Below are 138,552 nucleotides of genomic sequence, written 5' to 3'. Positions count from 1 at the left end.
CGGGGCACGCCTGCACCCTCCACTCGCACTCACGGCCCCAGCGGCGGGGCCGTGCGCCCGCAGACGCCCTAGAAGGAGGGCCGGGGTCCCCGTCAGGGGAGGGCACCCCCTGGAAGCCAGGGACGAGCGGCGACCGCGGCCTCTTCCAAAACGGCAGGCACACAGGCCTGCGCGGCAAAAAGCCCCCGGCAAGGCAGCACCACTCAAAGGGGAAGGGTCCGCACCTGGCCCAGCAGCTCTTGATGAGCCCCAGGCCCCGCCCCTGGCCGGAGCCTGACCCCGCCCACCCGATTCTGGCTGCGCACAGGTGCACTTCCTAGGGACGCCGCTAGGGGGCGCAGGTGAGGGGGTTCGGGGACCCTCAGCCCCCAACGGGCTAGGGCCACCCTTGCACCCATGGGGGTACCGGATTGTCCTCCCCCATGGGGGAACGGGGCCCCCTTGCCCTTCGCGAAAGCCCCAACCTTCCTCCCGGGGGGAAGCCTGCACCTCCTCTCGCACTCACAGCCCCAGCGGCGGGGCCGTGCGCCCGCAGACGCCCTAGACGGAGGGCCGGGGTCCCCGTCAGGGGAGGGCACCCCCTGGAAGCCAGGGACGAGCGGCGACCGCGGCCTCTTCCAAAACCGCAGGCACACAGGCCTGCGCGGCAAAAAGCCCCCGGCAAGGCAGCACCACTCAAAGGGGAAGGGTCCGCACCTGGCCCAGCAGCTCTTGATGAGCCCCAGGCCCCGCCCCTGGCCGGAGCCTGACCCCGCCCACCCGACTCTGGCTGCGCACAGGTGCACTTCCTAGGGCCGCCGCTAGGGGGCGCTGGTGAGGGGGTTCGGGGACCCTCAGCCCCCAACGGGCTGCGGCCACCCCTGCACCCATGGGGGTACGGGTTGTCCTCCGCCATGGGGGAACGGGGCCCCCTTCCCCTTCGCGGAAGCCCCAACCTTCCTCCCGGGACACGCCTGCACCCTCCCCTCGCACTCACGGCCCCAGCGGCGGGGCCGTGCGCCCGCAGACGCCCTAGACGGAGGGCCGGGGTCCCCGTCAGGGGAGGGCACCCCCTGGAAGCCAGGGACGAGCGGCGACCGCGGCCTCTTCCAAAACGGCAGGCACACGGGCCTGCGCGGCAAAAAGTCCCCAGCAAGGCAGCACCACTCAAAGGAGAAGGGTCCGCACCTGGCCCAGCAGCTCTTGATGAGCCCCAGGCCCCGCCCCTGGCCGGAGCCAGACCCCGCCCACCCGATTCTGGCTGCGCACAGGTGCACTTCCTAGGGACGCCGCTAGGGGGCGCTGGTGAGGGGGTTCGGGGACCCTCAGCCCCCAACGGGCTAGGGCCACCCTTGCACCCATGGGGGTACCGGATTGTCCTCCCCCATGGGGGAACGGGGCCCCCTTGCCCTTCGCGAAAGCCCCAACCTTCCTCCCGGGGCATGCCTGCACCCTCCCCTCGCACTCACAGCCCCAGCGGCGGGGCCGTGCGCCCGCAGACGCCCTAGACGGAGGGCCGGGGTCCCCGTCAGGGGAGGGCACCCCCTGGAAGCCAGGGACGAGCGGCGACCGCGGCCTCTTCCAAAACGGCAGGCACACAGGCCTGCGCGGCAAAAAGCCCCCGGCAAGGCAGCACCACTCAAAGGGGAAGGGTCCGCACCTGGCCCAGCAGCTCTTGATTAGCCCCAGGCCCCGCCCATGGCCGGAGCCTGACCCCGCCCACCCGACTCTGGCTGCGCACAGGTGCACTTCCAAGGGCCGCCGCTAGGGGGCGCTGGTGAGGGGGTTCGGGGACACTCAGCCCCCACCGGGCTGGGGCCACCCCTGCACCCATGGGGGTACGGGATTGTCTCCGCCATGTGGGGAACGGGGCCCTCTTCCCCTTCGCGGAAGCCCCAACCTTCCTCCCGGGGCACGCCTGCACCCTCCCCTCGCACTCACGGCCCCAGCGGCGGGGCCGTGCGCCCGCAGACGCCCTAGACGGAGGGCCGGGGTCCCCGTCAGGGGAGGGCACCCCCTGGAAGCCAGGGACGAGCGGCGACCGCGGCCTCGTCCAAAACGGCAGGCACACAGGCCTGCGCGGCAAAAAGCCCCCGGCAAGGCAGCACCACTCAAAGGGGAAGGGTCCGCACCTGGCCCAGCAGCTCTTGATGAGCCCCAGGCCCCGCCCCTGGCCGGAGCCTGACCCCGCCCACCCGACTCTGGCTGCGCACAGGTGCACTTCCTAGGGCCGCCGCTAGGGGGCGCTGGTGAGGGGGTTCGGGGACCCTCAGCCCCCAACGGGCTGGGGCCACCCCTGCACCCATGGGGGTACCGGATTGTCCTCCCCCATGGGTGAACGGGGCCCCCTTGCCCTTCGCGGAAGCCCCAAACTTCCTCCCGGGGCACGCCTGCACCCTCCCCTCGCACTCACGGCCCCAGCGGCGAGGCCGTGCGCCCGCAGACGCCCTAGACGGAGGGCCGGCGTCCCCGTCAGGGGAGGGCACCCCCTGGAAGCCAGGGACGAGCGGCGACCGCGGCCTCTTCCAAAACCGCAGGCACACAGGCCTGCGCGGCAAAAAGCCCCCGGCAAGGCAGCACCACTCAAAGGGGAAGGGTCCGCACCTGGCCCAGCAGCTCTTGATGAGCCCCAGGCCCCGCCCCTGGCCGGAGCCTGACCCCGCCCACCCGACTCTGGCTGCGCACAGGTGCACTTCCTAGGGCCGCCGCTAGGGGGCGCTGGTGAGGGGGTTCGGGGACCCTCAGCCCCCAACGGGCTGCGGCCACCCCTGCACCCATGGGGGTACGGGTTGTCCTCCGCCATGGGGGAACGGGGCCCCCTTCCCCTTCGCGGAAGCCCCAACCTTCCTCCCGGGACACGCCTGCACCCTCCCCTCGCACTCACGGCCCCAGCGGCGGGGCCCTGCGCCCGCAGACGCCCTAGACGGAGGGCCGGGGTCCCCGTCAGGGGAGGGCACCCCCTGGAAGCCAGGGACGAGCGGCGACCGCGGCCTCTTCCAAAACGGCAGGCACACAGGCCTGCGCGGCAAAAAGTCCCCAGCAAGGCAGCACCACTCAAAGGAGAAGGGTCCGCACCTGGCCCAGCAGCTCTTGATGAGCCCCAGGCCCCGCCCCTGGCCGGAGCCAGACCCCGCCCACCCGATTCTGGCTGCGCACAGGTGCACTTCCTAGGGACGCCGCTAGGGGGCGCTGGTGAGGGGGTTCGGGGACCCTCAGCCCCCAACGGGCTGGGGCCACCCCTGCACCCATGGGGGTACCGGATTGTCCTCCCCCATGGGTGAACGGGGCCCCCTTGCCCTTCGCGGAAGCCCCAAACTTCCTCCCGGGGCACGCCTGCACCCTCCCCTCGCACTCACGGCCCCAGCGGCGAGGCCGTGCGCCCGCAGACGCCCTAGACGGAGGGCCGGCGTCCCCGTCAGGGGAGGGCACCCCCTGGAAGCCAGGGACGAGCGGCGACCGCGGCCTCTTCCAAAACGGCAGGCACACAGGCCTGCGCGGCAAAAAGCCCCCGGCAAGGCAGCACCACTCAAAGGGGAAGGGTCCGCACCTGGCCCAGCAGCTCTTGATGAGCCCCAGGCCCCGCCCATGGCCGGAGCCTGACCCCGCCCACCCGACTCTGGCTGCGCACAGGAGCACTTCCAAGGGCCGCCGCTAGGGGGCGCTGGTGAGGGGGTTCGGGGACACTCAGCCCCCACCGGGCTGGGGCCACCCCTGCACCCATGGGGGTACGGGATTGTCTCCGCCATGTGGGGAACGGGGCCCTCTTCCCCTTCGCGGAAGCCCCAACCTTCCTCCCGGGGCACGCCTGCACCCTCCCCTCGCACTCACGGCCCCAGCGGCGGGGCCGTGCGCCCGCAGACGCCCTAGACGGAGGGCCGGGGTCCCCGTCAGGGGAGGGCACCCCCTGGAAGCCAGGGACTAGCGGCGACCGCGGCCTCTTCCAAAACGGCAGGCACACAGGCCTGCGCGGCAAAAAGCCCCGGGCAAGGCAGCACCACTCAAAGGGGAAGGGTCCGCACCTGGCCCAGCAGCTCTTGATGAGCCCCAGGCCCCGCCCCTGGCCGGAGCCTGACCCCGCCCACCCGACTCTGGCTGCGCACAGGTGCACTTCCTAGGGCCGCCGCTAGGGGGCGCTGGTGAGGGGGTTCGGGGACCCTCAGCCCCCAACGGGCTACGGCCACCCCTGCACCCATGGGGGTACGGGTTGTCCTCCGCCATGGGGGAACGGGGCCCCCTTCCCCTTCGCGGAAGCCCCAACCTTCCTCCCGGGGCACGCCTGCACCCTACCCTCGCACTCACGGCCCCAGCGGCGAGGCCGTGCGCCCGCAGACGCCCTAGACGGAGGGCCGGGGTCCCCGTCTGGGGAGGGCAACCCCTGGAAGCCAGGGACGAGCGGCGACCGCGGCCTCTTCCAAAACGGCAGGCACACAGGCCTGCGCGGCAAAAAGCCCCCGGCAAGGCAGCACCACTCAAAGGAGAAGGGTCCGCACCTGGCCCAGCAGCTCTTGATGAGCCCCAGGCCCCGCCCCTGGCCGGAGCCTGACCCCGCCCACCCGATACTGGCTGCGCACAGGTGCACTTCCTAGGGACGCCTCTAGGGGGCGCTGGTGAGGGGGTTCGGGGACCCTCAGCCCCCAACGGGCTAGGGCCACCCTTGCACCCATGGGGGTACCGGATTGTCCTCCCCCATGGGGGAACGGGGCCACCTTGCCCTTCGCGGAAGCCCCAACCTTCCTCCCGGGGGAAGCCTGCACCTCCTCTCGCACTCACAGCCCCAGCGGCGGGGCCGTGCGCCCGCAGACGCCCTAGACGGAGGGCCGGGGTCCCCGTCAGGGGAGGGCACACCCTGGAAGCCAGGGACGAGCGGCGACCGCGGCCTCTTCCAAAACGGCAGGCACACAGGCCTGCGCGGCAAAAAGCCCCCGGCAAGGCAGCACCACTCAAAGGGGAAGGGTCCGCACCTGGCCCAGCAGCTCTTGATTAGCCCCAGGCCCCGCCCATGGCCGGAGCCTGACCCCGCCCACCCGACTCTGGCTGCGCACAGGTGCACTTCCAAGGGCCGCCGCTAGGGGGCGCTGGTGAGGGGGTTCGGGGACACTCAGCCCCCACCGGGCTGGGGCCACCCCTGCACCCATGGGGGTACGGGATTGTCTCCGCCATGTGGGGAACGGGGCCCTCTTCCCCTTCGCGGAAGCCCCAACCTTCCTCCCGGGGCACGCCTGCACCCTCCCCTCGCACTCACGACCCCAGCGGCGGGGCCGTGCGCCCGCAGACGCCCTAGACGAAGGGCCGGGGTCCCCGTCACGGGAGGGCACCCCCTGGAAGCCAGGGAAGAGCGGCGACCGCGGCCTCTTCCAAAACGGCAGGCACACAGGCCTGCGCGGCAAAAAGCCCCCGGCAAGGCAGCACCACTCAAAGGGGAAGGGTCCGCACCTGGCCCAGCAGCTCTTGATGAGCCCCAGGCCCCGCCCCTGGCCGGAACCTGACCCCGCCCACCCGATTCTGGCTGCGGACAGGTGCACTTCCTAGGGCCGCCGCTAGGGGGCGCTGGTGAGGGGGTTCGGGGACCCTCAGCCCCCAACGGGCTAGGGCCACCCTTGCACCCATGGGGGTACCGGATTGTCCTCCCCCATGGGGGAACGGGGCCCCCTTGCCCTTCGCGAAAGCCCCAACCTTCCTACCGGGGTAAGCCTGCACCTCCTCTCGCACTCACAGCCCCAGCGGCGGGGCCTTGCGCCCGCAGACGCCCTAGACGGAGGGCCGGGGTCCCCGTCAGGGGAGGGCAGCCCCTGGAAGCCAGGGACGAGCGGCGACCGCGGCCTCTTCCAAAACGGCAGGCACACAGGCCTGCGCGGCAAAAAGCCCCCGGCAAGGCAGCACCACTCAAACGGGAAGGGTCCGCACCTGGCCCAGCAGCTCTTGATGAGCCCCAGGCCCCGCCCCTGGCCGGAGCCTGACCCCGCCCACCCGATTCTGGCTGCGCACAGGTGCACTTCCTAGGGACGCCTCTAGGGGGCGCTGGTGAGGGGGTTCTGGGACCCTCAGCCCCCAACGGGCTAGGGCCACCCTTGCACCCATGGGGGTACCGGATTGTCCTCCCCCATGGGGGAACGGGGCCACCTTGCCCTTCGCGGAAGCCCCAACCTTACTCCCGGGGGAAGACTGCACCTCCACTCGCACTCACGGCCCCAGCGGCGGGGCCGTGCGACCGCAGACGCCCTAGACGGAGGGCCGGGGTCCCCGTCAGGGGAGGGCACCCCCTGGAAGCCAGGGACGAGCGGCGACCGCGGCCTCTTCCAAAACGGCAGGCACACAGGCCTGCGCGGCAAAAAGCCCCCGGCAAGGCAGCACCACTCAAAGGGGAAGGGTCCGCACCTGGCCCAGCAGCTCTTGATGAGCCCCAGGCCCCGCCCCTGGCCGGAGCCTGACCCCGCCCACCCGACTCTGGCTGCGCACAGGTGCACTTCCTACGGCCGCCGCTAGGGGGCGCTGGTGAGGGGGTTCGGGGACCCTCAGCCCCCACCGGGCTGGGGCCACCCTGCACCCATGGGGGTACCGGATTGTCCTCCCCCATGGGGGAACGGTCCCCCTTGCCCTTCGCGGAAGCCCCAAACTTCCTCCCGGGGCACGCCTGCACCCTCCCCTCGCACTCACGGCCCCAGCGGCGAGGCCGTGCGCCCGCAGACGCCCTAGACGGAGGGCCGGGGTCCCCGTCAGGGGAGGGCACCCCCTGGAAGCCAGGGACGAGCGGCGACCGCGGCCTCTTCCAAAACGGCAGGCACACAGGCCTGCGCGGCAAAAAGCCCCCGACAAAGTAGCACCACTCAAAGGGGAAGGGTCCGCACCTGGCCCAGCAGCTCTTGATGAGCCCCAGGCCCCGCCCATGGCCGGAGCCTGACCCCGCCCACCCGACTCTGGCTGCGCACAGGTGCACTTCCAAGGGCCGCCGCTAGGGGGCGCTGGTGAGGGGGTTCGGGGACACTCAGCCCCCACCGGGCTGGGGCCACCCCTGCACCCATGGGTGTACGGGATTGTCTCCGCCATGTGGGGAACGGGGCCCTCTTCCCCTTCGCGGAAGCCCCAACCTTCCTCCCGGGGCACGCCTGCACCCTCCCCTCGCACTCACAGCCCTAGCGGCGGGGTCGTGCGCCGCAGACGCCCTAGACGGAGGGCCGGGGTCCCCGTCAGGGGAGGGCACCCCCTGGAAGCCAGGGACGAGCGGCGACCGCGGCCTCTTCCAAAACGGCAGGCACACAGGCCTGCGCGGCAAAAAGCCCCCGGCAAGGCAGCAACACTCAAAGGGGAAGGGTCCGCACCTGGCCCAGCAGCTCTTGATGAGCCCCAGGCCCCGCCCCTGGCCGGAGCCTGACCCCGCCCACCCGATTCTGGCTGCGCACAGGTGCAATTCCTAGGGCCGCCGCTAGGGGGCGCTGGTGAGGGGGTTCGGGGACCCTCAGCCCCCAACGGGCTAGGGCCACCCTTGCACCCATGGGGGTACCGGATTGTCCTCCCCCATGGGGGAACGGGGCCACCTTGCCCTTCGCGGAAGCCCCAACCTTCCTCCCGGGGGAAGCCTGCACCTCCTCTCGCACTCACAGCCCCAGCGGCGGGGCCGTGCGCCCGCAGACGCCCTAGACGGAGGGCCGGGGTCCCCGTCAGGGGAGGGCACACCCTGGAAGCCAGGGACGAGCGGCGACCGCGGCCTCTTCCAAAACGGCAGGCACACAGGCCTGCGCGGCAAAAAGCCCCGGGCAAGGCAGCACCACTCAAAGGGGAAGGGTCCGCACCTGGCCCAGCAGCTCTTGATGAGCCCCAGGCCCCGCCCCTGGCCGGAGCCTGACCCCGCCCACCCGACTCTGGCTGCGCACAGGTGCACTTCCTAGGGCCGCCGCTAGGGGGCGCTGGTGAGGGGGTTCGGGGACCCTCAGCCCCCAACGGGCTCCGGCCACCCCTGCACCCATGGGGGTACGGGTTGTCCTCCGCCATGGGGGAACGGGGCCCCATTCCCCTTCGCGGAAGCCCCAACCTTCCTCCCGGGGCACGCCTGCACCCTCCCCTCGCACTCACGGCCCCAGCGGCGAGGCCGTGCGCCCGCAGACGCCCTAGACGGAGGGCCGGGGTCCCCGTCTGGGGAGGGCAACCCCTGGAAGCCAGGGACGAGCGGCGACCGCGGCCTCTTCCAAAACGGCAGGCACACAGGCCTGCGCGGCAAAAAGCCCCCGGCAAGGCAGCACCACTCAAAGGGGAAGGGTCCGCACCTGGCCCAGCAGCTCTTGATGAGCCCCAGGCCCCGCCCCTGGCCGGAGCCTGACCCCGCCCACCCGATTCTGGCTGCGCACAGGTGCACTTCCTAGGGACGCCTCTAGGGGGCGCTGGTGAGGGGGTTCGGGGACCCTCAGCCCCCAACGGGCTAGGGCCACCCTTGCACCCATGGGGGTAGGGGATTGTCTCCACCATGTGGGGAACGGGGCCCCCTTCCCCTACGCGGAAGCCCAAACTTCCTCCCGGGGCACGCCTGCACCCTCCCCTCGCACTCACAGCCCAGCGGCGGGGCCGTGCGCCCGCAGACGCCCAAGACGGAGGGCCGGGGTCCCCGTCAGGGGAGGGCACCCCCTGGAAGCCAGGGACGAGCGGCGACCGCGGCCTCTTCCAAAACGGCAGGCACACAGGCCTGCGCGGCAAAAAGCCCCCGGCAAGGCAGCACCACTCAAAGGGGAAGGGTCCGCACCTGGCCCAGTAGCTCTTGATGAGCCCCAGGCCCCGCCCCTGGCCGGAGCCTGACCCCGCCCACCCGACTCTGGCTGCGCACAGGTGCACTTCCTAGGGCCGCCGTTAGGGGGCGCTGGTGAGGGGGTTCGGGGACACTCAGCCCCCACCGGGCTGGGGCCACCCCTGCACCCATGGGGGTAAGGGATTGTCTCCGCCATGTGGGGAACGGGGCCCTCTTCCCCTTCGCGGAAGCCCCAACCTTCCTCCCGGGGCACGCCTGCACCCTCCACTCGCACTCACGGCCCCAGCGGCGGGGCCGTGCGCCCGCAGACGCCCTAGAAGGAGGGCCGGGGTCCCCGTCAGGGGAGGGCACCCCCTGGAAGCCAGGGACGAGCGGCGACCGCGGCCTCTTCCAAAACGGCAGGCACACAGGCCTGCGCGGCAAAAAGCCCCCGGCAAGGCAGGACCACTCAAAGGGGAAGGGTCCGCACCTGGCCCAGCAGCTCTTGATGAGCCCCAGGCCCCGCCCCTGGCCGGAGCCTGACCCCGCCCACCCGATTCTGGCTGCGCACAGGTGCACTTCCTAGGGACGCCGCTAGGGGGCGCTGGTGAGGGGGTTCGGGGACCCTCAGCCCCCAACGGGCTAGGGCCACCCTTGCACCCATGGGGGTACCGGATTGTCCTCCCCCATGGGGGAACGGGGCCCCCTTGCCCTTCGCGAAAGCCCCAACCTTCCTCCCGGGGGGAAGCCTGCACCTCCTCTCGCACTCACAGCCCCAGCGGCGGGGCCGTGCGCCCGCAGACGCCCTAGACGGAGGGCCGGGGTCCCCGTCAGGGGAGGGCACCCCCTGGAAGCCAGGGACGAGCGGCGACCGCGGCCTCTTCCAAAACCGCAGGCACACAGGCCTGCGCGGCAAAAAGCCCCCGGCAAGGCAGCACCACTCAAAGGGGAAGGGTCCGCCCCTGGCCCAGCAGCTCTTGATGAGCCCCAGGCCCCGCCCCTGGCCGGAGCCTGTCCCCGCCCACCCGACTCTGGCTGCGCACAGGTGCACTTCCTAGGGCCGCCGCTAGGGGGCGCTGGTGAGGGGGTTCTGGAACCCTCAGCCCCCAACGGGCTGCGGCCACCCCTGCACCCATGGGGGTACGGGTTGTCCTCCGCCATGGGGGAACGGGGCCCCCTTCCCCTTCGCGGAAGCCCCAACCTTCCTCCCGGGACACGCCTGCACCCTCCCCTCGCACTCACGGCCCCAGCGGCGGGGCCGTGCGCCCGCAGACGCCCTAGACGGAGGGCCGGGGTCCCCGTCAGGGGAGGGCACCCCCTGGAAGCCAGGGACGAGCGGCGACCGCGGCCTCTTCCAAAACGGCAGGCACACAGGCCTGCGCGGCAAAAAGTCCCCGGCAAGGCAGCACCACTCAAAGGAGAAGGGTCCGCACCTGGCCCAGCAGCTCTTGATGAGCCCCAGGCCCCGCCCCTGGCCGGAGCCAGACCCCGCCCACCCGATTCTGGCTGCGCACAGGTGCACTTCCTAGGGACGCCGCTAGGGGGCGCTGGTGAGGGGGTTCGGGGACCCTCAGCCCCCAACGGGCTAGGGCCACCCTTGCACCCATGGGGGTACCGTATTGTCCTCCCCCATGGGGGAACGGGGCCCCCTTGCCCTTCGCGAAAGCCCCAACCTTCCTCCCGGGGAACGCCTGCACCCTCCCCTCGCACTCACAGCCCCAGCGGCGGGGCCGTGCGCCCGCAGACGCCCTAGACGGAGGGCCGGGGTCCCCGTCAGGGGAGGGCACCCCCTGGAAGCCAGGGACGAGCGGCGACCGCGGCCTCTTCCAAAACGGCAGGCACACAGGCCTGCGCGGCAAAAAGCCCCCGGCAAGGCAGCACCACTCAAAGGGGAAGGGTCCGCACCTGGCCCAGCAGCTCTTGATGAGCCCCAGGCCCCGCCCCTGGCCGGAACCTGACCCCGCCCACCCGATTCTGGCTGCGGACAGGTGCACTTCCTAGGGCCGCCGCTAGGGGGCGCTGGTGAGGGGGTTCGGGGACCCTCAGCCCCCAACGGGCTAGGGCCACCCTTGCACCCATGGGGGTACCGGATTGTCCTCCCCCATGGGGGAACGGGGCCCCCTTGCCCTTCGCGAAAGCCCCAACCTTCCTACCGGGGTAAGCCTGCACCTCCTCTCGCACTCACAGCCCCAGCGGCGGGGCCTTGCGCCCGCAGACGCCCTAGACGGAGGGCCGGGGTCCCCGTCAGGGGAGGGCAGCCCCTGGAAGCCAGGGACGAGCGGCGACCGCGGCCTCTTCCAAAACGGCAGGCACACAGGCCTGCGCGGCAAAAAGCCCCCGGCAAGGCAGCACCACTCAAACGGGAAGGGTCCGCACCTGGCCCAGCAGCTCTTGATGAGCCCCAGGCCCCGCCCCTGGCCGGAGCCTGACCCCGCCCACCCGATTCTGGCTGCGCACAGTTGCACTTCCTAGGGACGCCTCTAGGGGGCGCTGGTGAGGGGGTTCTGGGACCCTCAGCCCCCAACGGGCTAGGGCCACCCTTGCACCCATGGGGGTACCGGATTGTCCTCCCCCATGGGGGAACGGGGCCACCTTGCCCTTCGCGGAAGCCCCAACCTTACTCCCGGGGGAAGACTGCACCTCCACTCGCACTCACGGCCCCAGCGGCGGGGCCGTGCGACCGCAGACGCCCTAGACGGAGGGCCGGGGTCCCCGTCAGGGGAGGGCACCCCCTGGAAGCCAGGGACGAGCGGCGACCGCGGCCTCTTCCAAAACGGCAGGCACACAGGCCTGCGCGGCAAAAAGCCCCCGGCAAGGCAGCACCACTCAAAGGGGAAGGGTCCGCACCTGGCCCAGCAGCTCTTGATGAGCCCCAGGCCCCGCCCCTGGCCGGAGCCTGACCCCGCCCACCCGACTCTGGCTGCGCACAGGTGCACTTCCTACGGCCGCCGCTAGGGGGCGCTGGTGAGGGGGTTCGGGGACCCTCAGCCCCCACCGGGCTGGGGCCACCCTGCACCCATGGGGGTACCGGATTGTCCTCCCCCATGGGGGAACGGTCCCCCTTGCCCTTCGCGGAAGCCCCAAACTTCCTCCCGGGGCACGCCTGCACCCTCCCCTCGCACTCACGGCCCCAGCGGCGAGGCCGTGCGCCCGCAGACGCCCTAGACGGAGGGCCGGGGTCCCCGTCAGGGGAGGGCACCCCCTGGAAGCCAGGGACGAGCGGCGACCGCGGCCTCTTCCAAAACGGCAGGCACACAGGCCTGCGCGGCAAAAAGCCCCCGACAAAGTAGCACCACTCAAAGGGGAAGGGTCCGCACCTGGCCCAGCAGCTCTTGATGAGCCCCAGGCCCCGCCCATGGCCGGAGCCTGACCCCGCCCACCCGACTCTGGCTGCGCACAGGTGCACTTCCAAGGGCCGCCGCTAGGGGGCGCTGGTGAGGGGGTTCGGGGACACTCAGCCCCCACCGGGCTGGGGCCACCCCTGCACCCATGGGTGTACGGGATTGTCTCCGCCATGTGGGGAACGGGGCCCTCTTCCCCTTCGCGGAAGCCCCAACCTTACTGCCGGGGCACGCCTGCACCCTCCCCTCGCACTCACGGTCCCAGAGTCGGGGCCGTGCGCCCGCAGACGCCCTAGACGGAGGGCCGGGGTCCCCGTCAGGGGAGGGCACCCCCTGGAAGCCAGGGACGAGCGGCGACCGCGGCCTCTTCCAAAACGGCAGGCACACAGGCCTGCGCGGCAAAAAGCCCCCGGCAAGGCAGCAACACTCAAAGGGGAAGGGTCCGCACCTGGCCCAGCAGCTCTTGATGAGCCCCAGGCCCCGCCCCTGGCCGGAGCCTCACCCCGCCCACCCGATTCTGGCTGCGCACAGGTGCACTTCCTAGGGACGCCGCTAGGGGGCGCTGGTGAGGGGGTTCGGGGACCCTCAGCCCCCAACGGGCTAGGGCCACCCTTGCACCCATGGGGGTACCGGATTGTCCTCCCCCATGGGGGAACGGGGCCCCCTTGCCCTTCGCGAAAGCCCCAACCTTCCTCCCGGGGCACGCCTGCACCCTCCCCTCGCACTCACAGCCCTAGCGGCGGGGTCGTGCGCCGCAGACGCCCTAGACGGAGGGCCGGGGTCCCCGTCAGGGGAGGGCACCCCCTGGAAGCCAGGGACGAGCGGCGACCGCGGCCTCTTCCAAAACCGCAGGCACACAGGCCTGCGCGGCAAAAAGCCCCCGGCAAGGCAGCACCACTCAAAGGGGAAGGGTCCGCACCTGGCCCAGCAGCTCTTGATGAGCCCCAGGCCCCGCCCCTGGCCGGAGCCTGACCCCGCCCACCCGACTCTGGCTGCGCACAGGTGCACTTCCTAGGGCCGCCGCTAGGGGGCGCCGGTGAGGGGGTTCGGGGACCCTCAGCCCCCAACGGGCTGCGGCCACCCCTGCACCCATGGGGGTACGGGTTGTCCTCCGCCATGGGGGAACGGGGCCCCCTTCCCCTTCGCGGAAGACCCAACCTTCCTCCCGGGGCACGCCTGCACCCTCCCCTCGCACTCACGGCCCCAGCGGCGGGGCCGTGCGCCCGCAGACGCCCTAGACGGAGGGCCGGGGTCCCCGTCAGGGGAGGGCACCCCCTGGAAGCCAGGGACGAGCGGCGACCGCGGCCTCTTCAAAAACGGCAGGCACACAGGCCTGCGCGGCAAAAAGCCCCCGGCAAGGCAGCACCACTCAAAGGGGAAGGGTCCGCACCTGGCCCAGCAGCTCTTGATGAGCCCCAGGCCCCGCCCCTGGCCGGAGCCTGACCCCGCCCACCCGATTCTGGCTGCGCACAGGTGCACTTCCTAGGGCCGCCGCTAGGGGGCGCTGGTGAGGGGGTTCGGGGACCCTCAGCCCCCAACGGGCTAGGGCCACCCTTGCACCCATGGGGGTACCGGATTATCCTCCCCCATGGGGGAACGGGGCCCCCTTGCCCTTCGCGAAAGCCCCAACCTTCCTCCCGGGGGAAGCCTGCACCTCCTCTCGCACTCACAGCCCCAGTGGCGGGGCCGTGCGCCCGCAGACGCCCTAGACGGAGGGCCGGGGTCCCCGTCAGGGGAGGGCACCCCCTGGAAGCCAGGGACGAGCGGCGACCGCGGCCTCTTCCAAAACGGCAGGCACACAGGCCTGCGCGGCAAAAAGCTCCCGGCAAGGCAGCACCACTCAAAGGGGAAGGGTCCGCACCTGGCCCAGCAGCTCTTGATGAGCCCCAGGCCCCGCCCCTGGCCGGAGCCTGACCCCGCCCACCCGATTCTGGCTGCGCACAGGTGCACTTCCTAGGGACGCCGCTAGGGGGCGCTGGTGAGGGGGTTCGGGGTCCCTCAGCCCCAACGGGCTAGGGCCACCCTTGCACCCATGGGGGTTAGGGATTGTCCTCCCCCATGGGGGAACGAGGCCCCCTTGCCCTTCGCGGAAGCCCCAACCTTCCTCCCGGGGGAAGCCTGCACCTCCTCTCGCACTCACGGCCCCAGCGGCGGGGCCGTGCGCCCGCAGACGCCCTAGACGGAGGGCCGGGGTCCCCGTCAGGGGAGGGCACCCCCTGGAAGCCAGGGACGAGCTGCGACCACGGCCTCTTCCAAAACGGCAGGCACACAGGCCTGCGCGGCAAAAAGCCCCCGGCAAGGCAGCACCACTCAAAGGGGAAGGGTCCGCACCTGGCCCAGCAGCTCTTGATGAGCCCCAGGCCCCGCCCCTAGCCGGAGCCTGACCCCGCCCGCCCGACTCTGGCTGCGCACAGGTGCACTTCCTAGGGCCGCCGCTAGGGGGCGCTGGTGAGGGGGTTCGGGGACCCTCAGCCCCCAACGGGCTAGGGCCACCCTTGCACCCATGGGGGTACGGGATTGTCTCCACCATGTGGGGAACGGGGCCCCCTTCCCCTACGCGGAAGCCCCAACCTTCCTCCCGGGGCACGCCTGCACCCTCCCCTCGCACTCACAGCCCCAGCGGCGGGGCCGTGCGCCCGCAGACGCCCTAGACGGACGGCCGGGGTCCCCGTCAGGGGAGGGCACCCCCTGGAAGCCAGGGACGAGCGGCGACCGCGGCCTCTTCCAAAACGGCAGGCACACAGGCCTGCGCGGCAAAAAGCCCCCGGCAAGGCAGCACCACTCAAAGGGGAAGGGTCCGCACCTGGCCCAGCAGCTCTTGATGAGCCCCAGGCCCCGCCCCTTGCCGGAGCCTGACCCGCCCACCCGACTCTGGCTGCGCACAGGTGCACTTCCAAGGGCCGCCGCTAGGGGGCGCTGGTGAGGGGGTTCGGGGACCCTCAGCCCCCAACGGGCTGCGTCCACCCCTGCACCCATGGGGATACGGGTTGTCCTCCGCCATGGGGGAACGGGGCCCCCTTCCCCGTCGCGGAAGCCCCAACCTTCCTCCCGGGGCACGCCTGCACGCTCCCCTCGCACTCAAGGCCCCAGCGGCGGGGCCGTGCGCCCGCAGACGCCCTAGACGGATGGCCGGTGTCCCAATCAGGGGAGGGCACCCCCTGGAAGCCAGGGACGAGCGGCGACCGCGGCCTCTTCCAAAACGGCAGGCACACAGGCCTGCGCGGCAAAAAGCCCCCGGCAAGGCAGCACCACTCAAAGGGGAAGGGTCCGCACCTGGCCCAGCAGCTCTTGATGAGCCCCAGGCCCCGCCCCTGGCCGGAGCCTGACCCCGCCCACCCGATTCTGGCTGCGCACAGGTGCACTTCCTAGGGACGCCGCTAGGGGGCGCTGGTGAGGGGGTTCGGGGACCCTCAGCCCCCAACGGGCTAGGGCCACCCTTGCACCCATGGGGGTACCGGATTGTCCTCCCCCATGGGGGAACGGGGCCCCCTTGCCCTTCGCGAAAGCCCCAACCTTCCTCCCGGGGCACGCCTGCACCCTCCCCTCGCACTCACAGCCCCAGCGGCGGGGCCGTGCGCCCGCAGACGCCCTAGACGGAGGGCCGGGGTCCCCGTCAGGGGAGGGCACCCCCTGGAAGCCAGGGACGAGCGGCGACCTCGGCCTCTTCCAAAACGGCAGGCACACAGGCCTGCGCGGCAAAAAGCCCCCGGCAAGGCAGCACCACTCAAAGGGGAAGGGTCCGCACCTGGCCCAGCAGCTCTTGATGAGCCCCAGGCCCCACCCATGGCCGGAGCCTGACCCCGCCCACCCGACTCTGGCTGCGCACAGGTGCACTTCCAAGGGCCGCCGCTAGGGGGCGCTGGTGAGGGGGTTCGGGGACACTCAGCCCCCACCGGGCTGGGGCCACCCCTGCACCCATGGGGGTACGGGATTGTCTCCGCCATGTGGGGAACGGGGCCCTCTTCCCCTTCGCGGAAGCCCCAACCTTCCTCCCGGGGCACGCCTGCACCCTCCACTCGCACTCACGGCCCCAACGGCTGGGCCGTCCGCCCGCAGACGCCCTAGAAGGAGGGCCGGGGACCCCGTCAGGGGAGGGCACCCCCTGGAAGCCAGGGACGAGCGGCGACCGCGGCCTCTTCCAAAACGGCAGGCACACAGGCCTGCGCGGCAAAAAGCCCCCGGCAAGGCAGCACCACTCAAAGGGGAAGGGTCCGCACCTGGCCCAGCAGCTCTTGATGAGCCCCAGGCCCCGCCCCTGGCCGGAGCCTGACCCCGCCCACCCGATTCTGGCTGCGCACAGGTGCACTTCCTAGGGACGCCGCTAGGGGGCGCTGGTGAGGGGGTTCGGGGACCCTCAGCCCCCAACGGGCTAGGGCCACCCTTGCACCCATGGGGGTACCGGATTGTCCTCCTCCATGGGGGAACGGGGCCCCCTTGCCCTTCGCGAAAGCCCCAACCTTCCTCCCGGGGGAAGCCTGCACCTCCTCTCGCACTCACAGCCCCAGCGGCGGGGCCGTGCGCCCGCAGACGCCCTAGACGGAGGGCCGGGGTCCCCGTCAGGGGAGGGCACCCCCTGGAAGCCAGGGACGAGCGGCGACCGCGGCCTCTTCCAAAACCGCAGGCACACAGGCCTGCGCGGCAAAAAGCCCCCGGCAAGGCAGCACCACTCAAAGGAGAAGGGTCCGCACCTGGCCCAGCAGCTCTTGATGAGCCCCAGGCCCCGCCCCTGGCCGGAGCCTGACCCCGCCCACCCGACTCTGGCTGCGCACAGGTGCACTTCCTAGGGCCGCCGCTAGGGGGCGCTGGTGAGGGGGTTCGGGGACCCTCAGCCCCCAACGGGCTGCGGCCACCCCTGCACCCATGGGGGTACGGGTTGTCCTCCGCCATGGGGGAACGGGGCCCCCTTCCCCTTCGCGGAAGCCCCAACCTTCCTCCCGGGGCACGCCTGCACCCTCCCCTCGCACTCACGGCCCCAGCGGCGGGGCCGTGCGCCCGCAGACGCCCTAGACGGAGGGCCGGGGTCCCCGTCAGGGGAGGGCACCCCCTGGAAGCCAGGGACGAGCGGCGACCGCGGCCTCTTCCAAAACGGCAGGCACACAGGCCTGCGCGGCAAAAAGCCCCCGGCAAGGCAGCACCACTCAAAGGAGAAGGGTCCGCACCTGGCCCAGCAGCTCTTGATGAGCCCCAGGCCCCGCCCCTGGCCGGAGCCTGACCCCGCCCACCCGATTCTGGCTGCGCACAGGTGCACTTCCTAGGGACGCCTCTAGGGGGCGCTGGTGAGGGGGTTCGGGGACCCTCAGACCCCAACGGGCTAGGGCCACCCTTGCACCCATGGGGGTACCGGATTGTCCTCCCCCATGGGGGAACGGGGCCCCCTTGCCCTTCGCGAAAGCCCCAACCTTCCTCCCGGGGCACGCCTGCACCCTCCCCTCGCACTCACAGCGCCAGCGGCGGGGCCGTGCGCCCGCAGACGCCCTAGACGGAGGGCCGGGGTCCCCGTCAGGGGAGGGCACCCCCTGGAAGCCAGGGACGAGCGGCGACCGCGGCCTCTTCCAAAACCGCAGGCACACAGGCCTGCGCGGCAAAAAGCCCCCGGCAAGGCAGCACCACTCAAAGGGGAAGGGTCCGCACCTGGCCCAGCAGCTCTTGATGAGCCCCAGGCCCCGCCCCTGGCCGGAGCCTGACCCTGCCCACCCGACTCTGGCTGCGCACAGGTGCACTTCCTAGGGCCGCCGCTAGGGGGCGCTGGTGAGGGGGTTCGGGGACCCTCAGCCCCCAACGGGCTGCGGCCACCCCTGCACCCATGGGGGTACCGGATTGTCCTCCCCCATTGGTGAACGGGGCCCCCTTGCCCTTCGAGGAAGCCCCAAACTTCCTCCCGGGGCACGCCTGCACCCTCCCCTCGCACTCACGGCCCCAGCGGCGAGGCCGTGCGCCCGCAGACGCCCTAGACGGAGGGCCGGCGTCCCCGTCAGGGGAGGGCACCCCCTGGAAGCCAGGGACGAGCGGCAACCGCGGCCTATTCCAAAACGGCAGGCACACAGGCCTGCGCGGCAAAAAGCCCCCGGCAAGGCAGCACCACTCAAAGGGGAAGGGTCCGCACCTGGCCCAGCAGCTCTTGATGAGCCCCAGGCCCCGCCCATGGCCGGAGCCTGACCCCGCCCACCCGACTCTGGCTGCGCACAGGAGCACTTCCAAGGGCCGCCGCTAGGGGGCGCTGGTGAGGGGGTTCGGGGACACTCAGCCCCCACCGGGCTGGGGCCACCCCTGCACCCATGGGGGTACGGGATTGTCTCCGCCATGTGGGGAACGGGGCCCTCTTCCCCTTCGCGGAAGCCCCAACCTTCCTCCCGGGGCACGCCTGCACCCTCCCCTCGCACTCACGGCCCCAGCGGCGGGGCCGTGCGCCCGCAGACGCCCTAGACGGAGGGCCGGGGTCCCCGTCAGGGGAGGGCACCCCCTGGAAGCCAGGGACGAGCGGCGACCGCGGCCTCTTCCAAAACGGCAGGCACACAGGCCTGCGCGGCAAAAAGCCCCCGGCAAGGCAGCACCACTCAAAGGGGAAGGGTCCGCACCTGGCCCAGCAGCTCTTGATGAGCCCCAGGCCCCGCCCCTGGCCGGAGCCTGACCCCGCCCACCCGACTCTGGCTGCGCACAGGTGCACTTCCTAGGGCCGCCGCTAGGGGGCGCTGGTGAGGGGGTTCGGGGACACTCAGCCCCCACCGGGCTGGGGCCACCCCTGCACCCATGGGGGTACGGGATTGTCTCCGCCATGTGGGGAACGGGGCCCTCTTCCCCTTCGCGGAAGCCCCAACCTTCCTCCCGGGGCACGCCTGCACCCTCCCCTCGCACTCACGGCCCCAGCGGCGGGGCCGTGCGCCCGCAGACGCCCTAGACGAAGGGCCGGGGTCCCCGTCAGGGGAGGGCACCCCCTGGAAGCCAGGGAAGAGCGGCGACCGCGGCCTCTTCCAAAACGGCAGGCACACAGGCCTGCGCGGCAAAAAGCCCCCGGCAAGGCAGCACCACTCAAAGGGGAAGGGTCCGCACCTGGCCCAGCAGCTCTTGATGAGCCCCAGGCCCCGCCCCTGGCCGGAGCGTGACCCCGCCCACCCGATTCTGGCTGCGGACAGGTGCACTTCCTAGGGCCGCCGCTAGGGGGCGCTGGTGAGGGGGTTCGGGGACCCTCAGCCCCCAACGGGCTAGGGCCACCCTTGCACCCATGGGGGTACCGGATTGTCCTCCCCCATGGGGGAACGGGGCCCCCTTGCCCTTCGCGAAAGCCCCAACCTTCCTCCCGGGGTAAGCCTGCACCTCCTCTCGCACTCACAGCCCCAGCGGCGGGGCCTTGCGCCCGCAGACGCCCTAGACGGAGGGCCGGGGTCCCCGTCAGGGGAGGGCAGCCCCTGGAAGCCAGGGACGAGCGGCGACCGCGGCCTCTTCCAAAACGGCAGGCACACAGGCCTGCGCGGCAAAAAGCCCCCGGCAAGGCAGCACCACTCAAAGGGGAAGGGTCCGCACCTGGCCCAGCAGCTCTTGATGAGCCCCAGGCCCCGCCCCTGGCCGGAGCCTGACCCCGCCCACCCGATTCTGGCTGCGCACAGGTGCACTTCCTAGGGACGCCTCTAGGGGGCGCTGGTGAGGGTGTTAGGGGACCCTCAGCCCCCAACGGGCTAGGGCCACCCTTGCACCCATGGGGGTACCGGATTGTCCTCGCCCATGGGGGAACGGGGCCACCTTGCCCTTCGCGGAAGCCCCAACCTTCCTCCCGGGGGAAGACTGCACCTCCTCTCGCACTCACGGCCCCAGCGGCGGGGCCGTGCGCCCGCAGACGCCCTAGACGGAGGGCCGGGGTCCCCGTCAGGGGAGGGCACCCCCTGGAAGCCAGGGACGAGCGGCGACCGCGGCCTCTTCCAAAACGGCAGGCACACAGGCCTGCGCGGCAAAAAGCCCCCGGCAAGGCAGCACCACTCAAAGGAGAAGGGTCCGCACCTGGCCCAGCAGCTCTTGATGAGCCCCAGGCCCCGGCCCTGGCCGGAGCCTGACCCCGCCCACCCGATTCTGGCTGCGCACAGGTGCACTTCCTAGGGACGCCGCTAGGGGGCGCTGGTGAGGGGGTTCGGGGACCCTCAGCCCCCAACGGGCTAGGGCCACCCTTGCACCCATGGGGGTACCGGATTGTCCTCCCCCATGGGGGAACGGGGCCCCCTTGCCCTTCGCGAAAGCCCCAACCTTCCTCCCGGGGCACGCCTGCACCCTCCCCTCGCACTCACAGCCCCAGCGGCGGGGCCGTGCGCCCGCAGACGCCCTAGACGGAGGGCCGGGGTCCCCGTCAGGGGAGGGCACCCCCTGGAAGCCAGGGACGAGCGGCGACCGCGGCCTCTTCCAAAACGGCAGGCACACAGGCCTGCGCGGCAAAAAGCCCCCGGCAAGGCAGCACCACTCAAAGGGGAAGGGTCCGCACCTGGCCCAGCAGCTCTTGATGAGCCCCAGGCCCCGCCCCTGGCCGGAGCCTGACCCCGCCCACCCGACTCTGGCTGCGCACAGGTGCACTTCCTAGGGCCGCCGCTAGGGGGCGCTGGTGAGGGGGTTCGGGGACCCTCAGCCCCCACCGGGCTGGGGCCACCCCTGCACCCATGGGGGTACCGGATTGTCCTCCCCCATGGGGGAACGGTCCCACTTGCCCTTCGCGGAAGCCCAAAACTTCCTCCCGGGGCACGCCTGCACCCTCCCCTCGCACTCACGGCCCCAGCGGCGAGGCCGTGCGCCCGCAGATGCCCTAGACGGAGGGCCGGGGTCCCCGTCAGGGGAGGGCACCCCCTGGAAGCCAGGGACGAGCGGCGACCGCGGCCTCTTCCAAAACGGCAGGCACACAGGCCTGCGCGGCAAAAAGCCCCCGACAAAGTAGCACCACTCAAAGGGGAAGGGTCCGCACCTGGCCCAGCAGCTCTTGATGAGCCCCAGGCCCCGCCCATGGCCGGAGCCTGACCCCGCCCACCCGACTCTGGCTGCGCACAGGTGCACTTCCAAGGGCCGCCGCTAGGGGGCGCTGGTGAGGGGGTTTGGGGACACTCAGCCCCCACCGGGCTGGGGCCACCCCTGCACCCATGGGGGTACGGGATTGTCTCCGCCATGTGGGGAACGGGGCCCCCTTGCCCTTCGCGAAAGCCCCAACCTTCCTCCCGGGGCACGCCTGCACCCTCCCCTCGCACTCACAGCCCTAGCGGCGGGGTCGTGCGCCGCAGACGCCCTAGACGGAGGGCCGGGGTCCCCGTCAGGGGAGGGCACCCCCTGGAAGCCAGGGACGAGCGGCGACCGCGGCCTCTTCCAAAACGGCAGGCACACAGGCCTGCGCGGCAAAAAGCCCCCGGCAAGGCAGCACCACTCAAAGGGGAAGGGTCCGCACCTGGCCCAGCAGCTCTTGATGAGCCCCAGGCCCCGCCCCTGGCCGGAGCCTGACCCCGCCCACCCGATTCTGGCTGCGCACAGGTGCACTTCCTAGGGCCGCCGCTAGGGGGCGCTGGTGAGGGGGTTCGGGGACCCTCAGCCCCCAACGTGCTAGGGCCACCCTTGCACCCATGGGGGTACCGGATTGTCCTCCCCCATGGGGGAACGGGGCCCCCTAGCCCTTCGCGAAAGCCCCAACCTTCCTCCCGGGGGAAGCCTGCACCTCCTCTCGCACTCACAGCCCCAGCGGCGGGGCCGTGCGCCCGCAGACGCCCTAGACGGAGGGCCGGGGTCCCCGTCAGGGGAGGGCACCCCCTGGAAGCCAGGGACGAGCGGCGACCGCGGCCTCTTCCAAAACGGCAGGCACACAGGCCTGCGCGGCAAAAAGCCCCCGGCAAGGCAGCACCACTCAAAGGGGAAGGGTCCGCACCTGGCCCAGCAGCTCTTGATGAGCCCCTGGCCCCGCCCCTGGCCGGAGCCTGACCCCGCCCACCCGATTCTGGCTGCGCACAGGTGTACTTCCTAGGGACGCATCTAGGGGGCGCTGGTGAGGGGGTTCGGGGACCCTCAGCCCCCAACGGGCTAGGGCCACCCTTGCACCCATGGGGGTACCGGATTGTCCTCCCCCATGGGGGAACGGGGCCACCTTGCCCTTCGCGGAAGCCCCAACCTTCCTCCCGGGGCACGCCTGCACCTCCTCTCGCACTCACAGCCCCAGCGGCGGGGCCGTGCGCCCGCAGACGCCCTAGACGGAGGGCCGGGGTCCCCGTCAGGGGAGGGCACCCCCTGGAAGCCAGGGACGAGCGGCGACCGCGGCCTCTTCCAAAACGGCAGGCACACAGGCCTGCGCGGCAAAAAGCCCCGGGCAAGGCAGCACCACTCAAAGGGGAAGGGTCCGCACCTGGCCCAGCAGCTCTTGATGAGCCCCAGGCCCCGCCCCTGGCCGGAGCCTGACCCCGCCCACCCGACTCTGGCTGCGCACAGGTGCACTTCCTAGGGCCGCCGCTAGGGTGCGCTGGTGAGGGGGTTCGGGGACCCTCAGCCCCCAACGGGCTGGGGCCACCCCTGCACCCATGGGGGTACCAGATTGTCCTCCCCCATGGGGGAACGGGGCCCCCTTGCCCTTCGCGGAAGCCCCAAACTTCCTCCCGGGGCACGCCTGCACCCTCCCCTCGCACTCATGGCCCCAGCGGCGAGGCCGTGCGCCCGCAGATGCCCTAGACGGAGGGCCGGGGTCCCCGTCAGGGGAGGGCACCCCCTGGAAGCCAGGGACGAGCGGCGACTGCGGCCTCTTCCAAAACGGCAGGCACACAGGCCTGCGCGGCAAAAAGCCCCCGGCAAGGCAGCACCACTCAAAGGGGAAGGGTCCGCACCTGGCCCAGCAGCTCTTGATGAGCCCCAGGCCCCGCCCCTGGCCGGAGCCTGACCCCGCCCACCCGATTCTGGCTGCGCACAGGTACACTTCCTAGGGACGCCGCTAGGGGGCGCTGGTGAGGGGGTTCGGGGACCCTCAGCCCACAACGGGCTAGGGCCACCCTTGCACCCATGGGGGTACCGGATTGTCCTCCCCCATGGGGGAACGGGGCCCCCTTGTCCTTCGCGAAAGCCCCAACCTTCCTCCCGGGGGAAGCCTGCACCTCCTCTCGCACTCACAGCCCCAGCGGCGGGGCCGTGCGCCCGCAGACGCCCTTAGACGGAGGGCCGGGGTCCCCGTCAGGGGAGGGCACCCCCTGGAAGCCAGGGACGAGCGGCGACCGCGGCCTCTTCAAAACCGCAGGCACACAGGCCTGCGCGGCAAAAAGCCCCCGGCAAGGCAGCACCACTCAAAGGGGAAGGGTCCGCACCTGGCCCAGCAGCTCTTGATGAGCCCCAGGCCCCGCCCATGGCCGGAGCCTGACCCCGCCCACCCGACTCTGGCTGCGCACAGTTGCACTTCCTAGTGCCGCCGCTAGGGGGCGCTGGTGAGGGGGTTCGGGGACCCTCAGCCCCCAACGGGCTGCGGCCACCCCTGCACCCATGGGGGTACCGGATTGTCCTCCCCCATGGGGTAACGGGGCCCCCTTGCCCTTCGCGGAAGCCCCAAACTTCCTCCCGGGGCACGCCTGCACCCTCCCCTCGCACTCATGGCCCCAGCGGCGAGGCCGTGCGCCCGCAGACGCCCTAGACGGAGGGCCGGTGTCCCCGTCAGGGGAGGGCACCCCCTGGAAGCCAGGGACGAGCGGCGACTGCGGCCTCTTCCAAAACGGCAGGCACACAGGCCTGCGCGGCAAAAAGCCCCCGGCAAGGCAGCACCACTCAAAGGGGAAGGGTCCGCACCTGGCCCAGCAGCTCTTGATGAGCCCCAGGCCCCGCCCCTGGACGGAGCCTGACCCCGCCCACCCGATTCTGGCTGCGCACAGGTGCACTTCCTAGGGCCGCCGCTAGGGGGCGCTGGTGAGGGGGTTCGGGGACCCTCAGCCCCCAACGGGCTAGGGCCACCCTTGCACCCATGGGGGTACCGGATTGTCCTCCCCCATGGGGGAACGGGGCCCCCTTGTCCTTCGCGAAAGCCCCAACCTTACTCCCGGGGGAAGCCTGCACCTCCTCTCGCACTCACAGCCCCAGCGGCGGGGCCGTGCGCCCGCAGACGCCCTAGACGGAGGGCCGGGGTCCCCGTCAGGGGAGGGCACCCCCTGGAAGCCAGGGACGAGCGGCGACCGCGGCCTGTTCCAAAACGGCAGGCACACAAGCCTGCGCGGCAAAAAGCCCCCGGCAAGGCAGCACCACTCAAAGGGGAAGGGTCCGCACCTGGCCCAGCAGCTCTTGATGAGCCCCAGGCCCCGCCCCTGGCCGGAGCCTGACCCCGCCCACCCGATTCTGGCTGCGCACAGGTGCACTTCCCAGGGACGCCGCTAGGGGGCACTGGTGAGGGGGTTCGGGGACCCTCAGCCCCCAACGGGCTAGGGCCACCCTTGCACCCATGGGGGTTAGGGATTGTCCTCCCCCATGGGGGAACGGGGCCCCCTTGCCCTTCGCGGAAGCCCCAACCTTCCTCCCGGGGGAAGCCTGCACCTCCTCTCGCACTCACGGCCCCAGCGGCGGGGCCGTGCGCCCGCAGACGCCCTAGACGGAGGGCCGGGGTCCCCGTCAGGGGAGGGCACCCCCTGGAAGCCAGGGACGAGCGGCGACCACGGCCTCTTCCAAAACGGCAGTCACACAGGCCTGCGCGGCAAAAAGCCCCCGGCAAGGCAGCACCACTCAAAGGGGAAGGGTCCGCACCTGGCCCAGCAGCTCTTGATGAGCCCCAGGCCCCGCCCCTGGCTGGAGCCTGACCCCGCCCACCCGACTCTGGCTGCGCACAGGTGCACTTCCTAGGGCCGCCGCTAGGGGGCGCTGGTGAGGGGGTTCGGGGACCCTCAGCCCCCAACGGGCTAGGGCCACCCTTGCACCCATGGGGGTACGGGATTGTCTCCACCATGTGGGGAACGGGGCCCCCTTCCCCTACGCGGAAGCCCCAACCTTCCTCCCGGGGCACGCCTGCACCCTCCCCTCGCACTCACAGCCCCAGCGGCGGGGCCGTGCGCCCGCAGACGCCCTAGACGGAGGGCCGGGGTCCCCGTCAGGGGAGGGCACCCCCTGGAAGCCAGGGACGAGCGGCGACCGCGGCCTCTTCCAAAACCGCAGGCACACAGGCCTGCGCGGCAAAAAGCCCCCGGCAAGGCAGCACCACTCAAAGGGGAAGGGTCCGCACCTGGCCCAGCAGCTCTTTATGAGCCCCAGGCCCCGCCCCTGGCCGGAGCCTGACCAGCCCACCCGACTCTGGCTGCGCACAGGTGCACTTCCTAGGGCCGCCGCTAGGGGGCGCTGGTGAGGGGGTTCGGGGACCCTCAGCCCCCAACGGGCTGCGGCCACCCCTGCACCCATGGGGGTACGGGTTGTCCTCCGCCATGGGGGAACGGGGCCCCCTTCCCCTTCGCGGAAGCCCCAACCTTCCTCCCGGGGCACGCCTGCACGCTCCCCTCGCACTCACGGCCCCAGCGGCGGGGCCGTGCGCCCGCAGACGCCCTAGACGGAGGGCCGGGGTCCCCGTCAGGGGAGGGCACCCCCTGGAAGCCAGGGACGAGCGGCGACCGCGGCCTCTTCCAAAACGGCAGGCACCAGGCCTGCGCGGCAAGAAGCCCCCGGCAAGGCAGCACCACTCAAACGGGAAGGGTCCGCACCTGGCCCAGCAGCTCTTGATGAGCCCCAGGCCCCGCCCCTGGCCGGAGCCTGACCCCGCCCACCCGATTCTGGCTGCGCACAGGTGCACTTCCTAGGGACGCCGCTAGGGGGCGCTGGTGAGGGGGTTCGGGGACCCTCAGCCCCCAACGGGCTAGGGCCACCCTTGCACCCATGGGGGTACCGGATTGTCCTCCCCCATGGGGGAACGGGGCCCCCTTGCCCTTCGCGAAAGCCCCAACCTTCCTCCCGGGGCACGCCTGCACCCTCCCCTCGCACTCACAGCCCCAGGGGCGGGGACGTGCGCCCGCAGACGCCCTAGACGGAGGGCCGGGGTCCCCGTCAGGGGAGGGCAACCCCTGGAAGCCAGGGACGAGCGGCGACCGCGGCCTCTTCCAAAACGGCAGGCACACAGGCCTGCGCGGCAAAAAGCCCCCGGCAAGGCAGCACCACTCAAAGGGGAAGGGTCCGCACCTGGCCCAGCAGCTCTTGATGAGCCCCAGGCCCCGCCCATGGCCGGAGCCTGACCCCGCCCACCCGACTCTGGCTGCGCACAGGTGCACTTCCAAGGGCCGCCGCTAGGGGGCGCTGGTGAGGGGGTTCGGGGACACTCAGCCCCCACCGGGCTGGGGCCACCCCTGCACCCATGGGGGTAAGGGATTGTCTCCGCCATGTGGGGAACGGGGCCCTCTTCCCCTTCGCGGAAGCCCCAACCTTCCTCCCGGGGCACGCCTGCACCCTCCACTCGCACTCACGGCCCCAGCGGCGGGGCCGTGCGCCCGCAGACGCCCTAGAAGGAGGGCCGGGGTCCCCGTCAGGGGAGGGCACCCCCTGGAAGCCAGGGACGAGCGGCGACCGCGGCCTCTTCCAAAACGGCAGGCACACAGGCCTGCGCGGCAAAAAGCCCCCGGCAAGGCAGCACCACTCAAAGGGGAAGGGTCCGCACCTGGCCCAGCAGCTCTTGATGAGCCCCAGGCCCCGCCCCTGGCCGGAGCCTGACCCCGCCCACCCGATTCTGGCTGCGCACAGGTGCACTTCCTAGGGACGCCGCTAGGGGGCGCAGGTGAGGGGGTTCGGGGACCCTCAGCCCCCAACGGGCTAGGGCCACCCTTGCACCCATGGGGGTACCGGATTGTCCTCCCCCATGGGGGAACGGGGCCCCCTTGCCCTTCGCGAAAGCCCCAACCTTCCTCCCGGGGGGAAGCCTGCACCTCCTCTCGCACTCACAGCCCCAGCGGCGGGGCCGTGCGCCCGCAGACGCCCTAGACGGAGGGCCGGGGTCCCCGTCAGGGGAGGGCACCCCCTGGAAGCCAGGGACGAGCGGCGACCGCGGCCTCTTCCAAAACCGCAGGCACACAGGCCTGCGCGGCAAAAAGCCCCCGGCAAGGCAGCACCACTCAAAGGGGAAGGGTCCGCACCTGGCCCAGCAGCTCTTGATGAGCCCCAGGCCCCGCCCCTGGCCGGAGCCTGACCCCGCCCACCCGACTCTGGCTGCGCACAGGTGCACTTCCTAGGGCCGCCGCTAGTGGGCGCTGGTGAGGGGGTTCGGGGACCCTCAGCCCCCAACGGGCTGCGGCCACCCCTGCACCCATGGGGGTACGGGTTGTCCTCCGCCATGGGGGAACGGGGCCCCCTTCCCCTTCGCGGAAGCCCCAACCTTCCTCCCGGGACACGCCTGCACCCTCCCCTCGCACTCACGGCCCCAGCGGCGGGGCCGTGCGCCCGCAGACGCCCTAGACGGAGGGCCGGGGTCCCCGTCAGGGGAGGGCACCCCCTGGAAGCCAGGGACGAGCGGCGACCGCGGCCTCTTCCAAAACGGCAGGCACACAGGCCTGCGCGGCAAAAAGTCCCCAGCAAGGCAGCACCACTCAAAGGAGAAGGGTCCGCACCTGGCCCAGCAGCTCTTGATGAGCCCCAGGCCCCGCCCCTGGCCGGAGCCAGACCCCGCCCACCCGATTCTGGCTGCGCACAGGTGCACTTCCTAGGGACGCCGCTAGGGGGCGCTGGTGAGGGGGTTCGGGGACCCTCAGCCCCCAACGGGCTAGGGCCACCCTTGCACCCATGGGGGTACCGGATTGTCCTCCCCCATGGGGGAACGGGGCCCCCTTGCCCTTCGCGAAAGCCCCAACCTTCCTCCCGGGGCATGCCTGCACCCTCCCCTCGCACTCACAGCCCCAGCGGCGGGGCCGTGCGCCCGCAGACGCCCTAGACGGAGGGCCGGGGTCCCCGTCAGGGGAGGGCACCCCCTGGAAGCCAGGGACGAGCGGCGACCGCGGCCTCTTCCAAAACGGCAGGCACACAGGCCTGCGCGGCAAAAAGCCCCCGGCAAGGCAGCACCACTCAAAGGGGAAGGGTCCGCACCTGGCCCAGCAGCTCTTGATTAGCCCCAGGCCCCGCCCATGGCCGGAGCCTGACCCCGCCCACCCGACTCTGGCTGCGCACAGGTGCACTTCCAAGGGCCGCCGCTAGGGGGCGCTGGTGAGGGGGTTCGGGGACACTCAGCCCCCACCGGGCTGGGGCCACCCCTGCACCCATGGGGGTACGGGATTGTCTCCGCCATGTGGGGAACGGGGCCCTCTTCCCCTTCGCGGAAGCCCCAACCTTCCTCCCGGGGCACGCCTGCACCCTCCCCTCGCACTCACGGCCCCAGCGGCGGGGCCGTGCGCCCGCAGACGCCCTAGACGGAGGGCCGGGGTCCCCGTCAGGGGAGGGCACCCCCTGGAAGCCAGGGACGAGCGGCGACCGCGGCCTCGTCCAAAACGGCAGGCACACAGGCCTGCGCGGCAAAAAGCCCCCGGCAAGGCAGCACCACTCAAAGGGGAAGGGTCCGCACCTGGCCCAGCAGCTCTTGATGAGCCCCAGGCCCCGCCCCTGGCCGGAGCCTGACCCCGCCCACCCGACTCTGGCTGCGCACAGGTGCACTTCCTAGGGCCGCCGCTAGGGGGCGCTGGTGAGGGGGTTCGGGGACCCTCAGCCCCCAACGGGCTGGGGCTACCCCTGCACCCATGGGGGTACCGGATTGTCCTCCCCCATGGGTGAACGGGGCCCCCTTGCCCTTCGCGGAAGCCCCAAACTTCCTCCCGGGGCACGCCTGCACCCTCCCCTCGCACTCACGGCCCCAGCGGCGAGGCCGTGCGCCCGCAGACGCCCTAGACGGAGGGCCGGCGTCCCCGTCAGGGGAGGGCACCCCCTGGAAGCCAGGGACGAGCGGCGACCGCGGCCTCTTCCAAAACCGCAGGCACACAGGCCTGCGCGGCAAAAAGCCCCCGGCAAGGCAGCACCACTCAAAGGGGAAGGGTCCGCACCTGGCCCAGCAGCTCTTGATGAGCCCCAGGCCCCGCCCCTGGCCGGAGCCTGACCCCGCCCACCCGACTCTGGCTGCGCACAGGTGCACTTCCTAGGGCCGCCGCTAGGGGGCGCTGGTGAGGGGGTTCGGGGACCCTCAGCCCCCAACGGGCTGCGGCCACCCCTGCACCCATGGGGGTACGGGTTGTCCTCCGCCATGGGGGAACGGGGCCCCCTTCCCCTTCGCGGAAGCCCCAACCTTCCTCCCGGGACACGCCTGCACCCTCCCCTCGCACTCACGGCCCCAGCGGCGGGGCCCTGCGCCCGCAGACGCCCTAGACGGAGGGCCGGGGTCCCCGTCAGGGGAGGGCACCCCCTGGAAGCCAGGGACGAGCGGCGACCGCGGCCTCTTCCAAAACGGCAGGCACACAGGCCTGCGCGGCAAAAAGTCCCCAGCAAGGCAGCACCACTCAAAGGAGAAGGGTCCGCACCTGGCCCAGCAGCTCTTGATGAGCCCCAGGCCCCGCCCCTGGCCGGAGCCAGACCCCGCCCACCCGATTCTGGCTGCGCACAGGTGCACTTCCTAGGGACGCCGCTAGGGGGCGCTGGTGAGGGGGTTCGGGGACCCTCAGCCCCCAACGGGCTGGGGCCACCCCTGCACCCATGGGGGTACCGGATTGTCCTCCCCCATGGGTGAACGGGGCCCCCTTGCCCTTCGCGGAAGCCCCAAACTTCCTCCCGGGGCACGCCTGCACCCTCCCCTCGCACTCACGGCCCCAGCGGCGAGGCCGTGCGCCCGCAGACGCCCTAGACGGAGGGCCGGCGTCCCCGTCAGGGGAGGGCACCCCCTGGAAGCCAGGGACGAGCGGCGACCGCGGCCTCTTCCAAAACGGCAGGCACACAGGCCTGCGCGGCAAAAAGCCCCCGGCAAGGCAGCACCACTCAAAGGGGAAGGGTCCGCACCTGGCCCAGCAGCTCTTGATGAGCCCCAGGCCCCGCCCATGGCCGGAGCCTGACCCCGCCCACCCGACTCTGGCTGCGCACAGGAGCACTTCCAAGGGCCGCCGCTAGGGGGCGCTGGTGAGGGGGTTCGGGGACACTCAGCCCCCACCGGGCTGGGGCCACCCCTGCACCCATGGGGGTACGCGATTGTCTCCGCCATGTGGGGAACGGGGCCCTCTTCCCCTTCGCGGAAGCCCCAACCTTCCTCCCGGGGCACGCCTGCACCCTCCCCTCGCACTCACGGCCCCAGCGGCGGGGCCGTGCGCCCGCAGACGCCCTAGACGGAGGGCCGGGGTCCCCGTCAGGGGAGGGCACCCCCTGGAAGCCAGGGACTAGCGGCGACCGCGGCCTCTTCCAAAACGGCAGGCACACAGGCCTGCGCGGCAAAAAGCCCCGGGCAAGGCAGCACCACTCAAAGGGGAAGGGTCCGCACCTGGCCCAGCAGCTCTTGATGAGCCCCAGGCCCCGCCCCTGGCCGGAGCCTGACCCCGCCCACCCGACTCTGGCTGCGCACAGGTGCACTTCCTAGGGCCGCCGCTAGGGGGCGCTGGTGAGGGGGTTCGGGGACCCTCAGCCCCCAACGGGCTGCGGCCACCCCTGCACCCATGGGGGTACGGGTTGTCCTCCGCCATGGGGGAACGGGGCCCCCTTCCCCTTCGCGGAAGCCCCAACCTTCCTCCCGGGGCACGCCTGCACCCTACCCTCGCACTCACGGCCCCAGCGGCGAGGCCGTGCGCCCGCAGACGCCCTAGACGGAGGGCCGGGGTCCCCGTCTGGGGAGGGCAACCCCTGGAAGCCAGGGACGAGCGGCGACCGCGGCCTCTTCCAAAACGGCAGGCACACAGGCCTGCGCGGCAAAAAGCCCCCGGCAAGGCAGCACCACTCAAAGGAGAAGGGTCCGCACCTGGCCCAGCAGCTCTTGATGAGCCCCAGGCCCCGCCCCTGGCCGGAGCCTGACCCCGCCCACCCGATACTGGCTGCGCACAGGTGCACTTCCTAGGGACGCCTCTAGGGGGCGCTGGTGAGGGGGTTCGGGGACCCTCAGCCCCCAACGGGCTAGGGCCACCCTTGCACCCATGGGGGTACCGGATTGTCCTCCCCCATGGGGGAACGGGGCCACCTTGCCCTTCGCGGAAGCCCCAACCTTCCTCCCGGGGGAAGCCTGCACCTCCTCTCGCACTCACAGCCCCAGCGGCGGGGCCGTGCGCCCGCAGACGCCCTAGACGGAGGGCCGGGGTCCCCGTCAGGGGAGGGCACACCCTGGAAGCCAGGGACGAGCGGCGACCGCGGCCTCTTCCAAAACGGCAGGCACACAGGCCTGCGCGGCAAAAAGCCCCGGGCAAGGCAGCACCACTCAAAGGGGAAGGGTCCGCACCTGGCCCAGCAGCTCTTGATGAGCCCCAGGCCCCGCCCCTGGCCGGAGCCTGACCCCGCCCACCCGACTCTGGCTGCGCACAGGTGCACTTCCTAGGGCCGCCGCTAGGGGGCGCTGGTGAGGGGGTTCGGGGACCCTCAGCCCCCAACGGGCTGCGGCCACCCCTGCACCCATGGGGGTACGGGTTGTCCTCCGCCATGGGGGAACGGGGCCCCATTCCCCTTCGCGGAAGCCCCAACCTTCCTCCCGGGGCACGCCTGCACCCTCCCCTCGCACTCACGGCCCCAGCGGCGAGGCCGTGCGCCCGCAGACGCCCTAGACGGAGGGCCGGGGTCCCCGTCTGGGGAGGGCAACCCCTGGAAGCCAGGGACGAGCGGCGACCGCGGCCTCTTCCAAAACGGCAGGCACACAGGCCTGCGCGGCAAAAAGCCCCCGGCAAGGCAGCACCACTCAAAGGGGAAGGGTCCGCACCTGGCCCAGCAGCTCTTGATGAGCCCCAGGCCCCGCCCCTGGCCGGAGCCTGACCCCGCCCACCCGATTCTGGCTGCGCACAGGTGCACTTCCTAGGGACGCCTCTAGGGGGCGCTGGTGAGGGGGTTCGGGGACCCTCAGCCCCCAACGGGCTAGGGCCACCCTTGCACCCATGGGGGTAGGGGATTGTCTCCACCATGTGGGGAACGGGGCCCCCTTCCCCTACGCGGAAGCCCAAACTTCCTCCCGGGGCACGCCTGCACCCTCCCCTCGCACTCACAGCCCAGCGGCGGGGCCGTGCGCCCGCAGACGCCCAAGACGGAGGGCCGGGGTCCCCGTCAGGGGAGGGCACCCCCTGGAAGCCAGGGACGAGCGGCGACCGCGGCCTCTTCCAAAACGGCAGGCACACAGGCCTGCGCGGCAAAAAGCCCCCGGCAAGGCAGCACCACTCAAAGGGGAAGGGTCCGCACCTGGCCCAGCAGCTCTTGATGAGCCCCAGGCCCCGCCCCTGGCCGGAGCCTGACCCCGCCCACCCGACTCTGGCTGCGCACAGGTGCACTTCCTAGGGCCGCCGTTAGGGGGCGCTGGTGAGGGGGTTCGGGGACACTCAGCCCCCACCGGGCTGGGGCCACCCCTGCACCCATGGGGGTAAGGGATTGTCTCCGCCATGTGGGGAACGGGGCCCTCTTACCCTTCGCGGAAGCCCCAACCTTCCTCCCGGGGCACGCCTGCACCCTCCACTCGCACTCACGGCCCCAGCGGCGGGGCCGTGCGCCCGCAGACGCCCTAGAAGGAGGGCCGGGGTCCCCGTCAGGGGAGGGCACCCCCTGGAAGCCAGGGACGAGCGGCGACCGCGGCCTCTTCCAAAACGGCAGGCACACAGGCCTGCGCGGCAAAAAGCCCCCGGCAAGGCAGGACCACTCAAAGGGGAAGGGTCCGCACCTGGCCCAGCAGCTCTTGATGAGCCCCAGGCCCCGCCCCTGGCCGGAGCCTGACCCCGCCCACCCGACTCTGGCTGCGCACAGGTGCACTTCCTAGGGCCGCCGCTAGGGGGCGCTGGTGAGGGGGTTCGGGGACCCTCAGCCCCCAACGGGCTGCGGCCACCCCTGCACCCATGGGGGTACGGGTTGTCCTCCGCCATGGGGGAACGGGGCCCCCTTCCCCTTCGCGGAAGCCCCAACCTTCCTCCCGGGACACGCCTGCACCCTCCCCTCGCACTCACGGCCCCAGCGGCGGGGCCGTGCGCCCGCAGACGCCCTAGACGGAGGGCCGGGGTCCCCGTCAGGGGAGGGCACCCCCTGGAAGCCAGGGACGAGCGGCGACCGCGGCCTCTTCCAAAACGGCAGGCACACAGGCCTGCGCGGCAAAAAGTCCCCGGCAAGGCAGCACCACTCAAAGGAGAAGGGTCCGCACCTGGCCCAGCAGCTCTTGATGAGCCCCAGGCCCCGCCCCTGGCCGGAGCCAGACCCCGCCCACCCGATTCTGGCTGCGCACAGGTGCACTTCCTAGGGACGCCGCTAGGGGGCGCTGGTGAGGGGGTTCGGGGACCCTCAGCCCCCAACGGGCTAGGGCCACCCTTGCACCCATGGGGGTACCGTATTGTCCTCCCCCATGGGGGAACGGGGCCCCCTTGCCCTTCGCGAAAGCCCCAACCTTCCTCCCGGGGCACGCCTGCACCCTCCCCTCGCACTCACAGCCCCAGCGGCGGGGCCGTGCGCCCGCAGACGCCCTAGACGGAGGGCCGGGGTCCCCGTCAGGGGAGGGCACCCCCTGGAAGCCAGGGACGAGCGGCGACCGCGGCCTCTTCCAAAACGGCAGGCACACAGGCCTGCGCGGCAAAAAGCCCCCGGCAAGGCAGCACCACTCAAAGGGGAAGGGTCCGCACCTGGCCCAGCAGCTCTTGATTAGCCCCAGGCCCCGCCCATGGCCGGAGCCTGACCCCGCCCACCCGACTCTGGCTGCGCACAGGTGCACTTCCAAGGGCCGCCGCTAGGGGGCGCTGGTGAGGGGGTTCGGGGACACTCAGCCCCCACCGGGCTGGGGCCACCCCTGCACCCATGGGGGTACGGGATTGTCTCCGCCATGTGGGGAACGGGGCCCTCTTCCCCTTCGCGGAAGCCCCAACCTTCCTCCCGGGGCACGCCTGCACCCTCCCCTCGCACTCACGACCCCAGCGGCGGGGCCGTGCGCCCGCAGACGCCCTAGACGAAGGGCCGGGGTCCCCGTCACGGGAGGGCACCCCCTGGAAGCCAGGGAAGAGCGGCGACCGCGGCCTCTTCCAAAACGGCAGGCACACAGGCCTGCGCGGCAAAAAGCCCCCGGCAAGGCAGCACCACTCAAAGGGGAAGGGTCCGCACCTGGCCCAGCAGCTCTTGATGAGCCCCAGGCCCCTCCCCTGGCCGGAACCTGACCCCGCCCACCCGATTCTGGCTGCGGACAGGTGCACTTCCTAGGGCCGCCGCTAGGGGGCGCTGGTGAGGGGGTTCGGGGACCCTCAGCCCCCAACGGGCTAGGGCCACCCTTGCACCCATGGGGGTACCGGATTGTCCTCCCCCATGGTGGAACGGGACCCCCTTGCCCTTCGCGAAAGCCCCAACCTTCCTACCGGGGTAAGCCTGCACCTCCTCTCGCACTCACAGCCCCAGCGGCGGGGCCTTGCGCCCGCAGACGCCCTAGACGGAGGGCCGGGGTCCCCGTCAGGGGAGGGCAGCCCCTGGAAGCCAGGGACGAGCGGCGACCGCGGCCTCTTCCAAAACGGCAGGCACACAGGCCTGCGCGGCAAAAAGCCCCCGGCAAGGCAGCACCACTCAAACGGGAAGGGTCCGCACCTGGCCCAGCAGCTCTTGATGAGCCCCAGGCCCCGCCCCTGGCCGGAGCCTGACCCCGCCCACCCGATTCTGGCTGCGCACAGGTGCACTTCCTAGGGACGCCTCTAGGGGGCGCTGGTGAGGGGGTTCTGGGACCCTCAGCCCCCAACGGGCTAGGGCCACCCTTGCACCCATGGGGGTACCGGATTGTCCTCCCCCATGGGGGAACGGGGCCACCTTGCCCTTCGCGGAAGCCCCAACCTTACTCCCGGGGGAAGACTGCACCTCCACTCGCACTCACGGCCCCAGCGGCGGGGCCGTGCGACCGCAGACGCCCTAGACGGAGGGCCGGGGTCCCCGTCAGGGGAGGGCACCCCCTGGAAGCCAGGGACGAGCGGCGACCGCGGCCTCTTCCAAAACGGCAGGCACACAGGCCTGCGCGGCAAAAAGCCCCCGGCAAGGCAGCACCACTCAAAGGGGAAGGGTCCGCACCTGGCCCAGCAGCTCTTGATGAGCCCCAGGCCCCGCCCCTGGCCGGAGCCTGACCCCGCCCACCCGACTCTGGCTGCGCACAGGTGCACTTCCTACGGCCGCCGCTAGGGGGCGCTGGTGAGGGGGTTCGGGGACCCTCAGCCCCCACCGGGCTGGGGCCACCCTGCACCCATGGGGGTACCGGATTGTCCTCCCCCATGGGGGAACGGTCCCCCTTGCCCTTCGCGGAAGCCCCAAACTTCCTCCCGGGGCACGCCTGCACCCTCCCCTCGCACTCACGGCCCCAGCGGCGAGGCCGTGCGCCCGCAGACGCCCTAGACGGAGGGCCGGGGTCCCCGTCAGGGGAGGGCACCCCCTGGAAGCCAGGGACGAGCGGCGACCGCGGCCTCTTCCAAAACGGCAGGCACACAGGCCTGCGCGGCAAAAAGCCCCCGACAAAGTAGCACCACTCAAAGGGGAAGGGTCCGCACCTGGCCCAGCAGCTCTTGATGAGCCCCAGGCCCCGCCCATGGCCGGAGCCTGACCCCGCCCACCCGACTCTGGCTGCGCACAGGTGCACTTCCAAGGGCCGCCGCTAGGGGGCGCTGGTGAGGGGGTTCGGGGACACTCAGCCCCCACCGGGCTGGGGCCACCCCTGCACCCATGGGTGTACGGGATTGTCTCCGCCATGTGGGGAACGGGGCCCTCTTCCCCTTCGCGGAAGCCCCAACCTTACTGCCGGGGCACGCCTGCACCCTCCCCTCGCACTCACGGTCCCAGAGTCGGGGCCGTGCGCCCGCAGACGCCCTAGACGGAGGGCCGGGGTCCCCGTCAGGGGAGGGCACCCCCTGGAAGCCAGGGACGAGCGGCGACCGCGGCCTCTTCCAAAACGGCAGGCACACAGGCCTGCGCGGCAAAAAGCCCCCGGCAAGGCAGCACCACTCAAAGGGGAAGGGTCCGCACCTGGCCCAGCAGCTCTTGATGAGCCCCAGGCCCCGCCCCTGGCCGGAGCCTCACCCCGCCCACCCGATTCTGGCTGCGCACAGGTGCACTTCCTAGGGACGCCGCTAGGGGGCGCTGGTGAGGGGGTTCGGGGACCCTCAGCCCCCAACGGGCTAGGGCCACCCTTGCACCCATGGGGGTACCGGATTGTCCTCCCCCATGGGGGAACGGGGCCCCCTTGCCCTTCGCGAAAGCCCCAACCTTCCTCCCGGGGCACGCCTGCACCCTCCCCTCGCACTCACAGCCCTAGCGGCGGGGTCGTGCGCCGCAGACGCCCTAGACGGAGGGCCGGGGTCCCCGTCAGGGGAGGGCACCCCCTGGAAGCCAGGGACGAGCGGCGACCGCGGCCTCTTCCAAAACGGCAGGCACACAGGCCTGCGCGGCAAAAAGCCCCCGGCAAGGCAGCAACACTCAAAGGGGAAGGGTCCGCACCTGGCCCAGCAGCTCTTGATGAGCCCCAGGCCCCGCCCCTGGCCGGAGCCTGACCCCGCCCACCCGATTCTGGCTGCGCACAGGTGCACTTCCTCGGGCCGCCGCTAGGGGGCGCTGGTGAGGGGGTTCGGGGACCCTCAGCCCCCAACGGGCTGCGGCCACCCCTGCACCCATGGGGGTACGGGTTGTCCTCCGCCATGGGGGAACGGGGCCCCCTTCCCCTTCGCGGAAGCCCCAACCTTCCTCCCGGGACACGCCTGCACCCTCCCCTCGCACTCACGGCCCCAGCGGCGGGGCCCTGCGCCCGCAGACGCCCTAGACGGAGGGCCGGGGTCCCCGTCAGGGGAGGGCACCCCCTGGAAGCCAGGGACGAGCGGCGACCGCGGCCTCTTCCAAAACGGCAGGCACACAGGCCTGCGCGGCAAAAAGTCCCCAGCAAGGCAGCACCACTCAAAGGAGAAGGGTCCGCACCTGGCCCAGCAGCTCTTGATGAGCCCCAGGCCCCGCCCCTGGCCGGAGCCAGACCCCGCCCACCCGATTCTGGCTGCGCACAGGTGCACTTCCTAGGGACGCCGCTAGGGGGCGCTGGTGAGGGGGTTCGGGGACCCTCAGCCCCCAACGGGCTAGGGCCACCCCTGCACCCATGGGGGTACCGGATTGTCCTCCCCCATGGGTGAACGGGGCCCCCTTGCCCTTCGCGGAAGCCCCAAACTTCCTCCCGGGGCACGCCTGCACCCTCCCCTCGCACTCACGGCCCCAGCGGCGAGGCCGTGCGCCCGCAGACGCCCTAGACGGAGGGCCGGCGTCCCCGTCAGGGGAGGGCACCCCCTGGAAGCCAGGGACGAGCGGCGACCGCGGCCTCTTCCAAAACGGCAGGCACACAGGCCTGCGCGGCAAAAAGCCCCCGGCAAGGCAGCACCACTCAAAGGGGAAGGGTCCGCACCTGGCCCAGCAGCTCTTGATGAGCCCCAGGCCCCGCCCATGGCCGGAGCCTGACCCCGCCCACCCGACTCTGGCTGCGCACAGGAGCACTTCCAAGGGCCGCCGCTAGGGGGCGCTGGTGAGGGGGTTCGGGGACACTCAGCCCCCACCGGGCTGGGGCCACCCCTGCACCCATGGGGGTACGCGATTGTCTCCGCCATGTGGGGAACGGGGCCCTCTTCCCCTTCGCGGAAGCCCCAACCTTCCTCCCGGGGCACGCCTGCACCCTCCCCTCGCACTCACGGCCCCAGCGGCGGGGCCGTGCGCCCGCAGACGCCCTAGACGGAGGGCCGGGGTCCCCGTCAGGGGAGGGCACCCCCTGGAAGCCAGGGACTAGCGGCGACCGCGGCCTCTTCCAAAACGGCAGGCACACAGGCCTGCGCGGCAAAAAGCCCCGGGCAAGGCAGCACCACTCAAAGGGGAAGGGTCCGCACCTGGCCCAGCAGCTCTTGATGAGCCCCAGGCCCCGCCCCTGGCCGGAGCCTGACCCCGCCCACCCGAATCTGGCTGCGCACAGGTGCACTTCCTAGGGCCGCCGCTAGGGGGCGCTGGTGAGGGGGTTCGGGGACCCTCAGCCCCCAACGGGCTGCGGCCACCCCTGCACCCATGGGGGTACGGGTTGTCCTCCGCCATGGGGGAACGGGGCCCCCTTCCCCTTCGCGGAAGCCCCAACCTTCCTCCCGGGGCACGCCTGCACCCTACCCTCGCACTCACGGCCCCAGCGGCGAGGCCGTGCGCCCGCAGACGCCCTAGACGGAGGGCCGGGGTCCCCGTCTGGGGAGGGCAACCCCTGGAAGCCAGGGACGAGCGGCGACCGCGGCCTCTTCCAAAACGGCAGGCACACAGGCCTGCGCGGCAAAAAGCCCCCGGCAAGGCAGCACCACTCAAAGGAGAAGGGTCCGCACCTGGCCCAGCAGCTCTTGATGAGCCCCAGGCCCCGCCCCTGGCCGGAGCCTGACCCCGCCCACCCGATACTGGCTGCGCACAGGTGCACTTCCTAGGGACGCCTCTAGGGGGCGCTGGTGAGGGGGTTCGGGGACCCTCAGCCCCCAACGGGCTAGGGCCACCCTTGCACCCATGGGGGTACCGGATTGTCCTCCCCCATGGGGGAACGGGGCCACCTTGCCCTTCGCGGAAGCCCCAACCTTCCTCCCGGGGGAAGCCTGCACCTCCTCTCGCACTCACAGCCCCAGCGGCGGGGCCGTGCGCCCGCAGACGCCCTAGACGGAGGGCCGGGGTCCCCGTCAGGGGAGGGCACACCCTGGAAGCCAGGGACGAGCGGCGACCGCGGCCTCTTCCAAAACGGCAGGCACACAGGCCTGCGCGGCAAAAAGCCCCGGGCAAGGCAGCACCACTCAAAGGGGAAGGGTCCGCACCTGGCCCAGCAGCTCTTGATGAGCCCCAGGCCCCGCCCCTGGCCGGAGCCTGACCCCGCCCACCCGACTCTGGCTGCGCACAGGTGCACTTCCTAGGGCCGCCGCTAGGGGGCGCTGGTGAGGGGGTTCGGGGACCCTCAGCCCCCAACGGGCTGCGGCCACCCCTGCACCCATGGGGGTACGGGTTGTCCTCCGCCATGGGGGAACGGGGCCCCATTCCCCTTCGCGGAAGCCCCAACCTTCCTCCCGGGGCACGCCTGCACCCTCCCCTCGCACTCACGGCCCCAGCGGCGAGGCCGTGCGCCCGCAGACGCCCTAGACGGAGGGCCGGGGTCCCCGTCTGGGGAGGGCAACCCCTGGAAGCCAGGGACGAGCGGCGACCGCGGCCTCTTCCAAAACGGCAGGCACACAGGCCTGCGCGGCAAAAAGCCCCCGGCAAGGCAGCACCACTCAAAGGGGAAGGGTCCGCACCTGGCCCAGCAGCTCTTGATGAGCCCCAGGCCCCGCCCCTGGCCGGAGCCTGACCCCGCCCACCCGATTCTGGCTGCGCACAGGTGCACTTCCTAGGGACGCCTCTAGGGGGCGCTGGTGAGGGGGTTCGGGGACCCTCAGCCCCCAACGGGCTAGGGCCACCCTTGCACCCATGGGGGTAGGGGATTGTCTCCACCATGTGGGGAACGGGGCCCCCTTCCCCTACGCGGAAGCCCAAACTTCCTCCCGGGGCACGCCTGCACCCTCCCCTCGCACTCACAGCCCAGCGGCGGGGCCGTGCGCCCGCAGACGCCCAAGACGGAGGGCCGGGGTCCCCGTCAGGGGAGGGCACCCCCTGGAAGCCAGGGACGAGCGGCGACCGCGGCCTCTTCCAAAACGGCAGGCACACAGGCCTGCGCGGCAAAAAGCCCCCGGCAAGGCAGCACCACTCAAAGGGGAAGGGTCCGCACCTGGCCCAGCAGCTCTTGATGAGCCCCAGGCCCCGCCCCTGGCCGGAGCCTGACCCCGCCCACCCGACTCTGGCTGCGCACAGGTGCACTTCCTAGGGCCGCCGTTAGGGGGCGCTGGTGAGGGGGTTCGGGGACACTCAGCCCCCACCGGGCTGGGGCCACCCCTGCACCCATGGGGGTAAGGGATTGTCTCCGCCATGTGGGGAACGGGGCCCTCTTACCCTTCGCGGAAGCCCCAACCTTCCTCCCGGGGCACGCCTGCACCCTCCACTCGCACTCACGGCCCCAGCGGCGGGGCCGTGCGCCCGCAGACGCCCTAGAAGGAGGGCCGGGGTCCCCGTCAGGGGAGGGCACCCCCTGGAAGCCAGGGACGAGCGGCGACCGCGGCCTCTTCCAAAACGGCAGGCACACAGGCCTGCGCGGCAAAAAGCCCCCGGCAAGGCAGGACCACTCAAAGGGGAAGGGTCCGCACCTGGCCCAGCAGCTCTTGATGAGCCCCAGGCCCCGCCCCTGGCCGGAGCCTGACCCCGCCCACCCGACTCTGGCTGCGCACAGGTGCACTTCCTAGGGCCGCCGCTAGGGGGCGCTGGTGAGGGGGTTCGGGGACCCTCAGCCCCCAACGGGCTGCGGCCACCCCTGCACCCATGGGGGTACGGGTTGTCCTCCGCCATGGGGGAACGGGGCCCCCTTCCCCTTCGCGGAAGCCCCAACCTTCCTCCCGGGACACGCCTGCACCCTCCCCTCGCACTCACGGCCCCAGCGGCGGGGCCGTGCGCCCGCAGACGCCCTAGACGGAGGGCCGGGGTCCCCGTCAGGGGAGGGCACCCCCTGGAAGCCAGGGACGAGCGGCGACCGCGGCCTCTTCCAAAACGGCAGGCACACAGGCCTGCGCGGCAAAAAGTCCCCGGCAAGGCAGCACCACTCAAAGGAGAAGGGTCCGCACCTGGCCCAGCAGCTCTTGATGAGCCCCAGGCCCCGCCCCTGGCCGGAGCCAGACCCCGCCCACCCGATTCTGGCTGCGCACAGGTGCACTTCCTAGGGACGCCGCTAGGGGGCGCTGGTGAGGGGGTTCGGGGACCCTCAGCCCCCAACGGGCTAGGGCCACCCTTGCACCCATGGGGGTACCGTATTGTCCTCCCCCATGGGGGAACGGGGCCCCCTTGCCCTTCGCGAAAGCCCCAACCTTCCTCCCGGGGCACGCCTGCACCCTCCCCTCGCACTCACAGCCCCAGCGGCGGGGCCGTGCGCCCGCAGACGCCCTAGACGGAGGGCCGGGGTCCCCGTCAGGGGAGGGCACCCCCTGGAAGCCAGGGACGAGCGGCGACCGCGGCCTCTTCCAAAACGGCAGGCACACAGGCCTGCGCGGCAAAAAGCCCCCGGCAAGGCAGCACCACTCAAAGGGGAAGGGTCCGCACCTGGCCCAGCAGCTCTTGATTAGCCCCAGGCCCCGCCCATGGCCGGAGCCTGACCCCGCCCACCCGACTCTGGCTGCGCACAGGTGCACTTCCAAGGGCCGCCGCTAGGGGGCGCTGGTGAGGGGGTTCGGGGACACTCAGCCCCCACCGGGCTGGGGCCACCCCTGCACCCATGGGGGTACGGGATTGTCTCCGCCATGTGGGGAACGGGGCCCTCTTCCCCTTCGCGGAAGCCCCAACCTTCCTCCCGGGGCACGCCTGCACCCTCCCCTCGCACTCACGACCCCAGCGGCGGGGCCGTGCGCCCGCAGACGCCCTAGACGAAGGGCCGGGGTCCCCGTCACGGGAGGGCACCCCCTGGAAGCCAGGGAAGAGCGGCGACCGCGGCCTCTTCCAAAACGGCAGGCACACAGGCCTGCGCGGCAAAAAGCCCCCGGCAAGGCAGCACCACTCAAAGGGGAAGGGTCCGCACCTGGCCCAGCAGCTCTTGATGAGCCCCAGGCCCCTCCCCTGGCCGGAACCTGACCCCGCCCACCCGATTCTGGCTGCGGACAGGTGCACTTCCTAGGGCCGCCGCTAGGGGGCGCTGGTGAGGGGGTTCGGGGACCCTCAGCCCCCAACGGGCTAGGGCCACCCTTGCACCCATGGGGGTACCGGATTGTCCTCCCCCATGGTGGAACGGGACCCCCTTGCCCTTCGCGAAAGCCCCAACCTTCCTACCGGGGTAAGCCTGCACCTCCTCTCGCACTCACAGCCCCAGCGGCGGGGCCTTGCGCCCGCAGACGCCCTAGACGGAGGGCCGGGGTCCCCGTCAGGGGAGGGCAGCCCCTGGAAGCCAGGGACGAGCGGCGACCGCGGCCTCTTCCAAAACGGCAGGCACACAGGCCTGCGCGGCAAAAAGCCCCCGGCAAGGCAGCACCACTCAAACGGGAAGGGTCCGCACCTGGCCCAGCAGCTCTTGATGAGCCCCAGGCCCCGTCCCTGGCCGGAGCCTGACCCCGCCCACCCGATTCTGGCTGCGCACAGGTGCACTTCCTAGGGACGCCTCTAGGGGGCGCTGGTGAGGGGATTCTGGGACCCTCAGCCCCCAACGGGCTAGGGCCACCCTTGCACCCATGGGGGTACCGGATTGTCCTCCCCCATGGGGGAACGGGGCCACCTTGCCCTTCGCGGAAGCCCCAACCTTACTCCCGGGGGAAGACTGCACCTCCACTCGCACTCACGGCCCCAGCGGCGGGGCCGTGCGACCGCAGACGCCCTAGACGGAGGGCCGGGGTCCCCGTCAGGGGAGGGCACCCCCTGGAAGCCAGGGACGAGCGGCGACCGCGGCCTCTTCCAAAACGGCAGGCACACAGGCCTGCGCGGCAAAAAGCCCCCGGCAAGGCAGCACCACTCAAAGGGGAAGGGTCCGCACCTGGCCCAGCAGCTCTTGATGAGCCCCAGGCCCCGCCCCTGGCCGGAGCCTGACCCCGCCCACCCGACTCTGGCTGCGCACAGGTGCACTTCCTACGGCCGCCGCTAGGGGGCGCTGGTGAGGGGGTTCGGGGACCCTCAGCCCCCACCGGGCTGGGGCCACCCTGCACCCATGGGGGTACCGGATTGTCCTCCCCCATGGGGGAACGGTCCCCCTTGCCCTTCGCGGAAGCCCCAAACTTCCTCCCGGGGCACGCCTGCACCCTCCCCTCGCACTCACGGCCCCAGCGGCGAGGCCGTGCGCCCGCAGACGCCCTAGACGGAGGGCCGGGGTCCCCGTCAGGGGAGGGCACCCCCTGGAAGCCAGGGACGAGCGGCGACCGCGGCCTCTTCCAAAACGGCAGGCACACAGGCCTGCGCGGCAAAAAGCCCCCGGCAAGGCAGCACCACTCAAAGGGGAAGGGTCCGCACCTGGCCCAGCAGCTCTTGATGAGCCCCAGGCCCCGCCCCTGGCCGGAGCCTCACCCCGCCCACCCGATTCTGGCTGCGCACAGGTGCACTTCCTAGGGACGCCGCTAGGGGGCGCTGGTGAGGGGGTTCGGGGACCCTCAGCCCCCAACGGGCTAGGGCCACCCTTGCACCCATGGGGGTACCGGATTGTCCTCCCCCATGGGGGAACGGGGCCCCCTTGCCCTTCGCGAAAGCCCCAACCTTCCTCCCGGGGCACGCCTGCACCCTCCCCTCGCACTCACAGCCCTAGCGGCGGGGTCGTGCGCCGCAGACGCCCTAGACGGAGGGCCGGGGTCCCCGTCAGGGGAGGGCACCCCCTGGAAGCCAGGGACGAGCGGCGACCGCGGCCTCTTCCAAAACGGCAGGCACACAGGCCTGCGCGGCAAAAAGCCCCCGGCAAGGCAGCAACACTCAAAGGGGAAGGGTCCGCACCTGGCCCAGCAGCTCTTGATGAGCCCCAGGCCCCGCCCCTGGCCGGAGCCTGACCCCGCCCACCCGATTCTGGCTGCGCACAGGTGCAATTCCTAGGGCCGCCGCTAGGGGGCGCTGGTGAGGGGGTTCGGGGACCCTCAGCCCCCAACGGGCTAGGGCCACCCTTGCACCCATGGGGGTACCGGATTGTCCTCCCCCATGGGGGAACGGGGCCACCTTGCCCTTCGCGGAAGCCCCAACCTTCCTCCCGGGGGAAGCCTGCACCTCCTCTCGCACTCACAGCCCCAGCGGCGGGGCCGTGCGCCCGCAGACGCCCTAGACGGAGGGCCGGGGTCCCCGTCAGGGGAGGGCACACCCTGGAAGCCAGGGACGAGCGGCGACCGCGGCCTCTTCCAAAACGGCAGGCACACAGGCCTGCGCGGCAAAAAGCCCCGGGCAAGGCAGCACCACTCAAAGGGGAAGGGTCCGCACCTGGCCCAGCAGCTCTTGATGAGCCCCAGGCCCCGCCCCTGGCCGGAGCCTGACCCCGCCCACCCGACTCTGGCTGCGCACAGGTGCACTTCCTAGGGCCGCCGCTAGGGGGCGCTGGTGAGGGGGTTCGGGGACCCTCAGCCCCCAACGGGCTCCGGCCACCCCTGCACCCATGGGGGTACGGGTTGTCCTCCGCCATGGGGGAACGGGGCCCCATTCCCCTTCGCGGAAGCCCCAACCTTCCTCCCGGGGCACGCCTGCACCCTCCCCTCGCACTCACGGCCCCAGCGGCGAGGCCGTGCGCCCGCAGACGCCCTAGACGGAGGGCCGGGGTCCCCGTCTGGGGAGGGCAACCCCTGGAAGCCAGGGACGAGCGGCGACCGCGGCCTCTTCCAAAACGGCAGGCACACAGGCCTGCGCGGCAAAAAGCCCCCGGCAAGGCAGCACCACTCAAAGGGGAAGGGTCCGCACCTGGCCCAGCAGCTCTTGATGAGCCCCAGGCCCCGCCCCTGGCCGGAGCCTGACCCCGCCCACCCGATTCTGGCTGCGCACAGGTGCACTTCCTAGGGACGCCTCTAGGGGGCGCTGGTGAGGGGGTTCGGGGACCCTCAGCCCCCAACGGGCTAGGGCCACCCTTGCACCCATGGGGGTAGGGGATTGTCTCCACCATGTGGGGAACGGGGCCCCCTTCCCCTACGCGGAAGCCCAAACTTCCTCCCGGGGCACGCCTGCACCCTCCCCTCGCACTCACAGCCCAGCGGCGGGGCCGTGCGCCCGCAGACGCCCAAGACGGAGGGCCGGGGTCCCCGTCAGGGGAGGGCACCCCCTGGAAGCCAGGGACGAGCGGCGACCGCGGCCTCTTCCAAAACGGCAGGCACACAGGCCTGCGCGGCAAAAAGCCCCCGGCAAGGCAGCACCACTCAAAGGGGAAGGGTCCGCACCTGGCCCAGTAGCTCTTGATGAGCCCCAGGCCCCGCCCCTGGCCGGAGCCTGACCCCGCCCACCCGACTCTGGCTGCGCACAGGTGCACTTCCTAGGGCCGCCGTTAGGGGGCGCTGGTGAGGGGGTTCGGGGACACTCAGCCCCCACCGGGCTGGGGCCACCCCTGCACCCATGGGGGTAAGGGATTGTCTCCGCCATGTGGGGAACGGGGCCCTCTTCCCCTTCGCGGAAGCCCCAACCTTCCTCCCGGGGCACGCCTGCACCCTCCACTCGCACTCACGGCCCCAGCGGCGGGGCCGTGCGCCCGCAGACGCCCTAGAAGGAGGGCCGGGGTCCCCGTCAGGGGAGGGCACCCCCTGGAAGCCAGGGACGAGCGGCGACCGCGGCCTCTTCCAAAACGGCAGGCACACAGGCCTGCGCGGCAAAAAGCCCCCGGCAAGGCAGGACCACTCAAAGGGGAAGGGTCCGCACCTGGCCCAGCAGCTCTTGATGAGCCCCAGGCCCCGCCCCTGGACGGAGCCTGACCCCGCCCACCCGATTCTGGCTGCGCACAGGTGCACTTCCTAGGGACGCCGCTAGGGGGCGCTGGTGAGGGGGTTCGGGGACCCTCAGCCCCCAACGGGCTAGGGCCACCCTTGCACCCATGGGGGTACCGGATTGTCCTCCCCCATGGGGGAACGGGGCCCCCTTGCCCTTCGCGAAAGCCCCAACCTTCCTCCCGGGGGGAAGCCTGCACCTCCTCTCGCACTCACAGCCCCAGCGGCGGGGCCGTGCGCCCGCAGACGCCCTAGACGGAGGGCCGGGGTCCCCGTCAGGGGAGGGCACCCCCTGGAAGCCAGGGACGAGCGGCGACCGCGGCCTCTTCCAAAACCGCAGGCACACAGGCCTGCGCGGCAAAAAGCCCCCGGCAAGGCAGCACCACTCAAAGGGGAAGGGTCCGCCCCTGGCCCAGCAGCTCTTGATGAGCCCCAGGCCCCGCCCCTGGCCGGAGCCTGTCCCCGCCCACCCGACTCTGGCTGCGCACAGGTGCACTTCCTAGGGCCGCCGCTAGGGGGCGCTGGTGAGGGGGTTCGGGGACCCTCAGCCCCCAACGGGCTGCGGCCACCCCTGCACCCATGGGGGTACGGGTTGTCCTCCGCCATGGGGGAACGGGGCCCCCTTCCCCTTCGCGGAAGCCCCAACCTTCCTCCCGGGACACGCCTGCACCCTCCCCTCGCACTCACGGCCCCAGCGGCGGGGCCGTGCGCCCGCAGACGCCCTAGACGGAGGGCCGGGGTCCCCGTCAGGGGAGGGCACCCCCTGGAAGCCAGGGACGAGCGGCGACCGCGGCCTCTTCCAAAACGGCAGGCACACAGGCCTGCGCGGCAAAAAGTCCCCGGCAAGGCAGCACCACTCAAAGGAGAAGGGTCCGCACCTGGCCCAGCAGCTCTTGATGAGCCCCAGGCCCCGCCCCTGGCCGGAGCCAGACCCCGCCCACCCGATTCTGGCTGCGCACAGGTGCACTTCCTAGGGACGCCGCTAGGGGGCGCTGGTGAGGGGGTTCGGGGACCCTCAGCCCCCAACGGGCTAGGGCCACCCTTGCACCCATGGGGGTACCGTATTGTCCTCCCCCATGGGGGAACGGGGCCCCCTTGCCCTTCGCGAAAGCCCCAACCTTCCTCCCGGGGAACGCCTGCACCCTCCCCTCGCACTCACAGCCCCAGCGGCGGGGCCGTGCGCCCGCAGACGCCCTAGACGGAGGGCCGGGGTCCCCGTCAGGGGAGGGCACCCCCTGGAAGCCAGGGACGAGCGGCGACCGCGGCCTCTTCCAAAACGGCAGGCACACAGGCCTGCGCGGCAAAAAGCCCCCGGCAAGGCAGCACCACTCAAAGGGGAAGGGTCCGCACCTGGCCCAGCAGCTCTTGATTAGCCCCAGGCCCCGCCCATGGCCGGAGCCTGACCCCGCCCACCCGACTCTGGCTGCGCACAGGTGCACTTCCAAGGGCCGCCGCTAGGGGGCGCTGGTGAGGGGGTTCGGGGACACTCAGCCCCCACCGGGCTGGGGCCACCCCTGCACCCATGGGGGTACGGGATTGTCTCCGCCATGTGGGGAACGGGGCCCTCTTCCCCTTCGCGGAAGCCCCAACCTTCCTCCCGGGGCACGCCTGCACCCTCCCCTCGCACTCACGACCCCAGCGGCGGGGCCGTGCGCCCGCAGACGCCCTAGACGAAGCGCCGGGGTCCCCGTCACGGGAGGGCACCCCCTGGAAGCCAGGGAAGAGCGGCGACCGCGGCCTCTTCCAAAACGGCAGGCACACAGGCCTGCGCGGCAAAAAGCCCCCGGCAAGGCAGCACCACTCAAAGGGGAAGGGTCCGCACCTGGCCCAGCAGCTCTTGATGAGCCCCAGGCCCCGCCCCTGGCCGGAACCTGACCCCGCCCACCCGATTCTGGCTGCGGACAGGTGCACTTCCTAGGGCCGCCGCTAGGGGGCGCTGGTGAGGGGGTTCGGGGACCCTCAGCCCCCAACGGGCTAGGGCCACCCTTGCACCCATGGGGGTACCGGATTGTCCTCCCCCATGGGGGAACGGGACCCCCTTGCCCTTCGCGAAAGCCCCAACCTTCCTACCGGGGTAAGCCTGCACCTCCTCTCGCACTCACAGCCCCAGCGGCGGGGCCTTGCGCCCGCAGACGCCCTAGACGGAGGGCCGGGGTCCCCGTCAGGGGAGGGCAGCCCCTGGAAGCCAGGGACGAGCGGCGACCGCGGCCTCTTCCAAAACGGCAGGCACACAGGCCTGCGCGGCAAAAAGCCCCCGGCAAGGCAGCACCACTCAAACGGGAAGGGTCCGCACCTGGCCCAGCAGCTCTTGATGAGCCCCAGGCCCCGCCCCTGGCCGGAGCCTGACCCCGCCCACCCGATTCTGGCTGCGCACAGGTGCACTTCCTAGGGACGCCTCTAGGGGGCGCTGGTGAGGGGGTTCTGGGACCCTCAGCCCCCAACGGGCTAGGGCCACCCTTGCACCCATGGGGGTACCGGATTGTCCTCCCCCATGGGGGAACGGGGCCACCTTGCCCTTCGCGGAAGCCCCAACCTTACTCCCGGGGGAAGACTGCACCTCCACTCGCACTCACGGCCCCAGCGGCGGGGCCGTGCGACCGCAGACGCCCTAGACGGAGGGCCGGGGTCCCCGTCAGGGGAGGGCACCCCCTGGAAGCCAGGGACGAGCGGCGACCGCGGCCTCTTCCAAAACGGCAGGCACACAGGCCTGCGCGGCAAAAAGCCCCCGGCAAGGCAGCACCACTCAAAGGGGAAGGGTCCGCACCTGGCCCAGCAGCTCTTGATGAGCCCCAGGCCCCGCCCCTGGCCGGAGCCTGACCCCGCCCACCCGACTCTGGCTGCGCACAGGTGCACTTCCTACGGCCGCCGCTAGGGGGCGCTGGTGAGGGGGTTCGGGGACCCTCAGCCCCCACCGGGCTGGGGCCACCCTGCACCCATGGGGGTACCGGATTGTCCTCCCCCATGGGGGAACGGTCCCCCTTGCCCTTCGCGGAAGCCCCAAACTTCCTCCCGGGGCACGCCTGCACCCTCCCCTCGCACTCACGGCCCCAGCGGCGAGGCCGTGCGCCCGCAGACGCCCTAGACGGAGGGCCGGGGTCCCCGTCAGGGGAGGGCACCCCCTGGAAGCCAGGGACGAGCGGCGACCGCGGCCTCTTCCAAAACGGCAGGCACACAGGCCTGCGCGGCAAAAAGCCCCCGACAAAGTAGCACCACTCAAAGGGGAAGGGTCCGCACCTGGCCCAGCAGCTCTTGATGAGCCCCAGGCCCCGCCCATGGCCGGAGCCTGACCCCGCCCACCCGACTCTGGCTGCGCACAGGTGCACTTCCAAGGGCCGCCGCTAGGGGGCGCTGGTGAGGGGGTTCGGGGACACTCAGCCCCCACCGGGCTGGGGCCACCCCTGCACCCATGGGTGTACGGGATTGTCTCCGCCATGTGGGGAACGGGGCCCTCTTCCCCTTCGCGGAAGCCCCAACCTTACTGCCGGGGCACGCCTGCACCCTCCCCTCGCACTCACGGTCCCAGAGTCGGGGCCGTGCGCCCGCAGACGCCCTAGACAGAGGGCCGGGGTCCCCGTCAGGGGAGGGCACCCCCTGGAAGCCAGGGACGAGCGGCGACCGCGGCCTCTTCCAAAACGGCAGGCACACAGGCCTGCGCGGCAAAAAGCCCCCGGCAAGGCAGCACCACTCAAAGGGGAAGGGTCCGCACCTGGCCCAGCAGCTCTTGATGAGCCCCAGGCCCCGCCCCTGGCCGGAGCCTCACCCCGCCCACCCGATTCTGGCTGCGCACAGGTGCACTTCCTAGGGACGCCGCTAGGGGGCGCTGGTGAGGGGGTTCGGGGACCCTCAGCCCCCAACGGGCTAGGGCCACCCTTGCACCCATGGGGGTACCGGATTGTCCTCCCCCATGGGGGAACGGGGCCCCCTTGCCCTTCGCGAAAGCCCCAACCTTCCTCCCGGGGCACGCCTGCACCCTCCCCTCGCACTCACAGCCCTAGCGGCGGGGTCGTGCGCCGCAGACGCCCTAGACGGAGGGCCGGGGTCCCCGTCAGGGGAGGGCACCCCCTGGAAGCCAGGGACGAGCGGCGACCGCGGCCTCTTCCAAAACGGCAGGCACACAGGCCTGCGCGGCAAAAAGCCCCCGGCAAGGCAGCAACACTCAAAGGGGAAGGGTCCGCACCTGGCCCAGCAGCTCTTGATGAGCCCCAGGCCCCGCCCCTGGCCGGAGCCTGACCCCGCCCACCCGATTCTGGCTGCGCACAGGTGCAATTCCTAGGGCCGCCGCTAGGGGGCGCTGGTGAGGGGGTTCGGGGACCCTCAGCCCCCAACGTGCTAGGGCCACCCTTGCACCCATGGGGGTACCGGATTGTCCTCCCCCATGGGGGAACGGGGCCCCCTTGCCCTTCGCGAAAGCCCCAACCTTCCTCCCGGGGGAAGCCTGCACCTCCTCTCGCACTCACAGCCCCAGCGGCGGGGCCGTGCGCCCGCAGACGCCCTAGACGGAGGGCCGGGGTCCCCGTCAGGGGAGGGCACCCCCTGGAAGCCAGGGACGAGCGGCGACCGCGGCCTCTTCCAAAACGGCAGGCACACAGGCCTGCGCGGCAAAAAGCCCCCGGCAAGGCAGCACCACTCAAAGGGGAAGGGTCCGCACCTGGCCCAGCAGCTCTTGATGAGCCCCTGGCCCCGCCCCTGGCCGGAGCCTGACCCCGCCCACCCGATTCTGGCTGCGCACAGGTGCACTTCCTAGGGACGCCTCTAGGGGGCGCTGGTGAGGGGGTTCGGGGACCCTCAGCCCCCAACGGGCTAGGGCCACCCTTGCACCCATGGGGGTACCGGATTGTCCTCCCCCATGGGGGAACGGGGCCACCTTGCCCTTCGCGGAAGCCCCAACCTTCCTCCCGGGGGAAGCCTGCACCTCCTCTCGCACTCACAGCCCCAGCGGCGGGGCCGTGCGCCCGCAGACGCCCTAGACGGAGGGCCGGGGTCCCCGTCAGGGGAGGGCACCCCCTGGAAGCCAGGGACGAGCGGCGACCGCGGCCTCTTCCAAAACGGCAGGCACACAGGCCTGCGCGGCAAAAAGCCCCCGGCAAGGCAGCACCACTCAAAGGGGAAGGGTCCGCACCTGGCCCAGCAGCTCTTGATGAGCCCCAGGCCCCGCCCCTGGCCGGAGCCTGACCCCGCCCACCCGACTCTGGCTGCGCACAGTTGCACTTCCTACGGCCGCCGCTAGGGGGCGCTGGTGAGGGGGTTCGGGGACCCTCAGCCCCCACCGGGCTGGGGCCACCCCTGCACCCATGGGGGTACCGGATTGTCCTCCCCCATGGGGGAACGGTCCCCCTTGCCCTTCGCGGAAGCCCCAAACTTCCTCCCGGGGCACGCCTGCACCCTCCCCTCGCACTCACGGCCCCAGCGGCGAGGCCGTGCGCCCGCAGACGCCCTAGACGGAGGGCCGGGGTCCCCGTCAGGGGAGGGCACCCCCTGGAAGCCAGGGACGAGCGGCGACCGCGGCCTCTTCCAAAACGGCAGGCACACAGGCCTGCGCGGCAAAAAGCCCCCGACAAAGTAGCACCACTCAAAGGGGAAGGGTCCGCACCTGGCCCAGCAGCTCTTGATGAGCCCCAGGCCCCGCCCATGGCCGGAGCCTGAACCCGCCCACCCGACTCTGGCTGCGCACAGGTGCACTTCCAAGGGCCGCCGCTAGGGGGCGCTGGTGAGGGGGTTCGGGGACACTCAGCCCCCACCGGGCTGGGGCCACCCCTGCACCCATGGGTGTACGGGATTGTCTCCGCCATGTGGGGAACGGGGCCCTCTTCCCCTTCGCGGAAGCCCCAACCTTACTCCCGGGGCACGCCTGCACCCTCCCCTCGCACTCACGGTCCCAGAGTCGGGGCCGTGCGCCCGCAGACGCCCTAGACGGAGGGCCGGGGTCCCCGTCAGGGGAGGGCACCCCCTGGAAGCCAGGGACGAGCGGCGACCGCGGCCTCTTCCAAAACGGCAGGCACACAGGCCTGCGCGGCAAAAAGCCCCCGGCAAGGCAGCACCACTCAAAGGGGAAGGGTCCGCACCTGGCCCAGCAGCTCTTGATGAGCCCCAGGCCCCGCCCCTGGCCGGAGCCTCACCCCGCCCACCCGATTCTGGCTGCGCACAGGTGCACTTCCTAGGGCCGCCGCTAGGGGGCGCTGGTGAGGGGGTTCGGGGACCCTCAGCCCCCAACGGGCTAGGGCCACCCTTGCACCCATGGGGGTACCGGATTGTCCTCCCCCATGGGGGAACGGGGCCCCCTTGCCCTTCGCGAAAGCCCCAACCTTCCTCCCGGGGCACGCCTGCACCCTCCCCTCGCACTCACAGCCCTAGCGGCGGGGTCGTGCGCCGCAGACGCCCTAGACGGAGGGCCGGGGTCCCCGTCAGGGGAGGGCACCCCCTGGAAGCCAGGGACGAGCGGCGACCGCGGCCTCTTCCAAAACGGCAGGCACACAGGCCTGCGCGGCAAAAAGCCCCCGGCAAGGCAGCAACACTCAAAGGGGAAGGGTCCGCACCTGGCCCAGCAGCTCTTGATGAGCCCCAGGCCCCGCCCCTGGCCGGAGCCTGACCCCGCCCACCCGATTCTGGCTGCGCACAGGTGCACTTCCTAGGGCCGCCGCTAGGGGGCGCTGGTGAGGGGGTTCGGGGACCCTCAGCCCCCAACGTGCTAGGGCCACCCTTGCACCCATGGGGGTACCGGATTGTCCTCCCCCATGGGCGAACGGGGCCCCCTTGCCCTTCGCGAAAGCCCCAACCTTCCTCCCGGGGGAAGCCTGCACCTCCTCTCGCACTCACAGCCCCAGCGGCGGGGCCGTGCGCCCGCAGACGCCCTAGACGGAGGGCCGGGGTCCCCGTCAGGGGAGGGCACCCCCTGGAAGCCAGGGACGAGCGGCGACCGCGGCCTCTTCCAAAACGGCAGGCACACAGGCCTGCGCGGCAAAAAGCCCCCGGCAAGGCAGCACCACTCAAAGGGGAAGGGTCCGCACCTGGCCCAGCAGCTCTTGATGAGCCCCAGGCCCCGCCCCTGGCCGGAGCCTGACCCCGCCCACCCGATTCTGGCTGCGCACAGGTGCACTTCCTAGGGACGCCGCTAGGGGGCGCTGGTGAGGGGGTTCGGGGACCCTCAGCCCCCAACGGGCTAGGGCCACCCTTGCACCCATGGGGGTACCGGATTGTCCTCCCCCATGGGGGAACGGGGCCACCTTGCCCTTCGCGGAAGCCCCAACCTTCCTCCCGGGGGAAGCCTGCACCTCCTCTCGCACTCACAGCCCCAGCGGCGGGGCCGTGCGCCCGCAGACGCCCTAGACGGAGGGCCGGGGTCCCCGTCAGGGGAGGGCACCCCCTGGAAGCCAGGGACGAGCGGCGACCGCGGCCTCTTCCAAAACGGCAGGCACACAGGCCTGCGCGGCAAAAAGCCCCGGGCAAGGCAGCAACACTCAAAGGGGAAGGGTCCGCACCTGGCCCAGCAGCTCTTGATGAGCCCCAGGGCCCGCCCCTGGCCGGAGCCTGACCCCGCCCACCCGACTCTGGCTGCGCACAGGTGCACTTCCTAGGGCCGCCGCTAGGGGGCGCTGGTGAGGGGGTTCGGGGACCCTCAGCCCCCAACGGGCTGCGGCCACCCCTGCACCCATGGGGGTACGGGTTGTCCTCCGCCATGGGGGAACGGGGCCCCCTTCCCCTTCGCGGAAGCCCCAACCTTCCTCCCGGGGCACGCCTGCACCCTCCCCTCGCACTCACGACCCAGCGGCGAGGCCGTGCGCCCGCAGACGCCCTAGACGGAGGGCCGGGGTCCCCGTCTGGGGAGGGCAACCCCTGGAAGCCAGGGACGAGCGGCGACCGCGGCCTCTTCCAAAACGGCAGGCACACAGGCCTGCGCGTCAAATAGCCCCCGGCAAGGCAGCACCACTCAAAGGGGAAGGGTCCGCACCTGGCCCAGCAGCTCTTGATGAGCCCCAGGCCCCGCCCCTGGCCGGAGCCTGACCCCGCCCACCCGATTCTGGCTGCGCACAGGTGCACTTCCTAGGGACGCCTCTAGGGGGCGCTGGTGAGGGGGTTCGGGGACCCTCTGCCCCCAACGGGCTAGGGCCACCCTTGCACCCATGGGGGTAGGGGATTGTCTCCACCATGTGGGGAACGGGGCCCCCTTCCCCTACGCGGAAGCCCCAACCTTCCTCCCGGGGCACGCCTGCACCCTCCCCTCGCACTCACAGCCCCAGCGGCGGGGCCGTGCGCCAGCAGACGCCCTAGACGGAGGGCCGGGGTCCCCGTCAGGGGAGGGCACCCCCTGGAAGCCAGGGACGAGCGGCGACCGCGGCCTCTTCCAAAACGGCAGGCACACAGGCCTGCGCGGCAAAAAGCCCCCGGCAAGGCAGCACCACTCAAAGGGGAAGGGTCCGCACCTGGCCCAGCAGCTCTTGATGAGCCCCAGGCCCCGCCCCTGGCCGGAGCCTGACCCCGCCCACCCGACTCTGGCTGCGCACAGGTGCACTTACTAGGGCCGCCGCTAGGGTGCGCTGGTGAGGGGGTTCGGGGACCCTCAGCCCCCAACGGGCTGGGGCCACTCCTGCACCCATGGGGGTACCAGATTGTCCTCCCCCATGGGGGAGCGGGGCCCCCTTGCCCTTCGCGGAAGCCCCAAACTTCCTCCCGGGGCACGCCTGCACCCTCCCCTCGCACTCACGGCCCCAGCGGCGAGGCCGTGCGCCCGCAGACGCCCTAGACGGAGGGCCGGGGTCCCCGTCAGGGGAGGGCACCCCCTGGAAGCCAGGGACGAGCGGCGACCGCGGCCTCTTCCAAAACGGCAGGCACACAGGCCTGTGCGGCAAAAAGCCCCCGGCAAGGCAGCACCACTCAAAGGGGAAGGGTCCGCACCTGGCCCAGCAGCTCTTGATGAGCCCCAGGCCCCGCCCCTGGGCGGAGCCTGACCCCGCCCACCCGACTCTGGCTGCGCACAGGTGCACTTCCAAGGGCCGCCGCTAGGGGGCTATGGTGAGGGGGTTCGGAGACACTCAGCCCCCACCAGGCTGGGGCGACCCCTGCACCCATGGGGGTACGGGATTGTCTCCGCCATGTGGGGAACGGGGCCCTCTTCCCCTTCGCGGAAGCCCCAACCTTCCTCCCGGGGCACGCCTGCACCCTCCCCTCGCACTGACGGCCCCAGCGGCGGGGCCGTGCGCCCGCAGACGCCCTAGACGGAGGGCCGGGGTCCCCGTCAGGGGAGGGCACCCCCTGGAAGCCAGGGACGAGCGGCGACCGCGGCCTCTTCCAAAACGGCAGGCACACAGGCCTGCGCGGCAAAAAGCCCCCGGCAAGGCAGCACCACTCAAAGGAGAAGGGTCCGCACCTGGCCCAGCAGCTCTTGATGAGCCCCAGGCCCCGCCCCTGGCCGGAGCCTGCCCGGCCCACCCGATTCTGGCTGCGCACAGGTGCACTTCCTAGGGACGCCGCTAGGGGGCGCTGGTGAGGGGGTTCGGGGACCCTCAGCCCCCAACGGGCTAGGGCCACCCTTGCACCCATGGGGGTACCGGATTGTCCTCCCCCATGGGGGAACGGGGCCCCCTTGCCCTTCGCGAAAGCCCCAACCTTCCTCCCGGGGCACGCCTGCACCCTCCCCTCACACTCACAGCCCCAGCGGCGGGGCCGTGCGCCCGCAGACGCCCTAGACGGAGGGCCGGGGTCCCCGTCAGGGGAGGGCACCCCCTGGAAGCCAGGGACGAGCGGCGACCGCGGCCTCTACCAAAACGGCAGGCACACAGGCCTGCGCGGCAAAAAGCCCCCGGCAAGGCAGCACCACTCAAAGGGGAAGGGTCCGCACCTGGCCCAGCAGCTCTTGATGAGCCCCAGGCCCCGCCCCTGGCCGGAGCCTGACCCCGCCCACCCGATTCTGGCTGCGCACAGGTGCACTTCCTAGGGCCGCCGCTAGGGGGCGCTGGTGAGGGGGTTCGGGGACCCTCAGCCCCCAACGGGCTAGGGCCACCCTTGCACCCATGGGGGTACCGGATTGTCCTCCCCCATGGGGGAACGGGGCCCCCTTGCCCTTCGCGAAAGCCCCAACCTTACTCCCGGGGGAAGCCTGCACCTCCTCTCGCACTCACAGCCCCAGCGGCGGGGCCGTGCGCCCGCAGACGCCCTAGACGGAGGGCCGGGGTCCCCGTCAGGGGAGGGCACCCCCTGGAAGCCAGGGACGAGCGGCGACCGCGGCCTCTTCCAAAACGGCAGGCACACAGGCCTGCGCGGCAAAAAGCCCCGGGCAAGGCAGCACCACTCAAAGGGGAAGGGACCGCACCTGGCCCAGAAGCTCTTGATGAGCCCCAGGCCCCGCCCCTGGCCGGAGCCTGACCCCGCCCACCCGACTCTGGCTGCGCACAGGTGCACTTCCTAGGGCCGCCGCTAGGGGGCGCTGGTGAGGGGGTTCGGGGACCCTCAGCCCCCAACGGGCTGCGGCCACCCCTGCACCCATGGGGGTACGGGTTGTCCTCCGCCATGGGGGAACGGGGCCCACTTCCCCTTCGCGGAAGCCCCAACCTTCCTCCCGGGGCACGCCTGCACCCTCCCCTCGCACTCACGGCCCCAGCGGCGAGGCCGTGCGCCCGCAGACGCCCTAGACGGAGGGCCGGGGTCCCCGTCTGGGGAGGGCACCCCCTGGAAGCCAGGGACGAGCGGCGACCGCGGCCTCTTCCAAAACGGCAGGCACACAGGCCTGCGCGGCAAAAAGCCCCCGGCAAGGCAGCAACACTCAAAGGGGAAGGGTCCGCACCTGGCCCAGCAGCTCTTGATGAGCCCCAGGCCCCGCCCCTGGCCGGAGCCTGACCCCGCCCACCCGACTCTGGCTGCGCACAGGTGCACTTCCTAGGGCCGCCGCTAGGGGGCGCTGGTGAGGGGGTTCGGGTACCCTCAGCCCCCAACGGGCTGCGGCCACCCCTGCACCCATGGGGGTACGGGTTGTCCTCCGCCATGGGGGAACGGGGCCTACTTCCCCTTCGCGGAAGCCCCAACCTTCCTCCCGGGGCACGCCTGCACCCTCCCCTCGCACTCACGGCCCCAGCGGCGGGGCCGTGCGCCCGCAGACGCCCTAGACGGAGGGCCGGGGTCCCCGTCAGGGGAGGGCACCCCCTGGAAGACAGGGACGAGCGGCGACCGCGGCCTCTTCCAAAACGGCAGGCACACAGGCCTGCGCGGCAAAAAGCCCCCGGCAAGGCAGCACCACTCAAAGGAGAAGGGTCCGCACCTGGCCCAGGAGCTCTTGATGAGCCCCAGGCCCCGCCCCTGGCCGGAGCCTGACCCCGCCCACCCGATTCTGGCTGCGCACAGGTGCACTTCCTAGGGACGCCGCTAGGGGGCGCTGGTGAGGGGGTTCGGGGACCCTCAGCCCCCAACGGGCTAGGGCCACCCTTGCACCCATGGGGGTACCGGATTGTCCTCCCCCATGGGGGAACGGGGCCCCCTTGCCCTTCGCGAAAGCCCCAACCTTCCTCCCGGGGCACGCCTGCACCCTCCCCTCGCACTCACGGCCCCAGCGGCGGGGCCGTGCGCCCGCAGACGCCCTTAGACGGAGGGCCGGGGTCCCCGTCAGGGGAGGGCACCCCCTGGAAGCCAGGGACGAGCGGCGACCGCGGCCTCTTCCAAAACGGCAGGCACACAGGCCTGCGCGGCAAAAAGCCCCCGGCAAGGCATCAGCACTCATGGGGAAGGGTCCGCACCTGGCCCAGCAGCTCTTGATGAGCCCCAGGCCCCGCCCCTGGCGGGAGCCTGCCCGGCCCACCCGATTCTGGCTGCGCACAGGTGCACTTCCTAGGGACGCCGCTAGGGGGCGCTGTTGAGGGGGTTCGGGGACCCTCAGCCCCCAACGGGCTAGGGCCACCCTTGCACCCATGGGGGTACCGGATTGTCCTCCCCCATGGGGGAACGGGGCCCCCTTGCCCTTCGCGAAAGCCCCAACCTTCCTCCCGGGGCACGCCTGCACCCTCCCCTCACACTCACAGCCCCAGCGGCGGGTCCGTGCGCCCGCAGACACCCTAGACGGAGGGCCGGGGTCCCCGTCAGGGGAGGGCACCCCCTGGAAGCCAGGGACGAGCGGCGACCGCGGCCTCTTCCAAAACGGCAGGCACACAGGCCTGCGCGGCAAAAAGCCCCCGGCAAGGAAGTACCACTCAAAGGGGAAGGGTCCGCACCTGGCCCAGCAGCTCTTGATGAGCCCCAGGCCCCGCCCCTGGCCGGAGCCTGACCCCGCCCACCCGATTCTGGCTGCGCACAGGTGCACTTCCTAGGGCCGCCGCTAGGGGGCGCTGGTGAGGGGGTTCGGGGACCCTCAGCCCCCAACGGGCTAGGGCCACCCTTGCACCCATGGGGGTACCGGATTGTCCTCCCCCATGGGGGAACGGGGCCCCCTTGCCCTTCGCGAAAGCCCCAACCTTCCTCCCGGGGGAAGCCTGCACCTCCTCTCGCACTCACAGCCCCAGCGGCGGGGCCGTGCGCCCGCAGACGCCCTAGACGGAGGGCCGGGGTCCCCGTCAGGGGAGGGCACCCCCTGGAAGCCAGGGACGAGCGGCGACCGCGGCCTCTTCCAAAACGGCAGGCACACAGGCCTGCGCGGGAAAAAGCCCCGGGCAAGGCAGCACCACTCAAAGGGGAAGGGTCCGCACCTGGCCCAGAAGCTCTTGATGAGCCCCAGGCCCCGCCCCTGGCCGGAGCCTGACACCGCCCACCCGACTCTGGCTGCGCACAGGTGCACTTCCTAGGGCCGCCGCTAGGGGGCGCTGGTGAGGGGGTTCGGGGACCCTCAGCCCCCAACGGGCTGCGGCCACCCCTGCACCCATGGGGGTACGGGTTGTCCTCCGCCATGGGGGAACGGGGCCCACTTCCCCTTCGCGGAAGCCCCAACCTTCCTCCCGGGGCACGCCTGCACCCTCCCCTCGCACTCACGGCCCCAGCAGCGAGGCCGTGCGCCCGCAGACGCCCTTAGACGGAGGGCCGGGGTGCCCGTCAGGGGAGGGCACCCCCTGGAAGCCAGGGACGAGCGGCGACCGCGGCCTCTTCCAAAACCGCAGGCACACAGGCCTGCGCGGCAAAAAGCCCCCGGCAAGGCAGCACCACTCAAAGGGGAAGGGTCCGCACCTGGCCCAGCAGCTCTTGATGAGCCCCAGGCCCCGCCCCTGGCCGGAGCCTGACCCCGCCCACCCGACTCTGGCTGCGCACAGGTGCACTTCCTAGGGCCGCCGCTAGGGGGCGCTGGTGAGGGGGTTCGGGGACCCTCAGCCCCCAACGGGCTGCGGCCACCCCTGCACCCATGGGGGTACCGGATTGTCCTCCCCCATGGGGTAACGGAGCCCCCTTGCCCTTCGCGGAAGCCCCAAACTTCCTCCCGGGGCACGCCTGCACCCTCCCCTCGCACTCATGGCCCCAGCGGCGAGGCCGTGCGCCCGCAGACGCCCTAGACGGAGGGCCGGGGTCCCCGTCAGGGGAGGGCACCCCCTGGAAGCCAGGGACGAGCGGCGACTGCGGCCTCTTCCAAAACGGCAGGCACACAGGCCTGCGCGGCAAAAAGCCCCCGGCAAGGCAGCACCACTCAAAGGGGAAGGGTCCGCACCTGGCCCAGCAGCTCTTGATGAGCCCCAGGCCCCGCCCCTGGCCGGAGCCTGACCCCGCCCACCCGATTCTGGCTGCGCACAGGTGCACTTCCTAGGGCCGCCGCTAGGGGGCGCTGGTGAGGGGGTTCGGGGACCCTCAGCCCCCAACGGGCTAGGGCCACCCTTGCACCCATGGGGGTACCGGATTGTCCTCCCCCATGGGGGAACGGGGCCCCCTTGTCCTTCGCGAAAGCCCCAACCTTCCTCCCGGGGGAAGCCTGCACCTCCTCTCGCACTCACAGACCCAGCGGCGGGGCCGTGCGCCCGCAGACGCCCTAGACGGAGGGCCGGGGTCCCCGTCAGGGGAGGGCACCCCCTGGAAGCCAGGGACGAGCGGCGACCGCGGCCTCTTCCAAAACGGCAGGCACACAGGCCTGCGCGGCAAAAAGCCCCCGGCAAGGCAGCACCACTCAAAGGGGAAGGGTCCGCACCTGGCCCAGCAGCTCTTGATGAGCCCCAGGCCCCGCCCCTGGCCGGAGCCTGACCCCGCCCACCCGATTCTGGCTGCGCACAGGTGCACTTCCTAGGGACGCCGCTAGGGGGCACTGGTGAGGGGGTTCGGGGACCCTCAGCCCCCAACGGGCTAGGGCCACCCTTGCACCCATGGGGGTTAGGGATTGTCCTCCCCCATGGGGGAACGGGGCCCCCTTGCCCTTCGCGGAAGCCCCAACCTTCCTCCCGGGGGAAGCCTGCACCTCCTCTCGCACTCACGGCCCCAGCGGCGGGGCCGTGCGCCCGCAGACGCCCTCGACGGAGGGCCGGGGTCCCCGTCAGGGGAGGGCACCCCCTGGAAGCCAGGGACGAGCGGCGACCACGGCCTCTTCCAAAATGGCAGTCACACAGGCCTGCGCGGCAAAAAGCCCCCGGCAAGGCAGCACCACTCAAAGGGGAAGGGTCCGCACCTGGCCCAGCAGCTCTTGATGAGCCCCAGGCCCCGCCCCTGGCTGGAGCCTGACCCCGCCCACCCGACTCTGGCTGCGCACAGGTGCACTTCCTAGGGCCGCCGCTAGGGGGCGCTGGTGAGGGGGTTCGGGGACCCTCAGCCCCCAACGGGCTAGGGCCACCCTTGCACCCATGGGGGTACGGGATTGTCTCCACCATGTGGGGAACGGGGCCCCCTTCCCCTACGCGGAAGCCCCAACCTTCCTCCCGGGGCACGCCTGCACCCTCCCCTCGCACTCACAGCCCCAGCGGCGGGGCCGTGCGCCCGCAGACGCCCTAGACGGAGGGCCGGGGTCCCCGTCAGGGGAGGGCACCCCCTGGAAGCCAGGGACGAGCGGCGACCGCGGCCTCTTCCAAAACGGCAGGCACACAGGCCTGCGCGGCAAAAAGCCCCCGGCAAGGCAGCACCACTCAAAGGGGAAGGGTCCGCACCTGGCCCAGCAGCTCTTGATGAGCCCCAGGCCCCGCCCCTGGCCGGAGCCTGACCAGCCCACCCGACTCTGGCTGCGCACAGGTGTACTTCCTAGGGCCGCCGCTAGGGGGCGCTGGTGAGGGGGTTCGGGGACCCTCAGCCCCCAACGGGCTGCGGCCACCCCTGCACCCATGGGGGTACGGGTTGTCCTCCGCCATGGGGGAACGGGGCCCCCTTCCCCTTCGCGGAAGCCCCAACCTTCCTCCCGGGGCACGCCTGCACGCTCCCCTCGCACTCACGGCCCCAGCGGCGGGGCCGTGCGCCCGCAGACGCCCTAGACGGAGGGCCGGGGTCCCCGTCAGGGGAGGGCACCCCCTGGAAGCCAGGGACGAGCGGCGACCGCGGCCTCTTCCAAAACGGCAGGCACCAGGCCTGCGCGGCAAAAATCCCCCGGCAAGGCAGCACCACTCAAACGGGAAGGGTCCGCACCTGGCCCAGCAGCTCTTGATGAGCCCCAGGCCCCGCCCCTGGCCGGAGCCTGACCCCGCCCACCCGATTCTGGCTGCGCACAGGTGCACTTCCTAGGGCCGCCGCTAGGGGGCGCTGGTGAGGGGGTTCGGGGACCCTCAGCCCCCAACGGGCTAGGGCCACCCTTGCACCCATGGGGGTACCGGATTGTCCTCCGCCATGGGGGAACGGGGCCCCCTTGCCCTTCGCGGAAGCCCCAAACTTCCTCCCGGGGCACGCCTGCACCCTCCCCTCGCACTCACGGCCCCAGCGGCGAGGCCGTGCGCCCGCAGACGCCCTAGACGGAGGGCCGGGGTCCCCGTCAGGGGAGGGCACCCCCTGGAAGCCAGGGACGAGCGGCGACCGCGGCCTCTTCCAAAACGGCAGGCACACAGGCCTGCGCGGCAAAAAGCCCCCGACAAAGTAGCACCACTCAAAGGGGAAGGGTCCGCACCTGGCCCAGCAGCTCTTGATGAGCCCCAGGCCCCGCCCATGGCCGGAGCCTGACCCCGCCCACCCGACTCTGGCTGCGCACAGGTGCACTTCCAATGGCCGCCGCTAGGGGGCGCTGGTGAGGGGGTTCGGGGACACTCAGCCCCCACCGGGCTGGGGCCACCCCTGCACCCATGGGTGTACGGGATTGTCTCCGCCATGTGGGGAACGGGGCCCTCTTCCCCTTCGCGGAAGCCCCAACCTTACTGCCGGGGCACGCCTGCACCCTCCCCTCGCACTCACGGTCCCAGAGTCGGGGCCGTGCGCCCGCAGACGCCCTAGACGGAGGGCCGGGGTCCCCGTCAGGGGAGGGCACCCCCTGGAAGCCAGGGACGAGCGGCGACCGCGGCCTCTTCCAAAACGGCAGGCACACAGGCCTGCGCGGCAAAAAGCCCCCGGCAAGGCAGCACCACTCAAAGGGGAAGGGTCCGCACCTGGCCCAGCAGCTCTTGATGAGCCCCAGGCCCCGCCCCTGGCCGGAGCCTCACCCCGCCCACCCGATTCTGGCTGCGCACAGGTGCACTTCCTAGGGACGCCGCTAGGGGGCGCTGGTGAGGGGGTTCGGGGACCCTCAGCCCCCAACGGGCTAGGGCCACCCTTGCACCCATGGGGGTACCGGATTGTCCTCCCCCATGGGGGAACGGGGCCCCCTTGCCCTTCGCGAAAGCCCCAACCTTCCTCCCGGGGCACGCCTGCACCCTCCCCTCGCACTCACAGCCCTAGCGGCGGGGTCGTGCGCCGCAGACGCCCTAGACGGAGGGCCGGGGTCCCCGTCAGGGGAGGGCACCCCCTGGAAGCCAGGGACGAGCGGCGACCGCGGCCTCTTCCAAAACGGCAGGCACACAGGCCTGCGCGGCAAAAAGCCCCCGGCAAGGCAGCAACACTCAAAGGGGAAGGGTCCGCACCTGGCCCAGCAGCTCTTGATGAGCCCCAGGCCCCGCCCCTGGCCGGAGCCTGACCCCGCCCACCCGATTCTGGCTGCGCACAGGTGCAATTCCTAGGGCCGCCGCTAGGGGGCGCTGGTGAGGGGGTTCGGGGACCCTCAGCCCCCAACGTGCTAGGGCCACCCTTGCACCCATGGGGGTACCGGATTGTCCTCCCCCATGGGGGAACGGGGCCCCCTTGCCCTTCGCGAAAGCCCCAACCTTCCTCCCGGGGGAAGCCTGCACCTCCTCTCGCACTCACAGCCCCAGCGGCGGGGCCGTGCGCCCGCAGACGCCCTAGACGGAGGGCCGGGGTCCCCGTCAGGGGAGGGCACCCCCTGGAAGCCAGGGACGAGCGGCGACCGCGGCCTCTTCCAAAACGGCAGGCACACAGGCCTGCGCGGCAAAAAGCCCCCGGCAAGGCAGCACCACTCAAAGGGGAAGGGTCCGCACCTGGCCCAGCAGCTCTTGATGAGCCCCTGGCCCCGCCCCTGGCCGGAGCCTGACCCCGCCCACCCGATTCTGGCTGCGCACAGGTGCACTTCCTAGGGACGCCTCTAGGGGGCGCTGGTGAGGGGGTTCGGGGACCCTCAGCCCCCAACGGGCTAGGGCCACCCTTGCACCCATGGGGGTACCGGATTGTCCTCCCCCATGGGGGAACGGGGCCACCTTGCCCTTCGCGGAAGCCCCAACCTTCCTCCCGGGGGAAGCCTGCACCTCCTCTCGCACTCACAGCCCCAGCGGCGGGGCCGTGCGCCCGCAGACGCCCTAGACGGAGGGCCGGGGTCCCCGTCAGGGGAGGGCACCCCCTGGAAGCCAGGGACGAGCGGCGACCGCGGCCTCTTCCAAAACGGCAGGCACACAGGCCTGCGCGGCAAAAAGCCCCCGGCAAGGCAGCACCACTCAAAGGGGAAGGGTCCGCACCTGGCCCAGCAGCTCTTGATGAGCCCCAGGCCCCGCCCCTGGCCGGAGCCTGACCCCGCCCACCCGACTCTGGCTGCGCACAGTTGCACTTCCTACGGCCGCCGCTAGGGGGCGCTGGTGAGGGGGTTCGGGGACCCTCAGCCCCCACCGGGCTGGGGCCACCCCTGCACCCATGGGGGTACCGGATTGTCCTCCCCCATGGGGGAACGGTCCCCCTTGCCCTTCGCTGAAGCCCCAAACTTCCTCCCGGGGCACGCCTGCACCCTCCCCTCGCACTCACGGCCCCAGCGGCGAGGCCGTGCGCCCGCAGACGCCCTAGACGGAGGGCCGGGGTCCCCGTCAGGGGAGGGCACCCCCTGGAAGCCAGGGACGAGCGGCGACCGCGGCCTCTTCCAAAACGGCAGGCACACAGGCCTGCGCGGCAAAAAGCCCCCGACAAAGTAGCACCACTCAAAGGGGAAGGGTCCGCACCTGGCCCAGCAGCTCTTGATGAGCCCCAGGCCCCGCCCATGGCCGGAGCCTGACCCCGCCCACCCGACTCTGGCTGCGCACAGGTGCACTTCCAAGGGCCGCCGCTAGGGGGCGCTGGTGAGGGGGTTCGGGGACACTCAGCCCCCACCGGGCTGGGGCCACCCCTGCACCCATGGGTGTACGGGATTGTCTCCGCCATGTGGGGAACGGGGCCCTCTTCCCCTTCGCGGAAGCCCCAACCTTACTCCCGGGGCACGCCTGCACCCTCCCCTCGCACTCACGGTCCCAGAGTCGGGGCCGTGCGCCCGCAGACGCCCTAGACGGAGGGCCGGGGTCCCCGTCAGGGGAGGGCACCCCCTGGAAGCCAGGGACGAGCGGCGACCGCGGCCTCTTCCAAAACGGCAGGCACACAGGCCTGCGCGGCAAAAAGCCCCCGGCAAGGCAGCACCACTCAAAGGGGAACGGTCCGCACCTGGCCCAGCAGCTCTTGATGAGCCCCAGGCCCCGCCCCTGGCCGGAGCCTCACCCCGCCCACCCGATTCTGGCTGCGCACAGGTGCACTTCCTAGGGCCGCCGCTAGGGGGCGCTGGTGAGGGGGTTCGGGGACCCTCAGCCCCCAACGGGCTAGGGCCACCCTTGCACCCATGGGGGTACCGGATTGTCCTCCCCCATGGGGGAACGGGGCCCCCTTGCCCTTCGCGAAAGCCCCAACCTTCCTCCCGGGGCACGCCTGCACCCTCCCCTCGCACTCACAGCCCTAGCGGCGGGGTCGTGCGCCGCAGACGCCCTAGACGGAGGGCCGGGGTCCCCGTCAGGGGAGGGCACCCCCTGGAAGCCAGGGACGAGCGGCGACCGCGGCCTCTTCCAAAACGGCAGGCACACAGGCCTGCGCGGCAAAAAGCCCCCGGCAAGGCAGCAACACTCAAAGGGGAAGGGTCCGCACCTGGCCCAGCAGCTCTTGATGAGCCCCAGGCCCCGCCCCTGGCCGGAGCCTGACCCCGCCCACCCGATTCTGGCTGCGCACAGGTGCAATTCCTATGGCCGCCGCTAGGGGGCGCTGGTGAGGGGGTTCGGGGACCCTCAGCCCCCAACGTGCTAGGGCCACCCTTGCACCCATGGGGGTACCGGATTGTCCTCCCCCATGGGCGAACGGGGCCCCCTTGCCCTTCGCGAAAGCCCCAACCTTCCTCCCGGGGGAAGCCTGCACCTCCTCTCGCACTCACAGCCCCAGCGGCGGGGCCGTGCGCCCGCAGACGCCCTAGACGGAGGGCCGGGGTCCCCGTCAGGGGAGGGCACCCCCTGGAAGCCAGGGACGAGCGGCGACCGCGGCCTCTTCCAAAAGGGCAGGCACACAGGCCTGCGCGGCAAAAAGCCCCCGGCAAGGCAGCACCACTCAAAGGGGAAGGGTCCGCACCTGGCCCAGCAGCTCTTGATGAGCCCCTGGCCCCGCCCCTGGCCGGAGCCTGACCCCGCCCACCCGATTCTGGCTGCGCACAGGTGCACTTCCTAGGGACGCCGCTAGGGGGCGCTGGTGAGGGGGTTCGGGGACCCTCAGCCCCCAACGGGCTAGGGCCACCCTTGCACCCATGGGGGTACCGGATTGTCCTCCCCCATGGGGGAACGGGGCCACCTTGCCCTTCGCGGAAGCCCCAACCTTCCTCCCGGGGGAAGCCTGCACCTCCTCTCGCACTCACAGCCCCAGCGGCGGGGCCGTGCGCCCGCAGACGCCCTAGACGGAGGGCCGGGGTCCCCGTCAGGGGAGGGCACCCCCTGGAAGCCAGGGACGAGCGGCGACCGCGGCCTCTTCCAAAACGGCAGGCACACAGGCCTGCGCGGCAAAAAGCCCCGGGCAAGGCAGCAACACTCAAAGGGGAAGGGTCCGCACCTGGCCCAGCAGCTCTTGATGAGCCCCAGGCCCCGCCCCTGGCCGGAGCCTGACCCCGCCCACCCGACTCTGGCTGCGCACAGGTGCACTTCCTAGGGCCGCCGCTAGGTGGCGCTGGTGAGGGGGTTCGGGGACCCTCAGCCCCCAACGGGCTGCGGCCACCCCTGCACCCATGGGGGTACGGGTTGTCCTCCGCCATGGGGGAACGGGGCCCCCTTCCCCTTCGCGGAAGCCCCAACCTTCCTCCCGGGGCACGCCTGCACCCTCCCCTCGCACTCACGACCCAGCGGCGAGGCCGTGCGCCCGCAGACGCCCTAGACGGAGGGCCGGGGTCCCCGTCTGGGGAGGGCAACCCCTGGAAGCCAGGGACGAGCGGCGACCGCGGCCTCTTCCAAAACGGCAGGCACACAGGCCTGCGCGGCAAATAGCCCCCGGCAAGGCAGCACCACTCAAAGGGGAAGGGTCCGCACCTGGCCCAGCAGCTCTTGATGAGCCCCAGGCCCCGCCCCTGGCCGGAGCCTGACCCCGCCCACCCGATTCTGGCTGCGCACAGGTGCACTTCCTAGGGACGCCTCTAGGGGGCGCTGGTGAGGGGGTTCGGGGACCCTCTGCCCCCAACGGGCTAGGGCCACCCTTGCACCCATGGGGGTAGGGGATTGTCTCCACCATGTGGGGAACGGGGCCCCCTTCCCCTACGCGGAAGCCCCAACCTTCCTCCCGGGGCACGCCTGCACCCTCCCCTCGCACTCACAGCCCCAGCGGCGGGGCCGTGCGCCAGCAGACGCCCTAGACGGAGGGCCGGGGTCCCCGTCAGGGGAGGGCACCCCCTGGAAGCCAGGGACGAGCGGCGACCGCGGCCTCTTCCAAAACGGCAGGCACACAGGCCTGCGCGGCAAAAAGCCCCCGGCAAGGCAGCACCACTCAAAGGGGAAGGGTCCGCACCTGGCCCAGCAGCTCTTGATGAGCCCCAGGCCCCGCCCCTGGCCGGAGCCTGACCCCGCCCACCCGACTCTGGCTGCGCACAGGTGCACTTACTAGGGCCGCCGCTAGGGTGCGCTGGTGAGGGGGTTCGGGGACCCTCAGCCCCCAACGGGCTGGGGCCACCCCTGCACCCATGGGGGTACCAGATTGTCCTCCCCCATGGGGGAGCGGGGCCCCCTTGCCCTTCGCGGAAGCCCCAAACTTCCTCCCGGGGCACGCCTGCACCCTCCCCTCGCACTCACGGCCCCAGCGGCGAGGCCGTGCGCCCGCAGACGCCCTAGACGGAGGGCCGGGGTCCCCGTCAGGGGAGGGCACCCCCTGGAAGCCAGGGACGAGCGGCGACCGCGGCCTCTTCCAAAACGGCAGGCACACAGGCCTGTGCGGCAAAAAGCCCCCGGCAAGGCAGCACCACTCAAAGGGGAAGGGTCCGCACCTGGCCCAGCAGCTCTTGATGAGCCCCAGGCCCCGCCCCTGGGCGGAGCCTGACCCCGCCCACCCGACTCTGGCTGCGCACAGGTGCACTTCCAAGGGCCGCCGCTAGGGGGCGCTGGTGAGGGGGTTCGGAGACACTCAGCCCCCACCAGGCTGGGGCCACCCCTGCACCCATGGGGGTACGGGATTGTCTCCGCCATGTGGGGAACGGGGCCCTCTTCCCCTTCGCGGAAGCCCCAACCTTCCTCCCGGGGCACGCCTGCACCCTCCCCTCGCACTGACGGCCCCAGCGGCGGGGCCGTGCGCCCGCAGACGCCCTAGACGGAGGGCCGGGGTCCCCGTCAGGGGAGGGCACCCCCTGGAAGCCAGGGACGAGCGGCGACCGCGGCCTCTTCCAAAACGGCAGGCACACAGGCCTGCGCGGCAAAAAGCCCCCGGCAAGGCAGCACCACTCAAAGGAGAAGGGTCCGCACCTGGCCCAGCAGCTCTTGATGAGCCCCAGGCCCCGCCCCTGGCCGGAGCCTGCCCGGCCCACCCGATTCTGGCTGCGCACAGGTGCACTTCCTAGGGACGCCGCTAGGGGGCGCTGGTGAGGGGGTTCGGGGACCCTCAGCCCCCAACGGGCTAGGGCCACCCTTGCACCCATGGGGGTACCGGATTGTCCTCCCCCATGGGGGAACGGGGCCCCCTTGCCCTTCGCGAAAGCCCCAACCTTCCTCCCGGGGCACGCCTGCACCCTCCCCTCACACTCACAGCCCCAGCGGCGGGGCCGTGCGCCCGCAGACGCCCTAGACGGAGGGCCGGGGTCCCCGTCAGGGGAGGGCACCCCCTGGAAGCCAGGGACGAGCGGCGACCGCGGCCTCTACCAAAACGGCAGGCACACAGGCCTGCGCGGCAAAAAGCCCCCGGCAAGGCAGCACCACTCAAAGGGGAAGGGTCCGCACCTGGCCCAGCAGCTCTTGATGAGCCCCAGGCCCCGCCCCTGGCCGGAGCCTGACCCCGCCCACCCGATTCTGGCTGCGCACAGGTGCACTTCCTAGGGCCGCCGCTAGGGGGCGCTGGTGAGGGGGTTCGGGGACCCTCAGCCCCCAACGGGCTAGGGCCACCCTTGCACCCATGGGGGTACCGGATTGTCCTCCCCCATGGGGGAACGGGGCCCCCTTGCCCTTCGCGAAAGCCCCAACCTTACTCCCGGGGGAAGCCTGCACCTCCTCTCGCACTCACAGCCCCAGCGGCGGGGCCGTGCGCCCGCAGACGCCCTAGACGGAGGGCCGGGGTCCCCGTCAGGGGAGGGCACCCCCTGGAAGCCAGGGACGAGCGGCGACCGCGGCCTCTTCCAAAACGGCAGGCACACAGGCCTGCGCGGCAAAAAGCCCCGGGCAAGGCAGCACCACTCAAAGGGGAAGGGACCGCACCTGGCCCAGAAGCTCTTGATGAGCCCCAGGCCCCGCCCCTGGCCGGAGCCTGACCCCGCCCACCCGACTCTGGCTGCGCACAGGTGCACTTCCTAGGGCCGCCGCTAGGGGGCGCTGGTGAGGGGGTTCGGGGACCCTCAGCCCCCAACGGGCTGCGGCCACCCCTGCACCCATGGGGGTACGGGTTGTCCTCCGCCATGGGGGAACGGGGCCCCCTTCCCCTTCGCGGAAGCCCCAACCTTCCTCCCGGGGCACGCCTGCACCCTCCCCTCGCACTCACGACCCAGCGGCGAGGCCGTGCGCCCGCAGACGCCCTAGACGGAGGGCCGGGGTCCCCGTCTGGGGAGGGCAACCCCTGGAAGCCAGGGACGAGCGGCGACCGCGGCCTCTTCCAAAACGGCAGGCACACAGGCCTGCGCGGCAAATAGCCCCCGGCAAGGCAGCACCACTCAAAGGGGAAGGGTCCGCACCTGGCCCAGCAGCTCTTGATGAGCCCCAGGCCCCGCCCCTGGCCGGAGCCTGACCCCGCCCACCCGATTCTGGCTGCGCACAGGTGCACTTCCTAGGGACGCCTCTAGGGGGCGCTGGTGAGGGGGTTCGGGGACCCTCTGCCCCCAACGGGCTAGGGCCACCCTTGCACCCATGGGGGTAGGGGATTGTCTCCACCATGTGGGGAACGGGGCCCCCTTCCCCTACGCGGAAGCCCCAACCTTCCTCCCGGGGCACGCCTGCACCCTCCCCTCGCACTCACAGCCCCAGCGGCGGGGCCGTGCGCCAGCAGACGCCCTAGACGGAGGGCCGGGGTCCCCGTCAGGGGAGGGCACCCCCTGGAAGCCAGGGACGAGCGGCGACCGCGGCCTCTTCCAAAACGGCAGGCACACAGGCCTGCGCGGCAAAAAGCCCCCGGCAAGGCAGCACCACTCAAAGGGGAAGGGTCCGCACCTGGCCCAGCAGCTCTTGATGAGCCCCAGGCCCCGCCCCTGGCCGGAGCCTGACCCCGCCCACCCGACTCTGGCTGCGCACAGGTGCACTTACTAGGGCCGCCGCTAGGGTGCGCTGGTGAGGGGGTTCGGGGACCCTCAGCCCCCAACGGGCTGGGGCCACCCCTGCACCCATGGGGGTACCAGATTGTCCTCCCCCATGGGGGAGCGGGGCCCCCTTGCCCTTCGCGGAAGCCCCAAACTTCCTCCCGGGGCACGCCTGCACCCTCCCCTCGCACTCACGGCCCCAGCGGCGAGGCCGTGCGCCCGCAGACGCCCTAGACGGAGGGCCGGGGTCCCCGTCAGGGGAGGGCACCCCCTGGAAGCCAGGGACGAGCGGCGACCGCGGCCTCTTCCAAAACGGCAGGCACACAGGCCTGTGCGGCAAAAAGCCCCCGGCAAGGCAGCACCACTCAAAGGGGAAGGGTCCGCACCTGGCCCAGCAGCTCTTGATGAGCCCCAGGCCCCGCCCCTGGGCGGAGCCTGACCCCGCCCACCCGACTCTGGCTGCGCACAGGTGCACTTCCAAGGGCCGCCGCTAGGGGGCGCTGGTGAGGGGGTTCGGAGACACTCAGCCCCCACCAGGCTGGGGCCACCCCTGCACCCATGGGGGTACGGGATTGTCTCCGCCATGTGGGGAACGGGGCCCTCTTCCCCTTCGCGGAAGCCCCAACCTTCCTCCCGGGGCACGCCTGCACCCTCCCCTCGCACTGACGGCCCCAGCGGCGGGGCCGTGCGCCCGCAGACGCCCTAGACGGAGGGCCGGGGTCCCCGTCAGGGGAGGGCACCCCCTGGAAGCCAGGGACGAGCGGCGACCGCGGCCTCTTCCAAAACGGCAGGCACACAGGCCTGCGCGGCAAAAAGCCCCCGGCAAGGCAGCACCACTCAAAGGAGAAGGGTCCGCACCTGGCCCAGCAGCTCTTGATGAGCCCCAGGCCCCGCCCCTGGCCGGAGCCTGCCCGGCCCACCCGATTCTGGCTGCGCACAGGTGCACTTCCTAGGGACGCCGCTAGGGGGCGCTGGTGAGGGGGTTCGGGGACCCTCAGCCCCCAACGGGCTAGGGCCACCCTTGCACCCATGGGGGTACCGGATTGTCCTCCCCCATGGGGGAACGGGGCCCCCTTGCCCTTCGCGAAAGCCCCAACCTTCCTCCCGGGGCACGCCTGCACCCTCCCCTCACTCTCACAGCCCCAGCGGCGGGGCCGTGCGCCCGCAGACGCCCTAGACGGAGGGCCGGGGTCCCCGTCAGGGGAGGGCACCCCCTGGAAGCCAGGGACGAGCGGCGACCGCGGCCTCTACCAAAACGGCAGGCACACAGGCCTGCGCGGCAAAAAGCCCCCGGCAAGGCAGCACCACTCAAAGGGGAAGGGTCCGAACCTGGCCCAGCAGCTCTTGATGAGCCCCAGGCCCCGCCCCTGGCCGGAGCCTGACCCCGCCCACCCGATTCTGGCTGCGCACAGGTGCACTTCCTAGGGCCGCCGCTAGGGGGCGCTGGTGAGGGGGTTCGGGGACCCTCAGCCCCCAACGGGCTAGGGCCACCCTTGCACCCATGGGGGTACCGGATTGTCCTCCCCCATGGGGGAACGGGGCCCCCTTGCCCTTCGCGAAAGCCCCAACCTTACTCCCGGGGGAAGCCTGCACCTCCTCTCGCACTCACAGCCCCAGCGGCGGGGCCGTGCGCCCGCAGACGCCCTAGACGGAGGGCCGGGGTCCCCGTCAGGGGAGGGCACCCCCTGGAAGCCAGGGACGAGCGGCGACCGCGGCCTCTTCCAAAACGGCAGGCACACAGGCCTGCGCGGCAAAAAGCCCCGGGCAAGGCAGCACCACTCAAAGGGGAAGGGACCGCACCTGGCCCAGAAGCTCTTGATGAGCCCCAGGCCCCGCCCCTGGCCGGAGCCTGACCCCGCCCACCCGACTCTGGCTGCGCACAGGTGCACTTCCTAGGGCCGCCGCTAGGGGGCGCTGGTGAGGGGGTTCGGGGACCCTCAGCCCCCAACGGGCTGCGGCCACCCCTGCACCCATGGGGGTACGGGTTGTCCTCCGCCATGGGGGAACGGGGCCCACTTCCCCTTCGCGGAAGCCCCAACCTTCCTCCCGGGGCACGCCTGCACCCTCCCCTCGCACTCACGGCCCCAGCGGCGAGGCCGTGCGCCCGCAGACGCCCTAGACGGAGGGCCGTGGTCCCCGTCTGGGGAGGGCACCCCCTGGAAGCCAGGGACGAGCGGCGACCGCGGCCTCTTCCAAAACGGCAGGCACACAGGCCTGCGCGGCAAAAAGCCCCCGGCAAGGCAGCAACACTCAAAGGGGAAGGGTCCGCACCTGGCCCAGCAGCTCTTGATGAGCCCCAGGCCCCGCCCCTGGCCGGAGCCTGACCCCGCCCACCCGACTCTGGCTGCGCACAGGTGCACTTCCTAGGGCCGCCGCTAGGGGGCGCTGGTGAGGGGGTTCGGGTACCCTCAGCCCCCAACGGGCTGCGGCCACCCCTGCACCCATGGGGGTACGGGTTGTCCTCCGCCATGGGGGAACGGGGCCCCCTTCCCCTTCGCGGAAGCCCCAACCTTCCTCCCGGGGCACGCCTGCACCCTCCCCTCGCACTCACGGCCCCAGCGGCGGGGCCGTGCGCCCGCAGACGCCCTAGACGGAGGGCCGGGGTCCCCGTCAGGGGAGGGCACCCCCTGGAAGACAGGGACGAGCGGCGACCGCGGCCTCTTCCAAAACGGCAGGCACACAGGCCTGCGCGGCAAAAAGCCCCCGGCAAGGCAGCACCACTCAAAGGAGAAGGGTCCGCACCTGGCCCAGGAGCTCTTGATGAGCCCCAGGCCCCGCCCCTGGCCGGAGCCTGACCCCGCCCACCCGATTCTGGCTGCGCACAGGTGCACTTCCTAGGGACGCCGCTAGGGGGCGCTGGTGAGGGGGTTCGGGGACCCTCAGCCCCCAACAGGCTAGGGCCACCCTTGCACCCATGGGGGTACCGGATTGTCCTCCCCCATGGGGGAACGGGGCCCCCTTGCCCTTCGCGAAAGCCCCAACCTTCCTCCCGGGGCACGCCTGCACCCTCCCCTCGCACTCACGGCCCCAGCGGCGGGGCCGTGCGCCCGCAGACGCCCTTAGACGGAGGGCCGGGGTCCCCGTCAGGGGAGGGCACCCCCTGGAAGCCAGGGACGAGCGGCGACCGCGGCCTCTTCCAAAACGGCAGGCACACAGGCCTGCGCGGCAAAAAGCCCCCGGCAAGGCATCAGCACTCATGGGGAAGGGTCCGCACCTGGCCCAGCAGCTCTTGATGAGCCCCAGGCCCCGCCCCTGGCGGGAGCCTGCCCGGCCCACCCGATTCTGGCTGCGCACAGGTGCACTTCCTAGGGACGCCGCTAGGGGGCGCTGGTGAGGGGGTTCGGGGACCCTCAGCCCCCAACGGGCTAGGGCCACCCTTGCACCCATGGGGGTACCGGATTGTCCTCCCCCATGGGGGAACGGGGCCCCCTTGCCCTTCGCGAAAGCCCCAACCTTCCTCCCGGGGCACGCCTGCACCCTCCCCTCACACTCACAGCCCCAGCGGCGGGTCCGTGCGCCCGCAGACGCCCTAGACGGAGGGCCGGGGTCCCCGTCAGGGGAGGGCACCCCCTGGAAGCCAGGGACGAGCGGCGACCGCGGCCTCTTCCAAAACGGCAGGCACACAGGCCTGCGCGGCAAAAAGCCCCCGGCAAGGCAGCACCACTCAAAGGGGAAGGGTCCGCACCTGGCCCAGCAGCTCTTGATGAGCCCCAGGCCCCGCCCCTGGCCGGAGCCTGACCCCGCCCACCCGATTCTGGCTGCGCACAGGTGCACTTCCTAGGGCCGCCGCTAGGGGGCGCTGGTGAGGGGGTTCGGGGACCCTCAGCCCCCAACGGGCTAGGGCCACCCTTGCACCCATGGGGGTACCGGATTGTCCTCCCCCATGGGGGAACGGGGCCCCCTTGCCCTTCGCGAAAGCCCCAACCTTCCTCCCGGGGGAAGCCTGCACCTCCTCTCGCACTCACAGCCCCAGCGGCGGGGCCGTGCGCCCGCAGACGCCCTAGACGGAGGGCCGGGGTCCCCGTCAGGGGAGGGCACCCCCTGGAAGCCAGGGACGAGCGGCGACCGCGGCCTCTTCCAAAACGGCAGGCACACAGGCCTGCGCGGCAAAAAGCCCCGGGCAAGGCAGCACCACTCAAAGGGGAAGGGTCCGCACCTGGCCCAGAAGCTCTTGATGAGCCCCAGGCCCCGCCCCTGGCCGGAGCCTGACACCGCCCACCCGACTCTGGCTGCGCACAGGTGCACTTCCTAGGGCCGCCGCTAGGGGGCGCTGGTAAGGGGGTTCGGGGACCCTCAGCCCCCAACGGGCTGCGGCCACCCCTGCACCCATGGGGGTACGGGTTGTCCTCCGCCATGGGGGAACGGGGCCCACTTCCCCTTCGCGGAAGCCCCAACCTTCCTCCCGGGGCACGCCTGCACCCTCCCCTCGCACTCACGGCCCCAGCAGCGAGGCCGTGCGCCCGCAGACGCCCTAGACGGAGGGCCGGGGTCCCCGTCTGGGGAGGGCACCCCCTGGAAGCCAGGGACGAGCGGCGACCGCGGCCTCTTCCAAAACGGCAGGCACACAGGCCTGCGCGGCAAAAAGCCCCCGGCAAGGCAGCACCACTCAAAGGGGAAGGGTCCGCACCTGGCCCAGGAGCTCTTGATGAGCCCCAGGCCCCGCCCCTGGCCGGAGCCTGACCCCGCCCACCCGATTCTGGCTGCGCACAGGTGCACTTCCTAGGGACGCCGCTAGGGGGCGCTGGTGAGGGGGTTCGGGGACCCTCAGCCCCCAACGGGCTAGGGCCACCCTTGCACCCATGGGGGTACCGGATTGTCCTCCCCCATGGGGGAACGGGGCCCCCTTGCCCTTCGCGAAAGCCCCAACCTTCCTCCCGGGGCACGCCTGCACCCTCCCCTCGCACTCACGGCCCCAGCGGCGGGGCCGTGCGCCCGCAGACGCCCTTAGACGGAGGGCCGGGGTGCCCGTCAGGGGAGGGCACCCCCTGGAAGCCAGGGACGAGCGGCGACCGCGGCCTCTTCCAAAACCGCAGGCACACAGGCCTGCGCGGCAAAAAGCCCCCGGCAAGGCAGCACCACTCAAAGGGGAAGGGTCCGCACCTGGCCCAGCAGCTCTTGATGAGCCCCAGGCCCCGCCCCTGGCCGGAGCCTGACCCCGCCCACCCGACTCTGGCTGCGCACAGGTGCACTTCCTAGGGCCGCCGCTAGGGGGCGCTGGTGAGGGGGTTCGGGGACCCTCAGCCCCCAACGGGCTGCGGCCACCCCTGCACCCATGGGGGTACCGGATTGTCCTCCCCCATGGGGTAACGGAGCCCCCTTGCCCTTCGCGGAAGCCCCAAACTTCCTCCCGGGGCACGCCTGCACCCTCCCCTCGCACTCATGGCCCCAGCGGCGAGGCCGTGCGCCCGCAGACGCCCTAGACGGAGGGCCGGGGTCCCCGTCAGGGGAGGGCACCCCCTGGAAGCCAGGGACGAGCGGCGACTGCGGCCTCTTCCAAAACGGCAGGCACACAGGCCTGCGCGGCAAAAAGCCCCCGGCAAGGCAGCACCACTCAAAGGGGAAGGGTCCGCACCTGGCCCAGCAGCTCTTGATGAGCCCCAGGCCCCGCCCCTGGCCGGAGCCTGACCCCGCCCACCCGATTCTGGCTGCGCACAGGTGCACTTCCTAGGGCCGCCGCTAGGGGGCGCTGGTGAGGGGGTTCGGGGACCCTCAGCCCCCAACGGGCTAGGGCCACCCTTGCACCCATGGGGGTACCGGATTGTCCTCCCCCATGGGGGAACGGGGCCCCCTTGTCCTTCGCGAAAGCCCCAACCTTCCTCCCGGGGGAAGCCTGCACCTCCTCTCGCACTCACAGCCCCAGCGGCGGGGCCGTGCGCCCGCAGACGCCCTAGACGGAGGGCCGGGGTCCCCGTCAGGGGAGGGCACCCCCTGGAAGCCAGGGACGAGCGGCGACCGCGGCCTCTTCCAAAACGGCAGGCACACAGGCCTGCGCGGCAAAAAGCCCCCGGCAAGGCAGCACCACTCAAAGGGGAAGGGTCCGCACCTGGCCCAGCAGCTCTTGATGAGCCCCAGGCCCCGCCCCTGGCCGGAGCCTGACCCCGCCCACCCGATTCTGGCTGCGCACAGGTGCACTTCCTAGGGACGCCGCTAGGGGGCACTGGTGAGGGGGTTCGGGGACCCTCAGCCCCCAACGGGCTAGGGCCACCCTTGCACCCATGGGGGTTAGGGATTGTCCTCCCCCATGGGGGAACGGGGCCCCCTTGCCCTTCGCCGAAGCCCCAACCTTCCTCCCGGGGGAAGCCTGCACCTCCTCTCGCACTCACGGCCCCAGCGGCGGGGCCGTGCGCCCGCAGACGCCCTAGACGGAGGGCCGGGGTCCCCGTCAGGGGAGGGCACCCCCTGGAAGCCAGGGACGAGCGGCGACCACGGCCTCTTCCAAAATGGCAGTCACACAGGCCTGCGCGGCAAAAAGCCCCCGGCAAGGCAGCACCACTCAAAGGGGAAGGGTCCGCACCTGGCCCAGCAGCTCTTGATGAGCCCCAGGCCCCGCCCCTGGCTGGAGCCTGACCCCGCCCACCCGACTCTGGCTGCGCACAGGTGCACTTCCTAGGGCCGCCGCTAGGGGGCGCTGGTGAGGGGGTTCGGGGACCCTCAGCCCCCAACGGGCTAGGGCCACCCTTGCACCCATGGGGGTACGGGATTGTCTCCACCATGTGGGGAACGGGGCCCCCTTCCCCTACGCGGAAGCCCCAACCTTCCTCCCGGGGCACGCCTGCACCCTCCCCTCGCACTCACAGCCCCAGCGGCGGGGCCGTGCGCCCGCAGACGCCCTAGACGGAGGGCCGGGGTCCCCGTCAGGGGAGGGCACCCCCTGGAAGCCAGGGACGAGCGACGACCGCGGCCTCTTCCAAAACGGCAGGCACACAGGCCTGCGCGGCAAAAAGCCCCCGGCAAGGCAGCACCACTCAAAGGGGAAGGGTCCGCACCTGGCCGAGCAGCTCTTGATGAGCCCCAGGCCCCGCCCCTGGCCGGAGCCTGACCAGCCCACCCGACTCTGGCTGCGCACAGGTGTACTTCCTAGGGCCGCCGCTAGGGGGCGCTGGTGAGGGGGTTCGGGGACCCTCAGCCCCCAACGGGCTGCGGCCACCCCTGCACCCATGGGGGTACGGGTTGTCCTCCGCCATGGGGGAACGGGGCCCCCTTCCCCTTCGCGGAAGCCCCAACCTTCCTCCCGGGGCACGCCTGCACGCTCCCCTCGCACTCACGGCCCCAGCGGCGGGGCCGTGCGCCCGCAGACGCCCTAGACGGAGGGCCGGGGTCCCCGTCAGGGGAGGGCACCCCCTGGAAGCCAGGGACGAGCGGCGACCGCGGCCTCTTCCAAAACGGCAGGCACCAGGCCTGCGCGGCAAAAAGCCCCCGGCAAGGCAGCACCACTCAAACGGGAAGGGTCCGCACCTGGCCCAGCAGCTCTTGATGAGCCCCAGGCCCCGCCCCTGGCCGGAGCCTGACCCCGCCCACCCGATTCTGGCTGCGCACAGGTGCACTTCCTAGGGCCGCCGCTAGGGGGCGCTGGTGAGGGGGTTCGGGGACCCTCAGCCCCCAACGGGCTAGGGCCACCCTTGCACCCATGGGGGTACCGGATTGTCCTCCGTCATGGGGGAACGGGGCCCCCTTGCCCTTCGCGAAAGCCCCAACCTAACTCCCGGGGCACGCCTGCACCCTCCCCTCGCACTCACAGCCCCAGGGGCGGGGCCGTGCGCCCGCAGACGCCCTAGACGGAGGGCCGGGGTCCCCGTCAGGGGAGGGCAACCCCTGGAAGCCAGGGACGAGCGGCGACCGCGGCCTCTTCCAAAACGGCAGGCACACAGGCCTGCGCGGCAAAAAGCCCCCAGCAAGGCAGCACCACTCAAAGGGGAAGGGTCCGCACCTGGCCCAGCAGCTCTTGATGAGCCCCAGGCCCCGCCCATGGCCGGAGCCTGACCCCGCCCACCCGACTCTGGCTGCGCACAGGTGCACTTCCTAGGGCCGCCGCTAGGGGGCGCTGGTGAGGGGGTTCGGGGACCCTCAGCCCCCAACGGGCAGCGGCCACCCCTGCACCCATGGGGGTACGGGTTGTCCTCCGCCATGGGGGAACGGGGCCCCCTTCCCCTTCCCGGAAGCCCCAACCTTCCTCCCGGGGCACGCCTGCACCCTCCCCTCGCACTCACGGCCCCAGCGGCGGGGCCGTGAGCCCGCAGACGCCCTAGACGGAGGGCCGGGGTCCCCGTCAGGGGAGGGCACCCCCTGGAAGCCAGGGACGAGCGGCGACCGCGGCCTCTTCCAAAACGGCAGGCACACAGGCCTGCGCGGCAAAAAGCCCCCGGCAAGGCAGCACCACTCAAAGGAGAAGGGTCCGCACCTGGCCCAGCAGCTCTTGATGAGCCCCAGGCCCCGGCCCTGGCCGGAGCCTGACCCCGCCCACCCGATTCTGGCTGCGCACAGGTGCACTTCCTAGGGACGCCGCTAGGGGGCGCTGGTGAGGGGGTTCGGGGACCCTCAGCCCCCAACGGGCTAGGGCCACCCTTGCACCCATGGGGGTACCGGATTGTCCTCCCCCATGGGGGAACGGGGCCCCCTTGCCCTTCGCGAAAGCCCCAACCTTCCTCCCGGGGCACGCCTGCACCCTCCCCTCGCACTCACAGCCCCAGCGGCGGGGCCGTGCGCCCGCAGACGCCCTAGACGGAGGGCCGGGGTCCCCGTCAGGGGAGGGCACCCCCTGGAAGCCAGGGACGAGCGGCGACCGCGGCCTCTTCCAAAACGGCAGGCACACAGGCCTGCGCGGCAAAAAGCCCCCGGCAAGGCAGCACCACTCAAAGGGGAAGGGTCCGCACCTGGCCCAGCAGCTCTTGATGAGCCCCAGGCCCCGCCCCTGGCCGGAGCCTGACCCCGCCCACCCGATTCTGGCTGCGCACAGGTGCACTTCCTAGGGACGCCTCTAGGGGGCGCTGGTGAGGGGGTTCGGGGACCCTCAGCCCCCAACGGGCTAGGGCCACCCTTGCACCCATGGGGGTACCGGATTGTCCTCCCCCATGGGGGAACGGGGCCACCTTGCCCTTCGCGGAAGCCCCAACCTTCCTCCCGGGGGAAGCCTGCACCTCCTCTCGCACTCACAGCCCCAGCGGCGGGGCCGTGCGCCCGCAGACGCCCTAGACGGAGGGCCGGGGTCCCCGTCAGGGGAGGGCACCCCCTGGAAGCCAGGGACGAGCGGCGACCGCGGCCTCTTCCAAAACGGCAGGCACACAGGCCTGCGCGGCAAAAAGCCCCGGGCAAGGCAGCACCACTCAAAGGGGAAGGGTCCGCACCTGGCCCAGCAGCTCTTGATGAGCCCCAGGCCCCGCCCCTGGCCGGAGCCTGACCCCGCCCACCCGATTCTGGCTGCGCACAGGTGCACTTCCTAGGGACGCCGCTAGGGGGCACTGGTGAGGGGGTTCGGGGACCCTCAGCCCCCAACGGGCTAGGGCCACCCTTGCACCCATGGGGGTTAGGGATTGTCCTCCCCCATGGGGGAACGGGGCCCCCTTGCCCTTCGCGGAAGCCCCAACCTTCCTCCCGGGGGAAGCCTGCACCTCCTCTCGCACTCACGGCCCCAGCGGCGGGGCCGTGCGCCCGCAGACGCCCTAGACGGAGGGCCGGGGTCCCCGTCAGGGGAGGGCACCCCCTGGAAGCCAGGGACGAGCGGCGACCACGGCCTCTTCCAAAATGGCAGTCACACAGGCCTGCGCGGCAAAAAGCCCCCGGCAAGGCAGCACCACTCAAAGGGGAAGGGTCCGCACCTGGCCCAGCAGCTCTTGATGAGCCCCAGGCCCCGCCCCTGGCTGGAGCCTGACCCCGCCCACCCGACTCTGGCTGCGCACAGGTGCACTTCCTAGGGCCGCCGCTAGGGGGCGCTGGTGAGGGGGTTCGGGGACCCTCAGCCCCCAACGGGCTAGGGCCACCCTTGCACCCATGGGGGTACGGGATTGTCTCCACCATGTGGGGAACGGGGCCCCCTTCCCCTACGCGGAAGCCCCAACCTTCCTCCCGGGGCACGCCTGCACCCTCCCCTCGCACTCACAGCCCCAGCGGCGGGGCCGTGCGCCCGCAGACGCCCTAGACGGAGGGCCGGGGTCCCCGTCAGGGGAGGGCACCCCCTGGAAGCCAGGGACGAGCGGCGACCGCGGCCTCTTCCAAAACGGCAGGCACACAGGCCTGCGCGGCAAAAAGCCCCCGGCAAGGCAGCACCACTCAAAGGGGAAGGGTCCGCACCTGGCCCAGCAGCTCTTGATGAGCCCCAGGCCCCGCCCCTGGCCGGAGCCTGACCAGCCCACCCGACTCTGGCTGCGCACAGGTGTACTTCCTAGGGCCGCCGCTAGGGGGCGCTGGTGAGGGGGTTCGGGGACCCTCAGCCCCCAACGGGCTGCGGCCACCCCTGCACCCATGGGGGTACGGGTTGTCCTCCGCCATGGGGGAACGGGGCCCCCTTCCCCTTCGCGGAAGCCCCAACCTTCCTCCCGGGGCACGCCTGCACGCTCCCCTCGCACTCACGGCCCCAGCGGCGGGGCCGTGCGCCCGCAGACGCCCTAGACGGAGGGCCGGGGTCCCCGTCAGGGGAGGGCACCCCCTGGAAGCCAGGGACGAGCGGCGACCGCGGCCTCTTCCAAAACGGCAGGCACCAGGCCTGCGCGGCAAAAAGCCCCCGGCAAGGCAGCACCACTCAAACGGGAAGGGTCCGCACCTGGCCCAGCAGCTCTTGATGAGCCCCAGGCCCCGCCCCTGGCCGGAGCCTGACCCCGCCCACCCGATTCTGGCTGCGCACAGGTGCACTTCCTAGGGCCGCCGCTAGGGGGCGCTGGTGAGGGGGTTCGGGGACCCTCAGCCCCCAACGGGCTAGGGCCACCCTTGCACCCATGGGGGTACCGGATTGTCCTCCCCCATGGGGGAACGGGGCCCCCTTGCCCTTCGCGAAAGCCCCAACCTTCCTCCCGGGGCACGCCTGCACCCTCCCCTCGCACTCACAGCCCCAGGGGCGGGGCCGTGCGCCCGCAGACGCCCTAGACGGAGGGCCGGGGTCCCCGTCAGGGGAGGGCAACCCCTGGAAGCCAGGGACGAGCGGCGACCGCGGCCTCTTCCAAAACGGCAGGCACACAGGCCTGCGCGGCAAAAAGCCCCCAGCAAGGCAGCACCACTCAAAGGGGAAGGGTCCGCACCTGGCCCAGCAGCTCTTGATGAGCCCCAGGCCCCGCCCATGGCCGGAGCCTGACCCCGCCCACCCGACTCTGGCTGCGCACAGGTGCACTTCCTAAGACCGCCGCTAGGGGGCGCTGGTGAGGGGGTTCGGGGACCCTCAGCCCCCAACGGGCAGCGGCCACCCCTGCACCCATGGGGGTACGGGTTGTCCTCCGCCATGGGGGAACGGGGCCCCCTTCCCCTTCCCGGAAGCCCCAACCTTCCTCCCGGGGCACGCCTGCACCCTCCCCTCGCACTCACGGCCCCAGCGGCGGGGCCGTGAGCCCGCAGACGCCCTAGACGGAGGGCCGGGGTCCCCGTCAGGGGAGGGCACCCCCTGGAAGCCAGGGACGAGCGGCGACCGCGGCCTCTTCCAAAACGGCAGGCACACAGGCCTGCGCGGCAAAAAGCCCCCGGCAAGGCAGCACCACTCAAAGGAGAAGGGTCCGCACCTGGCCCAGCAGCTCTTGATGAGCCCCAGGCCCCGGCCCTGGCCGGAGCCTGACCCCGCCCACCCGATTCTGGCTGCTCACAGGTGCACTTCCTAGGGACGCCGCTAGGGGGCGCTGGTGAGGGGGTTCGGGGACCCTCAGCCCCCAACGGGCTAGGGCCACCCTTGCACGCATGGGGGTACCGGATTGTCCTCCCCCATGGGGGAACGTGGCCCCCTTGCCCTTCGCGAAAGCCCCAACCTTCCTCCCGGGGCACGCCTGCACCCTCCCCTCGCACTCACAGCCCCAGCGGCGGGGCCGTGCGCCCGCAGACGCCCTAGACGGAGGGCCGGGGTCCCCGTCAGGGGTGGGCACCCGCTGGAAGCCAGGGACGAGCGGCGACCGCGGCCTCTTCCAAAACGGCAGGCACACAGGCCTGCGCGGCAAAAAGCCCCCGGCAAGGCAGCACCACTCAAAGGGGAAGGGTCCGCACCTGGCCCAGCAGCTCTTGATGAGCCCCAGGCCCCGCCCCTGGCCGGAGCCTGACCCCGCCCACCCGACTCTGGCTGCGCACAGGTGCACTTCCTAGGCCCGCCGCTAGGGGGCGCTGGTGAGGGGGTTCGGGGACCCTCAGCCCCCACCGGGCTGGGGCCACCCCTGCACCCATGGGGGTACCGGATTGTCCTCCCCCATGGGGGATCGGTCCCCCTTGCCCTTCGCGGAAGCCCCAAACTTCCTCCCGGGGCACGCCTGCACCCTCCCCTCGCACTCACGGCCCCAGCGGCGAGGCCGTGCGCCCGCAGACGCCCTAGACGGAGGGCCGGGGTCCCCGTCAGGGGAGGGCACCCCCTGGAAGCCAGGGACGAGCGGCGACCGCGGCCTCTTCCAAAACGGCAGGCACACAGGCCTGCGCGGCAAAAAGCCCCCGGCAAGGCAGCACCACTCAAAGGGGAAGGGTCCGCACCTGGCCCTGCAGCTCTTGATGAGCCCCAGGCCCCGCCCATGGCCGGAGGCTGACCCCGCCCACCCGACTCTGGCTGCGCACAGGTGCACTTCCAAGGGCCGCCGCTAGGGGGCGCTGGTGAGGGGGTTCGGGGACACTCAGCCCCACCGGGCTGGGGCCACCCCTGCACCCATGGGGGTACGGGATTGTCTCCGCCATGTGGGGAACGGGGCCCTCTTCCCCTTCGCGGAAGCCCCAACCTTCCTTCCGGGGCACGCCTGCACCCTCCACTCGCACTCACGGCCCCAGCGGCGGGGCCGTGCGCCCGCAGACGCCCTAGACGGAGGGCCGGGGTCCCCGTCAGGGGAGGGCACCCCCTGGAAGCCAGGGACGAGCGGCGACCGCGGCCTCTTCCAAAACGGCAGGCACACAGGCCTGCGCGGCAAAAAGCCCCCGGCAAGGCAGCACCACTCAAAGGGGAAGGGTCCGCACCTGGCCCAGCAGCTCTTGATGAGCCCCAGGCCCCGCCCCTGGCCGGAGCCTGACCCCGCCCACCCGATTCTGGCTGCGCACAGGTGCACTTCCTAGGGACGCCGCTAGGGGGCGCTGGTGAGGGGGTTCGGGGACCCTCAGCCCCCAACGGGCTAGGGCCACCCTTGCACCCATGGGGGTACCGGATTGTTCTCCCCCATGGGGGAACGGGGCCCCCTTGCCATTCGCGAAAGCCCCAACCTTCCTCCCGGGGCACGCCTGCACCCTCCCCTCGCACTCACAGCCCTAGCGGCGGGGTCGTGCGCCGCAGACGCCCTAGACGGAGGGCCGGGGTCCCCGTCAGGGGAGGGCACCCCCTGGAAGCCAGGGACGAGCGGCGACCGCGGCCTCTTCCAAAACGGCAGGCACACAGGCCTGCGCGGCAAAAAGCCCCCGGCAAGGCAGCACCACTCAAAGGGGAAGGGTCCGCACCTGGCCCAGCAGCTCTTGATGAGCCCCAGGCCCCGCCCCTGGCCGGAGCCTGACCCCGCCCACCCGATTCTGGCTGCGCACAGGTGCACTTCCTAGGGCCGCCGCTAGGGGGCGCTGGTGAGGGGGTTCGGGGACCCTCAGCCCCCAACGTGCTAGGGCCACCCTTGCACCCATGGGGGTACCGGATTGTCCTCCCCCATGGGGGAACGGGGCCCCCTTGCCTTTCGCGAAATCCCCAACCTTCCTCCCGGGGGAAGCCTGCACCTCCTCTCGCACTCACAGCCCCAGCGGCGGGGCCGTGCGCCCGCAGACGCCCTAGACGGAGGGCCGGGGTCCCCGTCAGGGGAGGGCACCCCCTGGAAGCCAGGGACGAGCGGCGACCGCGGCCTCTTCCAAAACGGCAGGCACACAGGCCTGCGCGGCAAAAAGCCCCCGGCAAGGCAGCACCACTCAAAGGGGAAGGGTCCGCACCTGGCCCAGCAGCTCTTGATGAGCCCCAGGCCCCGCCCCTGGGCGGAGCCTGACCCCGCCCACCCGATTCTGGCTGCGCACAGGTGCACTTCCTAGGGACGCCTCTAGGGGGCGCTGGTGAGGGGGTTCGGGGACCCTCAGCCCCCAACGGGCTAGGGCCACCCTTGCACCCATGGGGGTACCGGATTGTCCTCCCCCATGGGGGAACGGGGCCACCTTGCCCTTCGCGGAAGCCCCAACCTTCCTCCCGGGGGAAGCCTGCACCTCCTCTCGCACTCACAGCCCCAGCGGCGGGGCCGTGCGCCCGCAGACGCCCTAGACGGAGGGCCGGGGTCCCCGTCAGGGGAGGGCACCCCCTGGAAGCCAGGGACGAGCGGCGACCGCGGCCTCTTCCAAAACGGCAGGCACACAGGCCTGCGCGGCAAAAAGCCCCGGGCAAGGCAGCACCACTCAAAGGGGAAGGGTCCGCACCTGGCCCAGCAGCTCTTGATGAGCCCCAGGCCCCGCCCCTGGCCGGAGCCTGACCCCGCCCACCCGACTCTGGCTGCGCACAGGTGCACTTCCTAGGGCCGCCGCTAGGGGGCGCTGGTGAGGGGGTTCGGGGACCCTCAGCCCCCAACGGGCTGCGGCCACCCCTGCACCCATGGGGGTACGGGTTGTCCTCCGCCATGGGGGAACGGGGCCCCCTTCCCCTTCGCGGAAGCCCCAACCTTCCTCCCGGGGCACGCCTGCACCCTCCCCTCGCACTCACGACCCAGCGGCGAGGCCGTGCGCCCGCAGACGCCCTCGACGGAGGGCCGGGGTCCCCGTCTGGGGAGGGCAACCCCTGGAAGCCAGGGACGAGCGGCGACCGCGGCCTCTTCCAAAACGGCAGGCACACAGGCCTGCGCGGCAAAAAGCCCCCGGCAAGGCAGCACCACTCAAAGGGGAAGGGTCCGCACCTGGCCCAGCTGCTCTTGATGAGCCCCAGGCCCCGCCCCTGGCCGGAGCCTGACCCCGCCCACCCGATTCTGGCTGCGCACAGGTGCACTTCCTAGGGACGCCTCTAGGGGGCGCTGGTGAGGGGGTTCGGGGACCGTCAGCCCCCAACGGGCTAGGGCCACCCTTGCACCCATGGGGGTAGGGGATTGTCTCCACCATGTGGGGAACGGGGCCCCCTTCCCCTACGCGGAAGCCCAAACCTTCCTCCCGGGGCACGCCTGCACCCTCCCCTCGCACTCACAGCCCCAGCGGCGGGGCCGTGCGCCCGCAGACGCCCTAGACGGAGGGCCGGGTCCCCGTCAGGGGAGGGCACCCCCTGGAAGCCAGGGACGAGCGGCGACCACGGCCTCTTCCAAAACGGCAGGCACACAGGCCTGCGCGGCAAAAAGCCCCCGGCAAGGCAGCACCACTCAAAGGGGAAGGGTCCGCACCTGGCCCAGCAGCTCTTGATGAGCCCCAGGCCCCGCCCCTAGCCGGAGCCTGACCCCGCCCACCCGACTCTGGCTGCGCACAGGTGCACTTCCTAGGGCCGCCGCTAGGGGGCGCTGGTGAGGGGGTTCGGGGACCCTCAGCCCCCAACGGGCTGCGGCCACCCCTGCACCCATGGGGGTACGGGTTGTCCTCCGCCATGGGGGAATGGGGCCCCCTTCCCCTTCGCGGAAGCCCCAACCTTCCTCCCGGGGCACGCCTGCACCCTCCCCTCGCACTCACGGCCCCAGCGGCGGGGCCGTGCGCCCGCAGAAGCCCTAGACGGAGGGCCGGGGTCCCCGTCAGGGGAGGGCACCCCCTGGAAGCCAGGGACGAGCGGCGACCGCGGCCTCTTCCAAAACGGCAGGCACACAGGCCTGCGCGGCAAAAAGCCCCCGGCAAGGCAGCACCACTCAAAGGAGAAGGGTCCGCACCTGGCCCAGCAGCTCTTGATGAGCCCCAGGCCCCGGCCCTGGCCGGAGCCTGACCCCGCCCACCCGATTCTGGCTGCGCACAGGTGCACTTCCTAGGGACGCCGCTAGGGGGCGCTGGTGAGGGGGTTCGGGGACCCTCAGCCCCCAACGGGCTAGGGCCACCCTTGCACCCATGGGGGTACCGGATTGTCCTCCCCCATGGGGGAACGGGGCCCCCTTGCCCTTCGCGAAAGCCCCAACCTTCCTCCCGGGGCACTCCTGCACCCTCCCCTCGCACTCACGGCCCCAGCGGCGGGGCCGTGCGCCCGCAGACGCCCTAGACGGAAGGCCGGGGTCCCCGTCAGGGGAGGGCACCCCCTGGAAGCCAGGGACGAGCGGCGACCGCGGCCTCTTCCAAAACGGCAGGCACACAGGCCTGCGCGGCAAAAAGCCCCCGGCAAGGCAGCACCACTCAAAGGGGAAGGGTCCGCACCTGGCCCAGCAGCTCTTGATGAGCCCCAGGCCCCGCCCCTGGCCAGAGCCTGACCCCGCCCACCCGACTCTGGCTGCGCACAGGTGCACTTCCTAGGGCCGCCGCTAGGTGGCGCTGGTGAGGGGGTTCGGTTACCCTCAGCCCCCAACGGGCTGGGGCCACCCCTGCACCCATGGGGGTACGGGATTGTCTCCGCCATGTGGGGAACGGGGCCCTCTTCCCCTTCGCGCAAGCCCCAACCTTCCTCCCGGGGCACGCCTGCACCCTCCCCTCGCACTCACGGCCCCAGCGGCGAGGCCGTGCGCCCGCAGACGCCCTAGACGGAGGGCCGGGGTCCCCGTCAGGGGAGGGCACCCCCTGGAAGCCAGGGACGAGCGGCGACCGCGGCCTCTTCCAAAACGGCAGGCACACAGGCCTGCGCGGCAAAAAGCCCCCGGCAAGGCAGCACCACTCAAAGGGGAAGGGTCCGCACCTGGCCCTGCAGCTCTTGATGAGCCCCAGGCCCCGCCCATGGCCGGAGGCTGACCCCGCCCACCCAACTCTGGCTGCGCACAGGTGCACTTCCAAGGGCCGCCGCTAGGGGGCGCTGGTGAGGGGGTTCGGGGACACTCAGCCCCCACCGGGCTGGGGCCACCCCTGCACCCATGGGGGTACGGGATTGTCTCCGCCATGTGGGGAACGGGGCCCTCTTCCCCTTCGCGGAAGCCCCAACCTTCCTCCCGGGGCACGCCTGCACCCTCCACTCGCACTCACGGCCCCAGCGGCGGGGCCGTGCGCCCGCAGACGCCCTAGACGGAGGGCCGGGGTCCCCGTCAGGGGAGGGCACCCCCTGGAAGCCAGGGACGAGCGGCGACCGCGGCCTCTTCCAAAACGGCAGGCACACAGGCCTGCGCGGCAAAAAGCCCCCGCCAAGGCAGCACCACTCAAAGGGGAAGGGTCCGCACCTGGCCCAGCAGCTCTTGATGAGCCCCAGGCCCCGCCCCTGGCCGGAGCCTGACCCCGCCCACCCGATTCTGGCTGCGCACAGGTGCACTTCCTAGGGACGCCGCTAGGGGGCGCTGGTGAGGGGGTTCGGGGACCCTCAGCCCCCAACGGGCTAGGGCCACCCTTGCACCCATGGGGGTACCGGATTGTCCTCCCCCATGGGGGAACGGGGCCCCCTTGCCATTCGCGAAAGCCCCAACCTTCCTCCCGGGGCACGCCTGCACCCTCCCCTCGCACTCACAGCCCTAGCGGCGGGGTCGTGCGCCGCAGACGCCCTAGACGGAGGGCCGGGGTCCCCGTCAGGGGAGGGCACCCCCTGGAAGCCAGGGACGAGCGGCGACCGCGGCCTCTTCCAAAACGGCAGGCACACAGGCCTGCGCGGCAAAAAGCCCCCGGCAAGGCAGCACCACTCAAAGGGGAAGGGTCCGCACCTGGCCCAGCAGCTCTTGATGAGCCCCAGGCCCCGCCCCTGGCCGGAGCCTGACCCAGCCCACCCGATTCTGGCTGCGCACAGGTGCACTTCCTAGGGCCGCCGCTAGGGGGCGCTGGTGAGGGGGTTCGGGGACCCTCAGCCCCCAACGTGCTAGGGCCACCCTTGCACCCATGGGGGTACCGGATTGTCCTCCCCCATGGGGGAACGGGGCCCCCTTGCCTTTCGCGAAAGCCCCAACCTTCCTCCCGGGGGAAGCCTGCACCTCCTCTCGCACTCACAGCCCCAGCGGCGGGGCCGTGCGCCCGCAGACGCCCTAGACGGAGGGCCGGGGTCCCCGTCAGGGGAGGGCACCCCCTGGAAGCCAGGGACGAGCGGCGACCGCGGCCTCTTCCAAAACGGCAGGCACACAGGCCTGCGCGGCAAAAAGCCCCCGGCAAGGCAGCACCACTCAAAGGGGAAGGGTCCGCACCTGGCCCAGCAGCTCTTGATGAGCCCCAGGCCCCGCCCCTGGCCGGAGCCTGACCCCGCCCACCCGATTCTGGCTGCGCACAGGTGCACTTCCTAGGGACGCCTCTAGGGGGCGCTGGTGAGGGGGTTCGGGGACCCTCAGCCCCCAACGGGCTAGGGCCACCCTTGCACCCATGGGGGTACCGGATTGTCCTCCCCCATGGGGGAACGGGGCCACCTTGCCCTTCGCGGAAGCCCCAACCTTCCTCCCGGGGGAAGCCTGCACCTCCTCTCGCACTCACAGCCCCAGCGGCGGGGCCGTGCGCCCGCAGACGCCCTAGACGGAGGGCCGGGGTCCCCGTCAGGGGAGGGCACCCCCTGGAAGCCAGGGACGAGCGGCGACCGCGGCCTCTTCCAAAACGGCAGGCACACAGGCCTGCGCGGCAAAAAGCCCCGGGCAAGGCAGCACCACTCAAAGGGGAAGGGTCCGCACCTGGCCCAGCAGCTCTTGATGAGCCCCAGGCCCCGCCCCTGGCCGGAGCCTGACCCCGCCCACCCGACTCTGGCTGCGCACAGGTGCACTTCCTAGGGCCGCCGCTAGGGGGCGCTGGTGAGGGGGTTCGGGGACCCTCAGCCCCCAACGGGCTGCGGCCACCCCTGCACCCATGGGGGTACGGGTTGTCCTCCGCCATGGGGGAACGGGGCCCCCTTCCCCTTCGCGGAAGCCCCAACCTTCCTCCCGGGGCACGCCTGCACCCTCCCCTCGCACTCACGACCCAGCGGCGAGGCCGTGCGCCCGCAGACGCCCTCGACGGAGGGCCGGGGTCCCCGTCTGGGGAGGGCAACCCCTGGAAGCCAGGGACGAGCGGCGACCGCGGCCTCTTCCAAAACGGCAGGCACACAGGCCTGCGCGGCAAAAAGCCCCCGGCAAGGCAGCACCACTCAAAGGGGAAGGGTCCGCACCTGGCCCAGCTGCTCTTGATGAGCCCCAGGCCCCGCCCCTGGCCGGAGCCTGACCCCGCCCACCCGATTCTGGCTGCGCACAGGTGCACTTCCTAGGGCCGCCGCTAGGGGGCGCTGGTGAGGGGGTTCGGGGACCCTCAGCCCCCAACGGGCTAGGGCCACCCTTGCACCCATGGGGGTACCGGATTGTCCTCCCCCATGGGGGAACGGGGCCCCCTTGTCCTTCGCGAAAGCCCCAACCTTCCTCCCGGGGGAAGCCTGCACCTCCTCTCGCACTCACAGCCCCAGCGGCGGGGCCGTGCGCCCGCAGACGCCCTAGACGGAGGGCCGGGGTCCCCGTCAGGGGAGGGCACCCCCTGGAAGCCAGGGACGAGCGGCGACCGCGGCCTCTTCCAAAACGGCAGGCACACAGGCCTGCGCGGCAAAAAGCCCCCGGCAAGGCAGCACCACTCAAAGGGGAAGGGTCCGCACCTGGCCCAGCAGCTCTTGATGAGCCCCAGGCCCCGCCCCTGGCCGGAGCCTGACCCCGCCCACCCGATTCTGGCTGCGCACAGGTGCACTTCCTAGGGACGCCGCTAGGGGGCACTGGTGAGGGGGTTCGGGGACCCTCAGCCCCCAACGGGCTAGGGCCACCCTTGCACCCATGGGGGTTAGGGATTGTCCTCCCCCATGGGGGAACGGGGCCCCCTTGCCCTTCGCGGAAGCCCCAACCTTCCTCCCGGGGGAAGCCTGCACCTCCTCTCGCACTCACGGCCCCAGCGGCGGGGCCGTGCGCCCGCAGACGCCCTAGACGGAGGGCCGGGGTCCCCGTCAGGGGAGGGCACCCCCTGGAAGCCAGGGACGAGCGGCGACCACGGCCTCTTCCAAAATGGCAGTCACACAGGCCTGCGCGGCAAAAAGCCCCCGGCAAGGCAGCACCACTCAAAGGGGAAGGGTCCGCACCTGGCCCAGCAGCTCTTGATGAGCCCCAGGCCCCGCCCCTGGCTGGAGCCTGACCCCGCCCACCCGACTCTGGCTGCGCACAGGTGCACTTCCTAGGGCCGCCGCTAGGGGGCGCTGGTGAGGGGGTTCGGGGACCCTCAGCCCCCAACGGGCTAGGGCCACCCTTGCTCCCATGGGGGTACGGGATTGTCTCCGCCATGTGGGGAACGGGGCCCCCTTCCCCTACGCGGAAGCCCCAACCTTCCTCCCGGGGCACGCCTGCACCCTCCCCTCGCACTCACAGCCCCAGCGGCGGGGCCGTGCGCCCGCAGACGCCCTAGACGGAGGGCCGGGGTCCCCGTCAGGGGAGGGCACCCCCTGGAAGCCAGGGACGAGCGGCGACCGCGGCCTCTTCCAAAACGGCAGGCACACAGGCCTGCGCGGCAAAAAGCCCCCGGCAAGGCAGCACCACTCAAAGGGGAAGGGTCCGCACCTGGCCCAGCAGCTCTTGATGAGCCCCAGGCCCCGCCCCTGGCCGGAGCCTGACCAGCCCACCCGACTCTGGCTGCGCACAGGTGTACTTCCTAGGGCCGCCGCTAGGGGGCGCTGGTGAGGGGGTTCGGGGACCCTCAGCCCCCAACGGGCTGCGGCCACACCTGCACCCATGGGGGTACGGGTTGTCCTCCGCCATGGGGGAACGGGGCCCCCTTCCCCTTCGCGGAAGCCCCAACCTTCCTCCCGGGGCACGCCTGCACGCTCCCCTCGCACTCACGGCCCCAGCGGCGGGGCCGTGCGCCCGCAGACGCCCTAGACGGAGGGCCGGGGTCCCCGTCAGGGGAGGGCACCCCCTGGAAGCCAGGGACGAGCGGCGACCGCGGCCTCTTCCAAAACGGCAGGCACCAGGCCTGCGCGGCAAAAAGCCCCCGGCAAGGCAGCACCACTCAAACGGGAAGGGTCCGCACCTGGCCCAGCAGCTCTTGATGAGCCCCAGGCCCCGCCCCTGGCCGGAGCCTGACCCCGCCCACCCGATTCTGGCTGCGCACAGGTGCACTTCCTAGGGCCGCCGCTAGGGGGCGCTGGTGAGGGGGTTCGGGGACCCTCAGCCCCCAACGGGCTAGGGCCACCCTTGCACCCATGGGGGTACCGGATTGTCCTCCCCCATGGGGGAACGGGGCCCCCTTGCCCTTCGCGAAAGCCCCAACCTTCCTCCCGGGGCACGCCTGCACCCTCCCCTCGCACTCACAGCCCCAGGGGCGGGGCCGTGCGCCCGCAGACGCCATAGACGGAGGGCCGGGGTCCCCGTCAGGGGAGGGCAACCCCTGGAAGCCAGGGACGAGCGGCGACCGCGGCCTCTTCCAAAACGGCAGGCACACAGGCCTGCGCGGCAAAAAGCCCCCAGCAAGGCAGCACCACTCAAAGGGGAAGGGTCCGCACCTGGCCCAGCAGCTCTTGATGAGCCCCAGGCCCCGCCCATGGCCGGAGCCTGACCCCGCCCACCCGACTCTGGCTGCGCACAGGTGCACTTCCTAGGGCCGCCGCTAGGGGGCGCTGGTGAGGGGGTTCGGGGACCCTCAGCCCCCAACGGGCAGCGGCCACCCCTGCACCCATGGGGGTACGGGTTGTCCTCCGCCATGGGGGAACGGGGCCCCCTTCCCCTTCCCGGAAGCCCCAACCTTCCTCCCGGGGCACGCCTGCACCCTCCCCTCGCACTCACGGCCCCAGCGGCGGGGCCGTGAGCCCGCAGACGCCCTAGACGGAGGGCCGGGGTCCCCGTCAGGGGAGGGCACCCCCTGGAAGCCAGGGACGAGCGGCGACCGCGGCCTCTTCCAAAACGGCAGGCACACAGGCCTGCGCGGCAAAAAGCCCCCGGCAAGGCAGCACCACTCAAAGGAGAAGGGTCCGCACCTGGCCCAGCAGCTCTTGATGAGCCCCAGGCCCCGGCCCTGGCCGGAGCCTGACCCCGCCCACCCGATTCTGGCTGCGCACAGGTGCACTTCCTAGGGACGCCGCTAGGGGGCGCTGGTGAGGGGGTTCGGGGACCCTCAGCCCCCAACGGGCTAGGGCCACCCTTGCACCCATGGGGGTACCGGATTGTCCTCCCCCATGGGGGAACGGGGCCCCCTTGCCCTTCGCGAAAGCCCCAACCTTCCTCCCGGGGCACGCCTGCACCCTCCCCTCGCACTCACAGCCCCAGCGGCGGGGCCGTGCGCCCGCAGACGCCCTAGACGGAGGGCCGGGGTCCCCGTCAGGGGTGGGCACCCCCTGGAAGCCAGGGACGAGCGGCGACCGCGGCCTCTTCCAAAACGGCAGGCACACAGGCCTGCGCGGCAAAAAGCCCCCGGCAAGGCAGCACCACTCAAAGGGGAAGGGTCCGCACCTGGCCCAGCAGCTCTTGATGAGCCCCAGGCCCCGCCCCTGGCCGGAGCCTGACCCCGCCCACCCGACTCTGGCTGCGCACAGGTGCACTTCCTAGGCCCGCCGCTAGGGGGCGCTGGTGAGGGGGATCGGGGACCCTCAGCCCCCACCGGGCTGGGGCCACCCCTGCACCCATGGGGGTACCGGATTGTCCTCCCCCATGGGGGAACGGTCCCCCTTGCCCTTCGCGGAAGCCCCAACCTTCCTCCCGGGGCACGCCTGCACCCTCCCCTCGCACTCACGGCCCCAGCGGCGAGGCCGTGCGCCCGCAGACGCCCTAGACGGAGGGCCGGGGTCCCCGTCAGGGGAGGGCACCCCCTGGAAGCCAGGGACGAGCGGCGACCGCGGCCTCTTCCAAAACGGCAGGCACACAGGCCTGCGCGGCAAAAAGCCCCCGGCAAGGCAGCACCACTCAAAGGGGAAGGGTCCGCACCTGGCCCTGCAGCTCTTGATGAGCCCCAGGCCCCGCCCATGGCCGGAGCCTGACCCCGCCCACCCGACTCTGGCTGCGCACAGGTGCACTTCCAAGGGCCGCCGCTAGGGGGCGCTGGTGAGGGGGTTCGGGGACACTCAGCCCCCACCGGGCTGGGGCCACCCCTGCACCCATGGGGGTACGGGATTGTCTCCGCCATGTGGGGAACGGGGCCCTCTTCCCCTTCGCGGAAGCCCCAACCTTCCTCCCGGGGCACGCCTGCACCCTCCACTCGCACTCACGGCCCCAGCGGCGGGGCCGTGCGCCCGCAGACGCCCTAGACGGAGGGCCGGGGTCCCCGTCAGGGGAGGGCACCCCCTGGAAGCCAGGGACGAGCGGCGACCGCGGCCTCTTCCAAAACGGCAGGCACACAGGCCTGCGCGGCAAAAAGCCCCCGGCAAGGCAGCACCACTCAAAGGGGAAGGGTCCGCACCTGGCCCAGCAGCTCTTGATGAGCCCCAGGCCCCGCCCCTGGCCGGAGCCTGACCCCGCCCACCCGATTCTGGCTGCGCACAGGTGCACTTCCTAGGGACGCCGCTAGGGGGCGCTGGTGAGGGGGTTCGGGGACCCTCAGCCCCCAACGGGCTAGGGCCACCCTTGCACCCATGGGGGTACCGGATTGTCCTCCCCCATGGGGGAACGGGGCCCCCTTGCCATTCGCGAAAGCCCCAACCTTCCTCCCGGGGCACGCCTGCACCCTCCCCTCGCACTCACAGCCCTAGCGGCGGGGTCGTGCGCCGCAGACGCCCTAGACGGAGGGCCGGGGTCCCCGTCAGGGGAGGGCAGCCCCTGGAAGCCAGGGACGAGCGGCGACCGCGGCCTCTTCCAAAACGGCAGGCCCACAGGCCTGCGCGGCAAAAAGCCCCCGGCAAGGCAGCACCACTCAAAGGGGAAGGGTCCGCACCTGGCCCAGCAGCTCTTGATGAGCCCCAGGCCCCGCCCCTGGCCGGAGCCTGACCCCGCCCACCCGATTCTGGCTGCGCACAGGTGCACTTCCTAGGGCCGCCGCTAGGGGGCGCTGGTGAGGGGGTTCGGGGACCCTCAGCCCCCAACGTGCTAGGGCCACCCTTGCACCCATGGGGGTACCGGATTGTCCTCCCCCATGGGGGAACGGGGCCCCCTTGCCTTTCGCGAAAGCCCCAACCTTCCTCCCGGGGGAAGCCTGCACCTCCTCTCGCACTCACAGCCCCAGCGGCGGGGCCGTGCGCCCGCAGACGCCCTAGACGGAGGGCCGGGGTCCCCGTCAGGGGAGGGCACCCCCTGGAAGCCAGGGACGAGCGGCGACCGCGGCCTCTTCCAAAACGGCAGGCACACAGGCCTGCGCGGCAAAAAGCCCCCGGCAAGGCAGCACCACTCAAAGGGGAAGGGTCCGCACCTGGCCCAGCAGCTCTTGATGAGCCCCAGGCCCCGCCCCTGGCCGGAGCCTGACCCCGCCCACCCGATTCTGGCTGCGCACAGGTGCACTTCCTAGGGACGCCTCTAGGGGGCGCTGGTGAGGGGGTTCGGGGACCCTCAGCCCCCAACGGGCTAGGGCCACCCTTGCACCCATGGGGGTACCGGATTGTCCTCCCCCATGGGGGAACGGGGCCACCTTGCCCTTCGCGGAAGCCCCAACCTTCCTCCCGGGGGAAGCCTGCACCTCCTCTCGCACTCACAGCCCCAGCGGCGGGGCCGTGCGCCCGCAGACGCCCTAGACGGAGGGCCGGGGTCCCCGTCAGGGGAGGGCACCCCCTGGAAGCCAGGGACGAGCGGCGACCGCGGCCTCTTCCAAAACGGCAGGCACACAGGCCTGCGCGGCAAAAAGCCCCGGGCAAGGCAGCACCACTCAAAGGGGAAGGGTCCGCACCTGGCCCAGCAGCTCTTGATGAGCCCCAGGCCCCGCCCCTGGCCGGAGCCTGACCCCGCCCACCCGACTCTGGCTGCGCACAGGTGCACTTCCTAGGGCCGCCGCTAGGGGGCGCTGGTGAGGGGGTTCGGGGACCCTCAGCCCCCAACGGGCTGCGGCCACCCCTGCACCCATGGGGGTACGGGTTGTCCTCCGCCATGGGGGAACGGGGCCCCCTTCCCCTTCGCGGAAGCCCCAACCTTCCTCCCGGGGCACGCCTGCACCCTCCCCTCGCACTCACGACCCAGCGGCGAGGCCGTGCGCCCGCAGACGCCCTCGACGGAGGGCCGGGGTCCCCGTCTGGGGAGGGCAACCCCTGGAAGCCAGGGACGAGCGGCGACCGCGGCCTCTTCCAAAACGGCAGGCACACAGGCCTGCGCGGCAAAAAGCCCCCGGCAAGGCAGCACCACTCAAAGGGGAAGGGTCCGCACCTGGCCCAGCTGCTCTTGATGAGCCCCAGGCCCCGCCCCTGGCCGGAGCCTGACCCCGCCCACCCGATTCTGGCTGCGCACAGGTGCACTTCCTAGGGACGCCTCTAGGGGGCGCTGGTGAGGGGGTTCGGGGACCGTCAGCCCCCAACGGGCTAGGGCCACCCTTGCACCCATGGGGGTAGGGGATTGTCTCCACCATGTGGGGAACGGGGCCCCCTTCCCCTACGCGGAAGCCCAAACCTTCCTCCCGGGGCACGCCTGCACCCTCCCCTCGCACTCACAGCCCCAGCGGCGGGGCCGTGCGCCCGCAGACGCCCTAGACGGAGGGACGGGGTCCCCGTCAGGGGAGGGCACCCCCTGGAAGCCAGGGACGAGCGGCGACCACGGCCTCTTCCAAAACGGCAGGCACACAGGCCTGCGCGGCAAAAAGCCCCCGGCAAGGCAGCACCACTCAAAGGGGAAGGGTCCGCACCTGGCCCAGCAGCTCTTGATGAGCCCCAGGCCCCGCCCCTGGCCGGAGCCTGACCCCGCCCACCCGACTCTGGCTGCGCACAGGTGCACTTCCTAGGGCCGCCGCTAGGGGGCGCTGGTGAGGGGGTGAGGGGACCCTCAGCCCCCAACGGGCTGTGGCCACCCCTGCACCCATGGGGGTACGGGTTGTCCTCCGCCATGGGGGAATGGGGCCCCCTTCCCCTTCGCGGAAGCCCCAACCTTCCTCCCGGGGCACGCCTGCACCCTCCCCTCGCACTCACGGCCCCAGCGGCGGGGCCGTGCGCCCGCAGAAGCCCTAGACGGAGGGCCGGGGTCCCCGTCAGGGGAGGGCACCCCCTGGAAGCCAGGGACGAGCGGCGACCGCGGCCTCTTCCAAAACGGCAGGCACACAGGCCTGCGCGGCAAAAAGCCCCCGGCAAGGCAGCACCACTCAAAGGAGAAGGGTCCGCACCTGGCCCAGCAGCTCTTGATGAGCCCCAGGCCCCGGCCCTGGCCGGAGCCTGACCCCGCACACCCGATTCTGGCTGCGCACAGGTGCACTTCCTAGGGACGCCGCTAGGGGGCGCTGGTGAGGGGGTTCGGGGACCCTCAGCCCCCAACGGGCTAGGGCCACCCTTGCACCCATGGGGGTACCGGATTGTCCTCCCCCATGGGGGAACGGGGCCCCCTTGCCCTTCGCGAAAGCCCCAACCTTCCTCCCGGGGCACGCCTGCACCCTCCCCTCGCACTCACGGCCCCAGCGGCGGGGCCGTGCGCCCGCAGACGCCCTAGACGGAAGGCCGGGGTCCCCGTCAGGGGAGGGCACCCCCTGGAAGCCAGGGACGAGCGGCGACCGCGGCCTCTTCCAAAACGGCAGGCACACAGGCCTGCGCGGCAAAAAGCCCCCGGCAAGGCAGCACCACTCAAAGGGGAAGGGTCCGCACCTGGCCCAGCAGCTCTTGATGAGCCCCAGGCCCCGCCCCTGGCCGGAGCCTGACCCCGCCCACCCGATTCTGGCTGCGCACAGGTGCACTTCCTAGGGACGCCTCTAGGGGGCGCTGGTGAGGGGGTTCGGGGACCCTCAGCCCCCAACGGGCTGCGGCCACCCCTGCACCCATGGGGGTACGGGTTGTCCTCCGCCATGGGGGAACGGGGCCCCCTTCCCCTTCGCGGAAGCCCCAACCTTCCTCCCGGGGCACGCCTGCACCCTCCCCTCGCACTCACGGCCCCAGCGGCGAGGCCGTGCGCCCGCAGACGCCCTAGACGGAGGGCCGGGGTCCCCGTCTGGGGAGGGCAACCCCTGGAAGCCAGGGACGAGCGGCGACCGCGGCCTCTTCCAAAACGGCAGGCACACAGGCCTGCGCGGCAAAAAGCCCCCGGCAAGGCAGCACCACTCAAAGGGGAAGGGTCCGCACCTGGCCCAGCAGCTCTTGATGAGCCCCAGGCCCCGCCCCTGGCCGGAGCCTGACCCCGCCCACCCGATTCTGGCTGCGCACAGGTGCACTTCCTAGGGACGCCTCTAGGGGGCGCTGGTGAGGGGGTTCGGGGACCCTCAGCCCCCAACGGGCTAGGGCCACCCTTGCACCCATGGGGGTAGGGGATTGTCTCCACCATGTGGGGAACGGGGCCCCCTTCCCCTACGCGGAAGCCCCAACCTTCCTCCCGGGGCACGCCTGCACCCTCCCCTCGCACTCACAGCCCCAGCGGCGGGGCCGTGCGCCCGCAGACGCCCTAGACGGAGGGCCGGGGTCCCCGTCAGGGGAGGGCACCCCCTGGAAGCCAGGGACGAGCGGCGACCGCGGCCTCTTCCAAAACGGCAGGCACACAGGCCTGCGCGGCAAAAAGCCCCCGGCAAAGTAGCACCACTCAAAGGGGAAGGGTCCGCACCTGGCCCAGCAGCTCTTGATGAGCCCCAGGCCCCGCCCATGGCCGGAGCCTGACCCCGCCCACCCGACTCTGGCTGCGCACAGGTGCACTTCCAAGGGCCGCCGCTAGGGGGCGCTGGTGAGGGGGTTCGGGGACACTCAGCCCCCATCGGGCTGGGGCCACCCCTGCACCCATGGGGGTACGGGATTTTCTCCGCCATGTGGGGAACGGGGCCCTCTTCCCCTTCGCGGAAGCCCCAACCTTCCTCCCGGGGCACGCCTGCACCCTCCCCTCGCACTCACGGTCCCAGCGGCGGGGCCGTGCGCCCGCAGACGCCCTAGACGGAGGGCCGGGGTCCCCGTCAGGGGAGGGCACCCCCTGGAAGCCAGGGACGAGCGGCGACCGCGGCCTCTTCCAAAACGGCAGGCACACAGGCCTGCGCGGCAAAAAGCCCCCGGCAAGGCAGCACCACTCAAAGGGGAAGGGTCCGCACCTGGCCCAGCAGCTCTTGATGAGCCCCAGGCCCCGCCCCTGGCCGGAGCCTGACCCCGCCCACCCGACTCTGGCTGCGCACAGGTGCACTTCCTAGGGCCGCCGCTAGGGGGCGCTGGTGAGGGGGTTCGGGGACCCTCAGCCCCCAACGGGCTGCGGCCACCCCTGCACCCATGGGGGTACGGGTTGTCCTCCGCCATGGGGGAATGGGGCCCCCTTCCCCTTCGCGGAAGCCCCAACCTTCCTCCCGGGGCACGCCTGCACCCTCCCCTCGCACTCACGGCCCCAGCGGCGGGGCCGTGCGCCCGCAGAAGCCCTAGACGGAGGGCCGGGGTCCCCGTCAGGGGAGGGCACCCCCTGGAAGCCAGGGACGAGCGGCGACCGCGGCCTCTTCCAAAACGGCAGGCACACAGGCCTGCGCGGCAAAAAGCCCCCGGCAAGGCAGCACCACTCAAAGGAGAAGGGTCCGCACCTGGCCCAGCAGCTCTTGATGAGCCCCAGGCCCCGGCCCTGGCCGGAGCCTGACCCCGCCCACCCGATTCTGGCTGCGCACAGGTGCACTTCCTAGGGACGCCGCTAGGGGGCGCTGGTGAGGGGGTTCGGGGACCCTCAGCCCCCAACGGGCTAGGGCCACCCTTGCACCCATGGGGGTACCGGATTGTCCTCCCCCATGGGGGAACGGGGCCCCCTTGCCCTTCGCGAAAGCCCCAACCTTCCTCCCGGGGCACGCCTGCACCCTCCCCTCGCACTCACGGCCCCAGCGGCGGGGCCGTGCGCCCGCAGACGCCCTAGACGGAAGGCCGGGGTCCCCGTCAGGGGAGGGCACCCCCTGGAAGCCAGGGACGAGCGGCGACCGCGGCCTCTTCCAAAACGGCAGGCACACAGGCCTGCGCGGCAAAAAGCCCCCGGCAAGGCAGCACCACTCAAAGGGGAAGGGTCCGCACCTGGCCCAGCAGCTCTTGATGAGCCCCAGGCCCCGCCCCTGGCCAGAGCCTGACCCCGCCCACCCGACTCTGGCTGCGCACAGGTGCACTTCCTAGGGCCGCCGCTAGGGGGCGCTGGTGAGGGGGTTCGGTTACCCTCAGCCCCCAACGGGCTGGGGCCACCCCTGCACCCATGGGGGTACGGGATTGTCTCCGCCATGTGGGGAACGGGGCCCTCTTCCCCTTCGCGCAAGCCCCAACCTTCCACCCGGGGCACGCCTGCACCCTCCCCTCGAACTCACGGCCCCAGCGGCGGGGCCGTGCGCCCGCAGACGCCCTAGACGGAGGGCCGGGGTCCCCGTCAGGGGAGGGCACCCCCTGGAAGCCAGGGACGAGCGGCGACCGCGGCCTCTTCCAAAACGGCAGGCACACAGGCCTGCGCGGCAAAAAGCCACCGGCAAGGCAGCACCACTCAAAGGGGAAGGGTCCGCACCTGGCCCAGCAGCTCTTGATGAGCCCCAGGCCCCGCCCCTGGCCGGAGCCTGCCCCGCCCACCCGATTCTGGCTGCGCACAGGTGCACTTCCTAGGGACGCCGCTAGGGGGCGCTGGTGAGGGGGTTCGGGGACCCTCAGCCCCCAACGGGCTAGGGCCACCCTTGCACCCATGGGGGTACCGGATTGTCCTCCCCCATGGGGGAACGGGGCCCCCTTGCCCCTCGCGAAAGCCCCAACCTTCATCCCGGGGCACGCCTGCACCCTCCCCTCGCACTCACAGCCCCAGCGGCGGGGCCGTGCGCCCGCAGACGCCCTAGACGGAGGGCCGGGGTCCCCGTCAGGGGAGGGCACCCCCTGGAAGCCAGGGACGAGCGGCGACCGCGGCCTCTTCCAAAACGGCAGGCACACAGGCCTGCGCGGCAAAAAGCCCCCGGCAAGGCAGCACCACTCAAAGGGGAAGGGTCCGCACCTGGCCCAGCAGCTCTTGATGAGCCCCAGGCCCCGCCCCTGTCGGAGCCTGACCCCGCCCACCCGATTCTGGCTGCGCACAGGTGCACTTCCTAGGGCCGCCGCTAGGGGGCGCTGGTGAGGGGGTTCGGGGACCCTCAGCCCCCAACGGGCTAGGGCCACCCTTGCACCCATGGGGGTACCGGATTGTCCTCCCCCATGGGGGAACGGGGCCACCTTGCCCTTCGCGGAAGCCCCAACCTTCCTCCCGGGGGAAGCCTGCACCTCCTCTCGCACTCACAGCCCCAGCGGCGGGGCCGTGCGCCCGCTGACGCCCTAGACGGAGGGCCGGGGTCCCCGTCAGGGGAGGGCACCCCCTGGAAGCCAGGGACGAGCGGCGACCGCGGCCTCTTCCAAAACGGCAGGCACACAGGCCTGCGCGGCAAAAAGCCCCCGGCAAGGCAGCACCACTCAAAGGGGAAGGGTCAGCACCTGGCCCAGCAGCTCTTGATGAGCCCCAGGCCCGCCCCTGGCCGGAGCCTGACCCCGCCCACCCGACTCTGTCTGCGCACAGGTGCACTTCCTAGGGCCGCCGCTAGGGGGCGCTGGTGAGGGGGTTCGGGGACCCTCAGCCCCCAACGGGCTGCGGCCACCCCTGCACCCATGGGGGTACGGGTTGTCCTCCGCCATGGGGGAACGGGGCCCCCTTCCCCTTCGCGGAAGCCCCAACCTTCCTCCCGGGGCACGCCTGCACCCTCCCCTCGCACTCACGGCCCCAGCGGCGGGGCCGTGCGCCCGCAGACGCCCTAGACGGAGGGCCGGGGTCCCCGTCAGGGGAGGGCACCCCCTGGAAGCCAGGGACGAGCGGCGACCGCGGCCTCTTCCAAAACGGCAGGCACACAGGCCTGCGCGGCAAATAGCCCCCGGCAAGGCAGCACCACTCAAAGGAGAAGGGTCCGCACCTGGCCCAGCAGCTCTTGATGAGCCCCAGGCCCCGCCCCTGGCCGGAGCCTGACCCCGCCCACCCGATTCTGGCTGCGCACAGGTGCACTTCCTAGGGACGCCGCTAGGGGGCGCTGGTGAGGGGGTTCGGGGACCCTCAGCCCCCAACGGGCTAGGGCCACCCTTGCACCATGGGGGTACCGGATTGTCCTCCACCATGGGGGAACGGGGCACCCTTGCCCTTCGCGAAAGCCCCAACCTTCCTCCCGGGGCACGCCTGCACCCTCCCCTCGCACTCACAGCCCCAGCGGCGGGGCCGTGCGCCCGCAGACGCCCTAGACGGAGGGCCGGGGTCCCCGTCAGGGGAGGGCACCCCCTGGAAGCCAGGGACGAGCGGCGACCGCGGCCTCTTCCAAAACGGCAGGCACACAGGCCTGCGCGGCAAAAAGCCCCGGGCAAGGCAGCACCACTCAAAGGGGAAGGGTCCGCACCTGGCCCAGCAGCTCTTGATGAGCCCCAGGCCCCGCCCCTGGCCGGAGCCTGACCCCGCCCACCCGATTCTGGCTGCGCACAGGTGCACTTCCTAGGGCCGCCGCTAGGGGGCGCTGGTGAGGGGGTTCGGGGACCCTCAGCCCCCAACGGGCTAGGGCCACCCTTGCACCCATGGGGGTACCGGATTGTCCTCCCCCATGGGGGAACGGGGCCCCCTTGCCCTTCGCGAAAGCCCCAACCTTCCTCCCGGGGGAAGCCTGCACCTCCTCTCGCACTCACAGCCCCAGCGGCGGGGCCTTGCGCCCGCAGACGCCCTAGACGGAGGGCCGGGGTCCCCGTCAGGGGAGGGCAGCCCCTGGAAGCCAGGGACGAGCGGCGACCGCGGCCTCTTCCAAAACGGCAGGCACACAGGCCTGCGCGGCAAAAAGCCCCCGGCAAGGCAGCACCACTCAAAGGGGAAGGGTCCGCACCTGGCCCAGCAGCTCTTGATGAGCCCCAGGCCCCGCCCCTGGCCGGAGCCTGACCCCGCCCACCCGATTCTGGCTGCGCACAGGTGCACTTCCTAGGGACGCCTCTAGGGGGCGCTGGTGAGGGGGTTCGGGGACCCTCAGCCCCCAACGGGCTGCGGCCACCCCTGCACCCATGGGGGTACGGGTTGTCCTCCGCCATGGGGGAACGGGGCCCCCTTCCCCTTCGCGGAAGCCCCAACCTTCCTCCCGGGGCACGCCTGCACCCTCCCCTCGCACTCACGGCCCCAGCGGCGAGGCCGTGCGCCCGCAGACGCCCTAGACGGAGGGCCGGGGTCCCCGTCTGGGGAGGGCAACCCCTGGAAGCCAGGGACGAGCGGCGACCGCGGCCTCTTCCAAAACGGCAGGCACACAGGCCTGCGCGGCAAAAAGCCCCCGGCAAGGCAGCACCACTCAAAGGGGAAGGGTCCGCACCTGGCCCAGCAGCTCTTGATGAGCCCCAGGCCCCGCCCCTGGCCGGAGCCTGACCCCGCCCACCCGATTCTGGCTGCGCACAGGTGCACTTCCTAGGGACGCCTCTAGGGGGCGCTGGTGAGGGGGTTCGGGGACCCTCAGCCCCCAACGGGCTAGGGCCACCCTTGCACCCATGGGGGTAGGGGATTGTCTCCACCATGTGGGGAACGGGGCCCCCTTCCCCTACGCGGAAGCCCCAACCTTCCTCCCGGGGCACGCCTGCACCCTCCCCTCGCACTCACAGCCCCAGCGGCGGGGCCGTGCGCCCGCAGACGCCCTAGACGGAGGGCCGGGGTCCCCGTCAGGGGAGGGCACCCCCTGGAAGCCAGGGACGAGCGGCGACCGCGGCCTCTTCCAAAACGGCAGGCACACAGTCCTGCGCGGCAAAAAGCACCCGGCAAGGCAGCACCACTCAAAGGGGAAGGGTCCGCACCTGGCCCAGCAGCTCTTGATGAGCCCCAGGCCCCGCCCCTGGCCGGAGCCTGACCCCGCCCACCCGACTCTGGCTGCGCACAGGTGCACTTCCTAGGGCCGCCGCTAGGGGGCGCTGGTGAGGGGGTTCGGGGACCCTCAGCCCCCAACGGGCTGCGGCCACCCCTGCACCCATGGGGGTACGGGTTGTCCTCCGCCATGGGGGAACGGGGCCCCCTTCCCCTTCGCGGAAGCCCCAACCTTCCTCCCGGGGCACGCCTGCACCCTCCCCTCGCACTCACGGCCCCAGCGGCGGGGCCGTGCGCCCGCAGACGCCCTAGACGGAGGGCCGGGGTCCCCGTCAGGGGAGGGCACCCCCTGGAAGCCAGGGACGAGCGGCGACCGCGGCCTCTTCCAAAACGGCAGGCACACAGGCCTGCGCGGCAAAAAGCCCCCGGCAAAGTAGCACCACTCAAAGGGGAAGGGTCCGCACCTGGCCCAGCAGCTCTTGATGAGCCCCAGGCCCCGCCCATGGCCGGAGCCTGACCCCGCCCACCCGACTCTGGCTGCGCACAGGTGCACTTCCAAGGGCCGCCGCTAGGGGGCGCTGGTGAGGGGGTTCGGGGACACTCAGCCCCCATCGGGCTGGGGCCACCCCTGCACCCATGGGGGTACGGGATTGTCTCCGCCATGTGGGGAACGGGGCCCTCTTCCCCTTCGCGGAAGCCCCAACCTTCCTCCCGGGGCACGCCTGCACCCTCCCCTCGCACTCACGGTCCCAGCGGCGGGGCCGTGCGCCCGCAGACGCGCTAGACGGAGGGCCGGGGTCCCCGTCAGGGGAGGGCACCCCCTGGAAGCCAGGGACGAGCGGCGACCGCGGCCTCTTCCAAAACGGCAGGCACACAGGCCTGCGCGGCAAAAAGCCCCCGGCAAGGCAGCACCACTCAAAGGGGAAGGGTCCGCACCTGGCCCAGCAGCTCTTGATGAGCCCCAGGCCCCGCCCCTGGCCGGAGCCTGACCCCGCCCACCCGATTCTGGCTGCGCACATGTGCACTTCCTAGGGCCGCCGCTAGGGAGCGCTGGTGAGGGGGTTCGGGGACCCTCAGCCCCCAACGGGCTAGGGCCACCCTTGCACCCATGGGGGTACCGGATTGTCCTCCCCCATGGGGGAACGGGGCCCCCTTGCCCTTCGCGAAAGCCCCAACCTTCCTCCCGGGGCACGCCTGCACCCTCCCCTCGCACTCACAGCCCTAGCGGCGGGGTCGTGCGCCGCAGACGCCCTAGACGGAGGGCCGGGGTCCCCGTCAGGGGAGGGCACCCCCTGGAAGCCAGGGACGAGCGGCGACCGCGGCCTCTTCCAAAACGGCAGGCACACAGGCCTGCGCGGCAAAAAGCCCCCGGCAAGGCAGCACCACTCAAAGGGGAAGGGTCCGCACCTGGCCCAGCAGCTCTTGATGAGCCCCAGGCCCCGCCCCTGGCCGGAGCCTGACCCCGCCCACCCGATTCTGGCTGCGCACAGGTGCACTTCCTAGGGCCGCCGCTAGGGGGCGCTGGTGAGGGGGTTCGGGGACCCTCAGGCCCCAACGTGCTAGGGCCACCCTTGCACCCATGGGGGTACCGGATTGTCCTCCCCCATGGGGGAACGGGGCCCCCTTGCCCTTCGCGAAAGCCCCAACCTTCCTCCCGGGGGAAGCCTGCACCTCCTCTCGCACTCACAGCCCCAGCGGCGGGGCCGTGCGCCCGCAGACGCCCTAGACGGAGGGCCGGGGTCCCCGTCAGGGGAGGGCACCCCCTGGAAGCCAGGGACGAGCGGCGACCGCGGCCTCTTCCAAAACGGCAGGCACACAGGCCTGCGCGGCAAAAAGCCCCCGGCAAGGCAGCACCACTCAAAGGGGAAGGGTCCGCACCTGGCCCAGCAGCTCTTGATGAGCCCCAGGCCCCGCCCCTGGCCGGAGCCTGACCCCGCCCACCCGACTCTGGCTGCGCACAGGTGCACTTCCTAGGGCCGCCGCTAGGGGGCGCTGGTGAGGGAGTTCGGGGACCCTCAGCCCCCAACGGGCTGCGGCCACCCCTGCACCCATGGGGGTACGGGTTGTCCTCCGCCATGGGGGAACGGGGCCCCCTTCCCCTTCGCGGAAGCCCCAACCTTCCTCCCGGGGCCGCCTGCACCCTCCCCTCGCACTCACGGCCCCAGCGGCGGGGCCGTGCGCCCGCAGACGCCCTAGACGGAGGGCCGGGGTCCCCGTCAGGGGAGGGCAACCCCTGGAAGCCAGGGACGAGCGGCGACCGCGGCCTCTTCCAAAACGGCAGGCACACAGGCCTGCGCGGCAAAAAGCCCCCGGCAAGGCAGCACCACTCAAAGGAGAAGGGTCCGCACCTGGCCCAGCAGCTCTTGATGAGCCCCAGGCCCCGGCCCTGGCCGGAGCCTGACCCCGCCCACCCGATTCTGGCTGCGCACAGGTGCACTTCCTAGGGACGCCGCTAGGGGGCGCTGGTGAGGGGGTTCGGCGACCCTCAGCCCCCAACGGGCTAGGGCCACCCTTGCACCCATGGGGGTACCGGATTGTCCTCCCCCATGGGGGAACGGGGCCTCCTTGCCCTTCGCGAAAGCCCCAACCTTCCTCCCGGGGCACGCCTGCACCCTCCCCTCGCACTCACAGCCCCAGCGGCGGGGCCGTGCGCCCGCAGACGCCCTAGACGGAGGGCCGGGGTCCCCGTCAGGGGAGGGCACCCCCTGGAAGCCAGGGACGAGCGGCGACCGCGGCCTCTTCCAAAACGGCAGGCACACAGGCCTGCGCGGCAAAAAGCCCCCGGCAAGGCAGCACCACTCAAAGGGGAAGGGTCCGCACCTGGCCCAGCAGCTCTTGATGAGCCCCAGGCCCCGCCCCTGGCCGGAGCCTGACCCCGCCCACCCGACTCTGGCTGCGCACAGGTGCACTTCCTAGGGCCGCCGCTAGGGGGCGCTGGTGAGGGGGTTCGGGGACCCTCAGCCCCCACCGGGCTGGGGCCACCCCTGCACCCATGGGGGTACCGGATTGTCCTCCCCCATGGGGGAACGGTCCCCCTTGCCCTTCGCGGAAGCCCCAACCTTCCTCCCGGGGCACGCCTGCACCCTCCCCTCGCACTCACGGCCCCAGCGGCGAGGCCGTGCGCCCGCAGACGCCCTAGACGGAGGGCCGGGGTCCCCGTCAGGGGAGGGCACCCCCTGGAAGCCAGGGACGAGCGGCGACCGCGGCCTCTTCCAAAACGGCAGGCACACAGGCCTGCGCGGCAAAAAGCCCCCGGCAAAGTAGCACCACTCAAAGGGGAAGGGTCCGCACCTGGCCCAGCAGCTCTTGATGAGCCCCAGGCCCCGCCCATGGCCGGAGCCTGACCCCGCCCACCCGACTCTGGCTGCGCACAGGTGCACTTCCAAGGGCCGCCGCTAGGGGGCGCTGGTGAGGGGGTTCGGGGACACTCAGCCCCCACCGGGCTGGGGCCACCCCTGCACCCATGGGGGTACGGGATTGTCTCCGCCATGTGGGGAACGGGGCCCTCTTCCCCTTCGCGGAAGCCCCAACCTTCCTCCCGGGGCACGCCTGCACCCTCCCCTCGCACTCACGGTCCCAGCGGCGGGGCCGTGCGCCCGCAGACGCCCTAGACGGAGGGCCGGGGTCCCCGTCAGGGGAGGGCACCCCCTGGAAGCCAGGGACGAGCGGCGACCGCGGCCTCTTCCAAAACGGCAGGCACACAGGCCTGCGCAGCAAAAAGCCCCCGGCAAGGCAGCACCACTCAAAGGGGAAGGGTCCGCACCTGGCCCAGCAGCTCTTGATGAGCCCCAGGCCCCGCCCCTGGCCGGAGCCTGACCCCGCCCACCCGATTCTGGCTGCGCACAGGTGCACTTCCTAGGGACGCCGCTAGGGGGCGCTGGTGAGGGGGTTCGGGGACCCTCAGCCCCCAACGGGCTAGGGCCACCCTTGCACCCATGGGGGTACCGGATTGTCCTCCCCCATGGGGGAACGGGGCCCCCTTGCCCTTCGCGAAAGCCCCAACCTTCCTCCCGGGGTACGCCTGCACCCTCCCCTCGCACTCACAGCCCTAGCGGCGGGGTCGTGCGCCGCAGACGCCCTAGACGGAGGGCCGGGGTCCCCGTCAGGGGAGGGCACCCCCTGGAAGCCAGGGACGAGAGGCGACCGCGGCCTCTTCCAAAACGGCAGGCACACAGGCCTGCGCGGCAAAAAGCCCCCGGCAAGGCAGCACCACTCAAAGGGGAAGGGACCGCACCTGGCCCAGCAGCTCTTGATGAGCCCCAGGCCCCGCCCCTGGCCGGAGCCTGACCCCGCCCACCCGATTCTGGCTGCGCACAGGTGCACTTCCTAGGGCCGCCGCTAGGGGGCGCTGGTGAGGGGGTTCGGGGACCCTCAGCCCCCAACGTGCTAGGGCCACCCTTGCACCCATGGGGGTACCGGATTGTCCTCCCCCATGGGGGAACGGGGCCCCCTTGCCCTTCGCGAAAGCCCCAACCTTCCTCCCGGGGGAAGCCTGCACCTCCTCTCGCACTCACAGCCCCAGCGGCGGGGCCGTGCGCCCGCAGACGCCCTAGACGGAGGGCCAGGGTCCCCGTCAGGGGAGGGCACCCCCTGGAAGCCAGGGACGAGCGGCGACCGCGGCCTCTTCCAAAACGGCAGGCACACAGGCCTGCGCGGCAAAAAGCCCCCGGCAAGGCAGCACCACTCAAAGGGGAAGGGTCCGCACCTGGCCCAGCAGCTCTTGATGAGCCCCTGGCCCCGCCCCTGGCCGGAGCCTGACCCCGCCCACCCGATTCTGGCTGCGCACAGGTGCACTTCCTAGGGACGCCTCTAGGGGGCGCTGGTGAGGGGATTCGGGGACCCTCAGCCCCCAACGGGCTAGGGCCACCCTTGCACCCATGGGGGTACCGGATTGTCCTCCCCCATGGGGGAACGGGGCCACCTTGCCCTTCGCGGAAGCCCCAACCTTCCTCCCGGGGGAAGCCTGCACCTCCTCTCGCACTCACAGCCCCAGCGGCGGGGCCGTGCGCCCGCAGACGCCCTAGACGGAGGGCCGGGGTCCCCGTCAGGGGAGGGCACCCCCTGGAAGCCAGGGACGAGCGGCGACCGCGGCCTCTTCCAAAACGGCAGGCACACAGGCCTGCGCGGCAAAAAGCCCCGGGCAAGGCAGCACCACTCAAAGGGGAAGGGTCCGCACCTGGCCCAGCAGCTCTTGATGAGCCCCAGGCCCCGCCCCTGGCCGGAGCCTGACCCCGCCCACCCGACTCTGGCTGCGCACAGGTGCACTTCCTAGGGCCGCCGCTAGGGGGCGCTGGTGAGGGGGTTCGGGGACCCTCAGCCCCCAACGGGCTGCGGCCACCCCTGCACCCATGGGGGTACGGGTTGTCCTCCGCCATGGGGGAACGGGGCCCCCTTCCCCTTCGCGGAAGCCCCAACCTTCCTCCCGGGGCACGCCTGCACCCTCCCCTCGCACTCACGACCCAGCGGCGAGGCCGTGCGCCCGCAGACGCCCTAGACGGAGGGCCGGGGTCCCCGTCTGGGGAGGGCAACCCCTGGAAGCCAGGGACGAGCGGCGACCGCGGCCTCTTCCAAAACGGCAGGCACACAGGCCTGCGCGGCAAAGAGCCCCGGCAAGGCAGCACCACTCAAAGGGGAAGGGTCCGCACCTGGCCCAGCAGCTCTTGATGAGCCCCAGGCCCCGCCCCTGGCCGGAGCCTGACCCCGCCCACCCGATTCTGGCTGCGCACAGGTGCACTTCCTAGGGACGCCTCTAGGGGGCGCTGGTGAGGGGGTTCGGGGACCCTCAGCCCCCAACGGGCTAGGGCCACCCTTGCACCCATGGGGGTAGGGGATTGTCTCCACCATGTGGGGAACGGGGCCCCCTTCCCCTACGCGGAAGCCCCAACCTTCCTCTCGGGGCACGCCTGCACCCTCCCCTCGCACTCACAGCCCCAACGGCGGGGCCGTGCGCCCGCAGACGCCCTAGACGGAGGGCCGGGGTCCCCGTCAGGGGAGGGCACCCCCTGGAAGCCAGGGACGAGCGGCGACCGCGGCCTCTTCCAAAACGGCAGGCACACAGGCCTGCGCGGCAAAAAGCCCCCGGCAAGGCAGCACCACTCAAAGGGGAAGGGTCCGCACCTGGCCCAGCAGCTCTTGATGAGCCCCAGGCCCCGCCCCTGGCCGGAGCCTGACCCCGCCCACCCGACTCTGGCTGCGCACAGGTGCACTTCCTAGGGCCGCCGCTAGGGTGCGCTGGTGAGGGGGTTCGGGGACCCTCAGCCCCCAACGGGCTGGGGCCACCCCTGCACCCATGGGGGTACCGGATTGTCCTCCCCCATGGGGGAACGGGGACCCCTTGCCCTTCGCGGCAGCCCCAAACTTCCTCCCGGGGCACGCCTGCACCCTCCCCTCGCACTCACGGCCCCAGCGGCGAGGCCGTGCGCCCGCAGACGCCCTAGACGGAGGGCCGGGGTCCCCGTCAGGGGAGGGCACCCCCTGGAAGCCAGGGACGAGCGGCGACCGCGGCCTCTTCCAAAACGGCAGGCACACAGGCCTGCGCGGCAAAAAGCCCCCGGCAAGGCAGCACCACTCAAAGGGGAAGGGTCCGCACCTGGCCCAGCAGCTCTTGATGAGCCCCAGGCCCCGCCCCTGGCCGGAGCCTGACCCCGCCCACCCGACTCTGGCTGCGCACAGGTGCACTTCCAAGGGCCGCCGCTAGGGGGCGCTGGTGAGGGGGTTCGGAGACACTCAGCCCCCACCAGGCTGGGGCCACCCCTGCACCCATGGGGGTACGGGATTGTCTCCGCCATGTGGGGAACGGGGCCCTCTTCCCCTTCGCGGAAGCCCCAACCTTCCTCCCGGGGCACGCCTGCACCCTCCCCTCGCACTCACGGCCCCAGCGGCGGGCCGTGCGCCCGCAGACGCCCTAGACGGAGGGCCGGGGTCCCCGTCAGGGGAGGGCACCCCCTGGAAGCCAGGGACGAGCGGCGACCGCGGCCTCTTCCAAAACGGCAGGCACACAGGCCTGCGCGGCAAAAAGCCCCCGGCAAGGCAACACCACTCAAAGGGGAAGGGTCCGCACCTGGCCCAGCAGCTCTTGATGAGCCCCAGGCCCCGCCCCTGGCCGGAGCCTGACCCCGCCCACCCGACTCTGGCTGCTCACAGGTGCACTTCCTAGGGCCGCCGCTAGGGGGCGCTGGTGAGGGGGTTCGGGGACCCTCAGCCCCCACCGGGCTGGGGCCACCCCTGCACCCATGGGGGTACCGGATTGTCCTCCCCCATGGGGGAACGGTCCCCCTTGCCCTTCGCGGAAGCCCCAAACTTCCTCCCGGGGCACGCCTGCACCCTCCCCTCGCACTCACGGCCCCAGCGGCGAGGCCGTGCGCCCGCAGACGCCCTAGACGGAGGGCCGGGGTCCCCGTCAGGGGAGGGCACCCCCTGGAAGCCAGGGACGAGCGGCGACCGCGGCCTCTTCCAAAACGGCAGGCACACAGGCCTGCGCGGCAAAAAGCCCCCGGCAAGGCAGCACCACTCAAAGGGGAAGGGTCCGCACCTGGCCCAGCAGCTCTTGATGAGCCCCAGGCCCCGCCCATGGCCGGAGCCTGACCCCGCCCACCCGACTCTGGCTGCGCACAGGTGCACTTCCAAGGGCCGCCGCTAGGGGGCGCTGGTGAGGGGGTTCGGGGACACTCAGCCCCCACCGGGCTGGGGCCACCCCTGCACCCATGGGGGTACGGGATTGTCTCCGCCATGTGGGGAACGGGGCCCTCTTCCCCTTCGCGGAAGCCCCAACCTTCCTCCCGGGGCACGCCTGCACCCTCCACTCGCACTCACGGCCCCAGCGGCGGGGCCGTGCGCCCGCAGACGCCCTAGACGGAGGGCCGGGGTCCCCGTCAGGGGAGGGCAACCCCTGGAAGCCAGGGACGAGCGGCGACCGCGGCCTCTTCCAAAACGGCAGGCACACAGGCCTGCACGGCAAAAAGCCCCCGGCAAGGCAGCACCACTCAAAGGGGAAGGGTCCGCACCTGGCCCAGCAGCTCTTGATGAGCCCCAGGCCCCGCCCCTGGCCGGAGCCTGACCCCGCCCACCCGATTCTGGCTGCGCACAGGTGCACTTCCTAGGGCCGCCGCTAGGGGGCGCTGGTGAGGGGGTTCGGGGACCCTCAGCCCCCAACGGGCTAGGGCCACCCTTGCACCCATGGGGGTACCGGATTGTCCTCCCCCATGGGGGAACGGGGCCCCCTTGCCCTTCGCGAAAGCCCCAACCTTCCTCCCGGGGCACGCCTGCACCCTCCCCTCGCACTCACAGCCCTAGCGGCGGGGTCGTGCGCCTCAGACGCCCTAGACGGAGGGCCGGGGTCCCCGTCAGGGGAGGGCACCCCCTGGAAGCCAGGGACGAGCGGCGACCGCGGCCTCTTCCAAAACGGCAGGCACACAGGCCTGCGCGGCAAAAAGCCCCCGGCAAGGCAGCACCACTCAAAGGGGAAGGGTCCGCACCTGGCCCAGCAGCTCTTGATGAGCCCCAGGCCCCGCCCCTGGCCGGAGCCTGACCCCGCCCACCCGATTCTGGCTGCGCACAGGTGCACTTCCTAGGGCCGCCGCTAGGGGGCGCTGGTGAGGGGGTTCGGGGACCCTCAGCCCCCAACGTGCTAGGGCCACCCTTGCACCCATGGGGGTACCGGATTGTCCTCCCCCATGGGGGAACGGGGCCCCCTTGCCCTTCGCGGAAGCCCCAAACTTCCTCCCGGGGCACGCCTGCACCCTCCCCTCGCACTCACGGCCCCAGCGGCGAGGCCGTGCGCCCGCAGACGCCCTAGACGGAGGGCCGGGGTCCCCGTCAGGGGAGGGCACCCCCTGGAAGCCAGGGACGAGCGGCGACCGCGGCCTCTTCCAAAACGGCAGGCACACAGGCCTGCGCGGCAAAAAGCCCCCGGCAAGGCAGCACCACTCAAAGGGGAAGGGTCCGCACCTGGCCCAGCAGCTCTTGATGAGCCCCAGGCCCCGCCCCTGGCCGGAGCCTGACCCCGCCCACCCGACTCTGGCTGCGCACAGGTGCACTTCCAAGGGCCGCCGCTAGGGGGCGCTGGTGAGGGGGTTCGGAGACACTCAGCCCCCACCAGGCTGGGGCCACCCCTGCACCCATGGGGGTACGGGATTGTCTCCGCCATGTGGGGAACGGGGCCCTCTTCCCCTTCGCGGAAGCCCCAACCTTCCTCCCGGGGCACGCCTGCACCCTCCCCTCGCACTCACGGCCCCAGCGGCGGGCCGTGCGCCCGCAGACGCCCTAGACGGAGGGCCGGGGTCCCCGTCAGGGGAGGGCACCCCCTGGAAGCCAGGGACGAGCGGCGACCGCGGCCTCTTCCAAAACGGCAGGCACACAGGCCTGCGCGGCAAAAAGCCCCCGGCAAGGCAACACCACTCAAAGGGGAAGGGTCCGCACCTGGCCCAGCAGCTCTTGATGAGCCCCAGGCCCCGCCCCTGGCCGGAGCCTGACCCCGCCCACCCGACTCTGGCTGCTCACAGGTGCACTTCCTAGGGCCGCCGCTAGGGGGCGCTGGTGAGGGGGTTCGGGGACCCTCAGCCCCCACCGGGCTGGGGCCACCCCTGCACACATGGGGGTACCGGATTGTCCTCCCCCATGGGGGAACGGTCCCCCTTGCCCTTCGCGGAAGCCCCAAACTTCCTCCCGGGGCACGCCTGCACCCTCCCCTCGCACTCACGGCCCCAGCGGCGAGGCCGTGCGCCCGCAGACGCCCTAGACGGAGGGCCGGGGTCCCCGTCAGGGGAGGGCACCCCCTGGAAGCCAGGGACGAGCGGCGACCGCGGCCTCTTCCAAAACGGCAGGCACACAGGCCTGCGCGGCAAAAAGCCCCCGGCAAGGCAGCACCACTCAAAGGGGAAGGGTCCGCACCTGGTCCAGCAGCTCTTGATGAGCCCCAGGCCCCGCCCATGGCCGGAGCCTGACCCCGCCCACCCGACTCTGGCTGCGCACAGGTGCACTTCCAAGGGCCGCCGCTAGGGGGCGCTGGTGAGGGGGTTCGGGGACACTCAGCCCCCACCGGGCTGGGGCCACCCCTGCACCCATGGGGGTACGGGATTGTCTCCGCCATGTGGGGAACGGGGCCCTCTTCCCCTTCGCGGAAGCCCCAACCTTCCTCCCGGGGCACGCCTGCACCCTCCACTCGCACTCACGGCCCCAGCGGCGGGGCCGTGCGCCCCCAGACGCCCTAGACGGAGGGCCGGGGTCCCCGTCAGGGGAGGGCAACCCCTGGAAGCCAGGGACGAGCGGCGACCGCGGCCTCTTCCAAAACGGCAGGCACACAGGCCTGCACGGCAAAAAGCCCCCGGCAAGGCAGCACCACTCAAAGGGGAAGGGTCCGCACCTGGCCCAGCAGCTCTTGATGAGCCCCAGGCCCCGCCCCTGGCCGGAGCCTGACCCCGCCCACCCGATTCTGGCTGCGCACAGGTGCACTTCCTAGGGCCGCCGCTAGGGGGCGCTGGTGAGGGGGTTCGGGGACCCTCAGCCCCCAACGGGCTAGGGCCACCCTTGCACCCATGGGGGTACCGGATTGTCCTCCCCCATGGGGGAACGGGGCCCCCTTGCCCTTCGCGAAAGCCCCAACCTTCCTCCCGGGGCACGCCTGCACCCTCCCCTCGCACTCACAGCCCTAGCGGCGGGGTCGTGCGCCTCAGACGCCCTAGACGGAGGGCCGGGGTCCCCGTCAGGGGAGGGCACCCCCTGGAAGCCAGGGACGAGCGGCGACCGCGGCCTCTTCCAAAACGGCAGGCACACAGGCCTGCGCGGCAAAAAGCCCCCGGCAAGGCAGCACCACTCAAAGGGGAAGGGTCCGCACCTGGCCCAGCAGCTCTTGATGAGCCCCAGGCCCCGCCCCTGGCCGGAGCCTGACCCCGCCCACCCGATTCTGGCTGCGCACAGGTGCACTTCCTAGGGCCGCCGCTAGGGGGCGCTGGTGAGGGGGTTCGGGGACCCTCAGCCCCCAACGTGCTAGGGCCACCCTTGCACCCATGGGGGTACCGGATTGTCCTCCCCCATGGGGGAACGGGGCCCCCTTGCCCTTCGCGAAAGCCCCAACCTTCCTCCCGGGGGAAGCCTGCACCTCCTCTCGCACTCACAGCCCCAGCGGCGAGGCCGTGCGCCCGCAGACGCCCTAGACGGAGGGCCGGGGTCCCCGTCAGGGGAGGGCACCCCCTGGAAGCCAGGGACGAGCGGCGACCGCGGCCTCTTCCAAAACGGCAGGCACACAGGCCTGCGCGGCTAAAAGCCCCCGGCAAGGCAGCACCACTCAAAGGGGAAGGGTCCGCACCTGGCCCAGCAGCTCTTGATGAGCCCCAGGCCCCGCCCCTGGCCGGAGCCTGACCCCGCCCACCCGATTCTGGCTGCGCACAGGTGCACTTCCTAGGGACGCCTCTAGGGGGCGCTGGTGAGGGGGTTCGGGGACCCTCAGCCCCCAACGGGCTAGGGCCACCCTTGCACCCATGGGGGTACCGGATTGTCCTCCCCCATGGGGGAACGGGGCCACCTTGCCCTTCGCGGAAGCCCCAACCTTCCTCCCGGGGGAAGCCTGCACCTCCTCTCGCACTCACAGCCCCAGCGGCGGGGCCGTGCGCCCGCAGACGCCCTAGACGGAGGGCCGGGGTCCCCGTCAGGGGAGGGCACCCCCTGGAAGCCAGGGACGAGCGGCGACCGCGGCCTCTTCCAAAACGGCAGGCACACAGGCCTGCGCGGCAAAAAGCCCCGGGCAAGGCAGCACCACTCAAAGGGGAAGGGTCCGCACCTGGCCGAGCAGCTCTTGATGAGCCCCAGGCCCCGCCCCTGGCCGGAGCCTGACCCCGCCCACCCGACTCTGGCTGCGCACAGGTGCACTTCCTAGGGCCGCCGCTAGGGGGCGCTGGTGAGGGGTTTCGGGGACCTTCAGCCCCCAACGGGCTGCGGCCACCCCTGCACCCATGGGGGTACGGGTTGTCCTCCGCCATGGGGGAACGGGGCCCCCTTCCCCTTCGCGGAAGCCCCAACCTTTCTCCCGGGGCACGCCTGCACCCTCCCCTCGCACTCACGACCCAGCGGCGAGGCCGTGCGCCCGCAGACGCCCTAGACGGAGGGCCGGGGTCCCCGTCTGGGGAGGGCAACCCCTGGAAGCCAGGGACGAGCGGCGACCGCGGCCTCTTCCAAAACGGCAGGCACACAGGCCTGCGCGGCAAAAAGCCCCCGGCAAGGCAGCACCACTCAAAGGGGAAGGGTCCGCACCTGGCCCAGCTGCTCTTGATGAGCCCCAGGCCCCGCCCCTGGCCGGAGCCTGACCCCGCCCACCCGATTCTGGCTGCGCACAGGTGCACTTCCTAGGGACGCCTCTAGGGGGCGCTGGTGAGGGGGTTCGGGGACCCTCAGCCCCCAACGGGCTAGGGCCACCCTTGCACCCATGGGGGTAGGGGATTGTCTCCACCATGTGGGGAACGGGGCCCCCTTCCCCTACGCGGAAGCCCAAACCTTCCTCCCGGGGCACGCCTGCACCCTCCCCTCGCACTCACAGCCCCAGCGGCGGGGCCGTGCGCCCGCAGACGCCCTAGACGGAGGGCCGGGGTCCCCGTCAGGGGAGGGCACCCCCTGGAAGCCAGGGACGAGCGGCGACCACGGCCTCTTCCAAAACGGCAGGCACACAGGCCTGCGCGGCAAAAAGCCCCCGGCAAGGCAGCACCACTCAAAGGGGAAGGGTCCGCACCTGGCCCAGCAGCTCTTGATGAGCCCCAGGCCCCGCCCCTGGCCGGAGCCTGACCCCGCCCACCCGACTCTGGCTGCGCACAGGTGCACTTCCTAGGGCCGCCGCTAGGGGGCGCTGGTGAGGGGGTTCGGGGACCCTCAGCCCCCAACGGGCTGCGGCCACCCCTGCACCCATGGGGGTACGGGTTGTCCTCCGCCATGGGGGAATGGGGCCCCCTTCCCCTTCGCGGAAGCCCCAACCTTCCTCCCGGGGCACGCCTGCACCCTCCCCTCGCACTCACGGCCCCAGCGGCGGGGCCGTGCGCCCGCAGACGCCCTAGACGGAGGGCCGGGGTCCCCGTCAGGGGAGGGCACCCCCTGGAAGCCAGGGACGAGCGACGACCGCGGCCTCTTCCAAAACGGCAGGCACACAGGCCTGCGCGGCAAAAAGCCCCCGGCAAGGCAGCACCACTCAAAGGAGAAGGGTCCGCACCTGGCCCAGCAGCTCTTGATGAGCCCCAGGCCCCGGCCCTGGCCGGAGCCTGACCCCGCCCACCCGATTCTGGCTGCGCACAGGTGCACTTCCTAGGGACGCCGCTAGGGGGCGCTGGTGAGGGGGTTCGGGGACCCTCAGCCCCCAACGGGCTGGGGCCACCCCTGCACCCATGGGGGTACCGGATTGTCCTCCCCCATGGGGGAACGGGGCCCCCTTGCCCTTCGCGGAAGCCCCAAACTTCCTCCCGGGGCACGCCTGCACCCTCCCCTCGCACTCACGGCCCCAGCGGCGAGGCCGTGCGCCCGCAGACGCCCTAGACGGAGGGCCGGGGTCCCCGTCAGGGGAGGGCACCCCCTGGAAGCCAGGGACGAGCGGCGACCGCGGCCTCTTCCAAAACGGCAGGCACACAGGCCTGCGCGGCAAAAAGCCCCCGGCAAGGCAGCACCACTCAAAGGGGAAGGGTCCGCACCTGGCCCAGCAGCTCTTGATGAGCCCCAGGCCCCGCCCCTGGCCGGAGCCTGACCCCGCCCACCCGACTCTGGCTGCGCACAGGTGCACTTCCAAGGGCCGCTGCTAGGGGGCGCTCGTGAGGGGGTTCGGAGACACTCAGCCCCCACCAGGCTGGGGCCACCCCTGCACCCATGGGGGTTCGGGATTGTCTCCGCCATGTGGGGAACGGGGCCCTCTTCCCCTTCGCGGAAGCCCCAACCTTCCTCCCGGGGCACGCCTGCACCCTCCCCTCGCACTCACGGCCCCAGCGGCGGGGCCGTGCGCCCGCAGACGCCCTAGACGGAGGGCCGGGGTCCCCGTCAGGGGAGGGCACCCCCTGGAAGCCAGGGACGAGCGGCGACCGCGGCCTCTTCCAAAACGGCAGGCACACAGGCCTGCGCGGCAAAAAGCCACCGGCAAGGCAGCACCACTCAAAGGGGAAGGGTCCGCACCTGGCCCAGCAGCTCTTGATGAGCCCCAGGCCCCGCCCCTGTCGGAGCCTGACCCCGCCCACCCGATTCTGGCTGCGCACAGGTGCACTTCCTAGGGCCGCCGCTAGGGGGCGCTGGTGAGGGGGTTCGGGGACCCTCAGCCCCCAACGGGCTAGGGCCACCCTTGCACCCATGGGGGTACCGGATTGTCCTCCCCCATGGGGGAACGGGGCCCCCTTGCCCTTCGCGAAAGCCCCAACCTTCCTCCCGGGGCACGCCTGCACCCTCCCCTCGCACTCACAGCCCCAGCGGCGGGGCCGTGCGCCCGCAGACGCCCTAGACGGAGGGCCGGGGTCCCCGTCAGCGGAGGGCACCCCCTGGAAGCCAGGGACGAGCGGCGACCGCGGCCTCTTCCAAAACGGCAGGCACACAGGCCTGCGCGGCAAAAAGCCCCCGGCAAGGCAGCACCACTCAAAGGGGAAGGGTCCGCACCTGGCCCAGCAGCTCTTGATGAGCCCCAGGCCCCGCCCCTGTCGGAGCCTGACCCCGCCCACCCGATTCTGGCTGCGCACAGGTGCACTTCCTAGGGCCGCCGCTAGGGGGCGTTGGTGAGGGGGTTCGGGGACCCTCAGCCCCCAACGGGCTAGGGCCACCCTTGCACCCATGGGGGTACCGGATTGTCCTCCCCCATGGGGGAACGGGGCCCACTTGCCCTTCACGAAAGCCCCAACCTTCCTCCCGGGGGAAGCCTGCACCTCCTCTCGCACTCACAGCCCCAGCGGCGGGGCCGTGCGCCCGCAGACGCCCTAGACGGAGGGCCGGGGTCCCCGTCAGGGGAGGGCACCCCCTGGAAGCCAGGGACGAGCGGCGACCGCGGCCTCTTCCAAAACGGCAGGCACACAGGCCTTCGCGGCAAAAAGCCCCCGGCAAGGCAGCACCACTCAAAGGGGAAGGGTCCGCACCTGGCCCAGCAGCTCTTGATGAGCCCCAGGCCCCGCCCCTGGCCGGAGCCTGACCCCGCCCACCCGATTCTGGCTGCGCACAGGTGCACTTCCTAGGGACGCCTCTAGGGGGCGCTGGTGAGGGGGTTCGGGGACCCTCAGCCCCCAACGGGCTAGGGCCACCCTTGCAACCATGGGGGTACCGGATTGTCCTCCCCCATGGGGGAACGGGGCCACCTTGCCCTTCGCGGAAGCCCCAACCTTCCTCCCGGGGGAAGCCTGCACCTCCTCTCGCACTCACAGCCCCAGCGGCGGGGCCGTGCGCCCGCAGACGCCCTAGACGGAGGGCCGGGGTCCCCGTCAGGGGAGGGCACCCCCTGGAAGCCAGGGACGAGCGGCGACCGCGGCCTCTTCCAAAACGGCAGGCACACAGGCCTGCGCGGCAAAAAGCCCCGGGCAAGGCAGCACCACTCAAAGGGGAAGGGTCCGCACCTGGCCCAGCAGCTCTTGATGAGCCCCAGGCCCCGCCCCTGGCCGGAGCCTGACCCCGCCCACCCGACTCTGGCTGCGCACAGGTGCACTTCCTAGGGCCGCCGCTAGGGGGCGCTGGTGAGGGGGTTCGGGGACCCTCAGCCCCCAACGGGCTGCGGCCACCCCTGCACCCATGGGGGTACGGGTTGTCCTCCGCCATGGGGGAACGGGGCCCCCTTCCCCTTCGCGGAAGCCCCAACCTTCCTCCCGGGGCACGCCTGCACCCTCCCCTCGCACTCACGGCCCCAGCGGCGAGGCCGTGCGCCCGCAGACGCCCTAGACGGAGGGCCGGGGTCCCCGTCTGGGGAGGGCACCCCCTGGAAACCAGGGACGAGCGGCGACCGCGGCCTCTTCCAAAACGGCAGGCACACAGGCCTGCGCGGCAAAAAGCCCCCGGCAAGGCAGCACCACTCAAAGGGGAAGGGTCCGCACCTGGCCCAGCAGCTCTTGATGAGCCCCAGGCCCCGCCCCTGGCCGGAGCCTGACCCCGCCCACCCGACTCTGGCTGCGCACAGGTGCACTTCCTAGGGCCGCCGCTAGGGGGCGCTGGTGAGGGGGTTAGTGGACCCTCAGCCCCCAACGGGCTGCGGCCACCCCTGCACCCATGGGGGTACGGGTTGTCCTCCGCCATGGGGGAACGGGGCCCCCTTCCCCTTCGCGGAAGCCCCAACCTTCCTCCCGGGGCACGCCTGCACCCTCCCCTCGCACTCACGGCCCCAGCGGCGGGGTCGTGCGCCCGCAGACGCCCTAGACGGAGGGCCGGGGTCCCCGTCAGGGGAGGGCACCCCCTGGAAGCCAGGGACGAGCGGCGACCGCGGCCTCTTCCAAAACGGCAGGCACACAGGCCTGCGCGGCAAAAAGCCCCCGGCAAGGCAGCACCACTCAAAGGAGAAGGGTCCGCACCTGGCCCAGGAGCTGTTGATGAGCCCCAGGCCCCGCCCCTGGCCGGAGCCTGACCCCGCCCACCCGATTCTGGCTGCGCACAGGTGCACTTCCTAGGGACGCCGCTAGGGGGCGCTGGTGAGGGGGTTCGGGGACCCTCAGCCCCCAACGGGCTAGGGCCACCCTTGCACCCATGGGGGTACCGGATTGTCCTCCACCATGGGGGAACGGGGCCCCCTTGCCCTTCGCGAAAGCCCCAACCTTCCTCCCGGGGCACGCCTGCACCCTCCACTCGCACTCACGGCCCCAGCGGCGGGGCCGGGCGCCCGCAGACGCCCTAGAAGGAGGGCCGGGGTCCCCGTCAGGGGAGGGCACCCCCTGGAAGCCAGGGACGAGCGGCGACCGCGGCCTCTTCCAAAACGGAAGGCACACAGGTCTGCGCGGCAAAAAGCCCCCGGCAAGGCAGCACCACTCAAAGGGGAAGGGTCCGCACCTGGCCCAGCAGCTCTTGATGAGCCCCAGGCCCCGCCCCTGGCCGGAGCCTGACCCCGCCCACCCGATTCTGGCTGCGCACAGGTGCACTTCCTAGGGACGCCGCTAGGGGGCGCTGGTGAGGGGGTTCGGGGACCCTCAGCCCCCAACGGGCTAGGGCCACCCTTGCACCCATGGGGGTACCGGATTGTCCTCCCCCATGGGGGAACGGGGCCCCCTTGCCCTTCGCGAAAGCCCCAACCTTCCTCCCGGGGGAAGCCTGCACCTCCTCTCGCACTCACAGCCCCAGCGGCGGGGCCGTGCGCCCGCAGACGCCCTAGACGGAGGGCCGGGGTCCCCGTCAGGGGAGGGCACCCCCTGGAAGCCAGGGACGAGCGGCGACCGCGGCCTCTTCCAAAACGGCAGGCACACAGGCCTGCGCGGCAAAAAGCCCCCGGCAAGGCAGCACCACTCAAAGGGGAAGGGTTCGCACCTGGCCCAGCAGCTCTTGATGAGCCCCAGGCCCGCCCCTGGCCGGAGCCTGACCCCGCCCACCCGACTCTGGCTGCGCACAGGTGCACTTCCTAGGGCCGCCGCTAGGGGGTGCTGGTGAGGGGGTTCGGGGACCCTCAGCCCCCAACGGGCTGCGGCCACCCCTGCACCCATGGGGGTACGGGTTGTCCTCCGCCATGGGGGAACGGGGCCCCCTTCCCCTTCGCGGAAGCCCCAACCTTCCTCCCGGGGCACGCCTGCACCCTCCCCTCGCACTCACGGCCCCAGCGGCGGGGCCGTGCGCCCGCAGACGCCCTAGACGGAGGGCCGGGGTCCCCGTCAGGGGAGGGCACCCCCTGGAAGCCAGGGACGAGCGGCGACCGCGGCCTCTTCCAAAACGGCAGGCACACAGGCCTGCGCGGCAAAAAGCCCCCGGCAAGGCAGCACCACTCAAAGGAGAAGGTTCCGCACCTGGCCCAGCAGCTCTTGATGAGCCCCAGGCCCCGCCCCTGGCAGGAGCCTGACCCCGCCCACCCGATTCTGGCTGCGCACAGGTGCACTTCCTAGGGACGCCGCTAGGGGGCGCTGGTGAGGGGGTTCGGGGACCCTCAGCCCCCAACGGGCTAGGGCCACCCTTGCACCCATGGGGGTACCGAATTGTCCTCCACCATGGGGGAACGGGGCCCCCTTGCCCTTCGCGAAAGCCCCAACCTTCCTCCCGGGGCACGCCTGCACCCTCCCCTCGCACTCACAGCCCCAGCGGCGGGGCCGTGCGTCCGCAGACGCCCTAGACGGAGGGCCGGGGTCCCCGTCAGGGGAGGGCACCCCCTGGAAGCCAGGGACGAGCGGCGACCGCGGCCTCTTCCAAAACCGCAGGCACACAGGCCTGCGCGGCAAAAAGCCCCCGGCAAGGCAGCACCACTCAAAGGGGAAGGGTCCGCACCTGGCCCAGCAGCTCTTGATGAGCCCCAGGCCCCGCCCCTGGCCAGAGCCTGACCCCGCCCACCCGACTCTGGCTGCGCAAAGGTGCACTTCCTAGGGCCGCCGCTAGGGGGCGCTGGTGAGGGGGTTCGGGGACACTCAGCCCCCACCGGGCTGGGGCCACCCCTGCACCCATGGGGGTACGGGATTGTCTCCGCCATGTGGGGAACGGGGCCCTCTTCCCCTTCGCGGAAGCCCCAACCTTCCTCCCGGGGCACGCCTGCACCCTCCCCTCGCACTCACGGCCCCAGCGGCGGGGCCGTGCGCCCGCAGACGCCCTAGACGGAGGGCCGGGGCCCCGTCAGGGGAGGGCACCCCCTGGAAGCCAGGGACGAGCGGCGACCGCGGCCTCTTCCAAAACGGCAGGCACACAGGCCTGCGCGGCAAAAAGCCCCCGGCAAGGCAGCACCACTCAAAGGGGAAGGGTCCGCACCTGGCCCAGCAGCTCTTGATGAGCCCCAGGCCCCGCCCATGGCCGGAGCCTGACCCCGCCCACCCGACTCTGGCTGCGCACAGGTGCACTTCCAAGGGCCGCCGCTAGGGGGCGCTGGTGAGGGGGTTCGGGGACACTCAGCCCCCACCGGGCTGGGGCCTCCCCTGCACCCATGGGGGTACGGGATTGTCTCCGCCATGTGGGGAACAGGGCCCTCTTCCCCTTCGCGGAAGCCCCAACCTTCCTCCCGGGGCACGCCTGCACCCTCCCCTCGCACTCACGGCCCCAGCGGCGGGGCCGTGCGCCCGCAGACGCCCTAGACGGAGGGCCGGGGCCCCGTCAGGGGAGGGCACCCCCTGGAAGCCAGGGACGAGCGGCGACCGCGGCCTCTTCCAAAACGGCAGGCACACAGGCCTGCGCGGCAAAAAGCCCCCGGCAAGGCAGCACCACTCAAAGGGGAAGGGTCCGCACCTGGCCCAGCAGCTCTTGATGAGCCCCAGGCCCCGCCCCTGGCCGGAGCCTGACCCCGCCCACCCGATTCTGGCTGCGCACAGGTGCACTTCCTAGGGACGCCGCTAGGGGGCGCTGGTGAGGGGGTTCGGGGACCCTCAGCCCCCAACGGGCTAGGGCCACCCTTGCACCCATGGGGGTACCGGATTGTCCTCCCCCATTGGGAAAGGGGCCACCTTGCCCTTCGCGGAAGCCCCAACCTTCCTCCCGGGGGAAGCCTGCACCTCCTCTCGCACTCACAGCCCCAGCGGCGGGGCCGTGCGCCCGCAGACGCCCTAGACGGAGGGCCGGGGTCCCCGTCAGGGGAGGGCACCCCCTGGAAGCCAGGGACGAGCGGCGACCGCGGCCTCTTCCAAAACGGCAGGCACACAGGCCTGCGCGGCAAAAAGCCCCCGGCAAGGCAGCACCACTCAAAGGGGAAGGGTCCGCACCTGGCCCAGCAGCTCTTGATGAGCCCCAGGCCCCGCCCCTGGCCGGAGCCTGACCCCGCCCACCCGACTCTGGCTGCGCACAGGTGCACTTCCTAGGGCCGCCGCTAGGGGGCGCTGGTGAGGGGGTTAGTGGACCCTCAGCCCCCAACGGGCTGCGGCCACCCCTGCACCCATGGGGGTACGGGTTGTCCTCCGCCATGGGGGAACGGGGCCCCCTTCCCCTTCGCGGAAGCCCCAACCTTCCTCCCGGGGCACGCCTGCACCCTCCCCTCGCACTCACGGCCCCAGCGGCGGGGCCGTGCGCCCGCAGACGCCCTAGACGGAGGGCCGGGGTCCCCGTCAGGGGAGGGCACCCCCTGGAAGCCAGGGACGAGCGGCGACCGCGGCCTCTTCCAAAACGGCAGGCACACAGGCCTGCGCGGCAAAAAGCCCCCGGCAAGGCAGCACCACTCAAAGGAGAAGGGTCCGCACCTGGCCCAGGAGCTGTTGATCAGCCCCAGGCCCCGCCCCTGGCCGGAGCCTGACCCCGCCCACCCGATTCTGGCTGCGCACAGGTGCACTTCCTAGGGACGCCGCTAGGGGGCGCTGGTGAGGGGGTTCGGGGACCCTCAGCCCCCAACGGGCTAGGGCCACCCTTGCACCCATGGGGGTACCGGATTGTCCTCCACCATGGGGGAACGGGGCCCCCTTGCCCTTCGCGAAAGCCCCAACCTTCCTCCCGGGGCACGCCTGCACCCTCCCCTCGCACTCACGGCCCCAGGGGCGGGGCCGTGCGCCCGCAGACGCCCTTAGACGGAGGGCCGGGGTCCCCGTCAGGGGAGGGCACCCCCTGGAAGCCAGGGACGAACGGCGACCGCGGCCTCTTCCAAAACGGCAGGCACACAGGCCTGCGCGGCAAAAAGCCCCCGGCAAGGCAGCACCACTCAAAGGGGAAGGGTCCGCACCTGGCCCAGCAGCTCTTATGAGCCCCAGGCCCCGCCCCTGGCCGGAGCCTGACCCCGCCCACCCGAATCTGGCTGCGCACAGGTGCACTTCCTAGGGCCGCCGCTAGGGGGCGCTGGTGAGGGGGTTCGGGGACCCTCAGCCCCCAACGGGCTAGGGCCACCCTTGCACCCATGGGGGTACCGGATTGTCCTCCCCCATGGGGGAACGGGGCCCTCTTCCCCTTCGCGGAAGCCCCAACCTTCCTCCCGGGGCACGCCTGCACCCTCCACTCGCACTCACGGCCCCAGCGGCGGGGCCGGGCGCCCGCAGACGCCCTAGAAGGAGGGCCGGGGTCCCCGTCAGGGGAGGGCACCCCCTGGAAGCCAGGGACGAGCGGCGACCGCGGCCTCTTCCAAAACGGAAGGCACACAGGTCTGCGCGGCAAAAAGCCCCCGGCAAGGCAGCACCACTCAAAGGGGAAGGGTCCGCACCTGGCCCAGCAGCTCTTGATGAGCCCCAGGCCCCGCCCCTGGCCGGAGCCTGACCCCGCCCACCCGATTCTGGCTGCGCACAGGTGCACTTCCTAGGGACGCCGCTAGGGGGCGCTGGTGAGGGGGTTCGGGGACCCTCAGCCCCCAACGGGCTAGGGCCACCCTTGCACCCATGGGGGTACCGGATTGTCCTCCCCCATGGGGGAACGGGGCCCCCTTGCCCTTCGCGAAAGCCCCAACCTTCCTCCCGGGGGAAGCCTGCACCTCCTCTCGCACTCACAGCCCCAGCGGCGGGGCCGTGCGCCCGCAGACGCCCTAGACGGAGGGCCGGGGTCCCCGTCAGGGGAGGGCACCCCCTGGAAGCCAGGGACGAGCGGCGACCGCGGCCTCTTCCAAAACGGCAGGCACACAGGCCTGCGCGGCAAAAAGCCCCCGGCAAGGCAGCACCACTCAAAGGGGAAGGGTTCGCACCTGGCCCAGCAGCTCTTGATGAGCCCCAGGCCCGCCCCTGGCCGGAGCCTGACCCCGCCCACCCGACTCTGGCTGCGCACAGGTGCACTTCCTAGGGCCGCCGCTAGGGGGTGCTGGTGAGGGGGTTCGGGGACCCTCAGCCCCCAACGGGCTGCGGCCACCCCTGCACCCATGGGGGTACGGGTTGTCCTCCGCCATGGGGGAACGGGGCCCCCTTCCCCTTCGCGGAAGCCCCAACCTTCCTCCCGGGGCACGCCTGCACCCTCCCCTCGCACTCACGGCCCCAGCGGCGGGGCCGTGCGCCCGCAGACGCCCTAGACGGAGGGCCGGGGTCCCCGTCAGGGGAGGGCACCCCCTGGAAGCCAGGGACGAGCGGCGACCGCGGCCTCTTCCAAAACGGCAGGCACACAGGCCTGCGCGGCAAAAAGCCCCCGGCAAGGCAGCACCACTCAAAGGAGAAGGTTCCGCACCTGGCCCAGCAGCTCTTGATGAGCCCCAGGCCCCGCCCCTGGCAGGAGCCTGACCCCGCCCACCCGATTCTGGCTGCGCACAGGTGCACTTCCTAGGGACGCCGCTAGGGGGCGCTGGTGAGGGGGTTCGGGGACCCTCAGCCCCCAACGGGCTAGGGCCACCCTTGCACCCATGGGGGTACCGAATTGTCCTCCACCATGGGGGAACGGTGCCCCCTTGCCCTTCGCGAAAGCCCCAACCTTCCTCCCGGGGCACGCCTGCACCCTCCCCTCGCACTCACAGCCCCAGCGGCGGGGCCGTGCGTCCGCAGACGCCCTAGACGGAGGGCCGGGGTCCCCGTCAGGGGAGGGCACCCCCTGGAAGCCAGGGACGAGCGGCGACCGCGGCCTCTTCCAAAACCGCAGGCACACAGGCCTGCGCGGCAAAAAGCCCCCGGCAAGGCAGCACCACTCAAAGGGGAAGGGTCCGCACCTGGCCCAGCAGCTCTTGATGAGCCCCAGGCCCCGCCCCTGGCCAGAGCCTGACCCCGCCCACCCGACTCTGGCTGCGCAAAGGTGCACTTCCTAGGGCCGCCGCTAGGGGGCGCTGGTGAGGGGGTTCGGGGACACTCAGCCCCCACCGGGCTGGGGCCACCCCTGCACCCATGGGGGTACGGGATTGTCTCCGCCATGTGGGGAACGGGGCCCTCTTCCCCTTCGCGGAAGCCCCAACCTTCCTCCCGGGGCACGCCTGCACCCTCCCCTCGCACTCACGGCCCCAGCGGCGGGGCCGTGCGCCCGCAGACGCCCTAGACGGAGGGCCGGGGCCCCGTCAGGGGAGGGCACCCCCTGGAAGCCAGGGACGAGCGGCGACCGCGGCCTCTTCCAAAACGGCAGGCACACAGGCCTGCGCGGCAAAAAGCCCCCGGCAAGGCAGCACCACTCAAAGGGGAAGGGTCCGCACCTGGCCCAGCAGCTCTTGATGAGCCCCAGGCCCCGCCCATGGCCGGAGCCTGACCCCGCCCACCCGACTCTGGCTGCGCACAGGTGCACTTCCAAGGGCCGCCGCTAGGGGGCGCTGGTGAGGGGGTTCGGGGACACTCAGCCCCCACCGGGCTGGGGCCTCCCCTGCACCCATGGGGGTACGGGATTGTCTCCGCCATGTGGGGAACAGGGCCCTCTTCCCCTTCGCGGAAGCCCCAACCTTCCTCCCGGGGCACGCCTGCACCCTCCCCTCGCACTCACGGCCCCAGCGGCGGGGCCGTGCGCCCGCAGACGCCCTAGACGGAGGGCCGGGGCCCCGTCAGGGGAGGGCACCCCCTGGAAGCCAGGGACGAGCGGCGACCGCGGCCTCTTCCAAAACGGCAGGCACACAGGCCTGCGCGGCAAAAAGCCCCCGGCAAGGCAGCACCACTCAAAGGGGAAGGGTCCGCACCTGGCCCAGCAGCTCTTGATGAGCCCCAGGCCCCGCCCCTGGCCGGAGCCTGACCCCGCCCACCCGATTCTGGCTGCGCACAGGTGCACTTCCTAGGGACGCCGCTAGGGGGCGCTGGTGAGGGGGTTCGGGGACCCTCAGCCCCCAACGGGCTAGGGCCACCCTTGCACCCATGGGGGTACCGGATTGTCCTCCCCCATTGGGAAAGGGGCCACCTTGCCCTTCGCGGAAGCCCCAACCTTCCTCCCGGGGGAAGCCTGCACCTCCTCTCGCACTCACAGCCCCAGCGGCGGGGCCGTGCGCCCGCAGACGCCCTAGACGGAGGGCCGGGGTCCCCGTCAGGGGAGGGCACCCCCTGGAAGCCAGGGACGAGCGGCGACCGCGGCCTCTTCCAAAACGGCAGGCACACAGGCCTGCGCGGCAAAAAGCCCCGGGCAAGGCAGCACCACTCAAAGGGGAAGGGTCCGCACCTGGCCCAGCAGCTCTTGATGAGCCCCAGGCCCCGCCCCTGGCCGGAGCCTGACCCCGCCCACCCGACTCTGGCTGCGCACAGGTGCACTTCCTAGGGCCGCCGCTAGGGGGCGCTGGTGAGGGGGTTCGGGGACCCTCAGCCCCCAACGGGCTGCGGCCACCCCTGCACCCATGGGGGTACGGGTTGTCCTCCGCCATGGGGGAACGGGGCCCCCTTCCCCTTCGCGGAAGCCCCAACCTTCCTCCCGGGGCACGCCTGCACCCTCCCCTTGCACTCACGGCCCCAGCGGCGAGGCCGTGCGCCCGCAGACGCCCTAGAGGGAGGGCCGGGGTCCCCGTCTGGGGAGGGCAACCCCTGGAAGCCAGGGTCGAGCGGCGACCGCGGCCTCTTCCAAAACGGCAGGCACACAGGCCTGCGCGGCAAAAAGCCCCCGGCAAGGCAGCACCACTCAAAGGGGAAGGGTCCGCACCTGGCCCAGCAGCTCTTGATGAGCCCCAGGCCCCGCCCCTGGCCGGAGCCTGACCCCGCCCACCCGATTCTGGCTGCGCACAGGTGCACTTCCTAGGGACGCCGCTAGGGGGCGCTGGTGAGGGGGTTCGGGGACCCTCAGCCCCCAACGGGCTAGGGCCACCCTTGCACCCATGGGGGTAGGGGATTGTCTCCACCATGTGGGGAACGGGGCCCCCTTCCCCTACGCGGAAGCCCCAACCTTCCTCCCGGGGCACGCCTGCACCCTCCCCTCGCACTCACAGCCCCAGCGGCGGGGCCGTGCGCCCGCAGACGCCCTAGACGGAGGGCCGGGGTCCCCGTCAGGGGAGGGCACCCCCTGGAAGCCAAGGACGAGCGGCGACCGCGGCCTCTTCCAAAACGGCAGGCACACAGGCCTGCGCGGCAAAAAGCCCCCGGCAAGGCAGCACCACTCAAAGGGGAAGGGTCCGCACCTGGCCCAGCAGCTCTTGATGAGGCCCAGGCCCCGCCCCTGGCCGGAGCCTGACCCCGCCCACCCGACTCTGGCTGCGCAAAGGTGCACTTCCTAGGGCCGCCGCTAGGGGGCGCTGGTGAGGGGGTTCGGGGACCCTCAGCCCCCAACGGGCTGCGGCCACCACTGCACCCATGGGGGTACGGGTTGTCCTCCGCCATGGGGGAACGGGGCCCCCTTCCCCTTCGCGGAAGCCCCAACCTTCCTCCCGGGGCACGCCTGCACCCTCCCCTCGCACTCACGGCCCCAGCGGCGGGGCCGTGCGCCCGCAGACGCCCTAGACGGAGGGCCGGGGTCCCCGTCAGGGGAGGGCACCCCCTGGAAGCCAGGGACGAGCGGCGACCGTGGCCTCTTCCAAAACGGCAGGCACACAGGCCTGCGAGGCAAAAAGCCCCCGGCAAGGCAGCACCACTCAAAGGAGAAGGGTCCGCACCTGGCCCAGCAGCTCTGGATGAGCCCCAGGCCCCGCCCCTGGCCGGAGCCTGACCCCGCCCACCCGATTCTGGCTGCGCACAGGTGCACTTCCTAGGGACGCCGCTAGGGGGCGCTGGTGAGGGGGTTCGGGGACCCTCAGCCCCCAACGGGCTAGGGCCACCCTTGCACCCATGGGGGTACAGGATTGTCCTCCACCATGGGGGAACGGGGCCCCCTTGCCCTTCGCGAAAGCCCCAACCTTCCTCCCGGGGCACGCCTGCACCCTCCCCTCGCACTCACAGCCCCAGCGGCGGGGCCGTGCGCCCGCAGACGCCCTAGACGGAGGGCCGGGGTCCCCGTCAGGGGAGGGCACCCCCTGGAAGCCAGGGACGAGCGGCGACCGCGGCCTCTTCCAAAACGGAAGGCACACAGGCCTGCTCGGCAAAAAGCCCCCGGCAAGGCAGCACCACTCAAAGGGGAAGGGTCCGCACCTGGCCCAGCAGCTCTTGATGAGCCCCAGGCCCCGCCCCTGGCCGGAGCCTGACCCCGCCCACCCGATTCTGGCTGCGCACCGGTGCACTTCCTAGGGACGCCGCTAGGGGGCGCTAGTGAGGGGGTTCGGGGACCCTCAGCCCCCAACGGGCTAGGGCCACCCTTGCACCCATGGGGGTTAGGGATTGTCCTCCCCCATGGGGGAACGGGGCCCCCTTGCCCTTCGCGGAAGCCCCAACCTTCCTCCCGGGGGAAGCCTGCACCTCCTCTCGCACTCACGGCCCCAGCGGAGGGGCCGTGCGCCCGCAGACGCCCTAGACGGAGGGCCGGGGTCCCCGTCAGGGGAGGGCACCCCCTGGAAGCCAGGGACGAGCGGCGACCACGGCCTCTTCCAAAACGGCAGGCACACAGGCCTGCGCGGCAAAAAGCCCCCGGCAAGGCAGCACCACTCAAAGGGGAAGGGTCCGCACCTGGCCCAGCAGCTCTTGATGAGCCCCAGGCCCCTCCCCTGGCCGGAGCCGGACCCCGCGCACCCGACTCTGGCTGCGCACAGGTGCACTTCCTAGGGCCGCCGCTAGGGGGCGCTGGTGAGGGGGTTCGGTGACCCTCAGCCCCCAACGGGCTGCGGCCACCCCTGCACCCATGGGGGTACCGGATTGTCCTCCCCCATGGGGGAACGGGGCCCCCTTGCCCTTCGCGGAAGCCCCAAACTTCCTCCCGAGGCACGCCTGCACCCTCCCCTCGCACTCACGGCCCCAGCGGCGAGGCCGTGCGCCCGCAGACGCCCTAGACGGAGGGCCAGGGTCCCCGTCAGGGGAGGGCACCCCCTGGAAGCCAGGGACGAGCGGCGACCGCGGCCTCTTCCAAAACGGCAGGCACACAGGCCTGCGCGGCAAAAAGCCCCCGGCAAGGCAGCACCACTCAAAGGGGAAGGGTCCGCACCTGGCCCAGCAGCTCTAGATGAGCCCCAGGCCCCGCCCATGGCCGGAGCCTGACCCCGCCCACCCGACTCTGGCTGCGCACAGGTGCACGTCCAAGGGCCGCCGCTAGGGGGCGCTGGTGAGGGGGTCGGGGACACTCAGCCCCCACCGGGCTGGGGCCACCCCTGCACCCATGGGGGTACGGGATTGTCTCCGCCATGTGGGGAACGGGGCCCTCTTCCCCTTCGCGGAAGCCCCAACCTTCCTCCCGGGGCACGCCTGCACCCTCCACTCGCACTCACGGCAACAGCGGCGGGGCCGTGCGCCCGCAGACGCCCTAGAAGGAGGGCCGGGGTCCCCGTCAGGGGAGGGCACCCCCTGGAAGCCAGGGACGAGCGGCGACCGCGGCCTCTTCCAAAACGGCAGGCACACAGGCCTGCGCGGCAAGAAGCCCCCGGCAAGGCAGCACGACTCAAAGGGGAAGGGTCCGCACCTGGCCCAGCAGCTCTTGATGAGCCCCAGGCCCCGCCCCTGGCCGGAGCCTGACCCCGCCCACCCGATTCTGCTGCGCACAGGTGCACTTCCTAGGGCCGCCGCTAGGGGGCGCTGGTGAGGGGGTTCGGGGACCCTCAGCCCCCAACGGGCTGCGGCCACCCCTGCACCCATGGGGGTACGGGTTGTCCTCCGCCATGGGGGAACGGGGCCCCCTTCCCCTTCGCGGAAGCCCCAACCTTCCTCCCGGGGCACGCCTGCACCCTCCCCTCGCACTGACGGCCCCAGCGGCGGGGCCGTGCGCCCGCAGACGCCCTAGACGGAGGGCCGGGGTCCCCGTCAGGGGAGGGCACCCCCTGGAAGCCAGGGACGAGCGGCGACCGCGGCCTCTTCCAAAACGGCAGGCACACAGGCCTGCGCGGCAAAAAGCCCCCGGCAAGGCAGCACCACTCAAAGGAGAAGGGTCCGCACCTGGCCCAGCAGCTCTTGATGAGCCCCAGGCCCCGCCCCTGGCCGGAGCCTGACCCCGCCCACCCGATTCTGGCTGCGCACAGGTGCACTTCCTAGGGACGCCGCTAGGGGGCGCTGGTGAGGGGTTCGGGGACCCTCAGCCCCCAACGGGCTAGGGCCACCCTTGCACCCATGGGGGTACCGGATTGTCCTCCCCCATGGGGGAACGGGGCCCCCTTGCCCTTCGCGAAAGCCCAACCTTCCTCCCGGGGCACGCCTGCACCCTCCCCTCGCACTCACGGCCCCAGCCGCGGGGCCGTGCGCCCGCAGACGCCCTAGACGGAGGGCCGGGGTCCCCGTCAGGGGAGGGCACCCCCTGGAAGCCAGGGACGAGCGGCGACCGCGGCCTCTTCCAAAACGGCAGGCACACAGGCCTGCGCGGCAAAAAGCCCCCGGCAAGGCAGCACCACTCAAAGGGGAAGGGTCCGCACCTGGCCCAGCAGCTCTTGATGAGCCCCAGGCCCCGCCCCTGGCCGGAGCCTGACCCCGCCCACCCGACTCTGGCTGCGCACAGGTGCACTTCCTAGGGCCGCCGCTAGGGGGCGCTGGTGAGGGGGTTCGGGGACCCTCAGCCCCCAACGGGCTGCGGCCACCCCTGCACCCATGGGGGTACCGGATTGTCCTCCCCCATGGGGGAACGGGGCCCCCTTCCCCTTCACGGAAGCCCCAAACTTCCTCCCGGTGCACGCCTGCACCCTCCCCTCGCACTCACGGCCCCAGCGGCGAGGCCGTGCGCCCGCAGACGCCCTAGACGGAGGGACGGGGTCCCCGTCAGGGGAGGGCACCCCCTGGAAGCCAGGGACGAGCGGCGACCGCGGCCTCTTCCAAAACGGCAGGCACACAGGCCTGCGCGGCAAAAAGCCCCCGGCAAGGCAGCACCACTCAAAGGGGAAGGGTCCGCACCTGGCCCAGCAGCTCTTGATGAGCCCCAGGCCCCGCCCATGGCCGGAGCCTGACCCCGCCCACCCGACTCTTGCTGCGCACAGGTGCACTTCCAAGGGCCGCCGCTAGGGGGCGCTGGTGAGGGGGTTCGGGGACACTCAGCCCCCACCGGGCTGGGGCCACCCCTGCACCCATGGGAGTACGGGATTGTCTCCGCCATGTGGGGAACGGGGCCCTCTTCCCCTTCGCGGAAGCCCCAACCTTCCTCCCGGGGCACGCCTGCACCCTCCACTCGCACACACGGCCCCAGCGGCGGGGCCGTGCGCCCTCAGACGCCCTAGAAGGAGGGCCGGGGTCCCCGTCAGGGGAGGGCACCCCCTGGAAGCCAGGGACGAGCGGCGACCGCGGCCTCTTCCAAAACGGCAGGCACACAGGCCTGCGCGGCAAAAAGCCCCCGGCAAGGCAGCACCACTCAAAGGGGAAGGGTCCGCACGTGGCCCAGCAGCTCTTGATGAGCCCCAGGCCCCGCCCCTGGCCGGAGCCTGACCCCGCCCACCCGACTCTGGCTGCGCACAGGTGCACTTCCTAGGGCCGCCGCTAGGGGGCGCTGGTGAGGGGGTTCGGCGACCCTCAGCCCCCAACGGGCTGCGGCCACCCCTGCACCCATGGGGGTACCGGATTGTCCTCCCCCATGGGGGAACGGGGCCCCCTTGCCCTTCGCGGAAGCCCCAAACTTCCTCACGGGGCACGCCTGCACCCTCCCCTCGCACTCACGGCCCCAGCGGCGAGGCCGTGCGCCCGCAGACGCCCTAGACGGAGGGCCGGGGTCCCCGTCAGGGGAGGGCACCCCCTGGAAGCCAGGGACGAGCGGCGACCGCGGCCTCTTCCAAAACGGCAGGCACACAGGCCTGCGCGGCAAAAAGCCCCCGGCAAGGCAGCACCACTCAAAGGGGAAGGGTCCGCACCTGGCCCAGCAGCTCTTGATGAGCCCCAGGCCCCGCCCATGGCCGGAGCCTGACCCCGCCCACCCGACTCTGGCTGCGCACAGGTGCACTTCCAAGGGCCGCCGCTAGGGGGCGCTGGTGAGGGGGTTGGGGGACACTCAGCCCCCACCGGGCTGGGGCCACCCCTGCACCCATGGGGGTACGGGTTGTCCTCCGCCATGGGGGAACGGGGCCCCCTTCCCCTTCGCGGAAGCCCCAACCTTCCTCCCGGGGCACGCCTGCACCTTCCCCTCGCACTCACGGCCCCAGCGGCGAGGCCGTGCGCACGCAGACGCCCTAGACGGAGGGCCGGGGTCCCCGTCAGGGGAGGGCACCCCCTGGAAGCCAGGGACGAGCGGCGACCGCGGCCTCTTCCAAAACGGCAGGCACACAGGCCTGCGCGGCAAAAAGCCCCCGGCAAGGCAGCACCACTCAAAGGAGCGGGTCCGCACCTGGCCCAGCAGCTCTTGATGAGCCCCAGGCCCCGCCCCTGGCCGGAGCCTGACCCCGCCCACCCGATTCTGGCTGCGCACAGGTGCACTTCCTAGGGACGCCGCTAGGGGCGCTGGTGGGGGGTTCGGGGACCCTCAGCCCCCAACGGGCTAGGGCCACCCTTGCACCCATGGGGGTACCGGATTGTCCTCCCCCATGGGGGAACGGGGCCCCCTTGCCCTTCGCGAAAGCCCCAACCTTCCTCCCGGGGCACGCCTGCACCCTCCCCTCGCACTCACGGCCCCAGCCGCGGGGCCGTGCGCCCGCAGACGCCCTAGACGGAGGGCCGGGGTCCCCGTCAGGGGAGGGCACCCCCTGGAAGCCAGGGACGAGCGGCGACCGCGGCCTCTTCCAAAACCGCAGGCACACAGGCCTGCGCGGCAAAAAGCCCCCGGCAAGGCAGCACCACTCAAAGGGGAAGGGTCCGCACCTGGCCCAGCAGCTCTTGATGAGCCCCAGGCCCCGCCCCTGGCCGGAGCCTGACCCCGCCCACCCGACTCTGGCTGCGCACAGGTGCAATTCCTAGGGCCGCCGCTAGGGGGCGCTGGTGAGGGGGTTCGGGGACCCTCAGCCCCCAACGGGCTGCGGCCACCCCTGCACCCATGGGGGTACCGGATTGTCCTCCCCCATGGGGTAACGGGGCCCCCTTGCCCTTCGCGGAAGCCCCAAACTTCCTCCCGGGGCACGCCTGCACCCTCCCCTCGCACTCACGGCCCCAGCGGCGAGGCCGTGCGCCCGCAGACGCCCTAGACGGAGGGACGGGGTCCCCGCCAGGGGAGGGCACCCCCTGGAAGCCAGGGACGAGAGGCGACCGCGGCCTCTTCCAAAACGGCAGGCACACAGGCCTGCGCGGCAAAAAGCCCCCGGCAAGGCAGCACCACTCAAAGGGGAAGGGTCCGCACCTGGCCCAGCAGCTCTTGATGAGCCCCAGGCCCCGCCCCTGGCCGGAGCCTGACCCCGCCCACCCGACTCTGGCTGCGCACAGGTGCACTTCCTAGGGCCGCCGCTAGGGGGCGCTGGTGAGGGGGTTCGGGGACCCTCAGCCCCCAACGGGCTGCGGCCACCCCTGCACCCATGGGGGTACGGGTTGTCCTCCGCCATGGGGGAACGGGGCCCCCTTCCCCTTCGCGGAAGCCCCAACCTTCCTCCCGGGGCACGCCTGCACCCTCCCCTCGCACTCACGGCCCCAGCGGCGGGGCCGTGCGCCCGCAGACGCCCTAGACGGAGGGCCGGGGTCCCCGTCAGGGGAGGGCACCCCCTGGAAGCCAGGGACGAGCGGCGACCGCGGCCTCTTCCAAAACGGCAGGCACACAGGCCTGCGCGGCAAAAAGCCCCCGGCAAGGCAGCACCACTCAAAGGGGAAGGGTCCGCACCTGGCCCAGCAGCTCTTGATGAGCCCCAGGCCCCGCCCCTGGCCGGAGCCTGACCCCGCCCACCCGATTCTGGCTGCGCACAGGTGCACTTCCTAGGGACGCCGCTAGGGGGCGCTGGTGAGGGGGTTCGGGGACCCTCAGCCCCCAACGGGCTAGGGCCACCCTTGCACCCATGGGGGTACCGGATTGTCCTCCCCCATGGGGGAACGGGGCCCCCTTGCCCTTCGCGAAAGCCCCAACCTTCCTCCTGGGGCACGCCTGCACCCTCCCCTCGCACTCACAGCCCCAGCGGCGGGGCCGTGCGCCCGCAGACGCCCTAGACGGAGGGCCGGGTTCCCCGTCAGGGGAGGGCACCCCCTGGAAGCCAGGGACGAGCGGCGACCGCGGCCTCTACCAAAACGGCAGGCACACAGGCCTGCGCGGCAAAAAGCCCCTGGCAAGGCAGCACCACTCAAAGGGGAAGGGTCCGCACCTGGTCCAGCAGCTCTTGATGAGCCCCAGGCCCCGCCCACCCGATTCTGGCTGCGCACAGGTGCACTTCCTAGGGACGCCGCTAGGGGGCGCTGGTGAGGGGGTTCGGGGACCCTCAGCCCCCAACGGGCTAGGGCCACCCTTGCACCCATGGGGGTTAGGGATTGTCCTCCCCCATGGGGGAACGGGGCCCCCTTGCCCTTCGCGGAAGCCCCAACCTTCCTCCCGGGGAAGCCTGCACCTCCTCTCGCACTCACGGCCCCAGCGGCGGGGCCGTGCGCCCGCAGACGCCCTAGACGGAGGGCCGGGGTCCCTGTCAGGGGAGGGCACCCCCTGGAAGCCAGGGACGAGCGGCGACCGCGGCCTCTTCCAAAACGGCAGGCACACAGGCCTGCGCGGCAAAAAGCCCCCGGCAATCAACACCACTCAAAGGGGAAGGGTCCGCACCTGGCCCAGCAGCTCTTGATGAGCCCCAGGCCCCGCCCCTGGCCGGAGCCTGACCCCGCCCACAGGACTCTGGCTGCGCACAGGTGCACTTCCTAGGGGCGCCGCTAGGGGTCGCTGGTGAGGGGGTTCAGGGACCCTCAGCCCCCAACGGGCTAGGGCCACCCTTGCACCCATGGGGGTACGGGATTGTCTCCACCATGTGGGGAACGGGGCCCCCTTCCCCTACGCGGAAGCCCCAACCTTCCTCCCGGGGCACGCCTGCACCCTCCCCTCGCACTCACAGCCCCAGCGGCGGGGCCGTGCGCCCGCAGACGCCCTAGACGGAGGGCCGGGGTCCCCGTCAGGGGAGGGCACCCCCTGGAAGCCAGGGACGAGCGGCGACCGCGGCCTCTTCCAAAACGGCAGGCACACAGGCCTGCGCGGCAAAAAGCCCCCGGCAAGGCAGCACCACTCAAAGGGGAAGGGTACGCACCTGGCCCAGCAGCTCTTGATGAGCCCCAGGCCCCGCCCCTGGCCGGAGCCTGACCCGCCCACCCGACTCTGGCTGCGCACAGGTGCACTTACTAGGGCCGCCGCTAGGGGGCGCTGGTGAGGGGGTTCGGGGACCCTCAGCCCCCAACGGGCTGCGGCCACCCCTGCACCCATGGGGGTACGGGTTGTCCTCCGCCATGGGGGAACGGGGCCCCCTTCCCCTTCGCGGAAGCCCCAACCTTCCTCCCGGGGCACGCCTGCACCCTCCCCTCGCACTCACGGCCCCAGCGGCGGGGCCGTGCGCCCGCAGACGCCCTAGACGGAGGGCCGGGGTCCCCGTCAGGGGAGGGCACCCCCTGGAAGCCAGGGACGAGCGGCGACCGCGGCCTCTTCCAAAACGGCAGGCACACAGGCCTGCGCGGCAAAAAGCCCCCGGCAAGGCAGCACCACTCAAAGGAGCGGGTCCGCACCTGGCCCAGCAGCTCTTGATGAGCCCCAGGCCCCGCCCCTGGCCGGAGCCTGACCCCGCCCACCCGATTCTGGCTGCGCACAGGTGCACTTCCTAGGGACGCCGCTAGGGGCGCTGGTGGGGGGTTCGGGGACCCTCAGCCCCCAACGGGCTAGGGCCACCCTTGCACCCATGGGGGTACCGGATTGTCCTCCCCCATGGGGGAACGGGGCCCCCTTGCCCTTCGCGAAAGCCCCAACCTTCCTCCCGGGGCACGCCTGCACCCTCCCCTCGCACTCACGGCCCCAGCCGCGGGGCCGTGCGCCCGCAGACGCCCTAGACGGAGGGCCGGGGTCCCCGTCAGGGGAGGGCACCCCCTGGAAGCCAGGGACGAGCGGCGACCGCGGCCTCTTCCAAAACCGCAGGCACACAGGCCTGCGCGGCAAAAAGCCCCCGGCAAGGCAGCACCACTCAAAGGGGAAGGGTCCGCACCTGGCCCAGCAGCTCTTGATGAGCCCCAGGCCCCGCCCCTGGCCGGAGCCTGACCCCGCCCACCCGACTCTGGCTGCGCACAGGTGCACTTCCTAGGGCCGCCGCTAGGGGGCGCTGGTGAGGGGGTTCGGGGACCCTCAGTCCCCAACGGGCTGCGGCCACCCCTGCACCCATGGGGGTACCGGATTGTCCTCCCCCATGGGGTAACGGGGCCCCCTTGCCCTTCGCGGAAGCCCCAAACTTCCTCCCGGGGCACGCCTGCACCCTCCCCTCGCACTCACGGCCCCAGCGGCGAGGCCGTGCGCCCGCAGACGCCCTAGACGGAGGGACGGGGTCCCCGCCAGGGGAGGGCACCCCCTGGAAGCCAGGGACGAGAGGCGACCGCGGCCTCTTCCAAAACGGCAGGCACACAGGCCTGCGCGGCAAAAAGCCCCCGGCAAGGCAGCACCACTCAAAGGGGAAGGGTCCGCACCTGGCCCAGCAGCTCTTGATGAGCCCCAGGCCCCGCCCCTGGCCGGAGCCTGACCCCGCCCACCCGACTCTGGCTGCGCACAGGTGCACTTCCTAGGGCCGCCGCTAGGGGGCGCTGGTGAGGGGGTTCGGGGACCCTCAGCCCCCAACGGGCTGCGGCCACCCCTGCACCCATGGGGGTACGGGTTGTCCTCCGCCATGGGGGAACGGGGCCCCCTTCCCCTTCGCGGAAGCCCCAACCTTCCTCCCGGGGCACGCCTGCACCCTCCCCTCGCACTCACGGCCCCAGCGGCGGGGCCGTGCGCCCGCAGACGCCCTAGACGGAGGGCCGGGGTCCCCGTCAGGGGAGGGCACCCCCTGGAAGCCAGGGACGAGCGGCGACCGCGGCCTCTTCCAAAACGGCAGGCACACAGGCCTGCGCGGCAAAAAGCCCCCGGCAAGGCAGCACCACTCAAAGGGGAAGGGTCCGCACCTGGCCCAGCAGCTCTTGATGAGCCCCAGGCCCCGCCCCTGGCCGGAGCCTGACCCCGCCCACCCGATTCTGGCTGCGCACAGGTGCACTTCCTAGGGACGCCGCTAGGGGGCGCTGGTGAGGGGGTTCGGGGACCCTCAGCCCCCAACGGGCTAGGGCCACCCTTGCACCCATGGGGGTACCGGATTGTCCTCCCCCATGGGGGAACGGGGCCCCCTTGCCCTTCGCGAAAGCCCCAACCTTCCTCCTGGGGCACGCCTGCACCCTCCCCTCGCACTCACAGCCCCAGCGGCGGGGCCGTGCGCCCGCAGACGCCCTAGACGGAGGGCCGGGGTCCCCGTCAGGGGAGGGCACCCCCTGGAAGCCAGGGACGAGCGGCGACCGCGGCCTCTACCAAAACGGCAGGCACACAGGCCTGCGCGGCAAAAAGCCCCCGGCAAGGCAGCACCACTCAAAGGGGAAGGGTCCGCACCTGGCCCAGCAGCTCTTGATGAGCCCCAGGCCCCGCCCACCCGATTCTGGCTGCGCACAGGTGCACTTCCTAGGGACGCCGCTAGGGGGCGCTGGTGAGGGGGTTCGGGGACCCTCAGCCCCCAACGGGCTAGGGCCACCCTTGCACCCATGGGGGTTAGGGATTGTCCTCCCCCATGGGGGAACGGGGCCCCCTTGCCCTTCGCGGAAGCCCCAACCTTCCTCCCGGGGAAGCCTGCACCTCCTCTCGCACTCACGGCCCCAGCGGCGGGGCCGTGCGCCCGCAGACGCCCTAGACGGAGGGCCGGGGTCCCTGTCAGGGGAGGGCACCCCCTGGAAGCCAGGGACGAGCGGCGACCGCGGCCTCTTCCAAAACGGCAGGCACACAGGCCTGCGCGGCAAAAAGCCCCCGGCAATCAGCACCACTCAAAGGGGAAGGGTCCGCACCTGGCCCAGCAGCTCTTGATGAGCCCCAGGCCCCGCCCCTGGCCGGAGCCTGACCCCGCCCACAGGACTCTGGCTGCGCACAGGTGCACTTCCTAGGGGCGCCGCTAGGGGGCGCTGGTGAGGGGGTTCGGGGACCCTCAGCCCCCAACGGGCTAGGGCCACCCTTGCACCCATGGGGGTACGGGATTGTCTCCACCATGTGGGGAACGGGGCCCCCTTCCCCTACGCGGAAGCCCCAACCTTCCTCCCGGGGCACGCCTGCACCCTCCCCTCGCACTCACAGCCCCAGCGGCGGGGCCGTGCGCCCG

Source organism: Talpa europaea, assembly GCF_964194135.1.
Source record: "Talpa europaea genome assembly, chromosome: 5".
In the NCBI taxonomy this organism is placed as follows: Eukaryota; Metazoa; Chordata; class Mammalia; order Eulipotyphla; family Talpidae; genus Talpa; species Talpa europaea.
The sequence above is the reverse complement of the archived record's forward strand: the minus strand, read 5'-3'. Positions refer to the sequence as shown.